The following is a 144,179-nucleotide window of genomic DNA, read 5'->3' as shown; positions in this document are numbered from 1 at the left end:
TCATGACTACAGAATGTGTCTTGAATGCAGAGGACAAAAAAGGATTAGTGATGAAAAGGAAAATACACATAACATTTTTCAGTGTCTTAAGTTTTAATCACTAGGAAACAAAAAATAAATGAGCTATGGGCATTGTGTAATTGCAATAAATTTTGAGAAATGAGTAGTGTCCAGAGAAACCCAATTAAGTTTAATAATTTTGTGCATCAGAGACCGAGAGAATGGGGGAGGGGGATAAATCTCACAAGTTACTGAATATAAAGTTTTCAATTGCAGAAAACAATGTTTAAATTAATACGACATGCAGTGGTACTTCTGGCTGCCTTTCTAATTGATTCATCTTGTTAAATCAAGAGGAACTTGTGCACAAAAAGCAGATTGCTGAGAGGCTCTCCCTACACACAGATAAGAGTTAACCTGCACAGAGTGGCTTATTCATAAAAGAACATTCCCTTTTTTAATTTAGTGGGGCTTTGCCCATGGGTTTTCTTAGCTTAAGGTCCAATGTAAGAGCAAGCAAAGAGAAAGGAATCCCAGCACTCTCCAAAACCCAACCACCAAAAATTTAACCACAGTTTGGCTTGTGCGCATTTCTTTTCCTCCAAGTGAAATGTGGAGCAAATGCTCGTGATGTAATAAAAGAAGAAAGCCAGGCACTTTTCTCTATTTCCTGATTAATTCTTATATACATTATAGTAAGAATTAATCTAACCTAAAGAGTGGCCAATATTAATGCCTTTTCCAAGCCAAGGAATACTTGAAATACCCATTGCCAAATATGAAGCATTTGATTTCATTAAGTTGCACATCAGAGCACTGACTTTCAAATAAATTCTGAACTGCAAACCCAAGTAAGAGAACATAAGAGGAGCCCAGATGTATAAAACAATATAGAGATAAAAAAAGAACCTCTGACCTCGATTCTACAGAGTCTGTCTCTGTTATTAAAATGAATGAGCCCAACTGGCCAATTCTTTTAGCTGGTCTCCAAGCTCTTCAAAGTTTAATTTTTTATTATTATTTTAAAAAGTGGATTTCTATCTCTTGAAATTTCAGAGATGATAAACAAAAGCAGAGTGCAACAATTCAGAGGTGTCAAGAACACATCTGGAACATCAACCTGAGACAAACTGTCCTGTTTAACTCAGCAAGGTGTCCAACAATGATAAATTATATGTCAGCACCTATGATCAATTCATTGCTGGTGCAGCAAAGGGAAGGAAACTCAGCTATCATGAGGCCAGAACTGACAATCAGGAGATTCTGTCAAGTTTTATCATCCTGCCTGCCCCATTTACTGACTCCAGTAACACAGATTGACACTGAATGCAAAATGGAAGATCACCTGCTGCAACATTATTTGGGAACATAACACTGACATTTAATTTCACCCTGGGCAAGTTCAGGAGCTTGGCAGAGCTCAAGGATATGGCAGGAAGAGAACAGGCACAGAAGAGAACCTTGTTTGTGGGCACAGAAAAAAGGCATTTTGAACACTGGTTGTGTCCAGCAAGTGCTACCTCTCACTTCATCAGCTGTGGCAGAAATTCTTCATGTAGGGGAATAAACTTTGCAAAAAATTGTATAATTATGAACCTTTTATAATTTCAGTTAATTAAACATAGGATTTTTGAGAGACTGTAGGGTTTCCTTCATGTGGGAGGGTCCAGAACTGAGAAGAAGGAAGGCTGTCTTGTCAGTTTGGGACAGTAACAATGGCAAGAAGAGAAAAGAGAAGCCAATTTCTTCATGGTGAAACATGGATTGGAATTTTTCTCAGCTAAAATTAGAGACATTGACTTAGCTACTCTTTCTTTACTTTTTGGTCTGTGTTAATTATTTGACAATAGTAGGATCAACTTCAGTTTCAAAAGCAGAAAAGGAGAATTTCCCCATTTTCAGTGCTGGATTCTAATTGTGAAAGTTACAGTATCTTAACCATTTGTCACTTCACCTGTTATTTTACAGCTCTTGTTATGTGTTAAGGAAAATGTTCCCTTCACTGAAGTGGCAGCAACACCAGCACCTCCTGAAACTTCAAGATAAGAATTCTCACCTGACTACTCATAACAAATGAGATGTACCTTGCAGGATTCACCCATTTTATCCCAGGAAGAGAAAACGTGTGCACTGGGAGACAGAAATGAGAAATGCCAAGTGACCTTGGGCAAGTCTCTTCACTTCTTTGTTTCTCCTTGGTGCTATTTTCCCTGCTACCTTTGGTCTGTCTTTCCCAATTAAAGGCATGTGAAACAGGAGTGCTCTTCACTTTCCAGCATATCTCACCAAAAAGGTGCTGCCCTTACTCAGCAGCAACAGCAATAACTAATAACCATGACAACAATTTACAAGGGATGCCCTGCATTTGTAATGATCTGCCTAAGAAGTATTTCAATTATTTATTAAAGCACATGTGTAAGTTCTCCTTTATAACAGGAAACTGCTCTTACCTCTTGTCAGCTTTAATAGAACTTAAAAACTGAGATTTTCACCCTGACAATTCCTCCTGGCAGGCTGTTGAAGAAGTCCACTGCTCCACTGGTCTGAGAAAAACTCTTTTCATTACAAACCCAAATGCACTCTTGGACAACCCTCACCCTTCACTCTTAGTCCAGCAGGGTCTTCTCCTCCAGTGTTCATGTGCTTCATTTAGAAACAAATCATAGCTCCTCCAGGCCTGTATTTTACTAAGTGAAAGAGGCCAAGCTCTCCTCTGAGTTACATGTTCAGCCTCCATGAGAACCTCTGCTTGGAGCTCTAATCCATCATGAAATCATTATAACCTAATTCTGGACTTAAGCTCCTGCTGAAAAAGGTTAAAAACCTTTCAGTGCTGTGGACAGAGTGGGAGGGTGACCAACCCCAAGTCTCCACTCACCTCTCCCCAAAATAAAATAAAGGGAACTCCTGAAATCCATTGCCCAGTGCTGTCCTTGCCTGTCAGCACTCAGCACCCACCCCAGGAAGGGAGTAGAGAGAACAAAATCCCATTTCAGGACATGCTCCCCTCCTTCCAGCTTGGAATTGTCTGTATTTATCTATAACTATGTTTTACTGGGTCTAGGGTTCAGAATTTTGTGGTGCTAATGGCATTAAAAAAGCTCAAAGAGCCAAGAAACAAACTAGAGTTTAGAATAAAATGCTGTATATGTTATATATTTGTAGCAGGAAGGATGACTTTCAAATGCCCACTTGCAGGAAATGTGTAATAAGATCTTTTCTTTCTCTGTCCTTTCTGTTGACAGCATATCACTTTCAAACATCATCATTTTGCTGGGTGAAAATGTATGCCCTCTTTAATAGAGATAAGTCATTTGCCATACATAAGCCTTGCTAATTTAGGATTAATGTTGCTGAAGTAATTAAAGTGACCTTAGGCAAAACACTGGAATATTGCTGTGCACTGAAGTCCTGCTGGTTATCTGTAGGGCCAAATTCTGTCCAGTGGTATTAACAGCTGGCTTGGCTTTAGCCTTATAGCTTCAGAGGTCTCCAAAGCCCACTTTAGATTAAAGGTCTTCTCCTAAACCTTCCAAAGACAAATGAATGTCAGTTGGTTGTTTGAGCAGTTAACTGAGAAATACAAATTCTTCAAGTAAGGCTTGAAGAGTCAAAGATCACAGAGAGAAGCCAAGGATGCAAAAATCATGGTGTGTTCATGCAATCATTCTGATTTCAGCAGTCACCAAAAAAACATGAGCTGAAATGAGTCAGTGGGCAGAGGTGGCATTTAAACTGCTCTAAGTATTGCCACATGCATTAACTTGGAATTTGGTATGAACTCCTTTGCCTCCAGACAAAAGCTTGAAGTAACTCTCCACTATACTGCAGAGCAGCACTTTTAGTATGACAGAGAATTGTTTAGCAAGCAACTTCTGCCAGATTAATAATTTATCAGGTACAAACTATGGTTAAATTTGTATGGTTTCTCTAGCAAGAAAAAATCTGCTGGGAAATTTGCATAAAAACAAACTTCACAGGAAATCAAATGCTCCTGCATAGGCAAGGATACAAAATACAAAAGGTTGTTTTGTTTGATAACACTTTGGGTTGGTGGCAATTTAAATTACTTTTCATGCACGAAGCCAAAGATCAAAGTATTAATGGCAACAATTACAGAGCACAATGTGAGAGTACCAGAGCAATCAGCTGCTGAGGCTGGAAAGTTTCTCGTAAAATAGTGCTTACACCAATATAGCCCCACTGATTTTCATATTGCAAAATAGTTTGACCTCCCAAGCTACTATCCATGAATACTGCATGTTCCCTAGGAACAGGATGACTGTTTCAAAGATACAAACATCAGCTTTGTCCACTTTTGCAGCTGACTCAAAATCTGTTTGATAAAATAGTTCCTTTATCTGCATATGGTTTCCAAGGACTTTGTTGAAAAACCTCTCCCAGTGTAAGTGTCACCTGCTTTTCCCCTGTTCATTAAATCTGTATTATTCCTTGCATTCAGCACCTTTTGTTCACTTTCTTGATATCAACAAAGCTAAAGAGGGACAGACTGACCCAAAAAGGGGGGTACATTATTGTAAATTTCAAAGCAGGGGTATTTCAAAGACTATTGCCTAGGGTCACTTCTGATACCAATTCCAGAAAATCACATTGAATTTTGTAAGACTGCTATTCAGTCAGAGCCAAGTTCAAAAGCAGCATCCCTTTCTGTGATATGTGGGCTATTTCTGGTACAGAAGTTATCACTAAAAGAAATGCACCCAGCAATGTGCTACAGAACAAGAACCACCATTGTCCAGGGTTTGCAATTAAAAGATAAAGGGATTTTCATCTTTTCCAGCAGTTGCCTGTGCAGATGCAGTGACACAGGTACCTTGAGTTATGGGATGCTGAGTACCCAGCAGCTGGGTGGCTGTAGAAATGGAGGTGGAACCAGAATAAACCCCACCTGCACAGGTGCTTGGAAGGCTGGAATTTGTGAAAAGCAAATGTCCGAGTACACACAGTGCAGTGAATATTTTCAGCATCCATCACAATCCCTCTTTAGCTTTGTTGATATCAAGAAGGTGAACAAAAGGTGCTGTATGCAGTGAATAATTGCAGCATCCATCACAACAGTGATGCTGAAGTGGAGATCTCCTCCCCACCATGCACACACCCACCCTTCCCACACTTCAGAGACCCTGCCCATGGCCCTGACCTGGGGAACAGAGCAGGACAAGAGCACCTTGCTCCAGGGAGCCCTTTCTGATCACCATGTGAAATTCTCTGGGCAGGTTCTATGGCCAACCATTGCTCTGCACCACAATCCACCCTAAACTGGAACAATCATTCCTACTCGCTGCAAATCCTTTATTAACACAGACACTGCTAAAACATAGAGTCACACTCTTCTTTTTCACTGTCAAATTCCCCTGAAGTATCTTGCTGAAATTGCTGCTCACAGGGAAAGCCACACCTGCTTTTCTTTTTTGTGTTTTCCCCTCCACCATCTGAGTTTAACACCCCGGTCATGAAACAATGCCAGGGGCACCAGCCCTGGCTCCGGGAGTCTCCAGGCAATCTGCAGCCTCTGTGGTTGTGCTCCAGGTGAGAGATGAGCAATAAAGGAGCATTACAGCCTGGAACCTTGGGGTTTTGCCAAGAGATCAAGTAAATAACTTTCATCAAGAGTTTTCGAAGGAAAAAAAAACCCTCCCCACTAAGCTTCATCTCATCAGATTTCAGGCTTGAATAAAATGTTCACAGTGAACCAAAGCCTCCTCAAAGCTCATCTGGGTTTGCAAATCTGAGAGCCCAAATGTATTTGGAAATACATTTCAAATACCCACTTTCACAGGACTCTCAGCTGACAGATGAGTTTGTATCTAAATTTTGGTGAAACTTGAATTAGTATGGGCTGAGCTGTTGAAAAATGGGAGTGAAATTACTTGAGATGTGGAGAGGCACATCATTGTCACAACTATAGAGCTGTAAGGGCTGAAAGGTGGATATTGCTGGTGAGGTCAGGGTGAATTGCTTGCCATGACTATTTTTCATATTTTCCTGCTAAGTAATTTTTTTAATCTTTACCGCAGTGTCACATAAGAGATCAAAGATCAGGATTCTTATTTTTTAGGCACTGCAAAGGATCAGTGTGAGTCCCTGTCTCATATAATCTTGAATTTAAATTTGATAAGAACAGGGTATCTTTCAGAATAAGTGATGTTGAACAAGCAGGCATTTCAAAAACTCCATTAGGTCAGAAACTGCTATGCAACAGAGATCAGAGTCCTACATATGAGAGTGTTTGGGGGTTTTTAATTTGCAATGGAAAACATCCAGGGTAAGCTGGTATCTTTGTGTTCTTTGTTCTTTTCTCCTTTAAAACTTTGTTCCACATTCTTATGATTTTCTCCATGCAAAAGAAGTTTTTTAAAAATGCACATATGTAGAATTAATTTTGCAAATAGAGTGGTGAGGGTTGGCAGGTTTTATCCTCCCTTTTGCTTCTCTGCTTTGTGATTGTTAAGGAGTCTGAAGCCAAATCTCAACATAAAACATTGTCTGGTGAATACTGGCTCATCTTTCACAAGATGAACACACTGACAAAAAAATAACATCTGTGACAGAAATAGGTGTGCAACAGATCCCTAGAAATCATACAACAAATACATCCCTAAGAATCCTCCAGACTTCCTAAAGTAGAGTGGAAACTAGAGATATGCTGAAAATCCCCAAAGTAATGTGTACTGTCAGCACACAGGCTAAACTGCTGCCTCATGGGTAATGCAGGTAAAATACCCTTAAAATGACTGTACCTACAGCAGAAAAAACAGCAAATTTTATGGCTTATATCACACCACATCAAAACAGGTCAGATGATGCCTTTTGTGGGGTCATTTCATATCTGACCCCACAAAATCCCATGTCAAATGATGGATAAGACAGTTTCTCAGAAAGCAGTGTGCTCCAGGTAAGGCCAGGATTAAGGTAGAGGACCATCTTCCAAAAGTAACAAATACTTTTGGAAGTACTTTTGGAAATACTTTTGGAAGAAATACTTTTGGGCTGTGGCAGGATGAGATACCTTTCTCATACCTCAGTCAAGAACACCAATATTTTGATAAATGGTAAAAAAAAAAACTATACAAAATGACAGAAGCAATCAGAAGAGTCATCAAAACAGAAAATGCATGTCCTTGTTCCTCAGTTTGACTCAACAACCTCAAGGAACATTTTGTCTAAATGTTATTAAATCACTGTAGATGGTGGTCATGATGTAGAACAGTCTATGGCTGCTCTCCTTACACTAAACATGAACTCTGCAATAGGAATAGGACAAAGTTTGTAGGAATGTGGTCAATTTTCATCAGAGAAATACAATTTGCAGAAAACATACAAGTTTCAGACTACAATCCTTTGTCAATGGTTCAGACCTCTGTCCAAATTTTACTCCCTTTTAGGCCCTAGAACATCAAGCCTTCCAATGAAAACTTCAAACTGAGTCAGTAAAGTCCAGAGGCACAAAAAACCCTCAAATCTAAAGCACTGAACAAGAAATTGTGGGTTTTCCTTCAGGCAATAGCCTAACAACAAACACCTGGGCTGCTGTAACTACCAGAGCCGTGCAAATTAAATTATTGTTCTGAACATTATCATCACTCTCCATTTCAGTACACAAGGGCAATACCCACTTCTGGTTCTGTGAACCAGCAACTAATTATCTCTGTGCCAGTGGAAACAACAAACTATTGTAGTTGGACAAAACTGTGTTTTCATCAAAGGGAATGCAAGCATAAAGCAAACACCTGAGAAAAGCAAATTCAACCCAAGAAAATGCTGAAGGAACAAGGACTGAAGTTTAAATCTGTACTCCTCACTCACTCACTGCAATGCACTCTGTTATCCTTCACTCTACCATGATGATGTTGCCAAGATGAAGCTGCATCCCACCAGCCATTACCTCTTACAGGGTCAAACCTCTTGGAACTTCCTACTGCTTCCCATCTTTAAGGCACCACATTTTAAGAGCAGATTTTTGACATGAATAATAGACCTGCACAGGCACTGAGAGGCTGAATTTCCTCCTTCACATCCTTTCCATGGGTCAGCAGCTGAGGAGGAGAGGTTGACAGGGGCAGAGGAAATGCAGACCCTGGATTATATATATATATGAATATCCTTTCACTGGATGTGAAGGAGCACATCCACATTTGGGTCTGTGACAGGACATTCATCATCCTGCTCCTTCTCCTGGAGAGAAAGGAGAGCAAATAATTGCCAGTAAAAGGAACACCTTAGAGCCCAGGGAGCTGCTCCTCAAGGAGCAGATGATGTTTCTCTTGCTCAAGGTAGGATTTAAGTCACACATTCACCCCAGCACTATTTACCTACAGAATAACACAGATGATTCTTGCTCAGGTCTGCAGAGAAGCACCCCCAGAGCCTCACAGCACCAGTGTCAGCAAGAGCATCAGCTGTGGGATGCTTGTAAATGCAGGGCTGGTTATCAAATCAGAGTAAGCAAAAACAAATTCATCACATATCTAAAACTCACTCACAGAGCCCTGTGATAACAATGACATGTGCATTGGACAGATGTGTTTGTTTCCCCAAAGGACACAGTAACCCAGGACAGTTATTGAAAACACAGAAGAGGCAATTACTTTTTTATTATTTTCTGTACCAAGGCCTTTCCCATTGTTCTACCAGGTCTGTTCCATCTGAATGCACATGGAAACAGAAAATACTCACCTGCTTCTCAATACCAAGGTGAATTTAATCAGAAAACTAATTGCTTTCATTTTTTCTGCCATAAACTCTTCAATTTGCTGTAGAAATTACCTAGGTGAAAATTTTCTGTGAGCAATGAAGTCCAAAAGGAAATGGTCTGTGCTGTTTCTTGGGAGAAAATTGCCTTTAGAAAAATCCTATTTCTTTACTAGAGTATCAAGGAGAGGTGTGGTGGAAGAAAGAGATGTATAGCTTTTGAGGTTGATCATTAGGATGAATGAGAGAAAAACTGAAGGCTACAAAATACCTCCATAATCTATCACTGCTTCTTACCCAATAATTGCACCAGTAACTGCCATCTTCACTATTTTCATGCAGATTCTCTCCCTGCCAAACTTGGCCCCAAAAGAACTGATGTATAATATCTAGTTCTCTATACACAGATCTAAAACTGCTGGCAGCTGCAAGAAACATGAATTACAACCAAAATACAACATTAAATTATTTTCAAACACATTAGCAGCCCATAGAACAGTCCTCATTTAACAAATGAGCAAGAATTGCTGAAAACAAGAATGTGGAGTGAAATACTTATCTTTTTCAACCCTGGAGTCAAGCACTTGATAGTCCGTGCTGGTTTTGGCTGGGGTCTATAAAGTCAAACATGTGATTTTCACAGTTTATCACTTCCTTGAAGTATTTTTTTCCCTAGAATGTTTTGTTACACACCACATGGAAGATGGTGATCATTAAGCTGTGTGTTAAGGAAAACCACAGAGCTCATGGAGCCTTGAAGATGCATCAAATTCATGGCTCTGACAGACATAGGAGCCCCAGATCTCACACCATTACTTCCACTGGACACAGAATAACACATCCCACAGTGCATCAAAGAGTCAGGATGGTCTTACGGTGATGTTTCATGGAACAACCAGCACTGGATTTCACCCAGAGAAGGCACTGTTAAACCCCCAGATTCTCTAGATTTCACCCACATTTCACTGTTAAACCCCCAGATCCACATTCACTTTCAGGATGAGGATTCCCATCAGCAGCATGCTCTAATGGTTAATCACTGGTTGCTAAATGAAACCTGCACCTTTTTTGTAATAAATCCAGACTCAACACCAGCTCAAAGAAAGGGACATGGGAGACGGAGCCAAGACACTTGTGAGGAAAGCAAGCAAGCCAAAGACAATCTGGCTGCTCTGGCAGAATCTCCTTTCCTTATAGAAAAGCAGGGAATTTGAGGTAATCCAGCTGATGAATTATCTAATTGCAACAGCAAGGTGAGGACAGTTTTCCAGCTTCTGTTGTAGCAGATCTAAGTGGTCATGCTGTTCAGGGAGGAAGAAAAATTTGGATTGAGTAGGAATTCAAGAGCAGGAATAAGAAATGAATGCTAATTTAATGCAAGCCCCAGCCTAATGAAAAGACAGATAATTGGAGGTAATGAAAAGCCTAGCAATGATAAGAACAGGAGGTTACACAGGCACGCAAAAGCACTTCCTGTGTACTTAAATGTGGGTTTGAGAGTGCTCAAAAACACCCAAAGCAATGAGATAAATCAGAATCCTGGTGCCCAAGGAGCTCCTGGATGTGTGAGTCAAACTCACTGACTGTCACACAAAGGTCTTCAGTGGCTCCAGCTTGCAGAAAAAGCAGCAATGAAAGCAACAGCAATTGCTAATAGACTAAAGGAGGACTACTTTTGATATCAGCAATCCCTGCTGACCACCTGCCTACACTCTTCAGCTGACAATGTTCTCTCACCTCTGCAGAAGCAGAGTATCCTGTAGGGAGAGGAGGAAAAACAATGGCAATGAATAAATAAACAGAAAGGAAAGCTGATAAAACAGAGTGGGGTAAAAATGCATGCAACAAACATGGAAGAGAAAACATGAATGGAGGAAGAACTAATGCAGAAGAATTCTGCAGCACAGAGAAAGCAAAATCTGCCAGAAAGATGCAAAGCTGCAAAAGCAAGAAAACCAGGAGTTATGAAGGATACTAATGTGGAGGAGCTGTTAAATGAACAATCTCCACCTACATCCTTTAACAAAGGATGTAGGATCCTCCCTGACCAAGCTGTGGGCAGCAAAGGGTTTTAGGACCCTTGAAATAGTTTCACAAGGACGGAGCCTGCTGTAGTCCTTAAAGAAGTGGAATTCCCCATGCAGGCTGTTGACAGGAGGAGTGGAGTTCTCTAACAGTGAGAAGGGCTTAGAAAGAATCATGGAACCACCAGGAAAATCAGAGAGCTGGTTTTGTTACCGAAATAGAGACCTCATTGCCATCTCATCTGAATAAATGACTGTGAATGGCAGGCTGGAAGCTCACATATAAAGATGTATTTTACAGTTACAAAGGGCTTACACATACCCCAGATTGAGCATCTCTCAGAAAGCTACTCCCAGAAATGGTCTCATTATGCCACTGGCAAACAGGAGCACAGCAGGAGAGAGACTACTCAGAGCCTATGACTGAAGTAGGTGCAAAGATAGCAGGGATTCAGAGAATAGATAGGGGGAAATGACAGGACTAGGAGCACAATTTACTGCTGGAGTCCCTGTGAAGCTGGCAGAAAGACTGTTCATTTATTTCAATGAACTTTGGATCAGGCCCCTCACTTCTGAAGAGCTTTGAAGTTGAAAAATGTTAGATGAACACTCAAAATTCTTATCAACAGAAAAATGTGGCTAAAGAGATGCCTATGAGTGCCTTTTTAACTTGCTTGAAAGGTCAGAAAATTGAGAAGAATTTTGGCACATAGACTGTGGTTTAATGGGATTTGAGGGGAACACTTCAGACACAAAGCATGGATAACACATGAAACGGGAGTTGAGCATCTCTTACAAGAGTTTGTGCACTACAGACTCATCAGAGCTATCTAAGAACTGCTCGAAAGGCAGATGAATCCAAATCAGGGTGTTTTTCTAATTTTATGAATGCCCAGAGCATTTTGCTACCTTATCACAAATCAGAGCAAAATATTTTGTGCAATTTCTCTGGCAGCAATGATGGTTTAACAAACTTTTACTCCCAGCAGCTCCTTGTCACCCCAACATCAGCCTGATGCCATGCAAGCAATTTTTCCCCATTTGGGGTGGAAGCTTCATCTGAGGTTCACAGAAATAAAGAGAAGAAGGGCCTTCAAACACAGAACAATTCACCAGACACATCTTCCAGAATTTATTATTCCTCTGAGGTTGTTGGAGCTTTCAAGAAATCTGGGATGTTTGCAAGAACTGGTGACACGCCGTGCCTCAGCCAAATCACAGCTCATGCTGTGAGCAGACAAAGTTAAAATTTAACCTGGGAGATGTGACATTAGAACAGACTGCAGTGGGTACAGGCAGCTCAGCACAGAGATCACTTCATCTCCCCACTCCACAAAACTGAAACACTCAGCAAAGCAAATCACAAAGGACAGGAGGGGTTTCAGACTGAAGTTCAGCTCTCCAGGCAAACCCAAGCAGGGCTGCCTGTCAGACCCTGCTCCATGGGTGAGCACCTGCAGAAAGATGATGTTTACCTCCATACAAATCTCTGCTGAGTGCTCCCATATGGCACACACTGAGTGAGAAGGGACAAAAGCCATGGGTGACGTGCACAGCACCTTCTTCAAGGGTGTCACTGCAGCCTGCAGCTAACTGCATACCCTACAAATAAGCTTCAAGGATTTAGAACTTTCTGTTTTCCCCTTTTTTTAATAAAAATAAATCCATTAGGGCCACAGTCACACTATGTTCCGATTTCAGCTCATTTATCTAAGTTAAATTAGCTGGTACGCAGTTGAGTAGGAAACAACACTGACACCATAAACCGTGCAAAATAACTGCAGAATGTGGGCTGATAATGGTAGAAAGTTACTGTGGGTCTGGAATTTATAGTCACTGAAACAGCAACCACCAAACAAAAATCTGTCAGCAAATCACTACCTAGGTAATTTCCTATTGTTTTATTTGCCATGTCTGACTGAAATTTACTGTGGTAGCACTATACATTTATAATCAGCATGTCATATTTATTATACATAAAGCTTTGCAAAAGCAGAATGGTTGCTCTCTTTAGTCTGAAAAAGAAAAGATGAGAAAACCCAAACCTTTCCTAGAGATGTGATGTGGTTAGCTGTGAGCCTGATGTTACAGGAAGAAATTTTTGATACACAGGTGCAATTTTAATACATGTATTTTAATACACACTGACATAGAATCCAGAAGGAAAAAGAGTTTAAGAAAAAAAAAAAAACTACCAAAAAACCCCATGAGCATCATCCTCTCTCATTAGCCCATAGAAATGGACTCCCACTGTTTACTTGACAGAATTTGGATAAGTCTCAGTGGGCTCAGTGTTTACAGAGAAAATGGCAAAGTTCAGAAGGTTCCTCATCCCCCACACACCTATAATTATCCTGTTTTCTGCAGCTTGGTCAGAAGAGGGATGAACGTTCTTTCTTTCCAGCAGTTCTATTTTCATCCTTGCATCACTTTTTGACAGTAAAATATGTCAGAATTGGAAGCCATCCTGTGTCAAATGACATCTAATTTGCCCTAAACTGAGCAGAGAACTCAATCACCTTTCCCACTTGCTCCTGCACATCCTGTCCTTACCAAGGGTCAGGAGCAGACACTTGTGCTCACTTGTGTTAGCTGAGACTCAGCCCAAAATATGGATCTCATTAGCTCCCTTTTCACCTGAGCACTGAGCCCAACCTGAGCTGTCATCCACATCCAAAAAAGAAACAAGGAATGGAGATAAGATGGAGATAAGACCTACTTTCTTTTCCATGCAATCTTCTTTTTTTCTTAATAAGGAAGCAATAACACCCTATTTCCTTGCAAGAAGAATATCTATCATCTTATTCCTCAAAGAGATGTTCCCAGAGGTAGTAATGCTTATTCTGATCATCTTCTCAGGTTTTTTGGTCCTGCTTTCTTCTCTTAAAAATATGCTCCTCATATCCAGCACTTCAATCTCTCAGCATGCTCTACTAATCTGAGGAAGTGCTTGAATCTACTTCTCTGTGGTTCACCATTCTAAGCTTCTGGAGGCAGCCTCTATTCTTTCCCCCCTCACTAAATAAAGATGTTTCTAGCTGCACCCTCATTGAGCTTGAATGAAATTTCAGTTGTTATGCCCACAGTTTGAAAGAGACTCACAGCAATATTCACATTTATTAGCTGGAACCAATAACAAACCAAACACTTGTCATTTTGCATTGCAGCTCTGACCCTATTTTCTTCCTTCTTCAAAGCTATTAAAAAATAAATAAATCAGATAAGAGAACAAGAAGTTCAGCAATGGCTCATGAATAGTGATGTTTTTATTCTAGAAGCAGTCTGAGGTTTGGTTGGTTTTTTTCCCCCACACCTTTTCTGATTGTCACTGAAATGCTTGACTGGTTTTGTCATTGTATTAATTTAATTTTTAGTTAGTTCTCTGATGTCTATCAGAATATATCTGGGATGCTGCCAAACTGCCAAAGATAATTGGTAAAGGAAGAACAAGAAAAGAAGGGGGAGAAAAAGAAGTTTAAAAAGCAATATGTCCAGAAAAGGCCACCAAACATTGGAACTCACAAGATCCAAAGCAATTCCCTGCTCTGCCACAAATGCCTTCAAAGACTCTGGGAAAATCACATCAATTCACCAACTTTGGCATTCCAGGGATGTCACTCATTCTTTTTGCCACACAATCTGTCTTCCACCAGAAAGAAACCAAAATTCTTGGGGAAGGAGGATTAGAGAGGTTTCCCATATCCAGGATTCAGCAGGAAATACCATCTGTCTTTCCATGAGTGTGCTCCACAGATCACTACATCAAAATGGGAAATTTTAGCATTTTTATCCTAATTCTGATAACCAATTTCCTCTTTCTATAAAAGCTGTGCTGCTGGAAAGCAGGGCCAGGGTTGGATGGGGGACTTATCTTCCTGAAACTGAAAACTGGGTCAGGAACTCAAAGCAAAGTAAAAAACTCAAATCACTAACATAAAAGTGGATTTTTAAAATTCATTGACCTCACATATTTTAGCCACAATAATTTTTCTTTAATTGACAGAATTTCCTTTCTTTCTTTTTCTTTTCACTTATGAAGCTGGCAGAAGTGGGAATACTACTGACTGTCCAAATGCCTCCCAGAAGTATTCAGAGCAAGAAATACTATAAATTAATTTGTTTTGTTTACTTGGGCATGAGAAGAATATTAGTAGTTTGACAAATTATATTTGTTCTCAGTGGAAAAGAGGCTGCTCCAGGAAAAGATAAACAAAACGTTTATTTTCTTAGGAACTAAAGGCACTTATACCACTATTGATTTGTTGGAAACACATATTGTGCCCCAGATGTTATTCCATTGCTCTTGAGGAAACCGGCAGCACACCGGGAAATTAAACAGTAGCCAAAATAAAAAATAAACCTTCTTCCTGACGTGAACAGTGTATTTAGGTAACATGCAATTACATAAATGTGAAGATGAGGAAAGCCCAGGGATAAGAATAGGCTGAGCAGCGTGGGATAATTCATAGCCAGTGGCCTGAGGGATGTGTGGGACATGGACAAAGAGTTCAGTTTAAAAAAGTGATTTACAGACTTCATCTTTCCAATGCTCACACTCCCTTTTGGCCAGGAAAAGCTGTGTGTGTGTTCTGCCCCACACAAGAGCCTGTGCTTGCATGTGTCAGCATCTGGGCATGAACAGGAGCAAAACAGGATCAGACCTTGCAAATTCCATCAGAATTTGCAGGTGCCAACACGTTCCTTTGGTGCAAAACAGTCTCACAGCACACATACACAGCAGACCTGGTTCCAGCAAATAAAGACAAAAACTCCGGCTTCTTTCTGGGTGTTCCTCTGTGCACACTTACACAGAGCTTGAGGAGAGGTCTGGGTAACAGTTTACCAGCAGACACACAAATTTATAACTCCTTTAAGCATAAATAATTTCAGTCCAGGCTAAAAAATGCCAATGGAAGTGTTAGTACCACCTTGTCTAAGGCTAAGTCTCACTGTCTTAGGTTTTTCTAAGGGACCTGTTACCCTGGGATCTAAGTACAAGCAAGGAAAACATCACTCTCAAATAATCTGAACAATTTTAAGGCAAATTTTCCTGTCAGTTCAGTACAGAATGAACATTCTTCTACATAGCCCACAGGTTTTTAAAACATATGAAGCTTTTACTGTGCCAAAGGGCTGTTGCCTCCTGCACACAAAAGGAGGCCAGCTCATATATCAGTGGCTATTAAGCAAGTCAAAAACTTTAAAATTAAATAAAATTTAAAAGAACCGACTCAATTCATACAGGCTGCATTTCTGCAGAAGCTGAGGGATTTATAGCTATATAAATATACCAAGCTATAGATGATTCTCTCCACTGTCCTTGCCTGACTGACAAGAATAAACTCCCAAATAGAAACCAATATTAAGAGCACTTATCCCAGTCTAACTCCTCAGTTCACTGCACATCAACAGAACACACTGCCACCAAAAAGCCAAACTAAACACCTTTACTGCTGCTCCCCGAGGAAAACAAAGTTCTTCAAGCATGACTGTGGTCTCACCTTCAGATTACAGTACATGAATTGCTGCATTTATGAGATTGTGGTCATTGCAACTTTCAGCCCTGGACTGCCTTGCTAAGGACTGACCACTGGCTGAAGAGGTTCTCACAGAAAAATAGGGGCTCATGAAAAGGGATCAGAGTCACACTGAGATGGCTCTCATCTTAAAATTGCCAGTTCTGCAACTTTCAGGCTGCATTTTGGGTCTCAAATGAAAACTGAGCTGGGCAGTTCATTCAGGAGGGAGGATTGATTCACTGAGTGCCACCAGGATTTTTCAGTGGTCACTCCAACTGTCACTCTCTCCTACCTCTCCTGCTTTTTAACTTAAAGGAACATGTTTTGAACTGATTGTGCCTGGAAACATCTGGCACAGATTAAGCACCAACACATCTGGCTGGAAATATCAAACCATGCTGCTGCCTCAGCCACTTCTCCCATGGGAAACATCACCTGAGCTCTGCTACCTGGGGCTCCATCGCACAAAAGGATGAGGGAAAGCCCTCAACTTCACACCCCTGAACCTGCACTAAGCACACCCTGGGAAGGGAATCTGTCGCCCTGCAGAGCCACAGAAGCCAGTGGGACACACAGAGCCCCCAGGTTGGGCCTTTGCAGGGGGACAGCTCCAGGATGAGGGTGCTCAGTGACACCAGGGAGCTCCCAAGGAGCTGTGACCACAGAATGCTCTGGAACCAGCAGCTCATCGCTTATCATGGCCATTAGGCTGGACACCTGGCTGAGAGGCAGCAGGGGAAATGAGAAAAACACCAAAAAGGAGAAAAACACAAAAAGAGGAGGAAAAACTGCATGGAGATTATCATTAGTGCACAGAGGAACCAATATTGGGAGGTGTTTTTTCGTGTGTCTGAGGTACAGAACAGCTGCTTGGCTAATAGCATTATACAGGATCACGGCAGAAAAGAGCATTAGCTGTATTATAGTGCAGGGAAGAAAAGAATTATGTGCAGCATATTTTGTTCCCAAAGACTAATAAAATGAAAAGGGTTCTGCTGAAGCCACTAAGGCACCCTTCAAATCACACACATTATAAATCAGCAAAGCCCTGAGGCGTCATGTTTATATAGACACTTAAATTTAAAACAAAAACACTCAATCTTCATTTCTGAATAGAGATTCAATTACTTTGAGCTTTAGAGTCTGAATAATATGAAGTAGAAAACTAAGTTCTTTCCCCAAGGTATCTCTCACTTGTGGACCATTTAAATCACCTAGTTGCATGAAGCAGACAAAACAAATTATGCCAAAAAAGCAACAAGATTAGTCTTTTATCTGTGAAATCCAATACAAACTGTGAAATAGAAAAACATGCAAAAAGCACTTGGGCTATGAAGCATCATGAAGCCCTCGTCAGCTGTAGTTTTCCTTCTCCCTAATTCTATAAAGCTTTTCACAGAAAGGCAGGAAATATTTCATTACTGCAACTATTTGATAAGCTGGTCTTAATACTCTCTCACTGTCTAGGTGAATCAGTGCCAGAGTAGAACATAACAAAATTTCAAACATAATGTAATAGAAGTTATTTTGATGACAGCTAGAAAGTTCATTGAGACTATTCTGTGACAGCAAGTTCTTTTTTTTTTTTCCTTTTCTCTCTTTTATTTTTTTTTCTTCTTTTCTGGTTTTTTTTCAATCAAATCAGAGATTGGCCACTAAAGCTTTGGTTCTCTAGATGAGAAGAGGAGCACACAGTGCTGCCTCAGATTAGCTCAGCTGAGTTCAGCAGAGTCCAGCAGAGAGAACTGCACCAACAGCAAGTTAAAGGAAAAAAGTCAAAAGTTTTGAGCTTCTCTGAAAGTCCAGGTTTGCAAAGCTGGGGGCTCCTCAGTCCCTGTCACATGCTGCTCTATCAGCATGGTATAAATCCAATTTCTTCCCCACACAGCCCTGTTACAGCCAGAGTTCAGCTACTGCAATGTCACCTGAGGTAGTTCTGCTCCTGCTCTGTGAGTAACTCTTGCAGGGGTTTTTGGAGGGACAGGAAATTGTGGAATTTTTTCATGATTAACAGCAAGGCTGGTAAAATCCAATTCCCGGGTTCCCATGAACACTACAGTAAAGCCAGATCCCCAAGGAAGCAACCAAAGGTATGGGTTTGCAAGGGCTCACAGAATCAAATCAATACCTGTCTGCCTGCAACCAAATGCAGATTCACTTACCTGAGTACAACAGCCAATGTCACTTTATGCATCTCTGCCAACTACATCTAGATCTGCCTTGGATTCCTGAAGGTTTGTTTTGCTTGCCAGCCAATTCCCTTTCATTCTGCAACCACTTCTTAAAGCTGTTCTACTTCTTCATTACCAAAATAACTTCCTCATTGGAACTCACAGAAATGAAAATCCTGAAAGTCACTGCCTTTTCATCAAACCACTGGAGACTGTTAAAGTAATTGCAAAAGTCCAAAAATAGACAGGAGCACATGGACCCTGTGGGGCTGAGCAATCCAGCTCTTCTCACAAGCACTCTAGCTTTACAAGCGTTTGGGCAAAGCTGTGTACAACACTCCTGCTGTAAAATTCCAACAAAACCATGTGCTCTTCCCATTGACACTACAAACCCCATCTCTGGTTCCGCATGTGCTGATGTGCAGAACCCAGAGAATGCTGAACTGGGCCCAAGATGTATAAATAAGTGTATTATCCTTTAGGTAAAATGAATTAGAGTAGGGCAAAGTGATAAAAGCCAAGGACAGTTCTGCCAGGATGGACTCGCAGCCCTTGCCCAAGGCCGCAGGTCTGCTCACCCCTGGGGCTGAAAGGCAGCAGTGTGAGTTTGGGTCTCAGTTTGCTCTCAGAGCAAAGTGCAGCCTGGCCCTGTGACATGGCCAGAGCCACCAGACTCAGAAAAATCCAAATTGATTGTCTGGGACCTGCAGCAGGAAATCAGCACAAGAGGTTGCTCTTGAGCATAAGAGTTTTCCAACCATCTTTTTGCACTATTGTAGCACAATGCAGTGATTGGGAAGGAACTTTCTTAAAAGTCTCTGTGAAGGGCTCTCCAGCTATAAAGGATTCTGCTAACAGTCCTCTAGGGCTGCTGAATGTCACTTTACAGTGCTTCAGAGGTGCAAAGCAGCCTTATCTGGACCAAAAGCATGGCCTTCAGGTCTCCAGAGATAAAAGGCCAGAGCACTAAACCATTCTGTCTTGCCAGCCACAATAAAGAGCCATTTAATTTAGCCAAACTCATTTAAAACAGAGATTGATAAAGAACAGGACCAGATTATTTAATAACAAAAATGAAACTATTCCTCTGGGTTGGATGACACTCCAACATTCTTGCAAGAGAGAGAAATGGTAAAATGTTTAATAGAATTTACAGCATTTCATTCAGATAAAAGAGGATGCTCAATTTATGGGTGGTGTTTGGCTGAGAGCAGCAATAAAAGTCAGGTCAATGAGTGATTCTTTTTCCTGACTTGGAAAAAATATTCTGACTAAACAAAGAATCACCATAAAACACAAACAGGCAGAGAAAGGAGTCCCTTGATATCAAGGCCCCCACTGAAAAAATATCAAAAGGTGGCTTTCTTTTAGCTAGCTGGAAAATGTCAAAGCAAGGCAAATCATTTATGTGGTGTCTGTAAAATAAAATATTGTCTAGGAAAATAAGAACACTCAGTTGGAAATAAGTCACAAAGTCCTTTCCCAGGGGGGAAAAAAAGAAAAGCTAGTCTTTTTAATTAAAAATACTTAACAAGGTCATCTGTGAGCACACAAGTTCTATTTGAGTAAATGAAGTGCTCCAAACTTAAGAAAATCCTAAAGAAGAAAATAACAGGGGGGAAAAAAAAAAGTACAGGCACTTTTAGGGCAGTGTTGAGAGCTTGTTGCAGAGTAGCCATGGACATTTCTCTGTCTAATGGGGAAAATGGAAGTGCAGAGGATTTTGATAACCCAGCACTGGGGCATGCTCATCTTTTCTGCTTCTCAAACACATTCCAATAAGGCACTGAAAAAGCCTGAGCAAACTGCAGTGAATACTTCAGGAAATATGGAAGAAAACCTCTGCAAACTGAAACAGCAGCAAAGTGAGCCCCAAGTCCTTGAGATTCTGTGGAATGGTTTGCTCTTTATCCTGCTAGAGCAGAATTTTATTTAAGTCCCCTCTTGGAATGAACATACCCAGAGTGAGAAATGCTGCTCTGGCTTGGAGAGGTCTGAATGATCCAAACCAGAGCTAGAAGGGAAAGAAATGCGTGAAATTAGGCTTTGCCCTATTTTACAACTACACAACCATGGCACAGACAGGTTAGATGAGCTACCCAGTGTCACATGTACTCTGTGATAGAGTCAGAAAGGAAATCCAAGTCTCCTCAGTTTCATGTCAGTGCTTTTACCTCAGACTATCATTTCACTATTAAAAACCACAAACAAATCCAGCCCTGCCCTATCCCAGCAGTGAGCTAAATCATCCCATTCATGTGACAGGCAGACTGAAAGGAGAATTATAGGCAATTAAATCTGCCAGAAGCTCATTTGTATTGAAAGGCAGGTCACTAATTTAGGTGCTTAAATCAGGAACCCACTCAGAAACCCTTAATCCCTGAGCTCACTCTCAGCTCACTCTTAATATTGCAGAGTTTTGCACTGCTGCTGTGCAAGCCCACTGTAGATCTTTGAATTACACCATCACTCTCTGCAGACATTCCCCTGGTTCCTGGGCTGGAACCTGTTCCATTGGAGCTGGAAACAGAGCAGCCAAATAAGAACATGACTCAAAGCTCCTCAGACTAAAGGGAAAGAGAACAAGGAGATGGAGGAAAACCACAAAGGGAAACTTTCTGTACCAAACTGTACCAAACACCAACTTATTTATGAAACTGGTTGTTTGCCAAGATTTCATGCCAAGGGCTGGCTGTCAGGCAGCTGCCATGGATTAGAGTCAGGCTGCAAGTGCAGCTGTAATGAAGATGGGGAATGGGCCAAACAAGCATTTAGCTGGCTGGGAAATCACTGCTTCTCCTTCTGCCTGGAACACATATTTAGTTCTCCTGAAATGCACATGTGTACAGGCACAAGTCCAAATTGATGTGTTCTTCCTCCTTGAGGTCATAACCACACCAGGCACCACATCCTTGGAATTACTGCATTTTCAAAAACATTCTTACAGACAAAAAAAAAATGTCAGTTGAGTTTTTGGGCTTGGATTTTTTTAAGCACCACAGAGTGAACAATGAGAACAACAAGACTGAGCACAGTGATGTGGCCAGACTATTGCCTGGCAGTAATCTCAGTGTCAGAGAAGCCTCCCTGGCTCTCTGGGAACCTCCCTGAGGTGGTTTTGTAATTTTGTACACATGCCCCAAGCCCTGCACTTCTCCAGAAATTGCCACTGATAATTGCTGATTTATGCTCATGGACTTGGAGGAGCAGGTTCAGTAGGCAAAGATTCACTGTATGTTTCCTGCTTGGGGTATTATTGTCCTTAAGAAATGAAAATAAAGGGACATGATTGCATTACAATCAGACACCATGCATATCATTCTCTATCTCTTTTACCTCATGCAGTTTTCTAGGACTCTGCAGGGTATGAAAAATCCCTCAAGGTCATTAGGGTAAGCTGGGGTAGAAATTGGATGCTTAAAGTGTTACACTTCAACTTGAATTGCAGTTTGGCAGGTGGAATATGGAGATTCCCAAAGAAAATACACAGCAGAGCTGGGGCTCTAAACACCATCCACGATAAAAAAAAATGTAACAAGTTACAAGTGAGAGATAAGGTGTTTTATGAAAAGTCTGAATTCACACAGGTTTGTCTTAGGATGATGATTTGGGAGGAAGAGATATTTTAGTAATGCCAATAAATGCAATCCCTAAAGCAATACATCAGTAGAGTAAAAATCTGTACACAGGTACCCCCTCTCTTTGTCCTAACACGACTGAAGTAAAAAAAATAAAATTAAATTTGGTTTAGTCAGGATCCTGGACCTGACACAGTGAATATGTGGCTTGCAGGTATGTTTTCTGGAGAGAAACAGCAGAAAAGCTTTAAATATAATTACTCCATTCACTCTTAATTCCCTTGCATTCACAAAATGAGTCTAAGTCTGCCAAAACCAGGAAGAGGCTCCACGTAGGCTAAATTTGGACCTGAAGCAAGCAGGATGCTCCTACTCATTACAGCCACCACCCCTGAAAACTTTCCAGCTCACTGATTATATTTGTAGCTCTGGGAACAAGAAAGGGACAAATAACAATAGGCAGCTTGGCTGGAGAAAAATTACCAGTGATAAAAGACAACAGGTGATCACTCTGACGGTCCAAGCTGTCTTGGCTACCCCTTCTATGCCATTGTTCAAAACCACAGGAAGATTTTTTAAGGAGGAAAGGAAGCTGCAATACCAAGTCCTTGAAAGGTCAAAACGAGACAGTGGAAGGTATTTGGTGAAACAATCAGAAAGAAAGAGAAATAAAACTATCAAGGTGGGGAAAAGTGAGAGCCATTTTCACTTTTCCACTCAACACCACTGGAATTCAGCAATGTAAAATCACTGATTTCTTAAAAGCTGTCCACAGCTCGAGTGGCATATTAAATACAACAGTGGCTTCTTGCATTGTCAGTGATATCACAGCACCAGAGCTGTCAGAGAACTCAGGTGCTGCTTTATTCCACTTACAGGCACAGGCACTGCCCACACTGATCCAAAAGAGTCAGACCCGAAGCAGGAAAGAGACACTTCCCAAAAGCTGAAAAGAAAGAGCCACTTCTATACACTTGACACCTAAATAACCTCAGGGTCAAGCAATCCATCTCATCTGGATTCAAGGACACTGGTTTAGAATGGAGCTTTCTATGGTCTTCATATTCTATTTATAAAGAAAGGAGCTTGTGAAGTTAGCTTTGTATGAGATACAGGTTAAGAGTTGAATAAAAAAATCAAAACTATTCATTTTTTTTACTTTCCTTTTGTTGTGCAAGGCTATCAGAGCATCTCCAATGCTGAAAATGTGATTCATTTCAGTGTATGTCACTAAAGACTCAGAAATTAATAATTAAGCATAAAAATTAAACGCCACAACCTAAATCACAAATTCAAAGTGAGTTTAAATTGGCATTTCAATTAAAACTATTCATTTGAATAATCATTCTGATATTGTTCTAATAAGAAGCAGTAGAACTGACCTGACACTTTTTTTCATTTTCAGACTGCAGGAAGCATTGATATTTCTGCTTTTTATTTCAGATTGGAATTTTGTTCTGAAACAGAGGTTCCAGTAAAAGAGAAGCTCTTACTCCTGAATAGGCTGGCTTCATTTTACCTTGGGTAAGGAAAATGATACAATTACTGTGTTTGTTCTCCTTTTCCAAAGAACATTCCTGACATCAGGGGTGCAGCATTTCACAGCCACCCTCAGGACTTCACCCTGACACAGGAGAACCCTGAACTCACTCCATTAGCACAGCCCTGTGAAAAAGCACTCATTAAACTTCACAAGGCAAATATAGCCAGCAGAATTATGCAGAGTTCTCACCCATCCTAAGGCGTGGAACAGACTAGAAATACCAAAAATGTAAGGACAGACACTGAGAATAAGGCTTCACTTGTATGTAAATATGCCAATCTTGCCTTTAAGATGCCCAGAACCCAGAGCCATGCAGGTCTTTGGTGTTTTTCTGGGAAGTTGAGTCACTCTGGTGTCAACATTTCCAGAAAAGACCCTGACTCTACCTCATAAATTACCACTCTGTGTGATACATCCCATCAGGTCCACAAAAAGGTTATTTCATTAAAGAACACATTGAAAGACCAATTTAAATGATGAGGAATTTCCTATTAGTTATAACCCATTGGAAACATGTATCAGGTTGGGTTTTTTTCTGGAGATTATTTATTTAGTTAATCATTTGATGGCTGAATTTTCACTACCACCCATTATGTGGTATATTCCTTTGTGATAAGCCTGCAATGGGTTATTTACAGTCAGAAAAGAACTCTCAGCCCTGAAATTTCAGAAAGCTATCTTGATCCTTTAATCCAGCTGACTTCTCAGTGGTGTGAAGTTCTCCGCAGCAGATGGACTCTGATAAAACTCTCATGGATTTTATTTGTCCTTTCCTGCAGGGGAAAGGTCACCCAAGAAAGACCCTCCACCACTTCATCCTCAAGCCATACAGAGGAGAAAAGGAGGCTCTGTTATCCCAGGGAATGCAATGACCAATCACTGTTCTTACCCTTCCACTGTCGCACAGTGGAAGGGTAAGAACAGTGATTGGTCATGTAAGGAAAGCTCCCACTCTTTTCTCAAAACAAATAATGAGCTTTTGAGTAGTGCTATCTATTTCACATGTGAAATAAATCACTGTTCAGGACATAGAGCAACCTGACACATGAGGAGCCAGTTTCTAAAGCAAAACCAGAAATTCAGCCTCCAAAAGGAAATATGCTTGTGAGACTGAAAACAAACCTTGGTCATCATTTGTGCCCATGCTCCATCAGCTATAAGAACTGTGCCTGTGCAGAGAACTGCCTACAAATGCTGCAGTTTCATCATCTGATAGAAACCACAGGTCAAAACAGGCCTGGTTAAGTAAAGAGGGGCAAAACAGCCAATATCCTTCACCCATTTCCTTTGGTCAGGGCCAGACACAAACCAGCAGCAGAGCTGTAACATCCAATGCCACTTCCTTCCTCCCTCTCAGGTTTCACTGGCATCTCCCCTGACCACACCACATTATGCACATACATCATTTCAGAGCTATCTTTGGAAATAAACCAGAGCTCAGTTGATCAGCTTGTTCCTCACAAACACCATAATTAGGCCAGGACATATTTCCTGGCTCTGACAGATGAAGTGCATGGCATGTCTGAAAGCAATAGCTACCAAACAATCGTGGCCACAGTTTGCAAAAAGTACCTCAGAGGAAAATGACATTGACAGCTAACAAATAAAAATGATAGAGCCCTGATTTGTCTCTCAGCTGGAAGCATTTTGTGAAGAGTGGATTTTTCACTAGAATCTCCATTTTCAATGAACAGAAAGGCAGAAATGGGAATATAAGACTAGTTAATGAGAACACCATACCAAAAGCCACTGGTGCAAAGCTGGCATACAGGAAAAGAAACAAACAAAACCAAGAGAAATAAACAATCTCTTCCCCTAGGTGATGTACTCAGAGTGTGGTAAGTTTGAAGTTCCCTTATAGGATTTACAAAATAAAATAAATTCAAGATAATTTGCCCACTGCATGCCATACTTCCATAAAGGAATAGTCTTTGTTCATATGGGTTTGGAATGCAGACAGAATTTATTCAATACCCTGAGATTATGAAAACAAAAGGGTCAATATGTAAGTGCTGTGGAACAATTAATAGATACTTCCTAAGTATGTTTGTCATATTGGAAATATGCACTGCCCAGCTGTCCCTACGTTGCAAGGCAGGGACATTTCTCTGGGTAAATGCTGATTACTCCACAGGAAAATGTACATACTAACGTGTGTTGAGACAAGAGTTTAAATGGATTATGGACTTGAGGACAACAGTCTCGAATTGACTTCCCTGTAACACAAATCCCTGCTCCCCTCCTGACAGATTTATCCTCTGGTGTTCACAGCACTGATCCTGCTTTCTCCTAACTAGAGCCTAGTCGGTCAACACACTGATCTTTTGAAAAAATTAAGTAGCATTAACAGGAATAATGCGGAAAGGAAAAATTCTTCATCTTCAAAAGCAATGACAGTGCTCCAGTAGCCATGTGGTGTGAGTGACAGAGGGCAAAACCTTCCAAAGAAAAGCTGTGCCTGCACAAGATGTCACTCTGCAGAACACTCACTCACCCTTTTTATTTAAGAAGTTCAGAGAAGTTATTGGTTATTGATGTACCAAGACCATTTCCATTATATTCAGAAATCAAACAAAAATCAGGCCTAAAACAGCAATCCTTCCAGGCTGCAGGCTGCCATTCTCGCCCTCTTGCTTGCAAAGACGTTTACTCTCAGCTAAACATTAAATTATTGGTATTTCAGTACAAAGCCAAGCCACAACACACAATGCTACAAGCAGTGAGCTGAAAGCCTTTTCTCTGCTCTGGAAAGATTAGAAAATTATGTTGCATGCCGTTTCAAGCCATTTCCCAGAAAAAGGGTTGTGATGTTGTCCATCAGATCCATTCTCTTCCACAGTTTTTTCCTTTCATACAACTGCTAAATCTCCTAGTGTGCTTTTTGGCAGTACTTTTTTCTTGTTTTGTTTTAAAACACACATTCCATTTGTCATCTGTAGGTTGCACTTTGTTGAGAGAGTAGACTTGCACAACTTTCACAGGCATCAGAGCATTGGCCTTAGCTCCCCTAAAAGCCTCAGCAAATGAGCTGAGCCCCAGGGTCTTCCAAGGAGATGTGGTCTTAAACAATTAAAATCTACATGAACAGAAGTATTTAAGTATATGCCAGAATTATTTAAAGCACCTTGCCCCCTATCTGAAGTTCAGTGGCCACTCAGCCATTTCTATTATTCAAACCAAGTTTGTAAATTGGCCAGGAAAAAGGCAGGACCACAGAAGGACACCTTGACCTCAGCACAGCACTCATAGCCACAGAGCTTCCAGCAGGGGCCAGCCTGACTAGGAGATCCTGCCAAGGGCCTGACGCCCCTGCCATGCCCACATTCACCTCAAATCACATTGAACTGACTTCAGGAGCAATGGTTTGCACTTTCAGAGCCTGGAAAATTACACATTCTGAATTCTTAGGAATTCTCCCTTGCAATCTGAAGGGACAATAGCCCATGCTTGCTCACATAAGCAAAGCCTCACTTGCAGTTTCCCCAAGGGAATAAAGGCAGCTCTATGACAGAAGAAGGCAAAGACTCAGATCGTGCACAGCCCCAGCTGAGACAGCTTTTAATTTCTCAATTGTCACAAGAGTGAAAAGAAACATCCCTTTCATAGAGACAAGCAGCAGAAGGTTACAAACTGCTCTGTTCTGCAGCTACAATCAACACACATCAGAAGTGTGAACAGAGTGGCACTGCTCATAACAATCAGCCCAATGGTGATTGCAAATACTGAGAGTGCCAGAAACAGCAACAGGAGTGAGTCAGAGCTGCCTCTGCTGAGCATTGGCAGCTGGTGCTCCCAGTGCAAATCCAAAGACATAAAGGCACTCTCTGAACTCTCAGCTGTGTGTGACAGTCACTCCTTCCTCTTCATGGCTTTTACCTGCCCAGGGCTGAGCTTGGCACCTCCACAGAGCACCAGGCTCTGCTGTAACACAGGAAGGATATCCAGGTGCTGCCTGGATCCACCACAGTGCAAGCCTGAACCCCACCAGGGTGGATATAACCCTGCAAGAATTGTTTGTAAGTGGGATGTGACTGCCATGGGACAAAGGAAGCACACCATGAATTAAATCCTGCCATCCTTCCCAGTGCCAGCACCAAACACAGGATTCACTGGGGATAAGGATAACCTTCAGGCCTCTTTTAATGCCTCTCCCAAGCTTCTGCCTGCTAAAGAGTGAAATTTTCCCTTGCTAGGAGATTCTGTCAGGGGGAAGATCCCCTCTGGTCTCTTCCCTTGCCCCCTGAACACCTGCAGGACAGAAAGAAAGGTTGAGGCACAAATCAAGAAACCTTTGATCTGGTATTTCACTCCAATTCCTGTGCTTCTCTTGTTTTACAGTTACATTTCAGTTCTCTAAATTGATGAATAGCCCCATACCAAAGCCTGGATTTGGAGGAACACAGCTTGGGTCAGTTATTTGAAAACAATAGTTTTGACAGCCTTGTCAAAACATTGCAGCCCACTTCCAAATTTCATTAATGAGCTAGGTCTGCAGGTTCCTTTGCCTTGCACTCTGCTTCAAACAAAATTCCTCTTTTTCTTCCTACTCTCTCCACAGGAAGGTTCCTTACTGAAAAGAGGTTTGAAAACCAAGACCTCACACCAAGTCCTGAACTTGAATCTGTGAGTGAACCTGGAGACATCCAACCCCTGACACTGCAGAATGCCATAAAAGTGGTTACCTGGAAACAGGTGGTGCTGCCAAGAGTGCTGACCATTGCTACTGTTCGTTCCTTCTATCTTCTGACTCAACATCCAATTTTTCCTCTCTTTCCTGTCCTTCCACTCCGCCTCATAAGCAGAGGCCTGGGGGAACACTGAGGCCAGCAGTGTGTGCAGTGTCAGACCAAGGCCAGCGTTTCAAAACCAGATGGGCACTGAGTGCCACCACTGCCTTCAGAGCAGCCGGGATGCCTTCCTAGCTGGTACAACGTGTTTGACACCCTTTCTTTAGGCATCCAGACACCAGAGAGTGCTCAGTGCTGAGAATCTGATTCACTGCTGCTGATTTGAGAGGAAGGAACAATGACAACCTTGTGAGAAGATTTTGTTTCTTTGCCTTCTGTTTATGTGCTTTCCAGAAAGGGAAGAGCCTTGCATTCTCAGGCAGTGCAAGGCTAATGACTGCCACTGCCTTGCATTATTCAACAGGAAGTACACAATTAGATTCTTATGTTCAATTTGGTGTTCACATTAGCATCAGGTTATCATAAAATATAATTATGTGAAGTTGTAAATACGTGCTCATCTTTTCTTTGCTGAAAACCAAGGGCAACGCTTGCATTCCCAAAGAAAGGTCACAGCTCTCTAAGCAAGCACAGCAAAACTTCTGCTTGAGCAAGTTCCCAGGGCATGTTCCCATGTGGTGAGGAGCTGAAAATTACCTATGTGGGGAGGAGCTGAAAAATTACCTGTAGCACCTGAAACAGAAGGACTGCAACAGGCTTCCTTGGGGCATTGAGGAGCAGAGAGCAGCACAGAATGCAGCAACGCCGTAACAATACAGGTATTGTCCAGCAAGGGACAAGATGAGGAAGCAATCTTTGCCCCTTACAGACCATGCTGGGCCAGAAACAGGCACCCAGTGAGTGCCTTGTCACCCAGTGAGTGCCCTGTCACCCAGCTCCTCTCTGAGAGCCTTAGCTCACAGTGGAGCTGTGGAGGGCAGGCTGTCCACCTCTGAAATCGTGACACCTCCTGTGTTTGAAAACACACACTGTGAGTGAGCCTGGCGTGCAGAGGAGAGCTCAGCACAGGGCTGCGTGTCACAGTCAGCCCAGCAGCCTCCCCATCCTCAGCTGTGCCTCGGGCTGCATCCCTGCCTGCATCCCTGTGGATGATGCAGCAGCATCTGCCTCCCCCTCGTGGCACACGCAAAGAGCATCCCCAGGCTGCTCCTCCCTGGGCAGCCTGCTCCTCTGCCAAAGGCCATCTGAGCACACCAGCACTGCCAGGAACTCCTCAGACTGCAAAAACCTGGGCTGGCAAGGGTGCAGTTCCCTGGGGTTCACAGCCTGGGTGGTGTTTTGCCCTGGAGAAGTGCAGGAGTTGGCACACTTGGAATGACGATGCTTTAACACAGCACAGCCTCTGTTAATGGCTTCCTATAGGTCTAATTTGTTAAAATAATTTGACATACAGGGCCTTAATTATAAGACTCCTATCCCAGAATAAATAAAAGATAACTTCAGGCCAAAAGAGTAGAGCTTCAGGGAGCAAGGCTCTGCACAGAGAAATCCCACCAGAAGTCCAACAAGAGACCTTGGGCAGTGACCTGGACCCAGCCATTGGTGCAGAGGGAATTTCTCATCATTCCAGGCATCACACAGGACACCTGCAAAGCCTGCAGGAAGCTGCTGATTGCTGTGAAACCATTGGGACTTCTGTCAATTTGTAGGAAAGCTTTCTGCTCATCCAGCACAGAAACAAGAGAGGGAAAGAGAAGACTGGAGATGTGTAAAGTCCTCCAATGCCATTGCTAGGAAATAACACTACACAGGAATTGTTAGAGGGACTACTGCTGGATGGAGATGGCTGATTAACCAAAAGTCTGTGGGTTTGAGTCTCCTTTTTCCTCAGATCTACCTTCCAACTAATTATGTTTGCCCACTTGCTGAAAAGCAGCACAGCTGTCTCTGTCCCTTGCTAATGGTGGTGTCTGTGCTCCTCTTAGAGACTGCAGCCATTCAAAAGAGAAGGAACAGGAAAGAGCTTCTGGAATGTACTTGTATTCTAATGCCAACCTTACAGGATTTAAAGTGAAGGGAGCTTTTTAACCTGCAACTACCCTGTTCTGCTGGCACTCTGCTTCTCCAGACCCACAGAGCTGCTTTCATGGCAGCTTAGACAACATGTTCACTCCTGTAGCAGTTATCACAAGTCAAAGAAAGCATTTTCAAACTACCTCCATGCTTTCTGACACCTAGGCAGTGATCTATAAGGAGATCCAGAAATTAAATCACTGTAAGGACCTCCCAATTAAGGGCTTCAGAAAAGAAAGTTTCAGAAATACATTTTCTCTTCCAGTGAGGAAATAACCACTGCTACAGAGAAACCTGGGAGAATCCATGACACCTGTCCTTGCTTGCTTTCTTTTACAGATTCCCTTTTAACATGAAGGCACACACATTCCCAAGGGTTTGGGATTGTCATGTAGATGATGTCCCTCAGAGAGATAAAGACACCATCTCCAAAAGACACCCAAAATAAAATCTGAGATATATATTTTATTGTAAATTTACTTCCTTTCAGGCACACAATATCTAGAGGCCTCCCAGAAGGCATCTGCATTTCATCTAGCCTGTCAGACAATTTTTCTAATGCAAGAACATAATTCCATATCTGGGAACAAACCACTTCCATTTTTTATTTGATAATTTCCTTCTGCCTTTAACCAGGATGAAAATTAAGCACAGGAGTAATTACAGTCACACACAATTACTCTCATAATTACTAACACATAGGCAGAGGAACCAATCCATTGTTTATTAAAACCAAGGCAAAGAAGGCTGTGCTCATTTCAGTGGAATCAGAACAGTTGAGGTGTCATATTTGGACAGCAAGTCTCAAAATTACAAAAAAAAACCAAAAACCCTGCTACTGATTTTTTGTCAGTTCTCAAATTATCTCCAAAATTAGTCTATGGACAACAAATCAGAATGGATGTTATGCAAGATTCTGCTTTAGCTGCTTTTACAGAAAAGGTTGAAATCTCCTCTCTAATACATTCACCACAGACAGAAGATTCATTGATGTTTGGGGCTGCATGGACCTCTGAGACCCAGAAAATCTTATCTCAGGGATCCAATAAATCCTGGGGAGGGTCTTGAGGTTTATAAGAAGTATGTCCAATTTGCTATCACATGCCAGGGAGAGAAAGGAAAAAAGTCTGGAATAGAAGCACTGTTCCTTGGGATTCAGAAAACCTCTGCCCACCTCCCTGCCTGGGAGGTGTGGGTGAGCGAGCACAGGCACAAAGGGGATGTGAGCAAGGCACCTCCCTCTCCAAATCCCCCATTTCCACAGCCTGTCCCCACCAAGGAGCCACTCTGCAGGTCCCACACAGTCACAGCCCCTGCTCAGGAGAGGCTCCCTCCCAAAAAAGGGCAATAAAGCTCCTGAAGGGCATCTCCCATCACCATCAGGCTGATAAAACCACACCCAACCCAATTTAACAGTTTTTAACAGCTTTTCACCTGCACAGCAACAGCAGGGACCCAAGGAGATCCATCTCCTGCTTTCCTTCATTTTGAGGATAAAAGTTTGGTGGGAATGAAGCCTTAGCAAAACCCAGCCCCTAATGAGGCAATGGGAGTTTTGCCACCAGCCTGCACTGGAGAGCTGCCAGGATCTCATTTTCACTGCCTCAATCCAAGCTCAGTGAAATCTGTGGGAGCCTCCTGCTCATTCCAGTGTGTCCAACCCAAAGTCCCAACAATTTGCTCTGTATTAAATGCTCGGTGGTGGCATGTTTGAGTTCACCTCTGAACAGCACACCATAAATTGCAGAACTCCTGTTCCAAGGCTGTTTAAAGAATGTTCTCTGATTTTCTTTATTGCTGCAATTTTCAGAAGAGAGCCTAATAAACACTATATTTAAAATTCATATTTGCTTTTCACAACAGGAAAAACTGACAAAAAAAAATTCTTCAGCACCTTTGCTTAAGACAAATGAGACCAATTTTGGCTGTTTTCATCTAGGCCACTACAATACATTACACTTATTTTATTGGTTGAGTCATATTCTAGAAAGGGTTTATTATTTTGAGTGTTTTCAAAATTTGTCAGGATTTGAATATCTAATATAGTCCAAATATTCTTTTTTGTGACCTGTACTATTCTCTTGCTGCCTTCAGTGTAAGTTTACTATTTTATAACTCAGACATTGGGCATTTATAGATTCTGCAAGCTCAATGCACCAAAGTCCTGATTCAGAACATCTCCAAGTAAACAGCTTCAAGCAAACTCTTATGCTTTAATTGTAGATTTGAAGAGTTCCTATAGATAACATTATTTTCTTACTTAGCTCTTTATGAGACGAAATCTTTCTCCAGATATCAAAGAATATTCTGAGATAACCACAGTAAGTGCCCATTTTTCACCTCACAGTGTTGGTTTCTGAGTGAAAACAGAAAAAAATTGAGATAATAGTTAGGCAAAAGGCTGTTGACACCTGTGGTGCTGCCTAGAGAGGCACTAACAGGAAAAAACCCAGTCATATTTTAAGCAGTTCTATGATTAAATATGCAAAGCAGACATTCTCATCAATTCAGTAATGAACAGCAAAATGGATGATAAGAGAGCATAGACACCAGCCTATTTTTCTATTACCCCAGCTTTTCTTTTTAAAACAGATAGAACAGACCAACTGATTAAAATCCCTTTAATTTCCTCTTCTTTTAATGTCAATTAAACTTCTCTAACATGAAGGGAACATAGGGGAAGGCACAAAGCAACAATGCAATACTAATTACCTAGCAAGGGAACAAGATGATAATGATTAACCATGAAATTTTTTATCTAGAATAAAAGGATGTTGAAGGAAGCAGAATTTTGATTGGCCTCTGTGTGTGTAGCTTATTGATACAGACTGAAGGAGCCCTGCCCCAGCCACCCTGGGTGCAGAGATGCTGTTGTGGCACTGTTGCACAATTCCAGCTTTTTACAAAACAGAATTCCTGTTTTCTGGTTGGTTGTGCATTTGATCTGCATAATCACCCCACAGCTATGCAAAGCTCCATGCTCTGAGCAGCTGACAGCAACATTTAATCCAAGGTCAGTGATTTCCTTTAATTATTTTAATTTTTTTTTCCAATCAGCCATTGACTCTGCATGGTTCTCTGCTCTCCCTGCTGGAACGGATGCATTTCCCCAGCTCACTTCAAACAAAATCTAAATACCCCAATACAACCCTGGGTGAATTCTGCTCAGGAAATGACCCAAACTGTCCAAAAGGTCCCCAGAAGCAGATGTGCACAGAGAGGAAGATGATTCCATCCAAACTGTTTGCCCATGGTTATCCTTCCTGCCTTGTCTACCAGCACTCCCCTTTTACAGCTGGCTCAGAGCAAGGAGGGCCAGGCTGGGGAGCTCAGAAAAAGAGAGAGGAACCATAAAAGAGACACATTTTATGAAAAATCCTTTTTTTTTTAGGATTTTTCCATCCTGAGAAGCTGAGAGGCCTCAGGAACAAAATGTAAACAATGATTATCTGCTGCTGTAGAATGCAACAGCTGACTGTGATTGGGCATAAATTAGAAACAACCAACATGGGCCAATCACAGATCCACCTGTAGCATTCCACAGCAGCAGATAACCATTGTTCACATTTTGTTCCTGAGGCCTCTCAGCTTCTCAGGATGGAAAAATCCTAAAGAAAAGATTTCTCATAAAAGACGTCTGCAACATGGAACCCTCCAAGTTTCCCTCTAAAATGCTCCTGAATGCAGAAAAGCATTGGGGTGGCTGCTGTTCTAGAATTTCTGCTTCTCAGACTCACAGAGTTCTCCCTGGAGACCCTTTCCCTCCCACCCCAAAGAACCATGCAGAGTGTATGGCTGATTGGAGAAAAAGAAAAGCAAACTGAACACATCTCCTTGCAGCTTCCCCTTTGCTGTGCGGCTGTACCCACCTGCCCCTGGCAGGGCTCCTCCATGGGAGGGCACAGCAGATGGCACCCAGAGGGAGGTAAATGTCTCTCCCAGCTCTGTTATCTCCCATTTGGAGTCCCAGACACAGCCAGAGATGGGTGCTGGGGGAAGCAGCTTCTCCCTTGTGCTCCACATGGGAATCACCAGGCCCCTGTGGAGGGACACCATGCTGGGACAGGCAGAAGGACAGAGCTTTCTCTCTTGGAGTTCATTCAAACCAGGACACACTTATTATTTCCTCAGCAGGAAGCCCTTTCCAGTTATCATTACAATAATGAATGTCTCCAGGGATACATAGCTTCCTTTATAACAATTCACCCATGAAAAGGCAAGAAAAACACAGTGGAAAAGGCACTGAGCTCTTTTTTATTTTTGTTTCGGCCTCAGTGACTAGGAATTCATTTCATGTTTTAGGAGTCATTAGGAGCCTAAAGACTGTGGCAGCTTTTAAAAAATTGGCCAATTAAAAGTGAGTTGCAGCGACGTTACTGGTGAGGCTGAGAAAAGGTGGCCCTGCATGAGAATGAGAGAGTTCCCTCCCAGCCTGAGCCATGCAGGGAGCAAAGGACACAAACCAAGGTGCCCCTTGCAGTCCCAGCTCGTGGGGCAGTGTCCCCAGGCTGTCCCAGTGTCCCCACACCGGGATCCAGCCCTGGGTGCAGTTTCAGCATCCACAGGGCAGCAAAAGCATGTTCGGCTCAGACAGGGAGCTGAGGTGCCCTGGCACCATCTTCCTTCTTTCTCCCAAATCCAAGGGCAGAGACAGAACAGCCGTGGATAACATAAAACAACTCAAAATCTACCTAAATTTTCAGTGCTGCTGCAGAGGCAGAGTGTAATAAACCAATAAACCTCATTGGAGGAGCAAGCTAAGAGTCCAGGGAAACCCAGGGAAACCATGCTTCCAGATGATGCATTTCTAAAACGCCTTCAGAGCTGTTTCCCCACTCTATCCCTGCAATAAACTCTAGATTTCTCAACTTGTAAGAGAAGATCCAATCCTTTTTCAAACTCTTCAACACATAACAAATGTCTCACTCAACTCTTCTAACCACACGTGGCAGCACAGGCGCTTTGAAGCGGGAACCCCATGAAGAACTAAAGGAGCAGGATGTAAAACAGAACTATTTTATGTGAGGCAGTGGTTCCACATACTCTTTAAGCCAACTTAAGCGAGGACAGGCACCACAAGAGGCAGTCCTGCCCTCCCCTATGATTCCAGTTGTTTGTTCTCAGCTCCACTCCTCCACCCCTGCTGAAAAGTGTCAGCGTGGCCATGTGGGGAAAGGGATCAGGGAACTTACCTGAATGAAAACAATAAAGTTCACCAAAGAGGGCAATTCTGGGATGGGAAAAAGTAGCCAGGGGCATAGGGTGGGTTGAACTGGTGATCTTGGCAGTAACATCTGCTTGTACTGGCTCAAAGCGTGTGTGAAACTGCACTCTTGTGATTGAGACAATTAATGGCTTGGTTACAGAAATGCCTGCCCCTGACTGCTCCCCCTGAGTGTAGCCATGATATTTTCATGAAAATCCTTTCCTTAGGATTGTTTCTCCTGAGAAGCTGAGAGGCCTCAGGAACAAAATGTGAACATTGATTATCTGCTGCTGTGGAATGCAACAGGTGCATCTGGGATTGGTCTCATGTGCTTGTTTCTAATTAATGGCCAGTCACAGTCCAGCTGTCTCAGACTCTGGTCAGTCACAGGATTTTGTTATCATTCTTTTTCTATTCTTAGCTAGCCTTCTGATGAAATCCTTTCTTCTATTCTTTTAGTATAGTTTTAATATAATATATAAATAATAAATTAGCCTTCTGAAACATGGAGTCAACATTCTCGTCTCTTCCTTCATCCTATGACCCCTGTGAACACCATCACACCTGAGAATCAGTGCAACACTGATATTCCCTGACAGCAGCTCTCAAACAGGTTCCTGAATGGTGCCAAACCTGTGGGGAATTCAGGGCTGGAAAATGACAAGGAAGGGACCATGTCATAAGGATAATTAATTTGTCTCAGCAGAAAACTGAGCTGGAGGAGGCAGATGAGCTTTGTCTCTATGTGGATGTGTAGGTCTGGGTGCAATACCTGCAGCTGGGTGGGCAGGGAAGTCTCTCCTGTGTCCCAAAAGCAGCAATTATTGTGGTGTGCAGCCCCTGTGCTCAGGTTTGGGAGCCCACGTGCCCCAGTGAGACCCCTCCACAGCCAGGGGTCTGTGCAAATGAAAGATCTGCTCTGTGCAAATGAAAGATCTGCTTCCAGCCATGCCTGGGCAGAGATAACAAGGCTTTGATGCCACAGCTGGATCCTTGCAAACGTGTTCCATCCACACCACAGGGCTGCCATACACAGAACCAGTCTGACTATCACACAGGGCGCCACTGCAAGAGCCTGGGCTGTGTCCGAATGGCCATGAGGAGTCTCCTTGGGTGGGTGCTGCAGAAAGAGTTTCTTGGCTTAATTGATGTGTTAAGGTTCATTTCTCAAACAGGGCAGACCAGGCAGGAACCAAAATACTGAATTTTCCAATGACAATAGAGAAGAGAATGCACTCTGCTTAAAACAACCTACACAGAACCAGACCAAGGAGACAGGGCAAGAAGGGAAACTTGGGTTTTGCTGATTTCTCAGCATTTTCTCTTGTTTAGCAAAACCGGTATTAAGTGTTGTACTGTTACTATGCACTCCCTTCAAATTTCAAATTACCATATTTCTAGAAGTCATAGTTCAGATTTCAGAACATGAAAATGTCAGATTGAAACAATTTAGAAAATAACTCTATCTCAACCCATGCACCTTGGATGTGAAGACTGATTTTTAAAGAAATCAAACCACAGGACAGAGCTTTCTGGGACTTATGTAGCTCAGAGAATCACAAGGCAGTGGTGGAAAAAAATATAGATGGAGGAGGAAAATTCCTTGAGCACAGTGCTTAAGTTTTAGGAGTATCAGTGGTGTGATGATCCTGTAAATAATAGAACTGGGTTTCCTTAATGCTACTTCTGACCTGTCTGAAATTGAAGCAAAACACTCCAATTTATTCTCCTGTTTGTTACTTTAGAAAACTCAGAATATATAGTTACAAATATTACCAGCAAAATTGGCAGAGTGAACTGTTTAGTTAACTCATCTTCATTTAATTCATTCCAAAGAAAAAGTAGTTGATTGGTGGTTTTCATTTCAGTTAAATATTTTACTGTAAAGCATGAAAAAATTCTTTGATGCATATGCAAATATACTCATTTACCCAACGTATTGTAATAATATTCAAATTATTTGCAAAGATTAAGAAAATAAAGATAACCGAGTATCTGGAAAAACTTATGCTTTGTTTTCAACAGAGTTAAACCAGTGATAACAATGCATATTGTTTGTTATTTGCTTGACTATTTTGTATATTATCAAAGACCTAACAGTAAGCCCAAGAAAAGGGAGGCAAAAACATGACCTGAATACAGCCCACATTTAAAAATGCAGATTAACAACTACAGGTATTTTTCTGAAGGAACCAGCATAATAAAATGCAGTGCTGCATTTTAAAAAATTATTTTTAAAAAAGGTTAATTTAAAAAATTAATTTAAAAAATTTAAAAATTAATTTAAGATAAGTTAGAAAAATCAGCCTTTTTGGGGGTGAAGACTAGGTACAGCTTACAGCTCTTTTTTTTTGCCATTATTTCTTAGACTAAGAGATTAAATTACTGATGATCAACACAGTAAGAATTCTAGGAAAGACAGAGATTTTCTCCAACTCAAATCCTAGACAGCAGCAATGACAAATGGACATCTTCATAATTAAACTTATTTCCCCAAGTCAAGTCTGTTTTGCCCATGATAGCAATTGCTGAGTGATCCTTCCCTGTCCTTATCTAGCTCCACAAGTCTTATTTTTAATATTTTCTCTCCCCTGTTCACCTGAGGAGTGACAGACCAGATTTATTGGGCAGCTGGTGTCCAGCCAGAGTCAGCCCACGGCTCCAGGTGAGAATCCAAACTTTGGAATCCAGCAGGATCTCTGATGAGCTGCTGCCTCCCTGGGTGACCAGAACCCCAATGGGGAAAAAATAACAAAAAAACCCAGGAGTTTCAGAGAAACCAGGACAAACCAGGAGTGAAAAGCCAAAAAAAAAAATCACATGGAGCTCCTAAATCATCTGTGCCACACAAAAAGAACTATTTCCCATGGACACCTTGTACCAGCTTTAATGCAGTTGGAGGTTATTGGCAGCACAGCAATAACATTCTGCCTACAGCTGCTCTCCTTCATTCCCAATGACCTAAAGCAGCTTCATTTATTTCAGAATTTTCACAGAAGTAAGAATAGATCCAGGCCTGCTGCAATCAATGGAAATACCTCCAAGAGCACAAGAGGGCTGTGAATCAGGCTCATATTTCACAGCAGGCCTTTGCTTTATCAGATTCAGGAATACACTTTGTGACAGACTTACAGAGCAGACCTCCAGAGCAGACTGGAACTCTCCCAAATTACAGACAATGAAAACCCAGCAAATAAAGAACAGAACAGCCTGTTCTGCTCCAGGGTGCCACTGGGGAAGGGAAATCAGCAGCACAGGGTCCACCTGTGGCTCTGTCCTGTGGGGACACTGCAGGACACAGCTCTGACAGCCTGGCTCTGCCTGGGAGCCACAGGGAGCCTGGCACAGGTGGGACACAGCCATGGGCACCTGCAGAACCCTGGAATCACCTGGGATGGAAACACCTCCAAGATCTTTGAGTCCAACCTTAACCCAGCACCATCACATCCCATATCCACATGCCTTTGAACTTCCAGGGATGGGGATTCCACCCTGGACATCCTATTATCCTATCCCTTTCAGTGAAGAAAGTTTTCCTACTGCTGATCTGGACCAAAAGTTTGGTGTCAAATACAGCCTCTGAGGTAAGAGTTCATGTTAAACAGTTGAGCTGTGTATAACAGTGGAAAGAGTCACCAAACTCTGGAATGAGGAGTGAATGCTTATAGATGTAAAAGGATATCCCTCAGAATTTATTCTTGCCACAAATTGGCTGCCACACAAAATATTGTTCACTGCAGAGTAACCTCCTGCTTTGTTCACAAGTGAGGAACAAAAAAATCCCAAAACAAAACACCAAAAAAAAAGAAAAACTCCCACACAAAAACTCCAACAAAATCAACAGAATGCTGTTGGTACATTGTAGACACAAACCTGTCCTGGGGAAACAACAATTCTCATCCTTCTGAAGTTTGCACAACTGCAGGTATTTTCACTGGTTTTCTCTATCTTATGGTTTATTTATGTTTTATATTTAAACTTACTAGTCTTCCAACCCAAGAATGGACACAGCTCTTGATTCCAAAGAAAGGAGGTTTCCAAAATCAGCACCCTGGTTGTTATTTTGGGTGCTGTCGTTTTTATTTCATAATTACACTGTAAAAATACTTCTCTTGGACTTAAATTACCTGTTTTCAGGCTCTCCAGTGTGTAGAGCTAAAGAACATAATCTCCTATTAGTATGCAGACATGTCCAACGCTTTTAAGAGAAAGATCCCTCTCATAAATTGAATTACAGCAAAATGTTTACCCAACACAAATACACGGTGTGGTTTAGCTATCAACATCCTTGTACTTACCTAAGGAAAACAATCCTTTAAAGCATCAGTAATAAGCTCAATGCCTCACTGTGCAGTGACCTTATTTCCTTCCAGTCAGTACAATCAGCATGGGATTCTGTGTGCAGGAATAATGCAAGGTGGGGAAGGATCTGAGCTCCAAATTTGTGTGTTGGGACAGCAATCCTCTGATTTGCTGGAGATAATTCTGTGTACAACTGTGCTTTGCTTCTCAGTGTGGCAAAAAATTGTTGTGGCACTTTCCTACACACTCCAAACTCCTGGACATCAGACCTGGATAAAGTCATTGCCTTCTCCAAAGTGCAGATAAAGCCACAGGGAAGAAAAAATGCTGGGAAAAAAGGAATTCTTTCCACAGCCTCAGTGCCAAAGCTGGCCAGTAACTATTATATACAGACTCTTCCAGAGGAGTGTGGTTTAAACTTTCCCTCATAAGTTGCCTTACAAAATAAATATTTCTTAGCTTGTGTCAGTGATAAGGAAATCCCAGCCTGATGGTGCCCACTGGGTGAGGAGAGTCCCAGTCTTTGTGGACTGACACAGCTTTGCTGAATGATTTTGGGCTGCTTTGAAGAGGAGCCAGCTGGGGCTGAATTTAATGCGGGCAGAAAATAAAACAAAGCTTAGCAGTTGAGGACTGGTGGCATCTATAGACCACTAAGGACTTTTAGATCTCTTTGGTTTATACACATCACCATTTCTGTAAAATAATCTTTAGTTTTCAAGAGCAAATGAGCCTTTTACAACAGCCTGAAAAGCCTTTGTGCACTCTGGAGTCTGAATGCACAGTGAAGGGCAAGGAGCTAGATGGAAACAGCAAGGAGGTGGAGAAATTAAGGGGGAAAATAGGAGAAAGGGAGAAATTGAGGGAAAATTAAGAGAAATTAATTGCTTCTTGCACTCTAGAAACAAGTTCCATCACACACAGCTCTTCCTAGCTCCATGCTGCTCTGTGTTTTGTCCTGCAAGCTTGGGCAGACACATGGCTGGTCCAGAGGTGTTCCCATTTCCACTCACAAGAATTCATTCCCCCAGCACAAAGGGTGATGTTGAACATTCATCCACATCAATGAAACTCCACTGATTTCAGGTGATTGGAGGAATTTGCTCATACAACAGTTTCACACCCCAGATCTATAGATAGACTGCCTGGGTGTCCTGATCAATGGCAGGCACCATCTGATCTTAATTAAGGGTGAATCTGTCAGGTCTCTAAGGTTTCCCTCCTTCCCTGGGTTTGACACATGCACCATATGGTTCATTTTCCAACTGGGAACCTGCTCTATAAACCCACAGCAGCTCTCCCAGGTGAAATCCTGTGCTCACAATTCTCTGATATAACACAGCTAAATTACTTACATGATCAAACACTGAGTATGGAGAAAGCTTTGCATTTATTTTCAGGTATGCATGACCTATTTTATCAATTCCACATTACCTTTTTCAGCAGGCATTTGAACCTGTTAACTTGCTCACCAATGTCCATAAACAGAAGTAGCTTACCCACTCTCCTCTTTTTTAAATACTAAAACACAGGTAAACAAGCTCAGGATTGAATTTAATCTTTATAAACTTTTGTATTGCAAGGTTCTCATTGCTGATCAGATGGGAACAGGTTTATTAATCATCCCTGGCATTTTTCTTTCTGCATACAGGGACTAATCTCTATCCATTGACTTTACAGTATTGAAATCAAATGGCTAAAGTTGGATTTCTAGATTTCTAAATCACTCCTCCTCTCACCTACCAAATAAATCACATCTGTGTGATGCAAACACACTGTATGTTTCTTTAGTAACTGAAGAACAGTTACATAAAAGAACAAATAATTTTACAAGGGATCCAAGTTGCTGAAGAAGCTGTCCAGTGATATAAAATGACACTACCATCCCAAACACGTATCCAGCTTGACACTTGGTTAGTGCTGCTCAATGTTTGAAATTTGAAATGTTAACACAATTTCTAAACTTGGAAAAGTTTGCAAAATACCAAAACCCTCTTACCATTCCCTTGTTGAAACTGTGCATTTCCCTATAGATATATATATATGAAGGGAAGAACCCTTTAATATATTTCAATATTGTTAATGCTACAAATTGGAAGGAGAAATGGGAACATTGCTCCCACCCCTTCACATGCAGTGAAATGTTGAAGCTTGAGGTGAATTTGTCAAACAGGCTGGAAGGGGTTAGAACTTGACTAGAACCTTCTTGACCATTACATAGATATTTAGAACACTTAAGGACCTCCTATCTCAGGTGACAGAGACAAGTTATCAGTTCCCCCTGTCTAGCACGGGAGCAGAGTGACTGCAGCCAGCATTCGCCAGCTGAGCCGTGTGATTTTGCATTACTGAGGGGTTTTGTGCTCAGATGACAAACTGTGCTCAGTGACATTCTCTGTCACGGCGCTCTGCACTGAACTGAGCTCTGAAGGAATCAGCTCAGCAGCACCAGTTGGAAGAGGGAAGCTGTACAGAGAAGGAAGACACAAATTGCAGCTGGAAAGCTTTTATCTCTAAGCACCTGTCTGTGGCAGCAAAGCTGCAGAAAAGTTGACCAAGAGCTGCTGGAACTCTCCCAGCAGCGGCCTCACCTGTAAACCACAGGGTTGTGGGGTGTGCAAATGGGGGACAATGAGGGAGAAGGAAAAATATTTATTTCTCCTTCTTGCACCAACTCCCTTCACTAACTGTACCTTCACCACGTGTGCTTTTCTAACCATCTTTCAGTGATATTCCTTAATTACTCAGTAATGAAATACACTCAAAGTCAGTCAGAAATCTGCAAAGCAGATAGACTGTGTGCAGCACAGAGGGTGAAGGGAACAGGCTCAGCTCACACTGCTCCAACACAAAAACAGGCATTTCCAGCAGCTCCACCACTGCCAGGCTGCAGCACAGTGAGGTTTGTGAGTTAAATCATTGCATAATATGATGGTAATGAGTTTCTCCGCAATCATTATGTCTCTGTCAGATGGTAATAAAATGGAGTATTTGTCTCTGCTCTTGGTGCACTCAGAGAATATGCAGATATGCCAGTCCTCATTATATCTTGATAGAAACAAAATCCATTAGCCCAGGTGCTATACATTTTAATGAGGGAGACATGTAGAAACAAACCCGGGTCAATTATAATAAAATGGTTACACATAGCTGAAACTGATAAAAATCTAAATAGACCCATATCAATGCACTGCTTCAGAGATGCATGGTGTTGATCTACTCCTGGTAGGAGTGTACAGTGAGCTTTCAACTCAGTGACTCCATGGAATTGGTAGGTGAGAAATTATGTTTTCGTGATAGGTGCTGCTTTTAAATGTATATGAATATATCATGAAAAATTATTCCTTTGGGAAAAATACTTTTAAACTTTTTTTTTTCTCACAAGCAAAAAGGAGAATAAGAAAAGTGTGAGCCTTTCTTATGAGAAAAAGACAAATATTATTCTGTTGATAAGTTATAATGGAAACAGCTTGCAGTTTTATATACACCATTCATTGATCCTTAAAGTTAAGAGTTGTAACTGAAATCACAGTAAATATTTTCAGGACTAGAGCAGTGATACCCAGACATTGATATCTTTACTCTTTTCAGCTGTACTACAGATAATTTAGCAAGCCCATTGCTTCAAACTCCACACCACTTTCACTATTATTATTATTGTTTTACCTCACCCAGGACTTGTCCTTCCCAAGCCAGATTTGGACAAGAGTGAAGGGTGGTCAGTTTAGTTAAACACAGGAATGCTCACCCCAGGCAGGGAGGATACAGGACAAGAAGTTTCTAAACCGGCCTCAGCCCATTCATGGCACTCATCACGTGGTCAACAAGCCCAAAATTCAACTTTGATGAAGAGATTTAGCAGCCAGAACTGTCTTTGGCATGAGGCTAGGCTTGCCTGGGCATCCTCTGCCAGCTCTGGCTCTGCAATCCAGAGAGCTGGGAGGGCAAATCCCTCCAGGGTAAATAAATCCCCCCAGGGCAAATCAATCCCTCCAGGACAAATCAATCCCTCCAGGGTGAGCCATGGTGTGCCCCAGCTCTCCCTCCTGAGCAGCAATCAGAATGTGTTTTGCCCTGAAAAGCCCACATGAAAGGCTGAAACGATGCCTGATTTTTCTTCTTGTGTGAGTTACATCCTGAAGGGAAACACAAGCTCTGCTGTGAGACTGCTCCAGATGAGCTCCAGATGAAATCTCCAACTGGCCCAAATTCCCAGTGACTTCACTGGGTGCTTTGCACAGGCACAAAGGAGAGTCTGATAGCTCTAAACTGGAAAACACGTTCACATATGGATGCCCCATTTGTTCCTGACTCACTGAGAGCAGTGGAACTGCTTCCATGTCATTTGTGTGTGAGCACTTTTCCAGACTGCAGCCATAAAGCACTAGATAAAAATGGTTGTAGAGCCTCATACCTTTGAAAGTTGTCTGTAGTACATGATTCACATAATTCTTTCCTCCAGTTATCCATTTATGTACTTCCTTTGCCTGCTTTAATCCTTCTTTGCTCCTTTTTGCCTAAAGAAAAGTTGCTTTAAATTTGTATTTTCAGCCCTTCTGCCTATTATGCTTCAGAGTCACAATGTTAAAAGAAATATTTGCTCTTTCCATTCAGACTACAAATCTGTGCCTGATACCAAATGACACCAGATTTATTTCTGCCATTTTTAAAGCATCTGAATATACCTCCTTTCCTTGTAGACATGGTGAGGTTTACTAAGAGGGCCTCCAGGTTTCACCAGGCACACTATGTACTATTGCCCTAAAGGATAATGACGGGAGAAAGAATTGCAGTCAGGTGTAGATATTTCTTTAGAAATGGATTGTTTAAAATTCACATTAAGTGATAATAATTAAAAATTCTCTTTCGCATAAGGAAATTTGCTGAAGAGGGATTAAAAAGTCGTTTTTCAAAGTGCCTACAGACAATAGTTTACAGGAAGCATGTTTGTTTCCTGACATACAGGGATTCTTGTTTTCTACAGAGGGACAACACAGTTATTAAATCTCAGTTGTGTCAAACATGAATATGTTGCCATTTGGGTGCCCATCAACCAACCATCATGTGCCAATAGAAAATTCTGACAATCACCATGTACATTAAACAAATTCCTGCCTGTCCTCTGAAATATTAACTTCCATTTGCTCAGCTGCAATTACAGCAGTGATAACACTCCTTCTGTGTCTCTGTCTTTAAACTTCCTAAAATTGCCAAGAAAAGACAAAAGGAGGCTTTTTGCACCTGTTTAACAGGTACCCACATTATTGTCATAATATGAACATGAAAAGGATTATTGTGAAAGACTTCATGTTCTCTGCAGCAGAGAGCTATAGCTGAGAAAAAAGTGAAACCACGTTTGCTGCTTATTTATTCTGTCAAATTAACAAGAGGTAAACAGTGGATGGGGTACTGCCTATCAATACTGGTTTGTATTATATTCAGTTTAAAATGAAATCTGGGGCTTTGACCGTCCCTGACTGAGATTAGATCATGTCATCACATAATACCTGACAGCCTTGGTGGAGCTGGTCTGCAGGGGCAACCTTAGTGCAGAACTGCAAAAAATCATTTCTAAACTTCAGCAATCACTAAAGAGCCTCACAGATTTACTCAATGCTTTATTTTCTCCACTCAACCCATATATAAATTACAAGGGCCTCCTGTCTTTTTCACTATTATTATTTATTTTAAATAGCTTATTTTGAAGTTATCAAGAATCCATACACACTTATTCACCAGAGTAATTGCCTGGAAACTTTTCAGCCTTTCTGGTGTGACATTTTTCACCTTGAAAGGGACATTTGCATTGAGAGTTGAAAACAATTTTAAAACTCAAGGCTGAGAACACCTAGGATTGCTATTACTCATCTTTACCAAGCACTGACAGTTTTAAACCTCCTGAGCTCTGAGATAGCTCTGCAATTTCCTGGGGGAGTCAACTATTGTGCAATACCATTGTTCTCCTGTGATAGCATTTCATATCATTAGTCCACGGAATTCCAAACATACCTGTAAACAGGTATGATTTATAGCTCCTAGGATGGAAAATCAGACTTAAAATATTACATTTTTAAAAAATTGTACTAAAAGGCCCCTCTGGATTTCTGAGGAAAGCGTCTCATCACTTCGCTATTTACTTTGGGACAGCTCAGATGAATAAAAACCCCATTGTAGTGGGCAGCAGGTAGATAAAGAGAATGACAGTTCTTTCACAAAAAGTTTAAGCTCTACACTTAAAAATATCTATGTGAGACATCACAAGGGATTGAAAAAAATAAAAATATAATTAATTAATTACTGTCTTAAAAATAAATGGGACAACATTTTTCTCTTTAAAGAAAAATAAATGGGAATAATATGCTCCATAACATTTCAAGTAAAAGGATATCACAAACAAATTATAATTTAAATAAATCAACTCCCAAGAGTCACCAAGCTTGGATCCACATGTGATTTGGGATGATATTTTCTGAATTTTGGAAAAGGGCAACAGGTTTGGGACGCAAAACTGACAAAGAGAAATCAGGCATAGACACTGGACAGTAAAATCTGTTTTAAGGGGCCCAGTGGCTGTTCTAATGAAATGGACTAGAGCAAATCAAGAATAAACTAGAGATTTCTGAAGTGCACCACTGTCATCAATAAGAGATGGCTAAAACCCAGGAGTTCTCAAGAGCCACACTGCACACACAGCACAGAGATGCCAAGAAGTGTCTGTGAAGGACAAACCAAACTCAGCTCTCCCTAAACCCTGCCAATATTTACTCAGGAGATGTTCAAAGGCCTGCCCCACTTAGATCTCAATTAATGTCACTAGATTATTATAATCCATCCTACTCAAGCTCTCCTTCACTGCCAGCCCATCAGTTCTGTCCCTGGGGTGCCCCAGCTCCCTCCCTGCCAGGAGGCAGCTCTGGCACAGAACCTGGACAGGGCTCCCATTGCAATCAACACCTGGGAGCTGTTCATTCCTCCAGGGCTGAGCAGCTTGGGGTGAAACATCTCAACTCCCCTCAATTCTTTCTTTTTTATACACACCCCACAAATACCTCCGCATAGTCTGGGAACACTGAATGCTGCTGTATTTGTTTAGTGCTGCACTCAGGATGTGCAAAGATTCATCATTTTCTGAATGAACTTTTCAAATTCTTTGTTTAATGCATCTCTGTCCAAAAATCTTTCGGTTTTTTTTTTTTTTTTACCTCAGGTAAATTCATATCCTCAAAATAACTCACCGCCTTTAATCACAGTGAAGGGTCTGTGCTGTACCCAATTATTTTAATTGGGTGGCCCCAAAGCATAAGGTACCTTTAAATACCAGCTGTAGGTCAGCTGGAAATATAAGTCAATACCAGCACACTGAGAAAGCCCAACTGTTGTATTTTTTTAACATTTAAAAAATAAGCATAAGGTTTGCTATTAATTTGACATGAAAATGGAATGCTTGTAAAATTGAGAACATCCCAACAGCATGCCATAAAAAAAGTTGGAATTGACTGTGTCTGGTTGAACTGAAAAAAAAAAATTATTTTTACTCTTTTCAGCATTGAAGGTAAAATTTTCCAATATAAAATGCATTGAATATTTTTAAAATCAAAATTATTTTCATTTGAAAATAGTTTTAAAAAGAACAACAATTATATTGCTTTCTGAAAGCAAAATTTCTGAATTTTGGGAGAATACTTATCATGCTTGAGAGACAGGTGACAAGAAACTGAGCCTGGGTCTGTTCTGCTAATAACAGTGTCCTTGCCCACAGATTAATTTGTCTAAACATCAGGAAGAAAGTGCATTTATAGGGCCTACCCTGTCAAACCTCCCCCATCAGGCTCTTTCCTATTTAGTACATATAACACAGCAGAATAAAAAATATGCAGAATAAAAAATATGCCCCTCTGCTGCTGTAATCAAAGTGATTGTGTTTCAGATCAAAACCATTTATTTACTGCATGGATTAAAGGATTAAATTGCATAGGAATGCTCTGCCCAACATTTTGTGCTTGTGCTGGGATCCAGCTGCCCTTAATCTCCATATCATTGACACAGGATATTGATGAAATGGTTTTCCCATTATGGCTTGTTTGTTTGTGATGTACACAGAATTAAATAACCAGAATAAGATTGCAGGGTGATTTTCTGGGGTGCTGCTGATGCTCTGCTGGCATCCCCTGCCCCTGGTGCAGCCCCGGCTGTGCAGGGCACCCACGGGGCCACATCCACCCGATGCTCTGGGCACAAATTCCCTCTTTCCACCACCCCTGGTGAGTTCTGCCCCTCAGCAGGCTGGGTTGGGGTGGCAGGCCATGCAGTGACAATGGGACATTGCCCTGGGACAAACTGGAGGCTCTGGTTCACAGACACCAGGATGGGTCTGCACAGGAAAAATGAGCAAACAGCCAAAATCACTGCTGAGGGAGCAAAAAGCCAATGCAAACACACTTTGCCATAGCTAAATACTCAAAACATCTAAATCTAAAATATCCTCTTCCCCAGGCCAGTGTCTCTAGTCCAAGGTACACTGCTTGTAATTTACTGCAAAAGGAACACCTATGGCCACACTCAAGCACTAAATGTTTGTTCTGCTTCCTGTACCTTCAAGGCAAGCTAAATATTTGAAATGTACCCAAAAAAGGGAAAAAATTGGATTATCTGTATCTCAGGTCTATATCTCTTCTATCTATATCTCCAGTCTTTCTTCATACCTATCCATGGGTAAGAAGAAATAATTTAATTTTGATTATCGACTGACTACAAAAGAAATTGTGTTGCTTGATGATGAGAATCCACTGAATGGCTCTTTGCTCCTCTTCCATAAGCAGGAACACAGTTCACAACTAAAAAATCCATGGCTGACCTTGGTGGCAGCAGCCAGTTCCAAAAGATGAAGCACTTTTCCCCTCAGGTCTATTGTTGCAGGCTCTCTGCAAATTCAGGCAGACATCACTGCATGGAGTTATATCTATCACACAGGGAGAGTTGCCCTAAGAAAATATAGATAAAATCCCCTCTTTTTCTTCTCCTCTAACAGGAGGAGGTACCACCCACATATCCCACTAAGTTTCCAGTTCTCTGCAGCTTTGGTTCAAGAACTGTTGACTTGGTAAGCAAATACAGTAAATTAATTTAGTGTTATTGCCTAATGATCACAAAAGAGGAAAATAAATTAAGAAGTGCCACTCTTTTACTAATCTTTTTCTATTTTACAAGGCACATGTTGGTGTGGTGCTACTGTTGTTTAAGATTATGATGCCTTTAAGGTTTATTTTGTGTGTCCAGGCTTCTGCTGTTTTGTGATTAAATGCATGGAAGCAAGAGGAATAATAATTATGTCATTTATGTTCATACACTTCCTCCCACTGGCAGGTTGCTTCTTGACTGAAATTGTATTATTTGATTCATGCGCAGCTACCTATTAAAGATGGTGGAGACAGATACTGCAAATCCCTAAGAGCAATCATGAAAAAATATTTCAGCTACACCACTGATGTCAGGTCCATTTGCACATTTTTATCACTGATTCATGTTCTGTAATCTCCTGCTTCAACTGAGAGCATTTATCCCTGCTCCTTCTGAATAACAGTAAAAGCACACAGAGAGGTGAATCACACAACTCCAGGTGTGCAGCTCTTACCATTGATTCAGGCAAATCAGGAATATAATTGTTAACCACATCTGCAAATACAGAGAGGAAAAATGTTGCAGCTAAGGCAATTAACCTGTGTGTTTGTGTTTTCTTCCACTCTAGGAAAAGTAGAATACCTCAAAAGCGCCAAACACAGATAAATTAAATGGGAACAATTCTGCTAAAGGTAAAAGGGGTAACACTTATTTTCAGTGTGTATCCAGCTCCTGAGTGATGAAACTAATCACAGCTGAAGAGCAGCACATTATTTACACAGCAGGGACACTTAAACACATGGCCCTGCATTGTGCCAAGCTCTGTGCAAGCTTTTCCTTTAAGCACAATGTAAAAGTAGCAGGGAAATCAGGAGGAGGATGGAGTGAAGTAACTCAGCCAAGGTGACAAAGAAGCACAAACCAGATCCTGGCATTTGCCAGCCTGTGCCATGGCTGGCAGGTATCAGAGTTTCCCTCGCATCCTCACAGGGAGGAACTGTAAACTCAGTTTCCAACCGTGCATTCAGCTGCATTCCTCCAAGAATGAGCTGCAGCCAGTGGATAATTCCATTTCTGCATCTACATTTAGGTCTGTGGAAATAACGGTGAGGTTTTTAAGATTGTGATCTGACAAAGCTACTCTGCTCTTTAGAAAACTCAAGGCTATTCTTTGAACAACATTTGAAAGTAAGAGAACAGTGAGAAGCTAAAGGCAGCGTTTTTCATTGCAAAGGAAATGCATCAGTGTTTTGTCTTGTTGGAATCTGGAATGAGGGATTATGCCATTAATTCTGTGTATGTTGCTCTTAACAACACCCCTGAAATCTATGGCTCTGATATTTTACAAAGACAGCACAAAAAACTGGTGAAAATCCCCTTCTCAAGCATTTCTTGTCATGCTGCAATAAATACTAAGAGCTACACAAGCAAAGCCTAACCAAGAATCTAGTCTTATTCAGGAACAGCACAAAAAGTTACAAACTGTTTTCTAAAATAAAACCTCTTATTAAGAATTTGGGTTTAGACACTAAATTGAGTTACATTGACATTAAATCAGCCCTCCTAAAGAATAAGTTTTGTGTCAGTCTGTGAACTTATTTCACAAAAAACCTTATGTGGAGTAAAACCACAATTACCAAAGCCGAGTTCTCCCTGTAGGTGGATTTACAGAGAGTGCTGCAAAGGAAGCTGAGCACCCTTGGATGTAACTATTACTACAGCAAAATACTTTCATTCAGGTCACAGAAAATAACAGATGAATCCCATAATACACATAATGCCTGAAAAAATACACATGAATGAAAGCTAAACCGAGCTAGGTATCTTCCCCTGCATGACTGACAGCCTGTTTGGGAGCTGCACACAGAATTCATTTCTGAACCATCCCACAGCTCTACAGCATCACATCTGTCACAGGAGGAATAAAACAAGCATTTTGGCACTTTCAATAGTTACCTCATTCACAACACACCAGCTCAGTGAAACAGCCAAAGCAGAGACAAGCAAGTCATCATTTCACCCCAAACTACAGTTTATTTTTTAGCAAGCCTGTGAAAAGCTCAGGAAGTTTGAGTTTTTCTTTTCCCCAGATCACCAGCTCAAAAGGTGAGTAAGTGGTCAAAGGAAGGGTCCCCACTATTCCAGTTCCTCAGTGTCTCTGCTTCACAAATCTTCCATTTTTGATCCATTTCCAGAACACAAAAGCATCCCAACACTTTCACCCAGAGTTCACAGGCCACAGTTAGAAATCACTCTTTTCTCTCCAGAAATTTCCAGAGGCTGAAGCAAGGGCAGCACATCTCACACAGGGTGCATCCAGCTGCACATCTGGAAACCAGATCCAGCCTGCAGGGCAAACTCGTCCGACCTGCCCCAGTTTCACTGTCATTGTGCATCTCCTGGGGCTCTGTGCATGCCCATGCATTCTGTCTCTGCCAGGCACATCGAGGGGAAGGGGGAAGAGGGCAAAGGGGCCTTGGGAGATCACAGAATTTTGGACACTGTCCTAGAAAACTTTCTCTAAATTCATTTAATCCCAACAAAATTGAGTTTGGACCACCCAGACTGCAGTACCTAAACAAGAAAGGCAAGAAAATTGTTTTAACTTGGAGACACTTCTTTTCACTCACAAAGCCACTATGTTTTACAACACACACATACATCCCAAATATCAAAAATATCAATTTTCCCCCATGGATTCACTTCATACCAGAGGGTTTGCACCACACACAGAGTTGGATAAGGAACCCTGAAGTCCCAATCCTCCACAGAACCTCACAAAGATGGGGAGTAGTTCTTTCACATGCTCAAGTTAATAAATGGCAATATAGTGTACTTAATGAGAGGTTAAAAAACAGACTTTTTAATAATGGATGCTGGTAATTTACAGAATATTAATATGGCAACTTTCTCTACTCAATAATGGCTATTTTTATATATTACAGAAAGGAATAGGGGCAGCGATTACACAAAGAAACAACATTTCAGTGACACCACCAGACCTCAATTAAAAGTTCTGTGCCACTCAGTATTGCTTCAAGGGATGGTAAAGCAATCCTGACCCACTCCAAAGTGGTTTATGAATTGCTACTGATGGGAACTCTTGCTGAATAAGCAGAATAAGTTCTTTAATGCCACCTTCTTACAAACAGCAGCAAGAAGTGGAGAGAGACAGTAATTAATGTGTTAGTATCAAGAGAAACAAAGAGCCAGCAAAGGTCTGTCCTTTCCCAGCTATCAGACTGAGCAACCTTCTCTAATATAGCTGGAACTGTAACAGCTCTCAGGGGCTGCACTGAGGGTAAGCAATGCCTGATTGATTAAGGTACTATCCTGACAGTATTTTAGAGCCTGAATAAATGTCCTTTCAAATTAAAATAAAATAAAATAAAATAAAATAAAATAAAATCAAGCTGCAGGCAGCAAGTGAAGCCCAGTATGAGGGTGTGGAGCACATGAATTTAACAAGTCAAAGCTAATAGCACCTCCAAATATAGCTAACATCTACAGCACGTTCAGCACAAGAACCAGGTGGATTGGAAATGGGCTTTCACCAGTGCTTTGCTATGACAGCTGGTTTCTGTGACAGTTAAGTGTTTTCTTCCAAGAAATCCAACCATTGTGGATTAAATGGCAAGATAAGTGTTCATACAAAGCTCTAACAAGGTTTGTGCTGCTGAGCAGAATGAGAAACGAACTCATTGCTTCTGCCCAGACCTCGCTGCCAAAGCAGGGGCAGGGAGAGTCGCCCACCCTGGTTAGTGCCTCTCCCTTGGAAGCACAGACACACCAGCTCTGCCACCTCATCTCTCACAAGCAGCCTAACACGATCCTCCAGGGCTAAACAAGGTCAGCACAGGTTTTAAAGCTCACTCAAAATGGATTTTCAAAGACTGGATTAACCACATGTAGTCCTCCAGTGGAGTCAGAGTGAAAAGCATCACAAAAGGACAAAAAACACCCCAAACAAACATATAAAAATGCATTTTGTAACACCAAAACATCTCTTACCAAGTTTCCCAGACAATGTCCTGAGGCCATCAGAGCAAGTTCCCCCAGCAGAAAACATTTACCAGGCTGCTCATTGTCCTCAGCCAATCAGTCTGGGCTGGGGGATCCCCCTCCATTTGTTGGCAATTAACATGAAACTCCATTCTTAAGGGGAAACAAGCCAAGAAACAAATCTTAGGGCCCCTTTCTTCCTGTTTCACCGGGCTCAGCTTTGCCTCTGCCATTTCTGCTTCCCTGTCTAAAATTCCCAGGTTTTGCAGTGGATTCCACTCAATCCCTCCCCTTGGAGAAGGGCATGGGCAGCACAGGATGGTGCCCATCAGCCATCCATCCCTTCCCTTTCCCTTCTTCCCCCCAGGATTTGCCTCCCCAGGGCTGGCAGGGATCACCCAGGGGTCCCCCAGGAACAGAGGATGCAGTGCCAGGAGCTCCCGAGCAGCTGAGGGGTCCCAGGTGGAACCAGGACGCTCCAATCCTGGAGCAATGTGATGTTTTCTGGAGGGAATTGGCAGAAATAAAAAGATTTCTCAGAGTATTGGGTTATAACAGGGGAGGGAGAAGTTTGAAGGCAGAGAGGGAGCAGAACCCATGCTTGGAGCTCTCAGGGAAAGGCAATGCTCATTTAAAGATGAAAAAGCCACAGTGAAGAGATGAAAGTCTGAGTGAACAATTTCACAGACCTCCTCTTTTTCTTTTTTCTGCATTTCAGCACCTTGAGCCCTGGTTTAGGAGGTCCCCGGTGAGGTGACACTGCCCTTTGGCTCACAGCTCATGCACACAGGGACAGTGAGACCAGACACAGTCAAGGGATGATGATGATGATGATAAACCAAATACAAGTCACCAGTTGTTTCACATGTGCTCTCTTGAACCTCTTAAATGTGAAATGCACCCACACTGAGCTGATTAAAAGCTCCTGTGAATGTGAAATCTTCTCTCTGAATAGGCTTCTACACCACAAAGGAACATTTCATACATCATATTTGAAACAGATCAGAGCCTTAAAAGCAACTTTATTCCACTGCCATTATGAAACAGAGCTTTCATTGTCTGCTCTGAAAGGCTTTGAGTCATCATCTTCCAGTAATAACTAATCCCTTGCTCACTCTGTACCTGACAATTCTTGGACAGCCCAATTACAGCAGAGGAAAGTGGCACACACCATTTCCAGAGGGTGGATTCAAACACTCAACTCCTGTTAAAGGTTTTTGTTTCAGACTACAATTCACTTAAGCAAACAAGTTCTGATCATCTACTTAAGAGCAGAGTGTGATAATAAAAAGTTAAATTGCAGCAGCATCATCTAATAGACAGAGTCAAACACGATTACAAGAGTCAGGAGAGAAAACTGTAATTTGAGAAACCTGACAACTATTTATTCTCCGTATAATCTCCACAGTTTACATTTGTATCCAGGTTTTTATGCCAAACTTTCTTCTTAGTTGTTTGTATTTCTGTGCCTTGAGTGACCTCCCAGAGAGCCCAATTCACACCAACACAGGTAAATGTGCCAAAGCCTACCAATATGTATTTTATGGAGAATTATTGCTGGCACAACTTTGGTGTCAAGGGCTTGTGACTAGTTACCCTCATGAAGATCTGGTGAAATCTGTCCATAACTAGAGGTTAAAAAACAAACACAACAGGACGAATTTTCAGAATGGCATAATGCTCATACACACAAATTTCAGAGAGAATTTTAAATTTGACCTCTCTTGAGTGTTTGATTTTACTGAGTAATGACATGGGCTTTTTTTGTGTAGTATCTAATCTGAGGGAAGAAACCTTGAAGGGAATACTTAGAGTGAATTGACATTTAATGTAGTTCACTTTCAAGTATCTGCTCAGCAAGATGCATTCTGAGCATGGATCTCCAACAAGACAGAGGCAACCCTTATCTACAGTCATAAAAAATTAAATGCAGCTAAGATAGATGTCACATGTTGGAGAAGATAATCAGGAACTTCCTACCCTGTACTTTGTCAAACCACTCTCCTGCTAATGGACAGCTGCTGCTGATACAAGAGATGTCAGATATCCCCCAGGCCCTGAAGAATGCTCATGTATAACTAAAAGCTTTCAGATTTATCTCCTGAAGCTCGTGGTAAAACTCTGGGTTAAGACTGTGTAAGCCTTCTCACAAATTGAGGTGCATCCATAGCAGATGATCATGAAAGAGAAGCCGGTATTAACATTTGCACATTAACACCATGAGGGAGCTCATTAAAGTAACTCTCTGCTAAATGCAATAAATAACTCTCTCACACCCCAAGTCTTCTTTCAGGAGTATATCTGAGGTGATGCCAAGAACAAGAGAGATGTCACAAATCTAAAGACAACAAAGTTTGTCTCTTAAGTCACATTCACATTTTCCCATTAAGATTTCTATCATGGACAGAAAAGTGGCTGAATTATCTGATGACTTCCTGTCAGGGAACGCTGTCATCTCTCAGACATATCCAAGATGTGCAAATAAGAAATGATCCTGCATCTCCTCTGTGCAGTGTGTGCTGTACTTCACAGCTGCAAACATTAAAATCTTCAATAAAGGGAAGGCAACAATTCCCTTCAAGTCATGAAAGCACTGAGCTCAGTTGTGAATGACTGCAGACAGAGCGTGTCGTGACACATGCAGGAAGTGCTGTGTTTTATAAGAAGATTATTCTTGCCAACATGATTTTGATAAGGAAGTAAGTCTTTGCAAAAAAAAAAAAAAAAGGAATGTTTGTTTACCAAATCCTTATACAGTCCTTGGCACTCATTTATTTGAGCTTCCCCTTGTACATAGTGCCATAGAGTAAAATTCTCTTTGATACAAAAGGAGCACCAAGCATGGGAATGAAGGGCCATGCTTGCTTCATCCAACATATAATGAAGCAAAATCATAGTCATAGGATAATATTAAAAATATTATAAATGAAATTAATACCACTGAGAGTTTTATAAAATATTTATTTGGAAAAAAATCACTCTGTACAAATTTAACATTCTCAACACTGAAGTTTTATAAAAATGCTAACACAACAGAAAGACAAGTAAAACATTAAACTGCTCTTCTTAAATTACAAAGGAACAGGTTCATTCTAAAGAAGCTACTGTAATTCTAAACAGTAAAGAGAACTTGATAAGATTTCAATTTTTTCTCTATTACAGACAAATACAGATATCAAAGGATGACTTTTTCCATCCTTTTATAAACTTCCCCCCCAAACACTGTCCACAACTAAACCAAATAGTCTAAATGGTTTACACTTTTACTGTACATAGCTTGTGCTCCAGGAAAAGTCAGCACAATTTGATCATCATTTTCTCAGTGCCTAACAAAATCTCACCTCTATAACATTTGGTACAAAATTGTCTGTACAAAGCAATTGCTCATGTAAATTTGAAGCAAACTTAAAAGTTAGAGCATTTATCTATGCCTTCAATTTGGCATTATGAAGAGAGTGATTAAGTAAAATTTCACAGAGGAAAACTCGGCAACAGGGATTACTGTATTTTTCTTTTTTTTTTTAGTAATTACTATAGTATAAAAAATTCATATACTGCAAGTTATTAGGAATGGCAGACCCTAAATCTAACAATGCTAGTTTCAGTCTTCATCATAAAATTAGATTTTTCTGTATATTATTTTTCTCTCTTCATTTTAATCTATTTGCAAAAGCTGCTGTTGCATATCAACTGCATAAACAGGAGGAAATGTCTCCTCCTGAAATTAAAACCAGTAAAAACACCATACTACTGTAAACACAGCTAGAATGAAAACTGACAAAACGCAGTGTGACAGGTAAGCCGTCGTCTGGAAAGCTTTTTTCACATTTTCTTAACACAAAATATGGCTCACACCACAAACAACAGGAGGAAATAAAAACAACAAAAAAATCCAAAAAAAACCCAACAAAAACCAACAAAAACAACAAAACCCCCCTCAAACAATTGAAAGCTTGGAGTCACAGCCAGGGGTGCCAGGCAGGGTCCATCCTGCAGAGGTTGTCCAGGCTGTTGGCAGCTGCCACCAGGGTGTTGACTTTGCTTTCCCCTCCCTCAAACTGGGCCAGGTTGTGCAGGCGGGTCATGATGGCAGTGACAGCTTTCTGCACCAGGGACACCAGCTGCTGGCTGTCCATGTTCTCGGGCTGCCCAGCTGCTGACAGTGGGGACGAGGTGTCCTCTTGGGTTTTCTTGTGCCACGCGATGATCTCATCCCTTAGCACAGTTTTTAGGATGCCATCAACCTATATGAAGAAGAAAAATCAGATTATTGCACTTAATCCATAGAATGTTCAGGTTCTATCAGATTACAGAATTGTAACTAGATTTTAGTTGACAGTATTTTGACACTTTTGGAGCCACATTGCAACTTCAGACTTTTCAAGACGAGTGTGGCTTCCAAACATTTTATTATTTCCTCTCCAGCTATTCCTGTTCATAAAAAGTTTCCATTACAAAAACACAACACAATGACTCCTACAGAAATTAATAACATATACTGAGATATTGATACACAGATACAATTGTGTACATCCTATTTTTAAATGACTCCACTAAATTCATGGCTTCTACAACACACACACAGACAGAAGTTTTGGGCAGAGATTTGGAACACTTTGGAAAGCTGGAGGGATTTTTTGCAGTCATTACACTCTCAGGGAATATTATTTTCTGCTACACAGGGAAAGAACACTGACTACAACAACCATACATATGTATTTAATATAGATACACATATATGTTATATAGGCCAGTTCTATCCTTGGATGGAAAAGAAATTCCTGCAGCAAATACTTTCCTATTTTTTCTCATCACTGAATTGAGTTACTGGTATCAATCTGCCAACTCCAACAGTCTCAAGCTTCTAAAGCCAACTTTTATGCTGAGTCTGAGTCAAATTAAACACTTACGCATAATATAAAACATTTCCAAACATTTCCAACATTTCAGCTGACCTTTGTGATGACCTCAGGGTAAAATTTTAAAACAAATCCGCACCATCGTTCAGTTTCTACCTTCACCAAAAAAGTGCTGTTTTTTTATGAATTGTCAAATACAAGCCTGCAAAAAAAGCATACAAACCTTGAAGTTTGGCTGTGCAAAGCAGCGAGCTACTGCAATCATGGATGCAGTGAGGGGCCCTGACACCCCGATGGTGGTGAGGAACTCGGAGATGTTGGGGGTCAGGCGGAAGGGCACCGGGCGGTTGGCGTCCAGGTCTCCCGTGGCATCATTGATGTCAAAGCGAAAGTACGCCACGTTGAGCTTGCCAGTGTCCTGAGATGAACACAAACATGCACAAAAGCAGTTAAAGAAACTGATTTTCCTTCATGGAAACAAAAGTAGTTGGGTTTTTGTGTCTGTTAATGCTGAGTTTCAACAGTGCTTCAAAAGCGTTTTATTTGTTTAGCCAAATAACTTTTGAGCAATGAAGTTATAAATAATGGCATGCACAAAGGGAAGCATTTCTCTCAAAATGTTGTGTCCAAACCCCTCACTAAATACATGTAATACCAAACTTAAGGAGTAGATTCCTCTGGATCCTGATCTGTATGGAGTCACTGCCAACAGACCTCTGGGACAATATTCAGTGTCCAAGGTTCACTGTGGGTAAACAACTGAAAATTAAGCTGAACACTTAATAGAGGGATCAAAAAATCTTAATTGCTATGCAGACTTAACTCTCCATGCATTAAAATGGCATTGAGACTTTAATAAATACCACCTTTGCTCTTTTTTAGGTGGGAAGCTTAATTTTAAATATTGGGTTAAAACAGAAAAACAATGATTAATAGGAGTTGTAGCTTGATGGATATGCTCAAAAGAGAATGGTATTTGAAAAGGGGTATAGCCCTTTAAGAAAATGAAGCTCTGTATTTTATTTTTCTTACACCCAATTGGTTTAATACAAAGGTATTTTGAAAGCATATATTTGAAAGAAGACTAAAAAGAGAGACTTATCAGTCATTTACATGAAGAGTTCAAATATCTAAGAATAATTCCACAAAGTTCTAAACTCTCACCACAGAGGGCAGAGTTGATGTCCATGGGGACTGCAGGTTAAATTGCTCCCTACAGGATGTGCAATCACACAGAAATAAAAAACCTACTGAAATGCACTGTTAATTATCTATGTTGAACTTCTACTTATTTCAAAAGCACAGTGCAAATACCCATCTGATCCAAGCCGAGAGAATGAGCAAACTGAAGCACACCTGGGCAATCTGCAGCATCTCAGGGTTGAGCCTGTTCAAGTGGAAGATGAATTCTGCAAAGCCAATGAGGGCCAGCTGGATGGTGAACATCTTCCTGAAGGTCCAGTAATCTGTGGCGTTGGGGAAGGTGTGCAGGGCCCACTCCTTGAGCATGCTGCGAGGCACCATGTTACTCTGCACCTCCTTCAGGATGTCTCTGAGAACCTGCACATCAAAAGGGTTACTTGGAAAAGGCATTTTTAATGCTCTACAGCAACTACTAATCTGCTCTTAATTGCTGTATCTCGTTTTAGGAAAAGCAAAAAAAAAAATCTACCAAAATATTTAATTACTATAGCATATACTAGGCCTAATTAGTTAGAAAAAGAAGGATCTGTTCTGTTACACCAGAAAGCATGACAGTCATGTTGACTTCAATTAAAGGGCTGTTAAAGTTTCAAATGTAAGAATTCTGAAAATAGAAACAAGTGTTACATAGCACTCCCATTTTTATTTTGTACCAAAGAAAGTCTGAAACAATTGTTTAAACTACATCTGTAATACATATTTATTGTGTATTTTCTAATAGCTGTATTTGGAATGGGACTGGCATTTTAACTATGAATTTGCACTAACCCTAACTAAAAAAAAAAACAACATAAAACCACCTTATACATCACAGCTGATTGTTTGGTGGAGTTTACAGAGAGAGAGAGCTTTGTTCTTCCTGAGTACTTCATTTATTAGGTGAGATTGCCTTACTGCTTCTGTTTGGCTTAGATGAATGGATCCACTCGCAATTTTAAGAGAAATATTAGAAGAACATGGGAAGCCTGCCTCACATACCATGCTGTAGCTGCTTATGTAAATTAGAAATGCTGCTTCCCATGCTGTCAATTAATTATTTTTAAAGCACTATACACGAGAGGGGGAAAAAAAAAAATCAATCAGCACCCTGCCTGTTTTCAGTTGCATTTACCCAAAACAACTTCCAGCAATACAAATACAGCTTTTTTAAATAAAATCATTCAAAGATCACCTAAAACACTGAAGACATATAGAGTTCTCATTATGCAAAATCAAAATACATGCAAAAAATCCAACCACCACCATGCATTGTATATCTATCTGACATCTAATGACATTTACCAAACACGCACATCCCTGCTAAGCTGAACTGCCTTTAAAAGACAGGCTCTTGCTGAATATTTCTATTTTCTGCTGAAAACCTTTTAGCAAAGTCCTAGCGTTCTATATAACAATAAACTTAAACCTGTCGGAATCTGCTACCTCTTTTCTAAACTCCAAAATATTCTGTAGTTTAGTACATAATGAACTTCCTAAATTCTGAAGAAGTGCTGGGGGGAATTTGCCAAGGCACAGCAGAGTGCTGGATGAAATTGGACAGGGCAAGGTGCTGGGGACAGCCTTGGATGAAACTGGGCAGGGTAGGGTGCTGGGGGAAGCCCTGGATGAAATTGGCAGGGCAAGGTGCTAGGGAAAGCCCTGGATGAAGTTGCCCAGGGAATGGCAGGGTGCTGCGGAAAGCCCTGGATGAAATGGCCCAGGGATGGAACTGCCCAGGGCAGAGCAGGGCAGGGTGCAGGGTAAAGCCCTGGGTGAAATTGCTGAGGCAGAGCAGGGTGCAGGGGACAGCCCTGGATGGAATTGCCCAGGGCAGGGTTCAGGGCTCAGGGCACAGCCCTGGATGGAATTGCCCAGGGCAGGGTTCAGGGCTCAGGGCACAGCCCTGAATGGAATTGCCCAGGGCAGGGCAGGGCAGGGCTCAGGGCACAGCCCTGGATGGAATTGCCCAGGGCAGGGTTCAGGGTTCAGGGCTCAGGGCACAGCCCTGTGTTCACCCCGTGCTGCAGTACCTGGTGACTGGCCTGCGTGCCCCGAGCCTGCACCGTGGCCAGCCGGTCGTAGTAGCGCGAGATGGGGTTGTCGTGCTCGATGCCCTTCTTGGCGCAGCGCTGCTTGTAGATCTCCACCAGGGACAGCGAGGAGGGGTTGTCCTCCACCAGCCGCATCTGCGGGGACACCGCCACCACCCGCGGCACTGCGCAGGGGCGGGCACACAGAGCAAAGCAAACCTGAGTTCATCAGAGCCCAAATGCTGACACACCAGCCCTCAAAACACAGCCCTCATAATCAACTGGAGCCTATCAACAGAAAACTTTAATGCTGTGCTCATAACTAGTTTATAAGCTCAGGTAAAACAGAATTACAGCAGGGTTTCTTTTTTTATCTTAACAGAAACATCAATGGTACTTCTGAAAAACAATTGAGCACTCATCATTCTTCCTATTTCTCTTTACCTTCAGGAAAGAGGGTAATACTTTGTTTAGATGAAATTCAGCAGCAAAAAGAAAAAGTATTTCTTCTGTGTTATGTGGAAGATGTAAAAGAAATTCAATATTCCTATATCACAAATCACGGAGCAAAGGTTTTATTCTGACCTCTTCAGTCGTCTCTAAATGTTGTATTTCCCATTATATTTCCCATACTTCAATGTTGTTGAAGTATGTGCGCCCATTTCCACACCAACAGGCCCAGTGGGCATCTCTTGCAAGTGCAAGATATCATAAGCAAGTCAAGTGCACTTGATATCATAAGCAATGCACATAAGCATTTCTAAAAACACCCCAGACCCCTGCAATCAGCTGCACTCCTCCAGAGGGGTGCTACAGCTCCAGACAAGACTAATCACCCAGCCAGATAGAATTTACCTTGTGAATATTCAAAAACCTCCAGCCGTTATAACCTCTGAGCACAACTTACATTTAAAAACAACACAGACCTCTCTCCTTGCAGTACCTGTGAAGAACAAATGCCTCTTGGTGGTCTCCTTCCTCTTCTCCAGGCAGGGGTTGAGGAGGCGGAGCAGCTGCAGGACGCGCTCCTCGCGGCGCGACTCGGTCAGGCAGGCGTCGTTCATCACCAGGTACGGGTAGATCTTCCCGTTGTGCCCGCGGATGTACAGCCTGCGAGCTGCTGTGTTGTGCTTCTGCACGATCTCCACCCGGGGCATGAACCTGCCAGGAGCATTTGGAGAGAGCTTTGTAACTCTTTTGAACAACAGCATCTCTAGTGGTGACAGTAAAAGCACAGATCTCAACTCATAGCAAGGTACAAGAAAACTAAATATGTTCTGAACAGTGCGGGTGTTTAGTGATCAAATGTAAAATTATTGAAGGAGGATAAATTAGAAACTTACACCAAAGTTTAACTATATATATAATACACATATATAAAATATTTATCTAGTATAAAATATCTATCTACTTTTGCAGAGTGGATGGATGGATGGATGGATGGATGGATGGATGGATGGATGGAGAGGGCTTTAATTTCCTTCTCTGTTTCCAGAATTACAGCTACCAAAATGGATTTTTAGGTTACCTTGCTATCTTGATGTAGTAATGTGTTGGCTTTGGCATGAGGAATTCTCCAGGTATCTCTACCTCCGCAGTTTGAGCTGAGAAGTTGCTTAGAAAGCGGCACTTCTCCTCTATGAGGAAGAACTTTGGAAGCTGTTTAGTTTTGGCCTCCAGAATTTTGATCCATTTCTTTAGTTTGGAGATAAGGTTGTGGAGTTTCATTGATCCTGGAACACTGAAGTCAAAATCTGAAAAAAAAAGGCAAACAAAAACAAATCACCCAATTCAGTAGAGCAAACCAAACACACACACCCCCACAAAGCTGAACTGCCTTTAAAAGGCAGGCTCTGTTGAATATTTCTATTTTCTATAGAAAACCTTTTTGCAAAGTCCTAGCATTACATAGAACAATAACTTAAATCTGTCAGAATCTACTACCTCTTTTTTGTATACAACTGCAAAATATTCTGTTATTTAGTATATAACAAACTTCCCAAGATTTTCCTGTTTTAGAGTCACACAAACATTGTGAAGCATACAGTGAAAAATTTAAATACTATTACTGTATTGAATTCCCTATATACTGCAACCAGACATACTGCACAGAATGAAAGCAGTAAAACCCCAAATTATTACATCAGACCACTCAGTGAAAGAGGAAAAGTAGGCTTACTTTACAGCACTATAATTTTCTACCTGTTTCATTGCAAGTCATTTATTTATTTATTTATTTAAAATCAGTGGAGATTTTTTACTCCTAAAATGAATGAAAGAGCCCTAGTTGAGGATACAACATAGAATCCGTGAGGAGCTGCAGGACAAATAAGAAAATTGTTATTATTACTATTCTCTTCTCAGCTGCAAGAAAATTCTTATTCTTTCCTGTCTTAGACAACAACTGAAGACACTATAGGAAGAACAGCCACAGCAGCCCAAGAAAAATGACAATATTATGCAAACAGCCTGCTCTTTCCACTGCAATGTCAACAGTACCACAGAGTGAGAATATCTCCTTTAATCCATATGAAGACAAAGAAAGAACTTTCTCAAGGTCAATATGGACTTCAGTACATTATGCAAGTAATTCTGTAACAGAAATCACTGCAATACTGAGCATTTTCTGGGCCACACCAACACTATCTTCCCAACACTGCTCTCACAACAGTTTCAGACAAAGCAAATAATAAATAAATAAATGTCTTTGAATTTCCCCAAAGAGGGAAAATGAATAAACCACATACATGAAATGATGGTTCAGCACTTCAGTGCCACAACAATGAAAAATTAAACACACTTGGATAAGAAGACAAACGACTCTCTGTAAACCTCATTAGTTATGGCATCCCAAAGTATGCAAGTTAACCAACAGACTTGAATTTTTAACTCCTCTCCACTCCCTAGAAGATGCCATTTTAAGCTCAACATGTCTCAAGTGAAAAAGCAACTGAAAAAAACAGAGAATGACAATTCAGTATTTCTGAGATTTGCAGCTAGAGCAGAACAAAATCTTCAATATTATTCAACACAACAGAAAATTAAGTCTTAAAATTTAGTTTAAATTTTCTTGCAGAACCTCAATTTCAATGTTATATAAACTCAATATTTTTCTAAGTTAACAAAAATACCAAAAACCAAATAAAACATGAGCACTGCTCAGAAAACTTAACCACATAAATATGCTACAAGCATCTCCCTGCAAGTGTGCCAAGAGTGAATTAAGTATGTGCACACAGCAATTGCTGCATTATAAAAGTTTTTTCAACCACAATTAAACCACTCAAAATTCTGATTGTCCAAAAGACTTACTTCTAAAAACAACTTAAAATATTCATTTAGCCAGCAGAGTTCCTGTCATTCTACACACACTCTCCTAAGTTTTTTTTTTTAATCCAGGATTCTAATGCCATAGAAAACAATGCACCTTAGGATTGCTTTCATTTTGCTATTCTGTTACTTAAATAAATATCAGAGAACATATAACCCAACATATTTCACTGTGTATCCACAATAAACTAATATGCTAAAATCTTTCAGTAAAAGGCCTAAGTTTACTAGCCTAAAAGAGAACAAAAAAACAGCTCATACAAAATCCTTTCCACTTCTGTAAGAAAAAAGTTTATAATGAAAAATACAGTTTCATATTTATGGATGTAATATTCCCTTTTCTTTTTCTGCCTGCTGTGGGCAGTGCATCTACTGCAATATCACTGTAAAACACTCTTATTAAAATCCCAAGCCTACCCTCTAGTGAGCAGTGGGAGTAAATCATTTCATCAAAGTGACAAAATTATTGCATCATTTATCTCCCGAATCTCTGAAGTGCAGGAAAGTACCCTCAAACTGCAACTAGTTTTTGTGCTAATGTGAATCAGCCAAGAGGTAAAAACACACATCAGTATATTTTCCTTACAAAAAAAGTCACTCAGTTCACCACAAGAGCAGCTCTAGTTTGCTGAATGCCTGTTTTAGGATTTTTGTTGTTCTTTTGTTTCCCAGTGGCAAATGGGAAACACAGAGAGTTCAATTAGTCTTTCTGCTCGTGTCACAGAGAGCCCATCTGAGAGGAAAAATCACTTCAGCTGGAAGATAGGGAAATACAAGACCAAACATAATTTGTGTAAAAGTCTCTCTGCTTTGCAGACATCTTAATCTATATAAACAGTGGTTTTGTTTTAAAAAAAATCCATTTCTTCAGAACTTAGTACTGGAAAACATCTTTCTCAAGCTAACACACACTGCTCTGAAGTACCTCACTACCTGCACCACATATTTCTATAAAGGATGGGAAGTTTTCCCCCTCATCCTTAACGGGGATTTTCACAGAAGGCCATGGCACAGACTGCAGTGGAAGCAGTTTGCTCTCTCTTCTCAAGGCTGCTGAAGTTTCTTGCCACTCTCAATGGAAGGAGAAATGGGGCACAATCTTCTCCCCAGTGACAGACCTAAAAAATCCTGATGCCTCTTAACACACTTTGATTGAAGGCTGTACCATCACTCCTCAGGAAGAAACACCAAAAAACATACTCAAAGTAGCAAAATTAGAGTATCAAACCCTCTGTCCCCCCAGCTGCCTTGACCTACACAACATTAACATGGCATTACCCCCAAACTAAGACTCCAGAACTATATTTAAAAGCCCTTCTGCTACACTGGAATAAAATAGTTCTGATCAAAGGCAACAGGCTATTAATGCTCTTAGAGCAAGAAACAGTTCATTTGAAGATTTTTAAGATTATTCTGACCATAGGAAAAGCTTGATTCCATTAAAGGTTTACATCTCAAGGGTCTCCAGCTAAAAAGCCAAGGCACTAATCATGTAAAGTGTCCCTGAGGACTGAGTTGTGAGCTTAGCTGCACAGAGCAGGACAATTCTTCATGCCCATGACACTGAAGAAGATCCAAGCATTCTCCAAAATTGAAGTGCTGTCTTGCTTTTGAAGATAATATTCAAACATTTATATATTCTGCTTCCCAAAACTTCTTTCCAATCTCACAAGAACTTTCGGAAAAAAGCAATAAAGATGAAAAATCTCAGTGAGAGGAAAGCAGAAATGTGGAGCAGAACTTCTGGTTTATCACTCAGCTCCAGAAAACCAAGACTGCATGTACTGGACACCAAGGTCAAATATCATCCATCTCTTTATCTGGATTTCCTGGATATCACCCTGTTAACTAAAAATTACAATGGAAGCAAAGAAAGAGCTACCAAAGCACACTATGTTCACTCTTGAGCAAAAGGGAAAAAAAATCCTTAAAAAGGCTGCAAATACACAGAGCTCTTCCCCCTGCCCCCTCCTAACAGTGCAGAGCCACACTTGGGGTTCAAGAGCTTCCTCCTGACTACAGAGCCACCAGCACAGTGAAGGATTCTTTGTGCTGGGGGACAAAGTCTCAAGGAAATTACCATGCCCTTCAAGGGGGTATTTTGGAGCTCTCCATTCATATTCAGCTTGAAGAGGAGAGATGGTTGCAGAAAGAAGCTGATCCAAACTCTAAACTATCATCTGCCCACAAAAGGACAATTGAGGCAGCTTTTCTGCTGCTCTCACTGCTGAGAGAGCTCTCAAAGGGAGCATTTTTCAGCATTTTCTTTTCTTTGATGTCAAAAGGTTTAGCAGAAAAGGAAAGAACAAAGAACAGATGGTCAAAGAACTATGCATTTGAAGTTCTAGAAAAAAAATTCAAAGTAAAATTTGTTTTTATAATATAACATTAGGATAGATAAAGATGACCTATCACAGCTCCAACAGTCCAGACTGCTACAGACAAAGAATTCAGAATATAAGAAATGGTGTGAGAGTCTCCAGTGGCTCCAAACAGGAATCAAAATACAACTCTGATGTTGATGGAAATGATTATGCAACCAAACCCTGCTGAAAGTGTCTATAAACCATAGCTGTCAACATTAATCTGGGAATAATTGACAAAGAGTTTACTCCAAGACAGCTCCTTAGCTTGGACACTTTTGAAATGAAAGGCAACCACTGTAATTATCTGTCCATCATCCAAATGCAACTGATACTGAGAACAGGAAAAACAAACATGGACATTGTGGTGTGACACAAGGACACATCAGGCACATTCTACAATTAGTTTCTTGTAATGTTAAAAAACTCTTGCAATCTTCAGTACAGTAATTACAAACGTATTCAGTTATTTGCATATATTTTACTGTCATTGTAAAATCAATAAAAAACTTATTTTCATTTTCTGCATAACAAATTAGATTACAGAAATTATTAAGTATGCTGATTGATTTAATTTCTTTTGTTTTCCCACATTTAATTTGTAAATTTAAACACTGAAAGTAATAGATTAAAATAAAATCTAATCCAGCACTGAGCAAAATAATTATGTGTATCCTGCAGACATTCATATTTCATTGTACTTGAAAAATAAAACACAAAATCTTCAAAAAAAAGAAAGTAATTACTGTTACTTAACTGAAATTTACTAAGAAACACTTTGCATTTGATGACTTTACATGATTTTTATGACCAGGCCTATGTCATACTTTGGTTTATATGTTGTTCCATATAATTCTTTAATTAAGAGAGAACATCTGAAAACCTTAACAGCCATTTATATATCACAAAGATATGCAAAAAAATAAAAACAGCACCAAAAATACTGAAAATCCTCTCCACTTTTTAACTAAAAGTTGTAACTGAATCATAATTAAACTTTCTTAAATGTTTCTCTAGTAATGTTTTGAAATATTACTTCAGATACTGCAGACTGTAGTCTGGCATTCTATTTACTTTTCCTTTACACTTTGGAAACCCCAGAGCTCTCTGATGCTCACAGGAAAGGAAGTAGGAGCTACTGTGACAGACCAAAAATAACTCAAATCCAACCAAGCATATCAACAACACTTACAGCAACAAATAAGTGGCTATATCATTGTTGCAATGGAAGGACTATAAACCATTATTAAAAATCAAAATCAAGTCCAAACTTGTATTTAATGTGGAGCATTTCAGCTGGAAGGGGTCTACAACAACCATCCCAGATCCCTGATTCAGGGCTGCTCTCCTCTCCCCATTTACACCTGTACCTGCCATTATTCCTCTGTTCCAGTTACAGAATCCAGCACTTGGACTGGTGAAATTTCACCCCATTAATCATTATCCAATGACTTTTTTCCCCTGTATGCTCCCATTAAAGACACACAAAGTGTTTCTACTTCCATTTCCCTCCCTAGTACACTTCATCCAGTGAAAATTTAATCATATGGTTCAGGACTTTCATTATCTGCTGTCATGCAACTGCTGTGCCTCAGAAAGGACATCGTGGAAAAAGCATGGCGTGCACGAGAAATGTGGGTCACTTCTACAACTCACTCACTTTCACAGGATTCCCTTCCTTTCACAATATTATCAGCAAAATGCTTGAAGAAACACCCCAAGTCTACTTGTCAAACACTCTCATCTATGTTTAAAGAAAAGCCAAGGAATTTATTCAAAACTCAAAATTCTGGCAACCCAAAACACTGATGCCAATCAGTGTCACTTTGTCATGCACGAGCTGAGTGGCCTTAACACATTTCACCAAACAAATCAAGCTTGTCAACAAGCTTTTCTTAGAATTTCAAATCAAGATCAGATACTCAAATATGTAACCACTGGTTAAGAGAAAATGAGTGAAGCAAAAAAGCTACTTCCCTTAAGCATCTTTTTTTGTTAGGTCTGATTAAAGTTATTGATTCAATTTACCAATTACGTAAATTTGGGTAATAGAATTTTTATAATCTAGTTATCCAAAACACTAAAGTAATCTTACTCATCAGAAATAGGCTGTTTTGAAAGACTTCACATAAAATCATCAGTTTGGAGTTCTGGGGTGAAAATTTCATTAAATGCTGGCATCACAGAGAGACAGAGATCATTATTGTCTCTCATATACAGCCAGCAGTTCTGTTCAAATTGCAAAAACATTACACTGAAGTAATCTAATTCATCTTTAAACAAATATGTAATCAAACCACAGTTTTCAGTAATAAAAATATAACAATATATTTATGCTCTAGGTTGATGTATGTTTTCCATTTGAATTACATTTATTGCAGCATAAAAGACAGGAACAAAACTATTTCAGGTTTGCTGAATGACAGAAAAGTGCCGTTTTCTAAATTTTATCTCTGGAAAGACACTGGAATAAAAAAGCAGAATGCACTCACAGCTGAACTGTGGGAGGAAATTTTCTTGAGATTAAAAGCAACATTTAAAAAAATTTCAAACATTTACCTGTTGTAAATTGGCCTTTTAACTTCTGGAACACGGGGTCTTGAGCTGTTGCCTGTGCTCTCCTAGCTAGTGACTCTGAGGCTGCACTAGAAAACATGGTGGACACATTGGAGACATTCTCAAGACCTACTCCAAAGGTGCTGACTAACTTCTTGACAAAATTCAGTGTATGAGGAGTAATTTTGGCATCTGAAACGGCTCCACTTTTTTCAAAGGCAACGGAGTAGCACTTTGCCAAGCCCTGCTGCAGTTGTCTGAGCACCTAAGAATGAAAAACAGAAAAAACAAAATAGTCAGGAAGATTAGGCCTTCTGATTTGACACCAAATATTAATTCCCACTGTATTTTATATAGTAGAATTATACTCTCAGAAACATCTGCTTAAAACTCTACTCTTAAACTGCATGAGAGGGTCAATCAGAATGACAGCACTGAATTTCATTAGCATTGCAAACAAACAAACTGAGCAGGGAAAATGCTGCCTCACAAAGGACAACTTGCTCTTTCAACAGCAGGTAACTTTTAGATTTCATATTTTGAGATATATGAAAAAAAAAGGTGATATGAGGAAACCGTCAAATAAACACTGTGCTAGGCAGGCAGAACAGAGTAGTGCAACACTTTGAGAGGCAAGGAACAGCAGAGTGGCAGGTCCATCTGCTCTCTGTTGCAATGCAAATTTCAGGTAATAATCATCACCTGTCACAGACCACCAGATCAAGAAGGAAACTGGTATCTCTGAAACTTAATGTGAGAATATACATTTTCAGTCAGTACGAGCAACAGCTTAAATCCTAGAGGCATTCATCACATTAACAGTTCTGCAAAACCCCTGTACTGCTTCCAGAAATAACCAAGATCCTGAAACTCCAATCAGAACAGTCAGTTCTACAAACATCAGTTCACTAATCAAAACAAACAGTTATGCTTTGATGTTTAAAATTAATTCTGGGTAAATATTTTGCAGTTAACTTTCCCTTAGATGATCCATACGTTCATTCAAGGTGCATTGAAGCCAAATACCTCCTCATGCCAGTTCTCTCTGAACCAGACCATCTGATCCACAATGCCTTCCAGGGAGGACAGAAGGGTTGGATGCAATTCCCTCTGCATGTGCATGATCCTGCTGCATCTCCACATTGGGGCAGTGGCTCTGATGGGCCCAGGGTCTGAGGCAGAGTGGGACTGATTTCCAACTGAACTTGGCTGCTGTTGCCCTGAATCTGGAAAGTGAACATTAAAAAGGAAATAAGAATGACCTTTCATGAACTTGATATGTGTCTCGTTGAAATAAAATAAATTGTTCCAAGATTTGGTTTGAGATTTACATTAAATATTAATTATGTATTTCTTACTGAGTTTCAGAAAAAAATTTTAAGAAAGAGAATTGGGGTTTTTTTTGAGAAAACTCTGCAGCAAATGCTATTCAGTGGTACAGACTTCCCAACATTAAAGCAAAATAAACACTCTTCAAAAACACATAGGAGGTGCGGCTTTTACATCACCAACCTATACTCTTGAAGTAACAGACATTGTTTCATATTCAAATTATTTGAAGCAGTTTTTTCCCTTCCCTTTTGGGGAGACCTTTCACACATAACTAAAGAATAAATGTGTTGATGCCAACAAAAGAAACTGTCATAGTCTGTATCTTGTAGCACAAACCATCTCTAGCATGACAACTCCATCAGACAGGGATTAAGCAGTTTTGCTTTATCAGATGATCCCCAAGAACTCACACAACCCACCCACCCAGCAGTGGTTTTTGGCAGGACCTGCAGGGAAATATTTTAATATTGCTGGAAAATAATAAATTATGAGGGTATGTGGGCATCTCATTCTGCAAAAGAGTACCCAAACAAAAATAAAACATTATTTAATTAGTGCCCTTTCAAATTTTATACAGAAGTTTAGTGAACTAATCCCCAAATGGAAAGGGCAATTAAATAAACAATGTCCTTTGTAATAAAGAACACAGAAACTGAAATGAAAGTTCTTCAAGTAGCTCTCCCAGGATTCCAAGGAAATTATGTGGGACAAAAGAACAACTAAATTCTGCGGAATCATTTGACATAACTGTTCCAGACGTGATTTGTTCTTGGGAAAACAGTTGTTGTGCAAGTTGCTGAATGCTTTCCCCATCTCCCAAACATTTCTCAAGGCCAACATTGCTTTTATGAGCATTGAGATGCTCATTTTAATCTAAAATTCACCATAAGAAGTTATTATGGAGATACAATTTTTTAAGTGTGGCTCCTAAATGTTACATGGTTCATGCTTCCAGTGAAAATTAGTCAAGAGAATCTTAGAAAACTGTGACATTCTGTATTTGTAAACCAAGAATGTTCTACTTTTCCACAAATTTATCAAGAACATTCAGTAAAGAACATGTGATTCTCAATAATTAAGGTGACATGAGAATGAAAGAGATGGAACTCCTCTTGGTGAGTATTTCATACAAGAAAATTCAAGACAGCTCAAGCCATCTGCAGGCTTAACTCCACAGAAACAAATCAATGCAAGCAGAGCTTATCAAGAGTTTTCTCCCTTAGCTTTGCTAAGTTGGTATATTTTCTGGAGAATCTGTTTTCTCTGTAATACCCAGTGAAACTTGACCTAACATTTAAGTTCCAAAGAGCCCAACAATTCCTTGAGGACCAAACTCACCGCTCTTGTAGCGCTCTCGCTGTTCTATCTTCAAGGTCAAATAGAGGGTCCTGATAGGGAAATAAACAGCCTGGGGGTAGACTCTTCCCACCTATTTGGAGATACACGTTTCTCAGTTAAGGAATACTAACTACAGATCACATCAACACAGACAGGTTCTCTTGTAAATGAGTCCGATTCAGGAATAATCAGCTCTTTGTGTTAAATAACAGCTTATGGAAATTAAAGATTCTTTCAGTAACAGGAACCTGAAGAGGATGAATTGGTAGCTCCCTGCACACACTGTTAAGACATTACCTAATTAGGGTTTCCAGATCATATTGCCTAATAAACCTGAAAGCAGCATAATGTCAGAGCTCCAGCTGGGCCAGCTCAAAGACCTTACTCATGTGCATAATGGAAGAAAAACAGACATAATGACAGCAGTTAGTCTTTAAATTAGGCCACAATTCCCAGCAAGCCCCACCATACTTGATAAGAAAGCCTATTAGAGAGTAACTTTACTACACCTAATTGTGGCACTTAATGTAAGGGGATACCAACTGCACCCAAAAATAAAACCAGGATTTTATGGCTTCCATTAAAAAAAACAACCCTAAAGAGATGTTGACATTCAGCATCCCATTTAAATCTGTAAATCTCAGTATCTATTAAAGGAAAGAAACCACATGTCTACTACCTGCAGTAGAGCATATAAGACAGCATTTGAGGTTTCCTGAGCCACAATTTTACTAAATCATAGATCCTTTCTCCATCCAAATGGATATGGTAAGTGGTGGAAATGTAGCAATGAGATTGAAGCATTCAGTAATCTGATATTTATGACAGATCACTAACCTGACACACACATGCTTCATGCTGTAAGTCAAAAGCTATTTGAAGAGAATTTTGGAGTTTTAAAACAGTAACACAGAAAATATGGTATTTTTTGATTTCATACTTTTTCTACGTACCTAAAGTTTAAAGGGAAGACAAACAGGAGTATCTGTGATAGTTACAAGTCTAAGCTCCAACTAGTGTAAGACTTCTGAGCAAACACTCCTGCAAATTTTATACAGATCTCAACAAATAAAGTGTCTACAAAGTGATGAAATGAGTATTTTCTGCCAGAAGACAGTATAGCACACTGGTGTTGCCAGACAATACCAAGCCATACCCATCAAAGTTTGCCTTACCTACCCTGGCATCTTAAGCCGCCTGGTAGCATGGTCTCTTCAAAGTTACATTTAATTTTATGAAGAGAGAGGGAAGGGAACATGAGCACTTCATCTAGAGCTGTGTACACCCATGCCAACACAAATGGACATTCTCTAGCTACAAAAACTCACATTCTCAGAGGTCTGAAAGAGCAAAGACGGGGGACAAGATAAAAGGAGCTCAATCTCACAGGATAGAATACCCTGAACTAGAAGGGACCTGCAAGGTCAGAAATTCCAGATCTCAAAAACCAAGAAGGGAGGAAAGAAAGGAGTTCTGTGAGGAATTCAGCACAAGAGTTGTCCTGTGCCAGTTTCCAGGAAACAGTGGAGCAGTGCAGGCCTGGAATTCAGGTATTGTGGGAGCTTCCCATGGCCACCTGTGCATTAATGGGACTTCACTGTTTTCTATCAACCTGAATGAACAAACACCAAAACGCTTCCAGACAGTTTGCCCTTTAGCTACTAAAGCTAACCATCCTTTACTTCTACATTACAAGCATTTTTAACTATGTATTTTATGTGTTCTGTATCATTCACAAAAATACATTAAATAGAATTCCAGAGGGAGAGCTATAATGCTACAATTTCACTGGATTTAATCTCAGTAAGTAAAACTCACTGAAATTTAAAATATCCTGCTTAAAGGCAGAAATTACCATTTTTTAACACATCAACAGTTGCAAACAATACCATTTTTAAAGCTTTGCATTTTTGTAATTTGCTTTACAAAATATTCATGTGTCACCTCACAAATGAAGCTTACAGACAAAAAGGAATTAGGGATTATCTCCAGTACCTGACTGATGAGGTTGAGGAGCAGTTTGCCCTCTGAGCCAACCAGGCAGGTCAGCAGCTGTGGGATCCAGGCCAGCCACTGGATGGGTGGGACACCAATACAATACTTGTCCACTGCATCTGCCAAGGTGTTCTTATCATCATCAAAACTCAGCAGCCAAAGAACCTAGGAGAGAATTTCAAGAGGATCTCTCAGTGCTTAAATTTAAGCCACATCAATCATTACGATGCACAAAAGCAGAGATATTTTATTAATATGACTGTGGAGTCCTTGAAAGTGTTAAAGCTGCCTCAGAGACAAGAGCTTACATTCATTGTGCCTGGCCAATGCTATTTTTCCCTCAGAAATAATTTTTAAAGGATGTAAAAAATAAATCTAAGTATACTCCTTACTATGAAATAAGGCAGAAAAGAGCAAATGAACATGATTGAATTCCATAAATTCTTTGGGGTTTTGGCTGGGGGTGTGGATAAAAATTTAAGCAATTTTATAGAACCTAAAATATGCAACTCAGATAAATGAACCTTGATACAGGAAGTTGATTATTTCTTTGGGTGTTCTTAATTATTTTAACTGTCCACCCCTAGTTTAATTTAAATTAAATATATTAAACATTGACTAAAAATCATTAACTATTATGCAACCAGACAGGGAGAATAATAAACTTCAGAGTGCTGTTGAGGCCACCTTTTTAATCTCAGACAATATTTTCTGGGCTTGCTGCATGGTCAGAACAGATTGTCTTCCCTGGTCTGGTACAATTTTTCAATTTTCTTCATGAGAGAGATTAAATATCCCCAAACTAAGAAACGTACAACACAAGTAGCTTTTTTTGGCCAAAATTTTGCTGAATTTCAGAGTAAAACTGTACAGAAAATGCTTATCTGGAATAAAATATAATACTTAGGTAAACATCAATATTATTTATCCATAGTAATGATAAACAGACCTCAAACTATGTTGCTTTTTAAAGCACCAAAGGATGCCTTTTTGCAAGTATTGCACCACACTATGTAGTAGAAATGCTGGATGTGATTTGCCCTTTTCCTCCTACAAAAAGGTTCCACATCTAAAGGAAAATCCAGATATCCCACTGACATAAAAAACCTCAAAATTAGTTTTGAACAACCACACACAGCCCCTCTATCTAAATGAAAGCTTTCCCTTAGTAACTCTTTCACTAAAGCAATGAACATCATCCCAGCCCTTCCCAAAGGATTGGAGCTCTGATTCTTTTCTAACCCCCCCAGACCTCACCTTTGCTAGGTATTTCCTGGACTTGCTCTCGTTCTGGTGGCGGCAGGCGTGCAGGTAGCAGGTGATGGCAGACACCCCCAGGTGGAGCTGCCTCTCCTTCACAAAGATGTTCTCCAGGTAATCCCCCCACATGGCCCACGCCTTCACCAGCACGTCATGCATTTGCACAGCTGCAGAAAAAGCTTTGTTTGCTTCCTCAGACCTGTGTGGTGACAAGCAGGAATATGAGTTTTATATGATTTAGTAGCTGCTTGCTGGTGTAAGTCAGATTTCTGGTAGGGCAAGCAATTAGTTTCTTAATACTGAGTGATATCTTTTAATAAGGTCCCTTACAACTTTGTCATTCCTTTCCTTGCAGTTCAGCATCAACAAAAGTAAATGCTTCAAGATGAAAACAGTTTCTGAAGTGTTAAAAATCTCACATACTCCCTAAAAAAAAGAAAAAAAAAACTCCCAGTGCACTACTTTGGGAGAAAGAAGAGCAAATAATAATACAAGGGGAGTGAAGCAAAGTCATTTAAACATGCTGCTCCACTGGGCAAAAAAGGAGTAAAGCAACATCGGGAAGATGTTATTTAAATTCTCTTTTAGAGGAAGGCATCTTATTTAACTTGTTTTTCAGACAAGTCATGAAAAACTTTACAACCAACATTTTCTGGAAGCAGTCAGTTCCTCATCCCACCAGCTGTAAAAGTTTCTTTTTTTCAGCAGGAAAAGTGAAGGAATTTGAAGGTTAATCACACAGTTCTGGGTAACCAAAAGATTATTTGTTTGTTACTTCTGAGGTTTTCTCCATGTTTCCTCAAGTGTCACAAGTCCAAAATTTAGCATGATTCATCCCAGTATATATACAGCCTTTGAATCTATGTTATTTCTTAGGCATAAAAATAAAGGATGAGAAAACTCACATAAGCATCACCAAAATAAAGAAACCTTAAGATTTTCAAGACTCTTTATGAACAGAAAGAGCTTCACTTCTCCCTTTCAGAATAAGCACTGAAATAACCAATATCAAAGTAACATGATGTTTGTTTGACTCATTTTTTAAATTCCCTGTAATATATTTTTAAGATAACAATATTAGCTTGGGAAATCATAATACTAAATTAAAATGACCAGCTACTGAGGCATAACTCTAAAATGGAAAACAGCTTTGTCTGTCATGTGTTAGTTTTTGTGCTACATTAATGTCCTTGCCTTCAGAAGCTCCCTGCACCCTGGATGAAGGTTTGAAGTGAGCCAGCCCAGCAGCAGCCTGATGGATGACTCTGCATCACTACTGCTCCTTTATAAAAAAGGAACTTCCCTGACCATTTTCCTTTCTCCCACTCTACAATCCATCACCCTTGACACCTGAGGTGATTTTTTTTTAATGGTTTCTATCACCTTGCCCAGCCAATGGGCAGCACAGGAGGATGCAGGAGCAGAGGTGACCTTTAACTTCAGTTTCTTTGACACACAGGTAATCAATCAGCAGTCCCATTTTCAGGTTCAACACTGCCACTGGTCCTAACTGAAACCTTCCTAAATTCCTGACCTCAACTATAGTGCTAAAAAATGCTTGTGTGGTTTTCGGCAAGATTAAGAAACTCAAAGTACATCAGAACCACGTTTTTAACCAGAAACCTTTATCCATTTAATCCTGAAGGAACAAACAGAGACAATTCTCTGCAGGAATTTTTAAAAATTTAACAATATAGGGGAAGCACACTTTCTTATCTTTACATCTCAACTACAATTAAGCCAGTGACCCTATAAAAGCCCACTGTACTTTCCATCCAAGTAATTGCAGTCTGCCTATTTAAAATGCTCTCTTGTATCCACAGAAGAAGATATTCATCATTTCCTGACTTGAATTGGTATGTGAGGTTGCAGTGTACAGCTTGAGACCCGATGGATTTCATTCTCTAAGTGGCCACAATGCAGTGGTAAAGGAATTATTCCACCCACATGTAACACATAACAAAATTGTCATTAAATCCCATCCCCACTAAGTGCTCTTGAAATCTGAAGGGGTCTTTTTGGCATTACCAAACAAAATTTGATTGATGAGCTATTTATTTATTGAATTAAAGAGAGATCTTCCTCAGAACAGTAAAATGCCTGTCAGTGGAAAGCAAAACCATTTCTTCTTCTGTCCTACAAGGCCTCAATATAGGGCCAATCATTACATCTCTAAACTGCAAAGGAACTCTCACAGATACTTTTACTTTCTTACACAGCAGTGAGAAATTTTAGGCTGGTATAAAGACAGGGAATGGCCTTTCTGCTCAAATACTGTGTTGAATACTTCAACCACATTTTTTTTCAGATGTGTGCTAGTGCTTCTTGCAGCTAGCATACTCACTTGTTAATCTGTGCCAAGAACATTCCTTTTAAAGCATAAAACTCTGCAGTCATCTCCTTGGTGAAGTACTTCAGATTGGTTGATTCAATAACTTCAAGACCCTGTTAAATAAGCCTTAGTGAGAAAAGTCTTTTGAGAGGGAAGGCTTTGTTAAATGAAAGTGCTATAAAACAACAGCCAAAATATTCTCTTGAAATTTAAAAAGCATGACTTTCAAGTATTTTGTTTTAATTTTAAAAAATACAGACTGACAATTTTAAGTTTCCACTGGCCTATGGAAACCAAATACTACAGGCAACATTTAGCAGGTTATCTTCCCACCTTGTTTATGTTACAATTATACTTATGTTATATTACAAGGTTCGTTTGCTGGTCACCCACGTGCCAGTGGGTTTTGCCTAAAATCACATTTTTTTGTTTTCAACACATACAATTTTACTTCAGTTTGACAGCATCCATCACTCATGAGTCAGACACTCAGTGTTGTTTTTTCCCATTACAAATAATGCCATTTTGAAAATCCTTCCATTTATCCCTCTTGTAAGATGTAAATAAACCTAGTCCCACTTTACTTCTGGGTCAGCTAATTTTTAATATATTCACAGTAGACATTAACTGCTTTGGACTGACAGCATGACTCAAAGCAACACTCCCTGCAGGGTATAACATGGCCAAGGCAACTCAGCCCCTGCTCTGGATACAGGCAGCTTGTTTAGATCAATGCATCTGACGGCTCGTGGGGTTACAGGACCCAACAACAGCTTCAGGAGCAAAGCTGCCCTACCTGCATGCACTCATTTTTGCCCATGACTCCAGCCAGCTGCAGGTAGCACTTGACCTGCTGGCGGATCTTCTGGAAGCAGTCAACGATGGGCACGGTGGGGATGGTGTGGATGCGGCTCAGGATGTCCAGGGCCACGTTGACCAGCCCCTGCTTGCGCGCGATCTTGCCGTACTGGATGATGGCCGAGGCCGAGGCGTGCACGCCCAGCATGGCGTTGTTGGAGCTGGGGTCGTGCTGGGAGCTGTTCTCATAGGCAGTCACAATGGCTGGGAAGGCAAGGTGAGATGTGTGCCATTGGAAATGGTGTTACACAGAGGGCAGCACCTTACACAGCAACACACATGACTTAAGACGGGGATGACAGGATAATCAAACATTTCAATGAAAATTGAATAAAATCTACAATTCACCAAAGTCAAGCCACCAAGAACTTATGTGTTTGTGGCATTCACATTCTCTGAAAAACCCCTTCCCTGGATTTTTCTCCAAGGAAGCTGAGAAGCCTCAGAAAAAGGAAAACAATTCTTATCTCATTTGCTTCTCCTGTGTTGTGCCCATGTGTAAAATGTGTTTGGAGATTTTTTTATTGGTTTCTGGTGTGAGTTATTTTGACTCATTGGCCAATCAGTGCCAAGCTGTGTTAGGACTCTGGAAAGAGTCTGGAGTTTTCTTCATTATCTTTTTAGCATTCTTAGGGATCCTTTCTGTATTCTTTCATATAGTATAGTATTCTTTATTATAATATAGTATCATAAAAGAATAAATTAGCCTTCTGAGAACATTGATTCAGATTCCTCATTCCTCCCTGCCAGAGGGATCCCTGCAAATACAATATGTGTTGTCTGGAAAATTCTATGATGAATGCATGCTGGACCAAGCAGACTTACCCTGGTAATGATGCTGTCTCCACATGAAAATGCTGCTCCAGTGGGATAAATCATCTGACACAATAGGTAACCTGTTCCTCCAAGTCTTGACAACAGTCTTCATATCATGTAAGCTGTTGTTCCTTCCCAGATTAGTTGGTTGCAGTCCTGCGTTTATTTGGGCTGCTTCCTGAAGTTCAATTATTTGCTGTGCTGCCTAGAAAACATCAACAATATAAATAAGGACCAAACAGAAGATGGCAGCAGTCTCGAACCCACTAAAGGCAGCAGACAGTTTGTTAAAACTTCAACCACCTGAAGAAAAGGCCCACAAACTTTAATGGAATTTAATTACCTGTAGTACAATAAAGCCAGTGTAGTATTCTCTAAGCTACTACTTGGCAGATAACAGTTGTATTCACTGTTAATCAACCAAATGAGATAACTATGTGAGAAAAAAAAAAAGGCAGTCCAAATTTATAGAGTGAAATCTCTTGAAACAAAATAAATTAAAGTAATATTTTCCTACAGTCATCTCAGTATCAGCTCTCACAATAGCTTAACCTTCATCCTACACCCATTCATCACATAAATTTAATTTTCTCATGGGTATTTAATCACATACTATCTGATATTTAAAAAAAAGTAATTACTGCAGTGCAAATTCAAGGCTGCATTTGTACCTCTGTCAGTCACTGACTAATTTATCATTTCTTCACAAGGGATATATACATATTAGATTGTTTTAAAAGCTTGTTTTAATTGATATCTGAAAGCACTTAAATACTTTATTTAGCAATATTAATCTTTTCCTGCTGCAGATGCTGCCATTCTTGAGGAGGGGAGGGGGGGCCAATTTGAGATATGGGTGAAATCCTAGCAGGAAGGAATTACATTCATTGAGAAGTCATCTAATGGTATTGTGTGAGCTCACAAATTGTACTTATTTACTTGAAAACTTCTTCTGAATATGGAGAAAACTTCCATATTCATTCACTTTATCTGATGCATCAATTTGTATCATAAAAATTCAAAGGTATGAGCTGCTGTGTGAGCTCTACCCACAGGAGCAATCATTTTATAGAGACCCGTTCATATATGGATATATGGTGTAGATTGGTTATGAATCACACACACAGAATGAAACCACTGATCTTAAACAGAATCACAGAGGCCTCTGTATCAAAGAGAACTCAAAGCAAAGTCCTGTGCACTTCCACAGGCAGGGCTCAGTGTCAGATCTCTGAGCAATGGCCCATCAAGAAATTATCCATTATGAAAACTGAGCTATTCCACAATTTCTCCTCTGGAGATGAAAGGTTCCCTCCAGAGGAACAAGAGCTTTGCAGGTATATATTTATAGAGTATCTAAACAGGGACAAAGCCTAATGTCAAACAAAGGGAATGTTTTGCCTAAATCCCACACTGCCAAGCCCAGCACGATCCTGCCTCAGCCCCGCTTCCACACTGGTTCCACACAGATCAGAGGAAACAAGGTTCATTTTCAAGAATCTTCTGAAAGTAACTCTAGGTCAAATCAAAATTTTTAAAGATGGATTTAGGCATCTACTTCTGTCTGATTATACTTGTCAATAAAACATCTACTCTCAAAAATTCTTCTCTTACAGTTGCAAAATTAATTTTTTACATTATTAAATCATGGAGAAAACAACGGGGTGTTGATATTTTATACATTTCAAAAGGAAACAGAAATCCATTTTTGTTATGGCAAAATGTGTGTGAAAGTTTCAAAGGACACAACCATTCGTTTCTCACCATGCAAAACATGTTATTTCATATCATTTAATAGTTAAACTACATTTTCCATATAATCAGAATTGTGCCAGGTGCTCCCCAAAATTATTTCTGGATATCTGAAAAAAGGTGGGTTTAATCACTTAAAAGCTCTTCCTGATAAGCAACAAGTACTTTGAAGAAACAGAAACAGACATTCTGCAACTTCGAACAAAAATACCGTGACGCAAAAACTATCAGTACTATATATATATCTATATATTATATACACTAAAATTGAAGCTTCTAACAGTTCTGAGACCTGCTCCTGGAGGACACCTGGAGCTGAGAGCTCTGCTGTTACCTGGAGCAGGGGGGTGTGGACGTGGGACACGACGTGGGGCAGGCGCCGCCACTCGCGGATGGCCAGGCTGCTCGCCATCTCCACCAGGCGCTCGATGAAGTTCAGCTGCTGCTCCTCGGGGTGGCAGATGGCCAGGTACCCCCTGTACATGTTCACCTTCCAGGCCATCTCCTTTGGACAACTCAGCTCCACCTGGTCGTGGAATAGGAAAAACATCCAGTAAAGATCGTTCCTACTCAAACAGTTAATATTTTTAAGCTTTCTTAAATAAACAACTTTGATGTTTTAAAAATAATCTCATTTTTTAAAAGTATCAGACTGAAGTGTTAATATTTATGTCACTAGAGGAGTTTCAGCTCTCCTAAAGTTACTGGCAAGGGCAGGCTAGCACATCAATTGCCAGTTCAGCACAAGAGTAGCAGTGCCCATGCCCAAGCTGCTGCTGGGTTATTATTATTCTGACAACTGTAATGCATCTCAAAGAGCTGAGCCAGCCCAAAGCGGCCCTGCCACAGGAGCAGGATGGTCACAGCAAACAATTCACCCTGCACAAAGTCAGAAGATGCTTCTCAGCAGATAACACACACTAAGTCTGAAATGCTTCAGGGGCTCCAGAACATGTAATGGCAATTTCTCACCTAAAAGGATCCTGTGCCTAACTGTCCCACATCATGCAGCATTGTACTCCCTGTCTGCTCTAGGGCATTGCTAAGTTTATGAAAATAAACAGCTTATATTTGTGATATAGAATCACAACCAACTTCTCATTTATGTTAAAGTAATTCTTGAGCACAGGTGCAAAGTCAGGTCACAGTCGTAAAATAATTTATAAAATATTTTCAAATCATTTCCTCAGAACTCTGGAACAGTAGAAGTAAGGCGACTAAACCCAGCAAAGCACTTGAACTGCGCAGCACATGAATTCTGTGAGCACTTTACAGCAAACTTGCACTGAGCCAGTGCTCACTAGCTGATGCTGCAGGCCTTTAATCTAATCTTTAAACTTTCTCACCTCTTTTTCTTCCACTTTACATCAAGCTCTTTATGGTTTGATGTGCAACACAGAAATCTCCCTGCATTATCCTCCTGCTGATAAACTGTATGGTGACCATTGCAATTGTTATTCCTGTTATCCTCAACTGACTTTTATGCCTGAACCAGCAAAGAGAAAGTGCCAGGTAGCATCCTTACACTTACACAGTGAAAATAATCTCCTTCTTTATTATGTTATCTACTGGATCATTAAACACAATGGCAGTGTGAGCAAATGGAAATGAGTCTTGGGTCCTATCAAAGGCTACTTGCTGTTTTAATAGCTCAACTTTAATGAGGAGATTATTAAAAATCTTTCACAAAGATTTACAAAAACTGATAGATATTTGCCATCATCCCTGGCCTCTCTTGTGAATCAATCATGGAACTTGACAAAAACCAGCCACATTAAAGAATATCAATAAAATTGGAGTAGTGAGGTACAGCAGCATAGAATCAATTATTCTTTCAGATCCCAATATTTATGCAAACGTATGCTGACACTTTTACAAGAACCTGAGTAGAGTCACAAAGGCTCCATTTATGGCTTCAGCAGCATCTTCTCCTCAGTCATAAAATAAATGTCTCATTACTGAAAATACTTCATTTAATACAACTGCAGCTACAGCATATCAGCACTTACTCAGGGTTGTCACTTCCACTCAACTTGCAATTGTCCAAAACCAGAAGCTGTCAGATATGATCTATTTCACTCTCTTCAAGCCCAAGGCTTATAATATACTGTACAATATAGTTCTTATTTTAGGCTTTAAAGCTTTCTCATATATTTCTATACTTAGCCTCTGAAGTTGCATGCTTAAATAGGACATAGAATACTAAGTGTTATAAGAACAAAAGAAATTAATTAAAATGTAAATAGTACCCATAAGACAGTTTTTGTTGCATGTGCAGTTTGCTGCTTAGACATTTGGCTTCACATTGTATTTTAAATATGCACTTCACCCTTTCATTGCAAATTCTGGCATCTTTAGCACAGTAATTCAAGTATTGCCCCACTGTATACAATAGTGCATTAAAGGTCTGCAATCTCCTTTCCACCTGTGATTTAATACAGCATTCTCACCTTTTAGATTTCAGCTTTACATCTGGTTAATGTTTCTATATTACCTCATCAGATGAGCAACTCTACCTACCATGAACAGAGAATATATTTCCTTAAAATTAAAGCAAAACAGAAAAAACAAATCTAAGAAAAACCAAATCAAAACACAAAACCGCCCCATGTTTTCCATCTTGTTTAGATTAGTGACACCTTATAGAACACTTAAAAAAATTCCAATCTACTGGCAGCTCCAACAGAAGTCTGCCATTGGCCCCAAGAAGCTCAAGATGTCCATGCAGCCTGGCATTTAATAGCAGCCTCAAGAGCAATAACCACCAGCTTATTCTCATGGGATGGTTCCTAAAACAGTCAGAATGAAGACACCCAAGGCAGGATGAGGAGAAACTAAACATGAGCACAAAAAGCCCTGACTCACCTGCACCAGAGCCTCCTTCATAGCAATCCAGTTTGAGACCCTCCACGCACACTTCAGCACCAGGTAAGGATTTATGTGACCTTTGGACTGGCCATATTCTGTCAAAGGCTCCCACTGGTTCAACTCTTTTGAGCAACTAAGAAAAACAAATGTAGTGTCAATTTTGTTACCAAAAATCCCCCAAAAAACTTCAATAAAAGTGACAATAAATGTTTGTGTATCAGAATATTATCTGCATATTTGTTTGTCTACAAACAGCTTTGCAAGCACTGCAGAAGTTTTATCCAGATGGGAAGACTTTTTTTTATTTATTTATTATCAGTTATAATACAGAAATCTGTGAGCAGGGAAGAGCTGCATTTTGTGTCTCCCAGAACAACCATTTTAAATAGGAAAAACAAATTTTAACTCCAGTCTGTTTCCACCAATAGCAAATTACATTTTTACAGCAATTCAGGCATATCACTTCTGAGGCTCTGTTAAGGGAATACAAAATAGCTTTTTTTATTCCCTCAGGTTTTCTCTGTATCTGAGCTAAGTCCTGAGGTAAGTTTATTCTCATAACTAATGCTTTAAACCAAGAGCAGGGTATTTTGCTTCTATTGCAAGATAAAAGAATTGTTCCACATCAGCCTCCAAGTCTTACCGAATCCAGTGATCTTCCCAGAGCTGGTACTCAGGAAAGATGGAAGGGGAAGCATTGCTCCTTTCGTGCTCTTTTTTAGCCTTCTCCATTGCTTTTTCATAAGTTTCTTGTGCCTAAAGAAAATTCAACCATTCCAGGTTTCCATCTGCTATGTACACAATAACTCAATACTCTTTTATTTTTAAGAACAAGTGATAAGAAAACCTTCACAGACTTGAAAAAAAAAAAGTCGTGTTAAATTCATTCCTGAATATAGCTATTATTTGACAGCTTGACAAATGTCATGAAAATCTGATGGGTGTGCACAAAAATTTCACCTTACTTCAGTATTAAAAGGCCTCAAACTACTACTGTAGACAGCAGAGAAGCCATGGCATTTCCATTTTAGAAGACTGAAGTTAATAATTAATATTCAGAAGTCTTTTCTGCTGACCAGAATATTTATCCTGACAGTAGAAGTACTCAGATAATTACTAAAATCAAGACTGTACCTGTTCAAAAAAGCCATGCTGTTCATAGGCAATGGCAGTTGCTGTCTCTGGGAATTTGCAGCGTTTCTGCCACAGCCCAGCCCACATATCTTCCTCTTGTAACAAAGAGTAGAGCTCAGCAAGGGAATCCAGGATTTCCTGCAAGGTTAGGAACATGTATTTCTCCACAGTTAAGCTGTCTTTATAAAGCATAGTAGGTAGCAAATCCCATGTTCTACACTGAGACAAGCTGAGAGAAACGTGGAAACAGAGAAAGGCCTATAAAACCTATTAAATTTTTTTTTAAACTCTAAAAGGCAAGAAATTAGTAAGAACCATGTACTGAGAACAACACTGCATGACAAAAACATCCTAAGGCTTGTACACTGACTCTTGCCTATCTTCCCTAACACAACAGATCAAATCATAAAAAACCAAAATTTTTAAACAAGTCAATAATACAATAGGACAAGAGGAAACAGCTTCAAGTTGTACCAGGGGAGGTTTAGACTTGATATTATGAAAAATGTCTTTACTGAAAAGGTTGTAAAGCACTGGAACAGGCTGCCCAGGGTAGTGCTAGAGTCACTGTCCTTGGTGGTATTTAAAATACATGTAAAATGTGACACTGGGGACATGGTTTAGTGGAGGATTTGTCAGTGTTAGGTTTTTCTTTTCATATTTCACAAGGCATTTCAATAAATATAACACTACCTGTTGAGGAGGGGTTATGCTTTCCTGCTCATAAAATTCTGTTGTCTGTTTAGGCTTAATCTGCAGACTGAGTCCTTTTTCAAATGCTTGATGTTCCAGCATGAGTGTGGAACGGAACCAGAGGTTGTGAGTTTTCCCCAAGTATTTCAGCACACAAGGTCTGATGGGAATGGGAGGAACACACTGTGACATTGCTTCCACAAAGCAGTTCAGGGCACTTGGCTGGCAATCCCTCTGCACCTGATGGCTTCCACTGCACAAGAAAGGGCTTATTTCACCTGCTAGAGCCTAGAAGAAAAAACACCATATTATCTGTCTATTCAGATTCTTCAATTAGAGTAATCAGATTTAACATCTCTCTAGTACAGGGAACAATGCTTCAATAAGTACATTTCTCTTTGTAAAATGAAAGGCCCTATTTCTTTCAAAAGATGTATTGATACAGGTACACAGCATTCAACAGGCTGAGAATGGCAAACATCTCAAAGCTAGTGAACAAAGTCACCACACAAACACATTTTCCTGGAACAGCAGTCATTTACAAAGAGGAATCTGCAAATGGGAGAGAGAGAGAGGTTCTCACATGTTGCTGTCTGTCAGACAAGATTTTCCAAAGTCGTGAAAATAGCTGTATCCAAGTCTTCTCTGCCAAAGGTGTAGAAATATGACATAACTGAACAAAGGCACTCAGCAACGCTCCCGTCTGGAAACAGACAGATGTACAGAAATAGGAAAATACAATTAATCCTGTGGCAAAACAGTTCAGTTATACAGTTGATTCAGTACTAATACTAATGTCTTTTCAACAAAAATTTAATCCTATTTTCATGTTGATCAAGACTCTGATTCATTACTGCAACCATCAAAAAAAAGAAGGAAAAATGGAAGATGTTGATCATCTTAGGAATCATCAGGTTAATTGGATAGAGCTTCTGCTAGTGTGGAGTTATTTAAACATAGCTTTCAGCTAAATTATTTTCTTAGAAATTATTTAATCATAAGATGCTGATACACATTTTTCATCCTATACCCTGTGTTTGCCATCAGTAGTTTCTGAAATGAATTGTTAAAATATACTTAGAGTGAAGGAGGATGATATTTTATTTTGTAGGAAAGGGATACAGTAACAACTAACAATGAAGTGAAGGCTTAAGCATTTTTTACCATAAGACACTACAGATTATAAGAGATATCTAAATAAGAAAACTCAGCTAAAAAATGAGATATAAAAGGAAAAAAGTGAGATATAAAAAGGAAAAAAAAAACATTTCAGATCAGTTTGAAGTTTCAGGATTAAAGTGGTTTGTCACCAACAACCTGCACCCACCTTCACCTCCCGCAGGGAGTCAAGGAATTTGTCGTGCCGGTTGGTCAGCATGTGCAGCTGGTTGCCAATGTCCTTCTCTGAAAGTTCCTTCGTTTTGGGAGTGCTGGTCTGATCTCCTGGAGCCAATTCAATGTCTATTTCAACATCCTACACAGAAATAAACAACACAGTACGTAAAAATAGGCATCTTCTGTGTACTTTTCCTTGTTTTCCACAATAGAAAACATCCTCCTGATCAATTTATTTCAGACCTCACTGTTTCTGCCCCTTCTCCAGGTTCAAATCTGTAATTGCCTAGAGTGCTGAAGACTAAATGAATGAATGGGAGTTCTGAGAGACCCAAGCACGCTTAAACCGTGGGAGACATGAACAATCATCACTCATTCTCCAAAGGTGTCTGGTGAGAACCTAGGAAGAGCTGAATTCCAACAGAGAGATTGCTTTCTCCATAGCATTTTCCACCAGTTACCTCCTCTTTGGATTCGCTGTTCTCCCTCTCCCGAGGCTCCTGCTTGACGTGAGTGACCATGGCAAAGGCTGCCCTGTCGTGGCTGTCAGCAAGGTTGATGACATTGGTGATGGAGGGCAGCATGGCCCCTTGGCAGCTGGTGCCAATCGTGGTGTTCCTCTCACACACTGCCAACAGCAGCTGCCACGTGGAGAAACAACAAGAGTTTTTGAACATATATTTTACTGCAGAACTTCAAAGAAAATATCACTATGGGTTAATATTTTAAAACAAGATAAAGTTGCAATAGTAAGTTTAAGGCCTATTTATCGCCTTTATTAATAGAATCTCCTAGGCCTAAAGGCTGGGAGATTCTATTAATTTTGTACTTTTTAACACATGTATTAAGTGCCCTCAATCTGCTAATAAATACAGACTTTTTCACCTTAAAATGGATGTTCACAGATACCTTAAATTCATGCTTTAATATGTAAATTGTTAAAATAAAAGGTTTTGTCCCATTTTATTTTAAATAACCTAGGCAAAGATGCAATTTCATTTCAATGCAATCCCACCTAACAGCTGTCATACTGTTAGGAAACATTCCAGCTTTAACAGTTTTCTTGGAACCTTCTCCTATAAAAATTCTTGGGTTTTTTTCCACAGTCATTATCAATTGCAAGAGACTGTTTTCCTTAAGAAGTATTAACCTGGTCATTATTTGGCAGGGAAAACAGATTTAAACATTTATATAAAGCCACTTCCCAAGCATCAGCATTTCACTGTATAGCTTTTTTAAGCACCACAGGAGCTGAGGCAGCAGACTTGGTATTTTCAGCTTTGATACAGACAATACACTCTACAGAACACACACCACACAGTGCCTTTACACCCAACAAGAAAAAATAAGGAATAAAACACTTATCTAATTGCATGTAACTGATACAAGCAGTTTCCCTACCTCGATGCACTGCTTTATCCAGAAGTGATTTCCCATTGCTTCCCAGTTCTGGGAGCAGGTCACATACAGCAAGCGCTCGTACACGCGGCGTTTCATGGAATTGTCAAAGACCTCAAAGAACTTGGCTCGGATGAGTGGCTGGGCACAGCGCAAACCAGAGAGAAAAGCTGGCTCCAGTTTAGCTGTAAGTTCACTCCCAGAAAGGTTCTCATCCCTAAAATGAATAGAGATTAAACAACAGAGCCATTAGAAAGAGAAGACTCCTAGGTTTTGTATAATGGACTAAAAGCTCCAAGAAATTACATTCTGTAGAACCACACATGTGGCAAATATCCAGGTGCAGTTTTTGAGAGAAACAGCAAAGAAAACTTTGCTGCTTGTTGTAAAACTGCCCAGAAATATCAGAAATACTCTTTCAGGATAAAACCTTATCATAAGTGTGAAATACTGAGCTACATCTGTATGCTGTTTGAAATGACAAATGGTATTGATTGATAAAACTTTGAGCACCATGTGCACACCAAAGTTTTGCACAGTGAACCAGCAGAGTACAGCAGCAAAGTGACTGCAAAATAATGTGAAGCAGCAGCACATCATTAAATACCTGGCATTTGTCGATAAGGTGACTATTTAATTATTTCATTGTGATTCAAATCTTCAAGTCTACCTAGAAAAAGTTACTCTCCTGAAAGTGTAATTTACAATTAAGTTTCAAGGGAAAATAATCTTTAGCATCCTATGAATGTGAAAAGACAGATCTTAGCTATAACCACAGTCAGCTACAAGGATGCTTTGGTATCTTGGGAAAAGAAGAAGTTGGGGTGGAGGTATTTCATCAGTGCCAAAAATAAAAATCCTTACTAAGGAATTCCTGCTTTCAAAATGCATTCCATAAATATGCACTGTGGTCTCAGTAGAGTGAATTGATTTTGCATTTTAGGAAAAAAAAAATCCCTTAATTCAGACTAAAAGGATTGATGACATGTTATAAAGTTCATATATGGTACAAATTATGAACCAATAAGCTGCAATAAATGATTAATTGCTATAATTACCTATAGACATAGTTAACAAGGTCTAAGAACTGAGCATTTAATTCAAGGTCTTCTGGAAAACGCTTTTCAATGTAAGTCATCATTTTCACCAGTAAAATGGACTTCTCCCGGAGAGTAGGTGTCTGTGGTAAAAGAACACATGATTAATTTTGTCAATTCATCTTAAAACATGCAGAGAACTAGCACATTCAAATTACAACTCAGCCATTCTCTACAAGACTCTGCTTCTAAAGTACTGAAAAAGAGCTTGGTAGGTCATAGTTCTTAAAAATAAAAATAGCTCAAGCACTCATCCTTTTAATATATGCTGGAGAATTTTAAAATTGTGACTAAAAATAAGTTTAAGTTGTTCAGGGATTAAAAAATTCTGATATATATTATAAAAAGTGTAGGTCCTTTTGTACAGCACTAGGCTGTAAAGAGCTCAAGTCTTAACAAAAATATGGCAGATCGAGGAGGCCACAAAATGTTAAAGAGTAGCACAATTTATACCAGCATTAGTCATCTTCCCCCTGAAGAGTCTTTCTATCCAGGTTAATGTGAAGTGTATTTTAAAACTTTAAAGGAAGTTCTCCACAAAGCAGCATTTGAGATCAAACATCAAATATAAGCCTATAAAATGTCAAGTATCTATAGCTGCAGCTATTTTCACAGGGAATTAAAATAGTCTAAATACCATCAAGGACATCTAAACATATATAACAGATCATTACAAACCTCATTGTCAAAACTGATGAATTATATTGGCTAACCATAATTATTTAGTATTTGAGAGCAATAATGACTTCTTCTACTCAATTTACCTGATTAGCTGCCATTGGGGAATTGTTCTTCACCCACTCCTCCACTATTTTTACCACTGCACGAAGAATTTTGGCATCAGTGGATTTTTCAATGAGAGATGTTAGAATAGCTTGTATAAAATTTTTCCTCATTTCCATGCTCATCACAGCCAGGCGAGTTTTCACAAGATCCAGACTCAGCATTACCAGTTCACTTGTACCTGCTATGGATGCAAAAAAAGGGTTAGAGTTGTGTATTCACCTATGAACCACCTAGGAAAAAAATTTCCAGATAAGATGCTGTAATTTTAAAAAAATCAGCATCATCTGTTGCCTGGAAATACATCTCCAGAGATGTGTTCAGAATTACTACTTTACATTCCTACACAACTAAGGCACAACCCAAGGGCAGCTTGGATGGGCCTTTAGCAACTGTCCAGTGGAAGGTGCCCCTGCCCATGGCAAGGGGTTGGAATTAGATGATCTTTAAGGTTCCTTCTAACCCAAATTATTCTATGATTCTGTGACTTCTTTCAAAATCAAATCCATTCAAAATCCTAAAGGCAAGCCTGTTTTTTCCTTTCTGCAGATCTTTAGTAGAAGGCATTACAGACCCCTAATACTGAAAAACTACAATTAACTTTGTGAAAGAAATTGTCTGTGATGCAGCTAATTCTCTAATTCTGTTCAGTTAATTTCCTGACTTGTTTATCAATGAAGTTTAATAATTTTCCAATTGTTTCTCAGCGTTAATAAAATTTACAATGTTCTCAAAAATTAAATTAAGTATGGGCTGGAAATCTAACAGCAACAATTATTTCAAAGTTTACTTCAGTAGCTTATTCATTAGTAAATTACAAGGCCCTTTACCAGCACTGAGTTTTCTTCTACAAGAACATCTAATTTTTTCTAAATCATTTGACAACAGACAGCATTATACTGACTGAAAGAGATGCCAAAGCATCCACTTCAACAAGTTAATTCAAACACATTTGTTCTAATATTATAAAATAGGAAGGAGTAAAAAAAACAGTGAAAGCACAAAGCAATAAAAAAAAATTCAGCCCCTCTCCCCTCAACCCTCTAAAGCTTTGAAGAATTTCAGTACTTCTATTTATGCAGCAGCTCAGCAAATGTTTCACTAACCCTTCACTGAAAAGGCTGGGCTAATAATGAAATTCATATATTAAGCTGGTAACTGGAACTCATAAGTGCATTTCTAGCTCTCAATACTTTGGGGTAGCACTACTCACTAAGGCTGAAGTATTTTTCAACAAGTTATAATGCACACAAACCCTGCAGAGTCATTTGAATCCCTTTGGGATGAAGATATTCTAACACTTTCTAACACTTCTAATCACTAACAGACTGTACAAGGTAATACCTGTGTTTGCTTCTGCTGCTCCTGCTGTTGCCTGTGGGTTCAGGTGTTCCCTGACCATCTTCTGCAGGGACCTCATGAAAACTGAGATCAGCCTGTCAATGTAGCTGGGGTTGTTGCTGCATGCAGATTTCAGAATCATCAGAGTCCCTAGAGATAAAAACAAGGCTTCAGGAATTGAAACTTCTCTTGGGCATGACCTGAGTAAGGTACAGATGCCATGAAAGAAGGATGGGACTACCCAGGTTACAAACATTAGAAATCTGGAGAGATTTGGAGAAAAAATTCAGTCTCAATTTCAGTCTCAACTTTAATTTTGCACTAAAAAAGTATTTCAAAGTTTTGTATATAAGTGTGTGATGAACAGCAAGGGGGAAAAGGGAGGACAGGAAGAAAGAGATTGAGAACAAATATTTCCAAGACCTTAAAAAAAGCAACTACTCCCGATATTGCACATTTATTTTAGTAGCAAAAAGTAGAAAAACTTTTAAATTAGCAAGCCCAGGTTTAGTAATTAAGAAATCATAACTTGGGTTTTCTAACCTAGAGACTTTATAAAAAAGTTTAATAAGTCAATTTCTGTGGATTGAAGAAGTTAACTCAGGTTGACTACTTCACCCTTAAAAAAAAAAAAGCACACACATCCTGTAAAATTATACCTACTAAAAAAAAACTACTGCAACTTTCTAACTCAATGTACCTACACAGCATATCTATAGAAGCATGCTCTGGTCATTGAATGGCTCCTGCCAAAGTTTTGATTTCTTTTTCTGATCAGATGGGCACAAAATTTGGCCCACAAAGCTCAGCCTCTGAGGCACAGAATTACTACAAAATGCACCTCCTGACAGCTTGATTGTGGTGCTGCTTTTAAGGGAGCTCTGGACAAAATGTAAGAAACATCTTTCATGGTTAGTTTGATGTAAAGTACCTCCTGACATCTGACAAATAGGCAATTCCCAAGGTAAAATTACAGCCATCTACACAGCTCACAGAATACAACAGTGAAGGACATTTGCCATTTAAATCAGCAGGTTTTCCAACATTGTACAATTTCAGGTCTGTATTACCAACACAACCAGTTCTGGGCCAAACTCTATTATTCCTATATATCTCTGTCATTCTATTATGTAGCTGAGTTGTCTAGCAGTTCAGTAAGTACAAAAAAAAAACCAAGAAAAGAAAAACATTTCAGCTCTTCAGAATGGCCTATGCTACAAATTCAGATTTTGTCACTCAAAAAAATAGTATTTTTGTAATTTTTTGATTACTGAGAGTTTAAGATCTATAAATACATAAATCTTAATACAGTACCTAAATCAGCTAATAAATGAGGCTTAAAAAATTAAAAATAAAGGCAGGAACATATAAGACTCTACAGAGATTCCCTAAACTGTTCTGTCCTATCTCAGAGGACCTGCAGGATTTGGTTTTTTTCCATGTAAGGAGGTGCCAGTAACTTTTACTATATTTTTTGGCTAATATCAATACTGCACCTATGTACTTTGAATACAAAAAGCTTCCACCTAGCAGATCTACAGCTCCCCACCTCCAAAAATTGTTCCCAAGTCACTTCAGGGAGCAGACAGAACACAATGAACCCCCCTCCATTCCCTTCCTTCACAGACATGATATCCCAAGCCAATCTCTCAAGCTTGAAATGCTTCCCACAGCTTCCACTGCATCAGATCAGATTTATGGAAAAGGAAACTTGTGACAAAAACAGGACTCATTCAGGGGCATTCCCACAGAGCTGCCAGGGGTGTGGGACACCTACCAAAGAGCTGGGAAGGGTTGGCATTGGTGGCTTTTTCATAATTAGTCAGTCCTTCATAAATAACCTTCCCAACTGCAGCATAAAGGCACTCCAGCTCTTCGTACTTGGAAGCCACACTTGAGGTACCTGCAGAGTTCAGAGATGTGTTTAGTTTTGGTAACACTACCCACAGAACAGGCAAAGAACAGCTACACTGTCAATGTACAGTCACTAAAACATCACTGCACTCTTACACTGTCAACAATCTAAGGTGACATAGGCAGATCCTTCATTTACATAAAGCTTTTTATTATACCAGTATGTCTTTGATAATTTACTTCTTCTGAGTAACTCAATTTGATGAGCAGTCTTTAAATCATTACTGATTTACTTTTTTCCAAGAAAATATTTTCTAAATTAGCTTCTATTAAGACAGAGTGTATTACTTATTGCCTTTTTTAACTTTATCTCTCTTCTTTGTTTCAGCAAAATAGCAAAACTTAATAACTAAAAAATTGCACTTCTGAAGCTGAAAAATTCTAATTGCAAAAATACATTAAATTTATAGCATGCATTTCTTGAACTAAAGTTATGACAGCCACAGGTTATTAAGTTTTTATGTCAATGGATAATGACGTATTCCACATGATTACTTCTTTCAGCTTTTCCTTTTTTAATCAGAGGTTGAAAGTATAAGCTAAAATGGACCATTAAATGCAGGAATCATAAAACAGTATATTAGCACATTCCAAAGAGTGCCTTCATCTCACCCCTCAACCACTTAAGTAATGCAGCAATAAAGGATAAAAGGAGGGAGAAAACACCACTCACTTGGTTCTGTGGGGAAAATTCCCATCAAGCGAGACAGCAAACTGTGGACAGCCCTCAAAACCTTGGTGTTGCCACAGGTCATACAGGCTGCTACCCCTCTTTGGAGGGGCTTGAAGCTGCTCAGGATAGCAGGGGGCTGTAGCACAGTCAGCAGGAAGCTTAAGACCTCTAAGCCAGTGCAAATGTTGGCAAAGTTGGCCTGATTGGGCTGTTCCTAAAGAGAAAGCACACAAAAAGGCAGTGAGTAAGAGTAAACAGGAATTACAGAAATTACTAAACTCAGATTAAATCTGTTAAAACCTACTAAGAAAAACTCCCAAAAATAAATAAACCACACCAACCAGTCAGTACTGCAGCTCTACAAATTATAACCACTTCTGCAATTCACAAACTTAACTTATTTATTTCACTACAAAGAAAATATTAGTACTGTAAAAATTTATATCCAGATATGAGTGGTACTCAATCATCCCACATCCCAGGGAAGCCTAAAGGCCTACAGGACCAGAATGTTACCTACCACAGTCATGAGCAGCTTATCAAACCACTGCAACTTCAGCTCTGACTTGGGCCACATGTCTGGCCTCAAAGCTGTTTTCAGAAGGTTGACACAGCGTCGAGACAGCAACTCCCCAGGGGATCCAGCAGTGTTGGAGTTGTCATTTACCTAGCAATTAATCAGAGTTAACAAAATGACACCCTTTTGGAACCAAGTCATTAATTTATTATTCATTCCATGCAAGCATGTAATTTCTTATTTCTGAAATGGATGAGCTTAAGTAGTTTTATCAGTACAGTCACACAGCATTTAATGCACAAAAAGCTGACAACTAATAGTAAACACCAGAACTGGTGTCTAAATTGCTAGCTAATTAACCCAAATCACCCATCAAAGGTGTATTTAAACAAAAGTTTCATGCTATCCTTTATTACTACAATTCTGAACATACTCAAGATGGTTAATCTTTACTGTTTGCAAGGTATCCATAAACATGTGCAGTTCTTCACTCAATTCATTTTTATACTTAAGAGCACATCTATTTTGTGCAATGGACTGTGGGATATAAAATCCCATTCAACTTACCAGCTGAGTCTGCTGCAGGAGCAGAAGTCATAAAATTTGTCAGCCTGGAGGTACACCCAGATAATTTTTTCCATTCTAGAACAGTTAACTCCCTCCAAATTTGGTGAAAAACTTTAGCTTTACATGCTGCAGGAAAGTAATTCCATCTATAGGATTTTGAAAATAAAACTACAATCATTACCCCTAGATACAGTCATTCCCTATAAAACTCTAAATATTTTGGGAAAAAGTATTCTTGACATTTAACCTAGGCAATAGAACAAGCATACATTGCAGCATCACCCAAAAATGTAAATTAATTATGAAAAAGCACAGAAACATTAGAATAATCCAAGCCTAAAAGGACCTGTGTGAAAAGAGGGGTTTATAGGTTTAGCTGCTACTCCACACTGGTATCTGCATATCAGAATAACCACAGTACCTGGCAAGCAATTCTGATCAGGAAATTCACAACAGTGTCTGTGTGCTGCTTGTCAATGGGCTTGGCAAGGAGGGCATCAGCTCCTGGCAGGGACTGGCTCCGTCCAAACACCTGCATGCACACAAAACACAAAAGCCATCAGCCAGACTGAAGGAGGAAAACAACAAGAACAGATTTAAAACACTTGCAAAAGCTAAAACCAATTCAAATTAGGGAGTTTGGAGTCATGTGGAAAAAACAATTACACTACTTAGAGTCTCTGAACAAATCCTGATTTTCTCTTACAGCACTTATTGCTCCTGTAGCTGTCCTGAATCGTTTTACTTCTTGGCCAGAATCCACAGACAATCCTCTTTTAACAGCAGATGAGGCAGAACTTGCTCCTTCTCCACTTGTACTTGAGTCCATATCTGAATCTGGCTGAAATATCAGCAATGTGCATATTAAAAAAAAAGTACATTAAACTGGGGAACAGTTCAATCTTTACCCGTTTATTTTGATTTCCTACCTGCTGGTCTTTGATTCTTTGCAATTCCCATTTAATAACAACTTCAGCAAGATCCACAGCTAATTTTCTTTGCTCTATTGTAACACTGGGAGTGAAGCCCAGTCTCTGCATGGCACTAACCATATGCTGAACCAAGTGATGTCTCACAGGATAATAAACCTGAAAAAATGGTTTCACAAAAGTGTTAGTCATTAACCAGAATCGTTCTACACAAAACCTACAAAGTTGAAATAAAGCAAAATTGTAAAACAGTCATCAGTTCCAAAGTTGGCTAAACCTCTACTACTTCAAATTTTGCAATATGGAAAATTAACTGGTGCATTGAAAATAGTATTTTGGCTACAACTTTCAGTAGTGACTACTGATTTCATGCATTCAAATGAACATGTTCTTTTTAAGACTCATTGTTTTTCTCAAGGACCAATCAGACTGATTTTTTATCCAAGCCTTTTAAAGAGCTTCAACTCACATTTGAGCACACTCAGATATTCTTTCAAAAAATTTTGAGGCATCGGTTTCTGAAAAATGTGTATTAGCTGTCCCTTTGGACTGCATTTTAACATGTGTTTTCAAAAAATGTTCCTATGTTGACATTCTGCACCATTCCCCCATTTGTTAAATATTTCCCAACATACACTGGCTGCAGATAAAAGTGATCCTGTTAATCCCACAGAATATATAAAGTCAAACAAAAAAGGATTACAGGAAGATGGCAATGAATGTAGTTCTGCAATTTTTTAAAAGAACTCTTAGAGAATCCTCATAGAGCTGTTAAAGAACACTGCTAATGCATGTGCAATGTATTCATCTTGCAGACTCTAACCTGAAATTTGGAGTTCTAACTTAATCATGACAGAACTTAATAAATTACTTGCTATTCAACAGTTGTATTCAGTCATAGATAGGTATCTTTACAGAGAAATTATGCATTTTGAAGCTAAACCATATAAATCAGATTATGCTGTTTTTCTAATCAAACTGTTTACTTCCTTCATACAGGAGATACAGTGAGTACCAGACTAACAGTACAAGTACCTTGAAATGTTGCACTATCAAGTGCAAAATATGTACTAGCTGGGGCACTGTATGGCCCTCCTCCACAATAATTTTTCGTGTCCAGTGAGTGAGCATCTGGTGTCCATCCTCCATTCGAGCAGGCACAGCTGGAGTCAGGATAGCCATGGCCTGCCTGACAATGGCCCGGGCTTCCATTGCATGAGCTTTGAGAAGGCTGTGAAAAACCTGAACAGCAGAGCTTCTCATCAACATCAATACTGCATGCATTTACAAAAACAAAGCATTTATAAAGAAAGGGAAATGACAATACATGTTTTCTAAAAATCACAATTTTTCTCTAAAGGCCCATAATTTGTTAGAAATAACATGATACATCAGCAGCAGAAGCATAGAGCATATACTTCTGTTTCCTTTACATTCCCTTTTCTTCCTCCCTCTTCACCATCCAAATCTGAAGTTTTGCCTTGGTCCCAACATTGAGTCTCAGCTGAAGTGTCTGTCTCTTAAATGAACAAACATTCCCAATTTTGCTAATTCAATCAAAACGTCTACTTGTCTTACTTACCCTTCCTGCTTCTTTCTACACTCTCCTATTCCCAAGCAAATCTGTCTTAAACATTTGGCCTGCTTCTTCTGCATTTGTTTGTGATGTTTGAATTACACTCAGCACTCAAAACCACCGTGCAGCTTCTACTCAGAATCTTACAGTAAAAGAAAGCACTCCATGAACTTAATACAAGCCCGTGGTCAATACCTGCAGAACAATCTTCTTGTGAATGGCAAACTTGGCAATGATGTGTGCCAAGAGCAAGTGGCCACTGTACTTGCAGGCTGGGTCCACGCAGGCCTTGGACAGGAGGCAGGGCCAGGCAAAGGTCATCAGGCGCCGCAGTTTGCTGTTCCTGTTCTTGTTGTTGTCGTGGATGTGATGGGGGGCATGCTCCACCAGCAGCGTGGCAAACTGCAGCAGGTAGATCCTCAGAGAATCCAGCATATCAGCCTGCTTTTCTGGGTCAAGTACCTAGTTCCAGGCAGGATCAAAGAAGAGAGAATAAAGCTGATAAAAAGCTACTTTTATAATAATAAAGGCAAAGTACCAAATTTTTGCCTTTTGAGTGGTTTTTAAGAAGACTAAGAACTAATTATAATTCCTTTCTTTATTCAGTTCAGTACCCACAAAACAACCTCCTGAAGCGCGAATCTTTAAATAATGAGCACATCTGGGAACTTCCAAACTGCTAACCTATTAAAAAAAAACTTAAAAACCCTCACCCTCACCTTCAACAACATTTGTCTTATAACCTCTGACTGGTTCCATGAAATAGCAGTGAATTAGAAAGATACTGATGCTGGGTCATGGAGAGCATTCCTTATAAAAACACTGGGATTATAGCCAAGTAAGCCTCATTTATAAAGGCACATTCCAAATCTGAAAACAGCATACATTGAAAATTGTAGTCCCATCCTATTGATGACCAATGGATCTCACATTCAACATCATAAGCAATTCAACATAACAGACCATAATATTCAGGACAGAACAACTAATTCAAAGCAGGATGACAAAGTTGTTCCTCTCATTTGACTTTTGTTTTAATGTCCAAACACTTCAGTGTAAACAAAGATTGTTACCTTTGTTATAAAAACACTAGTGATGCTTTCTGGATTATCTCCTTCTGGGTTTGGGGGGCCTAACAGCTGTTCACCTTCTCCTTTTTCAAAACTGTACAAGAAAGCAGGATTCAGGATATGTTGCAGCACCTACAAAACATAAACAAAGCAAGTTTTACTGTACTATTATATTCTTCTAATGGCAGCCAACATTCAAGTTGTCTCACATGTAAACCTGCCTGTTGGACACACTCACTGAGTTACAAAAGGAAACTATACATAAAACTCCAAGAAAAAAGACACACACCAATTTTTTCCCCCTCTTTCTTCCTTCCAAGGGCATAGATTCTTAGAAAGTTTAAACTAAAGCAGCCAGCATTGAGCACAAGATGAATTGCTGTCTCTGTTTATCTTCGCTCTCCTTCAGGTATGATATTTTCACCTAAATGACTCTGCCAATTATCAAACTCGTTGACATTTAAGTAAGGGAGTTTTGTTGCCCTAGCTCCCAAGAAGAAAATTAAACCTAAATACCAGGCTTCTTTGATTTAATTGCTTTAGTTACCTTGGCTTTAAGCTCATCTCCAAAGTTTGGGTCATTTAAGTCTACAAAGCGGAAGAACAAAGCTCGTTTTTGGGGGATGCTGTAGTTTTTGGGGATCTCTTCTTCCATGTATTCCTTTAAGAAAGTCATATTGCAGAGAAATCGGCCAGTAAAAGCTCGAAGCAACTGGAAGAGTAACTCTATGTCACCATAGTTCCTTCTGTGGAAACACATAAAATACAAAGCTTCTGTGACAAAAATACACAAACTACTATGATGATGAAATTCATCTTTTAAAGGAGCAGAGAAGCAAGAGCAGCCAGTACCACAGGCATGGTTTTAAAGCTAATGGCAGTGTTATGAGATATATTACACTTTCTCTTCAACAACTGCAAACCATTTTTAGTAGGCCTATACATCTTTACAATATTTTCAAAATTATAATTAAAAAAATCCATGCAGGGTCTAGGAACTAAAGATTTTACGTACTTGCAGTAATTCAGTAAGCAATAGGCCAACAGCTTGGGCTCTTTCCAGTTTGTTGCAGCCATATTCTCCTTCCTATGTCTCTCCTGAAAAGCTTCACTCACCCAGACACGTTTCAGCTGATTCACCAAGGAGTGTTGATTTGCTAACCAACATTCATCATTCTTAACAATAATACTTATGATCTGTCCAAAGCAAAACAAGACAAATGCACAGTCAACACACAAGAAATCTGTCAGGAGAAACAATGATATATGAGCACTTGCTTAAGGTCAATTAAGGGTGCTAAAATATTCAACAGCAAAACAAAAGAGTGAAATACAACATAGTTTAGATTTTAAAAAATAAATTTATGTTTTGTTGTCATGCTGTCCTTTTGTATCCTACTTGACAAAAAAAAGCAGAGATAATTTGAATCTCTTTTCCCCTCTCAAAGCAGCTCTGGCTACAAACACTCCACATTTTTACAAGTGTTTTTCTATGAGCTGTAACACACACACACACACACTCACTGACTGAAAGGCAGGATGTAAGAGGTTTGTAGCTGAAGAGGTTTCAGCCATCCAATGCAGAGACAAACAAGATAAATGAGCACCTTGATAGCCTGGAACTGCAGGTCGAGGCGCATGGTGGTGGTGCTGGGGGAGCCAGGTCTCACGGCTGCCTGGGCACCTACAGGCAGCAGCAGGGTGATAAATCGATTGGGATTAGCTGCCAGGACATCCCGCAGAGGTTTGGCATCTTTATGTTTCAAGAAACTCTGCAAAAGGGGAAGAAATAATTTTAATAACCTTTAAAAGCCAAAATATCAGGCGACTATATCATCCTGTAGCTTTATAAGCCGCACTAAAGTTGCAGAGGTTGTATTTCATGGATATAAAAATAACATCTACACTTCAGTAATAGCCTTACATGATCTGGAAAGGTATAAAACCAACACTTCAGTACAAACAAATACAAAACCAGAAACAGGAACCTTGCAGTCAAGAGTGAGACCATGATTAAGGACTACAAGGTCATACAAGCAAAAAATATGCAAAAGATGTTCATCAGATTTGTCAAGTTGAGGGTTTTTTGCAGCTCCTCTCCCCACACAGCTTACCATAAACATTCTGCTCCACTGTGGATCATTTAAAGTGGCTTCCATCATGAACAGCTCCACAGTCTGGGATGGATGACGTGTCAAAAACTTTATCAGTGGTTCCCTGAATGGACTGCCAGCCTGAAAAATTCATAAACCTTAAATTAAAAATGCAGAGTATAGAGTATTTCCCACTAATTTACTACCACTCAGAAAAATACATTTGACTTGGCATTTATACAGATACAAAATGTTCAGAACTTGCATGATGAGAATTTATTGATACTTTCAAAACTTCACTTCTAAGGGTGTAAGGCAAATGTTAATACCTCCTAAAGGCTTGAAGAGCATGTTTTAGCATCAAATGTTCTCACACCATATTTAAAATATTATAATTATCATACACTAATGTTTAAGACTATAAAGCAAAAAATTTCAGCAGTGTTAACTTCCACTTTTACCTCAATTAACATTGCTCGTTCTGTTTTCATAACAACTTCCAGAAGAGGTTTAACCAGAGTCTGTGGGGCAGCTGGGATCAGATGGAATAAATTTATAATTGCTGAACAAATCTTCATTTCCTACAGGTAAAAAGAAAGACAGTTAAATAAATACAACTGACTATAATGTATAAAAACAGTATCACACATCTTACTGCTTTTTTTCCCTCTATATTAGCATAGCCAGCAGCCAAATGCAAAAGGTTAGCATATACACAGCATCTACTTACCATAATGCATGAAAAAATTGCACCTGTGGAAGTCTGCCCTACTCTCTCTGGTAATATCATGGTTTAAATTTTATTTTCCTTGCCAGTAGAGTGATGTTTTACAGGTAAGAGCTAAACACTGTAATGATACTGCTGATGGGGGAGTTACAGAGTGCTTACTGCTATACACCAAGTGGGTCAAGCATCAAACAGCCAGACCTCCCCCCTAAACAATTTCTGCTATACACCCCACACCCCCAGATCAGACATGAAGAAAGATTCAGCTTTCTCACAGCACTGTTCAGCCAATCTCACAAACAGCTAGTTACTGTAAAGTCAGCTCTGTTCTCTCACTAGATATTAAATTCTTCAGAAGTCCAAAATCATTTTACATTTTTTTCATTGTGTGATTTAAATAGAGACTGTATTTCAGCTAGCTAGAGTGTAGATCTCCTGCAGTAAGAAAAGGGAAAGGAAAAAACAAAACAACGAAACCACCCTCACCATCTCTCAAAAACCAAGTTCCAGTATTCAAGATGATTTTATCAAGTGCGTTACATTTTCTCAACTGAATTTAAACACAAAGCATTAGGCTCCACTCCTTTAACCTAATCTGCCCAGACAGACCCCACAAGACCCCTCTCATGGACTGAAGTGCAGGGCTGAGAATACATAAAAACCTTTTGAAACCACTTATGCCTTCACAGAAACTAAAAATCCTGCTCTTCCTGGTACAAACATGTTCAACATCCTTAACTGCAATGTGATCAAAACAGCTCTGCACAGATGAACAGAAGACAATTCACAGCACTGCACTCAAAGGCACAATGCACTGTGCCCAAAACACAACGATAAAACTAACAAACCACAAGTTAAAAGAAAAAATAAAAGCAAACAAAACAACAACAAAAGAAACCATGACAACAAAAAAATTTCCTGGCGCCTGCACTGAGTTCTCACCTCTACCCCTTCCGTGGCAGGCTGAACCAAAGCAGAAGTCACAGCATGAAAGGAAAAAGCCCACAAAAATATCGAATAAATGTACAAATCAGCACATGCCATTCTTCAGGCTGCAGTCTAACTTCAGCTCAGTTACTTCCTCATCTCAAACAGAAGAAACAGAGACAATGAGCATCTCACATGCTCCAAATTGCCCTCCAAAGAACTAGGATGAAATTCATTCTTTTTTCTACTTTTACATTGATCAGATATAGCTTCTCAAATATTTAAACTGAATAAAAAAGATAATAGAGATGATTAAGTCAGAGGAAACAACACTATAGCATCTTTGAAGACAAATTTGGCCACCATCTATTACAAAACCACTTTCAGTACTTGAGCTACCAAGCTATGAAGTCCTCTAAACTCCTCCTAGGCTGTGATGCAGAATTTCCACCATGGAAATTTCCACCCTCTCACAAGAGGCACAGCTGGAGGCAACCATCTACTCAAAACTTATTCTTTCAATTACCAGACATGACCTGAAATCCCATGCCGTTCCTTGGAGAGGCAGGGAAGAGAGGAAGCAAGATTTAAATCAAATATTTTATTCCCTGGACCAATGAATTAAGATTTTAATCACTACTTAATATATTACATTTTAATTTTTTCATTTCTCTAAACAGCCAGATCACAGCTCAGGATCACAGCAGGACTGCCATAAATTATTTAGGTGAACAAGGGTTAGTTGTTCTGGCATCAGTGTGGATCTTTACAGCAGTCATCACTAGGCAGCATTTCTAACTAATTTTTCAGTTTGCCTGTAGTTACCATTTTCATGTTAAAACTCACTCCAAGACCTTTTAACTATTTTTAAGAGGCTTTTCTGACCAGCCTTTATCTGCACAATGCTGGAGAAGTGCCTGACACCATCATCAAAGGGCACCTTCATCCCATGCTGCTGGAAAAGGATGGAATGCTTGGAACAGCACCAGCACAGGGAGGGCACATCAGGCTTTCCTGGTCACTTCTGTTCTCCACTGAGCATTCAGCAGCTCCTCTACTCAACCACACAGCCTGAATGATCCAGCCTACTCCCCAACACTGCTTTTAATGAGTGTCTCAGATGCTGGAATCTCACTAGAATCGTGAAGAAAGGAGAGAAGTGAAATGCAGCTGCAATAACTGACCACCAGTTTCACCACCCCTGTTTTCCAACAGCACAATGTAGATACATGAACACAGCCTGCCACAGCAGCTGTACAAAGACCAAGCTGTGTGCTCCTGCAGTTTCTTAGAGTTTTTATTTCTAAGGAAACTTTGGAGCAACAACTAGGAAGCAGAAAAGTAATATTCAATCAGCTTTGCATTGACACAATTCTACTCGAAATGTTTCCAGACTTCTCTTGTCCCTCCAGATTCTTTCTCCACTGTCTAGTGTGCACTCCCCACTCAACTTATCTATCTAAATACATAACTACACAGAAAACATCAACAAAAAAACATGAAAATCAGGAGAATTCCCAACTAAATATAACTTAGTGAAAAATAAAAACTGTTCTGGAGGTGCCACATTGTGGTTTAGAAGATTATTGCTACAAAAAGATATGCAAGATATCTGTAATCATCATATTTGAGGAAAACTAAATCCCAAAAGTATATGGAGGCCTTAGAACTACTCTGGCATTAATAAAATGAGGTTAACTGAAGAATGCAGTGTTTTAGTTAAAACATTAGAAACCAATCTTATTCTACTTCATTAGAGAACATCTAGGTCTAATGTAAAGCAATGACCAAATTCAGATTAAAAGCTCTCTTTGCAAAGACAGGAAAGAGAAATGAAAAGCCATTAAGCCATTTCCATGTTTTGAGGGAAACAAAAAGCCAATGTAATTTCATTCTAATTTGAGAAACAAAGACATTAATATAATTCCCCCCATTTTTTCTTAGGTGCAATCATAAATCTCAACACTTAATAAAAGCATTTAGTCAAATATTAATAGAATTGTGAGTCCTCTGGTAATGCACAGGAAACTGCACTGAAGCAGGAATTCCCATCAGTATTACTAAGAGCACAGTATTGACATTACACTGCACAGTTTTCCATTTATAAAGGAAGTGATCAGCTTCCCATGCTTCTACACTGAGGCCATTAGTTTCACTGGGAGAGTGATTTTAATGTGATCCCAACTAGTAAATATTGAACTTGGTTTAAGTAAATTAAATTTTAAATTAACTGGGATTATGTTATCATTACATATAATTTTCAAAAGGCTATAGTATGAACATCAAACACATTAATGAAAAATGGGGGATTATGTTGCTGAGCTCATCAGCCATTCCAGTGAACAGATTTCTAAGCAGAAAATCCTGAGGGGGAAAAGAAATACAAATGCTTGAGCTGCTCCCACACTAACCCAGAACAGTCTCCAAAGTTACCACTGTCAGCAGATAAGAAGCTCCTCTTCCTGAGACTTCTAACAGATATTCAATATTCTACATTCAATCCAACAAGTCTGTTAGCTTGTAACAAAGCATCAGTGTGTAATCAGTTATGGCAGCATTCACAAGTGAATGAGTTCTTTAATTCCAAAATATTAATACTATTTATTTCTTCTCTTCTCACACAAAAGCTTTCATTAACTTACATTGCCATCACTCCGTTGTCCACCTTTGTGTGTGATAACTACAACTTCCATCCATTTACGCAGGTGTTGCTACAAAGAAAGGATAATTACCATTATTCTTCTAATTAGACTGTTCCATTTTAGCATATGTTACAAGAGACAATATAGCAGAAATAATTCTTTGAAGGAAACAAAGGGAAGAATTATCAGTTATTTTCACTCCCTCAAGTTGAAAAGTTTGCTGTTGCTGGAAGTCCTCTCCATATTCAAGAAAGCAGGGATTATAAGTGCATATATATATATAAAAAAATCTAATCTGATAGTCTTACATTCTGATGACTTGCTTGATGTGTATGCATTTAAATATTCATGCAAAGGGGATAAAGAATTCACATATTCAGTTTAAACACCGCAAATAAACAGAGCAATACCTCCCAAAATTTTATAAATCAAGAAAGCACCAAAACAGATTAAGTGCATTGAGAAGTAAAATTGTTAAAGGTGCAAGTGGCACCTTGCTTAAAGATAAATTTGTCCAAACAAACCTTAGCAAAACTAGTTATGTCTTCACTTAAAAATAAAATCTCCAAACTTTTTTGTTTAGAAGCCCTTTGGAAATTTACTCAAAATATTTCAAGAAATTGGAGCTTTTTATTAATTGTGAAACAAAAATCTTTTACTTCCAACATGTACACTGAGTCACTGCTGAACTTCTTTGATTTTTCACCAATAAGAATAGTGGCTAGAAGAAAATTTATTCTGGAAGAGCTAAAAAAAAAACTTGGATGGTCTTACCATCATCTGATCACAGAATTTATCATTGAAAGAGTTTGGGAAAAGCCTGGTGACTGAGGTCAGACGGTTTACAACGTTGAGGGTCAGACTCCGATAGTCCCCCAGCATCATCAGCAATGGCCTCATGTGGGTATGGATTTGATCAACTTCTATGGTAGCTCCTTCCAAGAACTGCAGGAGAGTGCACAATTAAGATACAGGTGGAGAGGGATGTGACTTTTATGCAAGCATTTTTCTTAAAATATTTTCAGCTGACTGGATCTTTCTTCTTTTATTTTGTTCCTTCAATACAATAGTTCAAGCAACATCTAGTGCTGGAAATTGACACAGTGACAAGATGGATTTGGGAAGCACTGAGGTATTTCTGACACACAGCAGGACATTCCATAAAATAATCAAGTAGGAGATCATAATTACAGACTGAAAAACTGCTACAGCTATAAATTAAATACACAGCTATGAACAAATTACTTAGCCACTATATTAAGAACTGCCTGTGAATCTGGCTGAAGGCAATAGAGCAAATTTCTGTATTACAATCTGCATTCATCCTGAGCAACAGAAAAGGTCAAAAGAGCCTGGCTGCAAGCAGCCAGAGAGAATATTTCCTGTCATAACCAAATATCCTGTGGGCATGAGTTTATCCCAGGAGAAAAACAATCAGACAAATCTGACGTATAGGTCAGGACAACCCTTATTTGCTACCTCTCAACCCAACTGCGTTGTTAACAAGCCATAAATGATAAGTTCATTCCCTCTCATGACCACAGTGACATGAAAAGTCACACAACCTCTGGCCAGTCAATGGCACAAACAAATGCAAATCACCAGTATTACTGCAGTTACATTCTCTGCTCCATGTCAGCCCATCTACACAGCATTACAAAGAGGCTCTAAGTAATTTCATAAGCTTTTTTCTTTTCATTTAAAAGAATGGAATTAAAATCTTGCTGAATCAGAATTAGGCATAGCTACTAAACAACAAATCATGATGAAAAATACCCTTTCCCTGTTTTTCCAGCCTTTATAGATGATAATGTAGCATCCACAGGTCAGACAGGGCAGTGTCAGGCACTAATTCTGACCTCAAACAGGACAAGACCCTGTTCCTTAAGGTAACCATCACACTGTGATGCAGGTCTAACTCTGCTGTCCAAAATCAACTATGGGATCTCCACCACTTCTTTTAGGAACACAGACAAAACATATAATTTTTACAATAAAGTCAAGCCTGCATGTTTGCAAGACAGCTGAGAAGGACTGAAGCTATTTACAAAAGAAGGCTCACTACAAAGACCAGACCAACAGAAAGAGGGAAAGATTGCACAGAAAGACTGAAAGATTTACCATTATCCTTATCCAAGAGCTTACAATTCTTAATTGCAAGCTGGATAATTCTTTCTTACAAAGTTCAAATCCCAAACAAACACATCTGACACAAACTTTTATCAGCATCACTAACAAAAACTGAAAAGAGCAACAATATTTCCTGTAGAGAACTTTCCCAAGAAGTCTTGTACTAAGGAAGTAAAGCAGAGAGAACAATGACCTCAAAAGGAATGTTGTTTTAATACAGTCACCTTTCTCATGCATGCTTCTCCTGCCTCCTGCAGCTCGTTATTTGTTGAATTCAGTGCCTTGAAAAGTGCAGCAATGATTTTCTCTCTTGACTGAGGCAAGTAATTGCAGGCAGCTAGAGCATCTGCAAATATCAAAGTAAATTTGTTCTCTTTGTTAACTCAATTTCAAAGGAGAGGAGAAAATAAACCTTAATTCTACACTGCTTCTTTTATAGTTTCTTTTTATGTCATCTCACATTGCAGACAGCTAAAGTACTGTATGCATTGCCAAAATCAACAGGCATCATAAAATAGTACAAGAAAGAGAATTCTATTAACATCCCATAGTTTTCCTAATGCTTTATAACGTAATTAATCTTAAAATATTTTGGGTTCCTTTCAGAAAACTGAATTCTAGTCATTAAGAAGGCAGCAATACTTTCCCATTATTCTCTCCATTAAACTGTAACCTCAGGAGAGCAGTCATCAGTCTTCCAGTGCTGAGGTTTTCTGCTGATCTCAGGAAGGAGACTGCCCATTGCTCACAAGGACACTTAACTGCATCAAACCTTGTTTAGGAGGTTTTACTTACTTAAGGCTGCAATTCGAAGAGGTACAAGTGATGGAAGACTTTTGTAGCAAGGTAGTTTCATTAGGGCAGCATCCTCAGCCTCACACAAATTCAGTAACTAGGAAAAAAATAAACCATCATTTTAATATTGCTACTCATACTTCAAACACCACTATCTCACCCCCACCTTTACAGACAGCTTTTCATCAGCATTTTGTTTTTGTCTTAACTCAAACCAGAGGCTCTTCTGCATTGACTGCTGCAGGCAAAGCAGACTTCACTTGATGCTTCAAAAGGCAAATTCTTGTGTTTCAGTCAAAGTTTAAAATGCACAAAGAAAAATATGTATTTTTAACAATGAAAGTACTCATGTCATCATAAAGAAGCATCTACATTCAAAGATGAGAACATAAAAACAAAGTACCTCTGTGTAGAAAACCTTGTGTTCCACAACATTCAGATCCATTGTAAACAATCTGGGCTGCAGGGTTGTGCAAAATGTATTTCCCTCCATCAGGCCAATCTGGGCGTTTGCAGGTTGGTGCCGCAGCAAATGCTTTTTAGGGGGAACCATGTCCTGGAGTACCTACATGATGGAATTTAGATTACTGAATTAGCAGCTATTGAAATGAGCCCACAGACCCAGCCACTGAGAAGACACCATTAGTCATGGCTCTAGGTTTCTATCCATTTTCTATTGTGGCTCCAGATGTGTCTTGAAAAGAAATTAAGCTAGAGGAAAAGTAATTCTCTGAATTACTTTGATTCACAGTCAGTTCACAAATCAGTGTAGTAGCTGTAATTAATACATATTCTCTGTGAACAGATCAATGATATTTAATAACTTCACACAACATCATGAACAACAAAGAAATTCATAGACTGAAGCATTTCAAACAGTCAAGAAACAAGAAACATTTTAAGCTCCTAAAACATCAGAAGACCAAGAAAGTTTGTGTAACTTTTTTCCATTACACCAACTTCTCACACTCCTCATTAAACAACCTCAGCAAAGATACCAATTAGGGAATTTCTCAGCATAATCTGGAATATTGTCATGGCCCTTTAGACTTATGTGCATTCAATTATCTTCCAAAAGACTAAACAATATCAGTTTTAAGGAGTATCCAGCCAAAAGTATTTCAACCAGCTTTCAATTTTATAGTCTCTTTCTGGATAGGGAAAGGCATAGCAATGATGCCACATATTTAGAGGATAACAAAACTGATTGTCAAAATGTAGCGCCTATATGGCCTAGCCTATGTCTGACTGGTGGCAGGATGAGCAGCCCATAATTTAAGGAAGTAAATCAACCTGAAGACAGTATAAATACTGGCTAAGAGTCAGGCAAAGCTGGTATGAATCTCTGTAGTGCTTTAGCCATTGTGTATGTTTGAACAACAAAAGTTAGCAAATGACAAACACATGCCATCAAAGCACTATGAACTTAATTCATTAGCATGCAAAAACATACCAAGAAAGCATTTCTGCAAATCTAAACTGGAAAACAACTTTAAGCTCTGGTTCAGTGAATATTTCTGCTTACCTCTTTATGTGGCTCCATGATGACTGTGACACTTTTGCCAGTGACCTGTGCAAGCACCTGCAAGGAATGCATGGCTTGCTTTCTCACAGTGGAGTTTGGAGAGGTCACTTCTCGAACAAGGTCATGTGTGACATGATGGAAAGACTTTTCCTGTGCTGCAAGGATTTCTTCTGTTTTTTCTTCATCTTTTAAAGGAGTTGCACATCTAATCAAGAGCTGTTCTAATGTGGTCTTTGCCATAGCAACTGCTCCGTTGGAAACCTGAGGCATCAGAGATCATTTTTATCAGCTAAGTACAGGACAAAGATCTCAAATCTACACATTACTCATCAACTTAGAATTTGATTTTGATGAATCCCGTCATTTTGATTTCCAACTAAGCTTAGTGATTCTCTGGTAAGTGACAGTGAATCTGTGTTCTTTTGTGATCTACATGTGGCCTGTACATTTCTACTCTGAAAGCAGCAAGTGTAAGCTCAAAAACTCCAGCAAAGTTACGTGGAAAAATCTGACCTCGTTCCTAACTTCAGATCTTGGTTTGAGTTAAAATGACTAGAATTCACTAACTCTTGCAGGTAAAATGCATTCTGAAGTTCAGTGAAATCAAGATTACTAAGAGTTCAATCTGTGTGATTTAAGGCCAGAAATTTTCCCCACACTATTTGATGAAATTCATTCATGACATACCTCTCCAGTTAGGTCCATCATAACGAAGAGAAGTGCCTTCAGGAAAGTCTGCTGGTTCTGGAGGACCCAGATCAGGGGCAGTCGTTCCATAAGAAATTTAATGGACACAACACCTCCTAGTTTAGCATACCAAGCTTGTTCATAGCAGCAAGCACACAAACGTTCCACAATGTATGAAAACAAGGGAAGCTGACAAGCCTGGAAACAAAGAAATTGATCAGTTTCCTTTTCTCGGCTTACTGGTAGCCTCCAAAATTTTAGAAGCAAAATGGCATTGGCTGAAACTCAATCATTTCAATGCACTTTTAAAAATCTTACCCTTTCCTTTGAACCCAAGATGATGCTTGCAACATCAAATATCACTGCTAGGGCCACCTCTCCTATTTTGCAGAGCTCCTTCTCCTCATATGCCATGCAGATGGCTATGGCATCAATAAGCACCAAGGGATCCATGCCTTTGGACCCATTTTCTTCACTGTGAAACATGGCTGTGCTAGGCTGGCTCCCAACCTGATAGCACTGCAGCAAGAAAGGACCTGGAATTTGTAACAGGGAATGGGGGGGAGGGGAAATAAAGATAAAACAATGGATATTTCAATATGAATAGTCTTTTAATTAGATTTTACTACTCCTCAGACTAGCTGATGGCAAAACCAGTAAGCCCTGTGCCTATTTGCATATAAATGGATTGTAAGGCATCCATCACTCTTAGAAGAAAAAAAGATTACATCTACTTGGATATCTTCTTCTATGCACTAGACTATGCACTGCAAGAAGATTAATTAAAACTGAGGAGCCATAAAAATCCCAGTTACATTAATGTGATAATGAAGAGTGATATGCTCATAATATGCTTTTTACCAAATTACTTGTCATACAGCCCAAACAAAAAGTTTTCTCCTTGGATATAAGACACTGCAATGCTCCAACATTTACTTAGTTCCCTTAAAGGTCCTTCAAAACCACAACTGGAAACAACCTAATTAAAGACCATCTGCAAATAGTACTGTGAGTATTAAGTTACACAAATGCTCTGGAACTGTATAAGCTGTTCCATGCTGCAGTTATTTCATTGCTGTAGCATTTACAGAGCATTATTAGGTGACTGATCTCTTTCTAAAATTTGTTTAATAATTCCCACTGCTCTAAAGAACTAAAACATAATTCTACCGTCAAACAAAAATCCAGTGTAGTTACGCAGAAGCAAGTGCAATATTGTGATTTTAGTGTGAAAAAGCACTCAGCTGTGCCCAGCTCTCCAGGACACCCAGAGCTGTGTCCCCTCATTCACTGCACTGTGAGTAAAAGCAGCGAGCTGTGCTGTGTCCCCTCACTCACTGCACTGTGTATAAAAGCAGCGAGCTGTGCTGTGTCCCCTCACTCACTGCACTGTATGTAACAGCACTGAGCTGTGCCCAGCTCCCCTGGACTCCCAGAGCTGTGTCCCCCTCACTCACTGCACTGTGTGTACAAGCACTGAGCTGTGCCCAGCTCCCCTGGACTCCCAGAGCTGTGTCCCCCTCACTCACTGCACTGTGTGTACAAGCACTGAGCTGTGCCCAGCTCCCCTGGACTCCCAGAGCTGTGTGCCCCTCACTCACTGCACTGTGTGTACAAGCACTGAGCTGTGCCCAGCTCCCCTGGACTCCCAGAGCTGTGCCCCTCACTCACTGCACTGTGTGTAACAGCACTGAGCTGTGCTCCCCTGGACCCCCAGAGCTGTGTCCCCTCACTGTGTCCCTCACTCACCACACTGCTGAGCCACGGCCACCATGGTGTAGTGGCGGATGAGGCTGGCCACGAAGGGCAGGGCGCTGGGCCGCAGGTCCTTGATGACGGCCGACATGAAGGCCCCGGTCAGGGCCTGCTCGAAGGTCTTGCGCGCCGGCGTGTCCTGGGCCTTGTAGCGGTGCGAGATGATCACGCTGGGGATGGACTTCTCTGTGAAGCTGGAACACAAGGTTGTGTTCAACAGAGCCCCGAACTGCAGCACCCCCCAGCTCAAAGTTCATTCAAAGTTTGCTCTGCTCTCCACATCCAACTCCTTCTCCACCTCCTGTTTTCCCCTCATTTTGATAGAGCCAGACCAGTCCGCTCAGCACAAATTAATTTTGTCAGCCGCTGGTCTCCAGCATGATGGATAGCTCAATTTCATCAGGAACATTTAAAGCCAGTGGTTCAGAAGAAGCCACGTATATACAATAATAGGTATACAGGCATCACACTGCAACTCAATTACAGAATGTCATTTTCAATATTTTGGCATTTTTCCCTTTTTTAAAATGACATTTGATTTTAATCTTGAATGATTGAAACATTTTTTATCAAATCACTGCCCAACAAAACTTATTCATTGCAAAGCTATATTTATGTCAAGTCTAACAAGCCCAAACTGTGAAAGCTACTATGCTCTTTAGCTGCAGCTTACTACATTGCAAGAGTCAAAGTCAGCCCACACTTCTTGGGCCAAGATGTTAAAGTTGTCTAAAAGCAATACACTCGTGAAATATCAATGACTAAAACTGCAAAATATCTAAGAAAAGCTCTAATAAAAGGCTCCCACACCAAGATAAACAGAGGCTGCGTGTGACTATGCCATAGCTTAGTCACTAAATGAAGCTGAATTTTGTCTTTCACTTTAGTAAAAGCTTTGATGTACATACAAAATGTCACAATCTAAATTATTCTCTAAAACACAATTAAGCACCAGAATATTCCATTTATTTAAATAAATGAAACTAAAATTAATCACATTGATCATATGTAACAGATTATACACGGGATTGTAATTAGGGGAAGAAAATTAAACTATGAAACATTAACATGTCACTGGCATTAAAAAACATGCTACCAAAATTCCTTTTCACCAGCAGCCAAAACCCCCATGAATTGCAAAGACTAATCACTGTCTCTAAACTACATTGCTCCAAAGACACCATAAATCTTACATACACATTTACGTTTAAAGAATTGTCATACTTGGGGTGTGCAAGGAGCTGGTACAGTGCATGTTTGTTATCATCCAGGCTCATCATGGCCACCAGGAAGCACTTGATGACCTCCCAGGCCTGCCTGCGGTAATAGGGCTCCGTGTTGGCGCTCTTCAGACAGTCCAGGGCTGTCTCAATGGCCTGCAATGGAACAAGAGAATCCACATACTTCTTACTCTTGGCTTTCACCATAAGGTCATTAATCAAGGGAATGGAATCATTAATATATATTAAAAGTAGCTTTCAAAGTAGGCACAGACTCATGTGCCCGAGTTAGGAAATGCAGAGAGGGTCTGAGAGCATGGCTTGAAAACACCATGGTATTTTCTGAGCTTTTGTACTTGCTAAGTTTCATGGCAGACACATTTACCTCCATGGTCAGAAAGCATTTCAAGCTATGAGTGAAATAAACCTTCACTGTGTCCCTCCCCTTTCCCAAAAAGAAATTTTCCTTGTCTTCCCTTCAGCAATAATTGCTGTGTCAAATCCCTTTATACTGTATGTATACAATGCATTTATACCCATACATAAATGGTAGCTTTCCATGCATGATGAAACGTCCCTGTAAGCAACTTCTGAACACCACTTATTTAATGGAAATAGTACTCTTCCTTTGCAAGATTTAATACATTTGAGAATAATTCAAATCAATCTTTTAAGACATGAAGATGATTAAAAAAGGGGAGTACATCTCTTTGAGAAATTTTTATTTTGTGCTTATATATATGGAGATGATACATAAAAGCACAACTGCCTAATTTCTATCCTTTTCCCACAAAAGACAGGAAGATAAATGTGATGGGCATTAAGTAAAAAAAAAATGCAAAAATTGTAAAAGTTGTTCTGGAATGCATGAAAAAAGAAATTATCAATTGCAAGTTAAATCTAACCATCCATGCTTAATAAGTTTGTGCAGAAAAAGCCCCTGCTACAAAGTGGGCATTTTCCTTCCTTGGTATTTCCACTTACTTAACTTATCATCCCAAGTTTTTATCACAGCATCTCAATGAAAAGAAAAATAAGTTCTGGACAGACCACAAAAGTCTACCAGGGCACTAAAAGAAAACAATCATTTCTTGTTTTCAATTTATTCCACATTTTTTTCTTTGTACTTTGACATTTCCTTTTCATAGATACAAAGTCTTCAGCAGATAACACTTTCCTGGTCAACACTGAGCAGCTGCAGATTGCTTCACATCAATGTTAGATGCTCAAATCCTTTGGAAAATTAAGTTTGAATTAAACCTGGCAGGACAGGTAAATGTCAGCAACTACAGTATTTATATGTAGTCAATTCATCAGCTTCAGTACAGTGGAGAAATCAGTAATCTGCATTTTAAGAATCACTTTTCCAAGCTATTTTTAAGCCTGTTGGCTGGATGGAGCCAGAGAGCCAGCTGCCTGTGAAGAAAATTGCTTACTACATTCAGATGGTATCTACTTATGAAAGTCTAATTGAAAGGTAAGTATTAAAACTCTACAGACCAAATTATCTCAGAAACCAGCTTCACTCTCAGATATTAGATTGCTGTAGTTAGTGAGAACTAAGCACTTGTGATACACCGTGACTGCCAGATGAAAGCCAGTACAGCACAAAGTGCTTCTGGAGACAACAAACAAAACCAAATCACTGGAGTCACGAGAATAATCACCACTGAAGAATTTCTACAGTAAATTTTTTTTATACATTTCAAAAAGAAAATAGGGACTTTTGGATAAGACTCCTGCTCCTAACCTAAGCAATATACCAGAAGTTCCAACCTTACCCATTCTGTGAAAACATTTATTTGGGCCAGTTTAGCCCATACTGCAATCACTTTGTAAGAGCAGTACAGCATGCCTATATCTGTTATTTTGGGGGTGAAATCTTACACAGTTTATAGAAGAAATAAAGAAAGAACTTCCAGACATATATTTTTAAAGGCAGTTTCTCAGCACTGAAAGTAACTTAAGCCCTTACCTTTTCCATTGGGAGCTGAATGGATGCTTTACAGTCTGAAAATTCAATTGTAATACTGGGTCCTTGGATTTCTGTGACCACATATTGTAGTTTCTGTGATTCCTTCAACATCTTCCTGTTACTTCCACCAAATTTCCCAAGCACACGATAAGCCACGTGGGAGATGCTGTCAGCAGGATTGCGCAGGGTTCTCCACAAAGCCTGGAGGATTAAGGTACATGGGTAGGCCAGGTTTACTTCAACATTGTTCAAGTTGTCATGTAAAAAAAAAAAAATCTTACTCCAACATTTTTCATGTTGTAACTTAAAAAAAAAGGTCAAGGAAAACACTTTATTCTTGCATTTGGGAAACTGACCCTGCATAAGTCTCTTATCAAGGTTGAATATCAGCAGTCTCAGTTCACAACAGCCCAAGTGCTTTGTAACAAGGTTGTCCTAAATGCAGTTTTAGATTAGATTACTGTCATCAGCTAGAAAAACTTTTCTATCTTGGAGTGTAGTTTCAGGTTTATGATGAATATTGAACGACATTGTTAATTAAAAAAGCAGGGCAATTAAGGCTGAACTGAATTAAGCTCAGAGCTGGTTTTGAAATATAGAAGCAAAAAAAGTAAATAGAATGTAACCATTTAACAAAGTGCACAGGAGAAACTATTCATTCACTTCTAAGTTTTCAGCTTAACAGCACAACACCAACTATCCTTCTACACTCACATCAGACTGGTACAGGTTTCAAGGCAGATTTTTCAAGTTTTTGTAACCAAAGGCTCACACAAATTTCTGATGGTATTCAGCAAATCAGTGACCTCTTGTGGCCTAAGAGGAAACAACACATTTACCTGCATGAGCTCGGCTCGAACTGGCTGAATGTGGTCGTACAGAAAGTCTGGCTGCAAGTTATCCACACACAACTCCAGAGTTCTTAAGCCCTGGCTGACCAGGGTCTGGGATCCATTAAGGGCTGACACCAAGGGGTCCATGAGCATTGGCAGATAGGGCAGCAGCGAGCTCAGACGGACGGGCACGGTGAGGCAGAGCTCCACAAACAAGTCTTTCATGTGCTGCTTGTGAAGGCCACTTTGCAACATATTAAGTCCTGAAAGTTAAGGATAGGTTATACACTCACAGGAAAAAGTCCACAGTTTGCTGTTCAAAATTGCTATTTCCTCAATTCAGGAGAATGTGATGTTTTTAGACACTGTAGAGCTTACGGCTTTGTAAATAATGAATTTACAAAATATTAATACCATTCATTATTCTAACTTACATCTAAGGATGTCAAGCAGTGAATGCTTTTTTATGTACACACATATAAAAGAAAAAGCATCTATACATATTTTAGAGTTTAATACTAGACTCAACAAGGCAGCATTTGAATACAGCAGATAGAAAAAAGATAATTTGACTCAAACCTCAGCCTTGTAACAATAAAAATAAACCCACACAGAACTTTTTTAAAAAAATATTTCAAATCCTGAAAAGAAACATTCAGCGAGTTCAAGTGCATTAATTGCCCCATACAGACTAAGCACACTCCCCAAGTGACTTTCCTCCCCATAAAGATTTCACATATTCCATAAATCTACTGGCATGAGTTTTACATAATGATTTATTGATAACATATATATTTGCTAACAACACAAAAAACTATCCCTAAAGCTGTAGATCCGAACCAAACTACAGTCCTGGAACAGTTCTGATTAGCTTGTTCTTAGGTTTAAGTAGCTCTCCACATTTCCTTGCTCACTCTCAGTATTTCCGGAACACAGTTCTTGCAAGCATAAATGCTCAATTAATCAAACTGATTGTTATTTCCATTTCTTTTTGCAGTCTGGCACTACTTGAATTTCTATTTATCACGCCCTTGCAGGTGCACACACATGCCCTCAACTGCAGAACAGCCAGAGCTTCACTGCCATGTTCTCCCCACAAAACCAGCGGTGGCCTGGCAGCATTGCTTCACCTACTCACTCATCCCCCAAATGCTTTCTGCCAACAAAGTTACCCATTGCAAAAAGCCCCAAACAAGTAAAAGAAACAAACAAGAAAAGCCCAACAGCTCCACAATGAAAAGAAGAAAAACAAGCAGCAGAAATTGTGAAGCAGCCAAAACTATGGAGCCTGAAGCAGCTGATAGTAAATGAAAACAAGCACATTCAAGGTATTTAAATCAATCACTAAACTCAAAATCAGAAGCTACTTGTCAGGGGTAGGGCTTTAGTTTTGAGGGGTTTTCAACTACATAGCATAACTTTATTACTACTATTCACATAAAAAAATCAGAAGCTGGGGCAGGGAAAGAAGGGGTTGTTCTACCTTGCAGTAAGTTTGGTAACAGCGGCAAGAATTCTTGGTATAACAGATCATGACTGCCTCCTCCAATAGATCTGAACAGTGCTCTGAGCAGCAGGAAATAGTTATAGGGCTCTTTGGCAGTCTGTGCAAGTTCCATAGAGCTGTTCACAATCTTGTGCAAATGTGGCTATAAAGAAAATAAAGCTTGAAGATTAATAAAGTACCAATTTTGTCATCATCAGACTGTACAAGAGTTTAGCATGAGATTCTGCAAATCTGACACAACAAGAAAATATTTCCTCTCAAGTACCTGGGAATGGGGAGCAGAAATGAGAGGTGTCAGAATGAGAAGAGAGGACACTCAACAATATTAATTTACCCCTGATCTAATTTCACCATTAGTTGTTAATGCTGAAATTTAATTTTGAAAGCAAACTCTCTCAAGTAAAAGAGGCTATGGAACTGGTGGCCTTTCTAGAGCAGAGGACATGAACACCTTACAAGATTTATTAAAAATAGTTGATGAATACCAGTAATCTCATGGACTAGAGACAAACAGCAACGTGTCTGGATATTATTAACATCTAAAAAGCTTTCTACATTGCTATGCAAATGCTGCAAACAGCCTTCATCATTCAATTAAATTGTCTGCCCAAGGCTCCTACCATTCATCCTACAGAAACAAAAAAAAAGTAACAGAAGCATGAAACTGTGAAGGTAGTAAATTACACTCTTTAAACTTCATCACATCTTATAAAATCCAAATGACCTTGATTCTGATGACAAATTGCATGATTTAAAGCAAGATTATATGAATATTGCTTTATATTATTGTTAGTTTTCAAAGATTCTGGGAAATTGGTAATCCCCACTCTTTTCTACAGTCGCCTGTATCAGAAATTTTGTTTAGTACAAAGTACAAGGAAAAAAGACAAAGAGAAAGTATGAGAGAACAATCAGTGTTCCATTAAATTCTTAATGTCTTTTCTAGATACAGGCAGCTGCTGCTTTTATGAGGGAAGTGCACTCTTGCTACAAGCTCAGCATTTCTAAATTCACTGAATAATGAGATGATCTCATCAACATAAATAGATTCTTGGAATACATAATACGTTGTCAGTAGAAAGAATACCATTCCTCAAGCCCAGGCTTCTCAAGGGCATAGAAAAATCTAACTCAAGAGGTAAATGTCACTGAATATGACATGAGTGAACAAGATTCACCAACACACAAAAAACTGATTTCAACCCAAGCAAAATTCTTGAGTTAATACAGAAACAAAGGGAGAAAATATGCAAGAATTTGTGCATCTCCTGACCATGAAGTTACATGGGCTTATGGCAATCACAGACCACAGTCATGTATCAGCCATTTATCAGAATTAGTACATCATTCCGTAGTTTCAAATATGAAGAAAATATTCACAGAAACTGTCTCATATAAACAAGATAATGTACTTGGAATTTGGAAAAAAATGGAGATGTGTCACAAATAGTGTGTCAAACATTACATGACTCCCAAATGTTACTATGCAAAACTCTTAAGAGTGCTGTTTTTAAAGCAGACTTATTTTTAAAACAAATGACCTTTACCTTCAGCATTTGTTCATTTTCAGCTGCAAATAGTGAAACTGAGCCAAAGACTAACTTGAACAGCTTGAGATACAGATTGGAAAGTTCCACATTAGAGCCCATTTCTGGCAGACGATCCAGAAGATACTCCACCAAAATGGTTGCAAAGAGAGCAGAGGTAGTAGGGTTTGCCAAGAAAGAATTGGCAACAATCTATAAAAGGAAACCACAAAGAACTTATTACTGTTGTAATAAAAAGAACAAAAGGATAAATGCAATATCCATTAAAAAAAACCTTAAAATAAATTTCCTTCCCCATCTCCACTGATACCCAAGTGATTCTGTTTGTCCTCAGTGGAAAACAACAATGTATGTTGTTTCAGGTTGAATTTTAAATGGATGTTATAGGATTTGCATTCTGTAAAACAGCAGAACATTAGCACAACAAGATGAACAAAACAAGTCCATAAAGTTCAGTACTTTTCAAAAATGAAGTCCATTCATATCTTCTAAACTGATGTGTTCATGTTTGTATTGAATCACTTAGGTAAGGTTTTTTGAAAATCCATTTTTAAATTATTTTCATAGACTATTCTTTATATACACTGCTTTAAATCTCATGTGCTAAGGTCAAAATTATTATTTTTAATTCTACATCAGTCATATGTACCTCAAGGCACAAGCCCTTTCCTACATGCTGTTCATTATCAATTTAAAAAGTAAACACCAACATACCTGAAGAGCATAGTTTTTAGAGATCCTCTCCACCATGTAAGGAACAGTAGTTTGAAAGATTTCTTTAAAAGTTAAAGGGTTCATCATGGTGAACACACCAGCAAAATGCTCCAGAACTTCCTTTTCCTCTTTCATCCTGACTGTCTGACAGTTTGCTACTCGAACATACGTCTGTCCATTTCCTGCTATCTGCACCTACAGCAATTGAGAAGACCACATACACTGGTTACAGAATTTGAGTGGCTTATTCTCCATCATTCTTAAAACAGCTTTTGAAAGTAACTGAGATTTTATGGGTTTTACATGCAAGCCCCACACAAGTAAAAATTGGGCACAAGAGCCAGCCATGACAAAAATACTAAAATTGAGTGTTTTCAGAACAGATTTTAAAACTAGAAAGTTAGAAATGGAGAAAAACAACAGCAGGAGATATCAATGTATTTGTAAATTACTTAATACCCAATCAAACACATTTACATTTCATTAGTATTTTGTGTAACTACAGAAGACAAACACAGACATGTGAATGCTTCAACTGTTAGCTAAACTAGCTCTTTCAAGGAAAGACTTAATTCACTACGTGAAAGACTATTACTTCCAGTCTGACCTGCCTGCATGAACAGACAAAAATGGCTGTTGAGAAAATAATCTGTAGCTTGCAAATAGTAAGTACGTTGAAATTCACTTTTGAAATTAATTCTTCATATTGAGCATTTCTCAACAGTTGTGGTCCCAATTAAAGACTTAGTGAAAAAATACTATATGTATAATGTGTGTTTTAGCTGACAAATAAATCCTTATTAAAAGATCTAAATACAGTAACTGCACAAATAGAAGTGCTATGTGGGCAGGTTACATACCTGATAAATATCCAACGCTTGCATTGCATATTTTACCAGTTTTATATAGATCTGAGTCTCCTTAGGTTGCAACTGCTTATTAGGAATGAATTGTGCTTCTGAAAGAAGAGTAAGATAGTTCAGCATTAAAAATACTATTTGCTTTCATTCTAGAGAGGCTTTTTTCTGCAGAATTATAAGAGATAAATGCAATTAAATATGCAGTTTTACCACCAGGAGCTTTGCACGAGGTGATGCCCCACGTGATCGTCTTGACCCCACAGACCAAAGTTTTCACCAAGCTCCGGCAATCCGTGACCTGAAATGTCTGCTTGTCTTCTTTTTCTTTCTCCCCTTGCTTTTCAAACACAGCTACAGGTGCAGGGGCCACAGGAGTGGCTGGGGCAGGAGATGGGACAGGAACAGGAGCTGCATTTGCTGCTGTGGGCACTCCAGGTAAGGCGGCTTCAGCCGCCCCGAGCTCGGACTGGGGCTTGCACTTCTTAAAAATGACAGAGAGCTGGTAGCGGGCTATGGTGTGGAACTTCAGAACAAACACCTAAGGCAGAGGAGGAGAGGCAGATCAAACAGCAGAGAGGGGGAGGAAAGAAAAAGAAATAAGTTATTTCTTCAAAAATCATCTTAAATTAAGAGCACTAGTATTTCAAATCAGCATACTGAGATCAATAAAACTTTCAGGTATTTTTGAAGTCATTCAAATGACAGCAAATGTTTTTAAATGTATCAATAAACTAGTTTGCCCTCTTAGAACAATTAGTGCATCCTTGATTTTCAAAAATACAAAAAAAAAAAACTCCATATAAAGACCCTTAAAAAGGATCATTAGGTTGTCATAATTGTACAGATTGTATTGTGCCATGCCAAGAACCTATGTGAAGATCCTCTTTCAGGGCTTTAAAAAACAAACCACACCAAAAAGCACACCCATAACCAGAAGGCATTAAAAAATACAATTCTAGCATACTCCTACACAACAAAAAAATTATAACTAAAATTTAGAACAAATTTCTTTTTTAAAAAAACAAGCTACTCAAAACAGGCATTCAATTTCCTGCTTTGAAACTAGTCACTGAATGAAGCTGAGTTGACAAAGCATCTCCACTACACTTGAGATATTATCCCAGCTGCAGAGCATTTTAAAGAGCTGAAGAACTGAAGTGAAATACAATACACAGGCTGTTCCTACATATTCTCATTTCTGAAGAAAGGAGAAAGTAAAATGTGATTGACAACATACTACAAAACAGGATATCCAAGCAATTATCAAATGCTGTAAACAGATCAATACCTCCAGCATTCTCATAAGGATGTCTCTACCATTTCCATTTTCCTGTTCACTTTTAGACCGGATACAGTCTACCAAATTTAGCAGGAGCTTGCAAGACATGGTCTGGATGCTGCTTGGCAAGGATTCATCATCAATGTTCTTGGCAAACAGCTGGACAGCCAGGGAGAGGTCATTGAGAGGCAAATGCTGCCGGACGTGATGGACCAGGTCTGCCAGGGTGCTGTATGCAAGGGGTCTACAGCCAAAACAAGGAATGAGGAAAACATATTGAACACAACTAAAAATGGTGTCAATTTGACTAAACAAATAATCACTGCCTGGAGGTAGTTCCAAATTTCTCAATGTAAGTTTTCTATTTCCATATGCAAACCCAGAGCTCACAAGGCCTTTTTGGTTACAGGAGGAAATTTTAAGCTGTGCAATTTAACCCATGATGCATCAATCTATCCCACAACTCTGGTATTGCCTCTCTGATCTTTCTTCCTTCACTGCAGAACATTCTACTACATATTTTCATCTACATGCAGTTAACATGCATGTTAGCCATATTTTGAGCAGTGCTGGTAATCTGTTTCATAATCATAAATTATTCTAGCAGAGAAAATATTTCTAAATCTAACACATGTTGTCAGTAAGGTACATTTGATAACTAAATAAAAAGAAATCATTCTCCTAGTTCAGATACTAATTTGGTCAGCAAGCTCACCTAAAATTTAGACTGTTGAAGACACAGAATGGTATTCTCTCCATTTACTTTTTCAATTGCAAAGAAGTTAGTTTTAAAGCATTCATTGACAAAACAGTTTAAATCTCATTCAGATTTTACACCAGACATAAGATTTAGAGTGTTTCATGAAATATTGGGCAGATACTGAGTTGGTTTCCATGTTTTTGTTGTCCTCCACAATTCAAAAAACTGAAATCATCTTCATTCACCCATTTTTCTTATTTTGTCCTACACTCACATTACTATGCTCTGCCATCAGTGTTAAACAAAAGCCACCATTACAGCAGCAGAAGCTCTGCCAATAAAGCAATCTAGTAAAATTAGTCATTTGAAGCAAAGATTTAGGACCCTATACAGAAGCTGCTGTAAATATTAATGATTTTCAAGCAGCCCTGGCAGGCACTCAGATCATTACTCTGAACTTTCTCATACCTCAGCGTCTCCCGGGCAGTGTACCCAGAGCCAATCAGTATAGATTCATCAAACAGCTTGTCCATGCATGGAATAAACTCTACAATTTAAAAAACAGAAATATGAAAAAGCCATACACAACAATTGGCAAAGGAAATAATCAAAATAAGATAGTTAAGCATGAGATCACTTAACTTCGGTATTTAAACCTGAAGTTAGAAAGTGATTTTATCCACAAATTAATTCCTGAAGCTTCTAAAAGGCAGTAGCATTTACAAGGAAGTTTTCAAACAATCTCTTGTGACTGTCTACTCCATTGACACTTGTCCCTTGGGTAACACTGCAGTACCCAGTCAAAGACAATTATATTTGCAAAGAGAAAAAAGTGCTCAGGTTATTTACAACTTTGAAAAACTTTTTGTATATAACTAATGAGTTACTGTAAATGACAAATTGGGCAACCCTGCACACAACAATTCCATTTGGTCTGGTATCTTGTGATAGTCCAATATAAATAAGTAATCTGCATCTAGAATTGACAGAAATAGCAGAAATCTTTCCAGTTTACAGGTACACTTGTAAAAAGTGCTACATACGGCTCCTCAGGTCTGTTGTCAGGATGTGCTTAGCAGCAATCAGGAGCTCCTTCCTGAGGTGTGCTGTTTCAGCTGGACAATTGGAGAGCAGCTGCAACATTCCTTTTACCATTTGCTGAGAATATTTAGCCACTAATTCCTACAATAAAAAGAGTAACATGAGTACAACTACTACAACGTTCTATTCTTAAGGTTGGTGTTACATTTGCAAAATAGCACTCCATTAAAATTCACTAGTTTCTCTTGCAAAATCTCATCCTAAAACTAAAACACAGTAGTCATTCCATAAATGCCCAGGGAGGAGGGATGGCATATTTTAACTTTGTATTCATATGAGGATACTTTTGAAAGGATAACCAAGTACAGCTCCACCTCCAGATATTCTACAGAAATGCTCCCATCTCCAACCCCTCATGCATTGCAGACATGCAGGTCACTTGCCTGCCATAAAGCAACTAGAAACCTGATGCATTAAGTACCAAAGTATTAAAAATTCATCCTACCTGGTAAATTCTGATAATGTAAGCCAAGAAAGACAATGTTTTAATCTGAGCAGCGATGAAATCAGCATACAACTCCTTGTTATAAAGTTTATGTTGTCTGAAATTAAACAGAACAGTGGTTACAATTTTCTTCCTCCCCTTTAGTACCTCCACTCAGAAAATTCAGTGAAGCTTCAAATTACATAATCTTGTAATGAAGTTCTTGCTTCAATCTTGCTTCAAAGAGAATACAATCTCTCTGGAAGAGCCCATTTTCAGCAAGCCCTCTGCCATTCAGATTCCCAGCAGCACCTTCCTACAGAAAGCCAAGCCAATACAAAGCAGCACACATTGGCTCAGCTCCCCTAACTGGGGCCAATTTTTCTCCAGGCAATATTCCCTCCCATAGACTTGTCTGTCTCTCTCAAGCTCCAACCACTTAACCAGGTCATCCAGGCAGACAGGGAAAGGCAGAGATCTTGCTCCCACTGCCCTGACCAGAACCCCTTGCTGCTCTTTAGAAGCATCCCTCTCTGAGGCAGGAAAAGCAGTGCCTATCCCTGACACATCACAAGGCCTCATGTAAGCTACACCTTGAAGAGCACAGATCCATCATTGATGGCATGGAAAAAGATTAAACAATGGCAAATGTCCACACTCCCAGAGTCTTAATCACTGTCTGTGACAATGTGGATTTTCATCAGAAACTCTATCTTAAAAAAAACTTGCTATCAAATAATAAACTGGCACCTACTGCACAACTGTGGACTTTACCAACGACATACAATGCCAATAACTTCACCTACAGAACCTTGGTAATTTTTAGTCAAATAATCATTGCTACTTTTGAGATTAAAAGCATAAGACCAGAATAAAAAATCACAAGATAGAAGACAAAAATATTTTGAGCAATATTGAATGATAGATTTAAGTAGTTTATCTCAAATATCATCAAAATACTGTTAAATGCTCTTACCTTGCTTGAGCAGAAACTTGTATTATAATAGTGTTCATAATCAAGGGCACAAATTCAGCTACTACATTATGAATGTTCAGTTTGTAGAGCTTAAAAAAAAGAAAGTATTATTAGAGAAATTCACAAGTCACACTTGCAGCAAATTACTGGAGAGCTAATCAGAAAAAAAAATTAAGACATCTCACCAGCTTTATTTTTAGATGATATTTTAATTTCAAAAGTATATCACATTCATTTTTGCTAATATGATAGCCAACAGAAGTTTCATGAGCTGTTCAGTAATGAAGTATTTACATACAAAATACTGAAGTGTACTAACCTGATACATGAGAACAACAATAATAGGTAGCTCAGCCAAGACCTTCAGTGATAAAGATCCTCTGGGAATTATTGAATGCTGAAAGAAAGAATACATGCTTTATAAACAGTCTAATTATTAATTCAAAACAGTATGTAAACCACATTTTTACAGAAACTGCTCATTTTAGTAGCACTATATTTAACAATAACATTTTTCAAACACAAGGCATTGGTTATTACATTAAATAAAAATCCTGTCATTACAGCTGCATAGAAAATATCTGGAAAGTTTCAATCAGCTTCTATAGAAAAGTTTTGATAAGAAAAACAAGCCAAAATAAAGTCTGCTATTTTTGCCTGGCATTATGATCTGTGGTCTGTGCTACAGAGCCCCCAGCTAAGAGCAGTCAGAACACTCACTGTCCTCGTTTCACTGTCCTCTCGCTCTGGGTTCACCTTCACCACAATGGTTGTAATCATGCCAACCATCTCAGGAGTGGGAACAGTGTTCTCTGGAATCACCTGAGGGTTCTCAAAGTACCGATTCTACAAGCAAAGAGCAGAAGAAAAATACCACAATGCCAGTGACAGTGGAAAGGCCATCCATCTCCTCAGAACTCCCCCAGTAATTCTCCCCTGGAGCAGTTTTCTCCTCTGTGCAATGATGTTTGCACTGCAGCATCTTCCCCAGGCCAGGCACACACCCTGCAACCTCCCCTCCAGACAGAGCAGAAAACGTCCCCCAGCCAAGGAGGAGCTAAAGGAAAACATCCCAAGAGTTACTCTGTATCAGGGAGGGAGGATCAGACTGGAGCCTCCCTCCATGGCCTCACCCTTCCCTCAAAAACAGACACATTTGGGTACCTGGAGACAACTTCAGCCAAACTCACCCTGCTGCAGAACTCCAGCTCATCTCCATCTTCTCCTACCACTAACAGCGAGCCAGAAACACAAGGTTTTCCAAAGCAAAATCTAAATGTCTCCATTTTTAGACATAGTTTTGATAAATGGATTCACTAATACTATATTTACTTTGTATCACTAGATGCAAAATAATTATGTATCTATTAGAGATAAAATTAAGAAATAAAAACTATTTTTCTGACTACAGCAAGGGTGATGTAAGAAATAAAAAGCTTACCACTACTTTTGGAAGTTCCTTGTAAATCTGTTTCACAAAGTCCAAAAAATGATGAATCTAGGAAGGAAGAAGTCAGTTGCCGTAAAGAAAGTTTTTAAATGAATTTTAAAACCACAATTTTAGAATCTCTGTATTAACAGTACAAATATATAAAACTCCACTCAGTACAGCACATTTTTCATGATAATTGAAAAAAATCTGAAAGTGTTCTCCTACCTCCTTCTGCTTTGTTAGTATTCATTCAAATTTCACTTGGAAAGAATCTGATCTACCTATCAACTTTACATAGTTCCAATACAGTGTTGTTAGGTACAATTACTATGAAAAAACTAAGTCTTTCCAAGAGAAAATCAAGGCAAAAAGCAAGATAATAACAATGCAAACTTCCAAATTCCCCTTGATGAGTCACAGAAAAGAGGGGAGGCAGGGGGAAGTCAACCAGAGTAAATTCCTTTTTCAGGATTTTCCTTTACAAACTAAAAGGGCATCAATTCTCTTCCTTTGTGTGGGAATTGTATTCCTTAGACTGCTCATATTGCCCATAAACATTTAAACCAAGTACAGCTAAGCTTTAACAGTTTGGTTTTTTCCCCAAGTGCTAGCATTATGCAAACCTCTTTTAAAAATCAGTTTAAGATTTAAAAAAGGGGAAAAAATTAAACATATGGTTACCACAACAGGTCAGACAACATAAAAGGACAACAGCAAAACAAACCAGTCAACCCAGGTGAACAAAACAGCAATTCTGAAGAGCATGGCAGCAAGTTTTATACCATGTAACAAGAGTTATGACTTACTTCTTGAGTGATTGCTGGTCGGAACTGTTTGTGCAATTCAATAATTATTCTTAAGCAAATCAGTACATTTTCCTCATTCTCAGTCTGGAAAACAAAAAAGAAACTTTTTAGTGATCTCACTGCTGAATTCTCCAAGTACTCAGTGGGTACTTCAAAATCCTGTAAAATTACACTCTTCTCAACAGTGTGAAGTGCCCCATTAATATGGTTTGTGTGAGCAAAATAGCTTTCCTTGGATACCCTGCAGTCCCAGAGTTTGGCTGAAATTAAATCTACCCCTGGGGGAGTAAAACCCAGACATTTCAACCACTCTGTACCATCAGGTCTGCTCCCATGAGAGTGCTGTGAATTCCTAGACAGAAAACAAACTCCCAAGAATCAGCTATTTGCCAGAAAATCCCACCCAGCATAAGAACAACTCCCTGCTTTTGTAAAATCCAAGTTTCTAAAGGGCAGAAGAGAACAGGCAAAAAACCTGTAGGTGGTAAGAGAGGGCATGGGTGAAGCTTAAATAGAATGTGTTTCCATTCCTGCAGCACAGCTATTGAAAATCCCACCCCAGCAAACTCTGAAGATGAAGAAAGCAGAGGAAAATATTTCAGAAAAGTACCTCCAGAAATCTGAACATCACAGACAGGATATTTTTGGTATGAAGACGAAGATGTTCATTTGTTGGTATTCTGTGAATTATTTCAAGCACAAGCTTCCGGAGTTGCTGTAGAAAAAGAGAAAAAAAAAAGGAAAAATAATGATATGACGGAAATTTTTGAAAAGCCCAAAAAACCCAACAATTAGTTACAGCATCTTTTTCAGCTTAATAATTCTGCATGTTGAAATAGAAAAAAAAGCCATTTTATTTCATGTAGACATAGGCTTGAACAAAGACATCACTCTTCCTACTACCCACCTATGTGAATGAAGCAAATTTAACTAATTTACACTTGGAAAATCAGACTTTTTTTAAGGAATGCAATTTTAAGAATTTAATGACAAAGATTCAACTTTTGCCTTTCATTCCTAACCTTCAGTAAAGTCAGTAACTTGCAACAATGTGCAATATTTGAGTAAGAAAGCTTATTCTGTTGCACCTAGTTTTCCTCCTTTTCCACAGCAGCACAGATTAGCAAAGTTTATAAGTAACTCATTTAGAAACAGGACTTTTTCAGTTCCACTCCAAATGACAGCTCTAATTTTAGCAAGTCTTAAATCATTTCATTAGGTTAATCAAGGACAGCAAAAAGGCAGGAAATGCTCCACACAGCTTACCTGTGCTGGCTTCTCCTGCAGAAACTGAACTTCCCCATCCTGTAGAAAGGTGAGAAACCGAGGGATGATGTGTTCCAGGAATGTAGAATATTGAGGGGATGATGTCACATTCTAATTAAGAACAAAAAATGCAGAGTTATAGACATCACACAGATTACATTCAGTTACATTCAAAGCCACTATTAACATTTTCAGTGAATCTTGAATAGATTCAGTGACTAAGTATCTGCTGACACTGAAGAACCACGTGAGTTCCAAGAGAACATTAGCAAAACAAATACAATTCCTTCCCTACTGAAGGGAAGAGCAAAGAGAATCAACTAAATCTTCAGATTCTAACAGGTCACCAGACTAAGCAGTCAAAACTATTATTTTAGTCAGATAAATTGTTTCAGAAATAGCTTAAGCAGATAAAAAAACTCCACAAGAATGATTTTAGTTTGCTATAACTTCAGAACAGGCACATAACAACTAAGTATTCAACTAAAGTAGAATTTCTGCTAACACAAGGCTGGGTTAACTTGTGTTTCACATTTTCTCTGCTGCTCATCTAAAAAGATGGTCCATCACCATGCAAAAGATGTCACTGGAGACATCTCCACTCCTGATGTCAGATTCTGCATCTGACAACTCCTCTCTCACTTCCACACCATGGAATACTCAGAGGAATCAGAAGGGCCTCTGTTTCACAAGAACACAATACTCATTTGAACTAAATAAAAGAAAGCTTTAAATACAGGCATTTCATAGCACTCAAAAATAGAAGAAAAATATCTTACTTCACTTTTATTTAAATGCTTAATGAATAAAGATTTAGCAATGAAAGCTCACTAAGTCCAAATGTAATTCTTCAACAACCTGGTTAATTCCTAAATACAAACCTAGAATCAATGACTTGTAACCATATAAATCATTAGTCTCAGGATACTACTATTAATATTTTAACTGCATAACATCAGAAATTCAATTAATATACATTAAGCACAAGAAAGGCTGCCATTGCAGAAAGTTAGGGGAGTTTTGTTGCTTGGGGTTATCTTTTCATTTACCTCAAAATTCTCACTGACTTCTTGCATCATTTTCAATTTGGTTTCATCAGCTGAAAATGGAAATTCAAGCAGAAAAATGTGAGTGTAAAACTAGGTCATGAAAGAAATCAACAAACTCATTGATCAAAGAAGCAATCAGATCTTATCAGTTTTGCCATCACTGCCCAATTATAATACACACAGTTCTCTCAAACAACCACCACACAACTGCACACACACACACATTTCACTCACTTTGGCTCACATAAGTGTTTCTCATCATTTTGCTTCTTCAAAAATCAAAACTCAAACAAATTACAAAGTGAATTTGACAGATTTCATTGTCTCTTTCGTCAACTGTCCAAACAAGTCTGCAACACTTGTGAAACTAACTAATGAACAGCTGCAATTTACAAGAAAAAAAAGTCTCTTACGTGTATTGACATCTGTAAGAGCAGCCACAAACTGAAGGTATTTTTTCATCAAAGTGGTTTGGTCCACCACCGTAGGCCCTTGTGCTGAAACAAATGCCATCTTGGAGGAGTAAAGATCAGCTTTCAGTACATAAAATCAAGATCAGCACACCTACAAAAGAATACAGAAGTATTTGTCAGTTTACACGGTTTGTAAGCAGCAGCTATCCCACTGCCTACATCCATTCTTCTAACATATTGAAGAGGACCACCTTTTCCAAAAACAACAACTGTAACATTTAACTTACAAATACAACACCAAGCATGCAGAGCAGTCATTGTGACAGGAGTGCACTAATAGATAAAGGGGATTATTGAGCTCTTCACAGAACCATTCCCGTGTTTTGCGCGGTTTCCTGTCCCAGCAGCAGGCTCCAGGCTCAGGGATGCTCCTGACACCGCTCACCTGTCACCACCTGCCCTCTGCCCCAAACCTGCAGCTCCCCTCGGACACACCCTGCGGGACTCGCTGCCAGGGGCGCCTGCAGCTGTCCTGCCGCCACAAGCTGCCCGTCTCGCTCCTAAAGAAACGTAAAATCACGTCTGGCTTCAGAGACCGGCGATCTCCCTCCTCCCCTGGGGGACCCCCGTCAGTTTCGCTCCGGCCAGGTCCGGCCGAGCCAGCCCGGGACCCTGCGCCCTCACCTTCCCCGCCGCAGCGCTGCTCGCCCGGGTCGCTCCCCGCTGCCAGGGCGCCGTCACGCCGAGCCCATCTCCGCCCTACGAACACGGGCACCGTGAGCGGCCGCAGCGGCGCTTCCCCGTCCCTCAGCCCTCCCGGTGCCGCGCTCGGCCCCAGGCCTCCGGCGGGGCCCCTCCTGCCCGCAGCGCGCCGCTCCCGCCTCCCCCGCCCCGCTCCACCGCGCCCAGGCCCGGGCCCACCGGGGCACCGCCGCTCCGCTCCTCACCCCGCGGCTCCCCGGGTGCGCCCGGCCGCGGCCCCCCGGCTCCCTCCTTTGTTGCTCCCGGAGGCCGCCGGCAGCGCATGGGCGCGACGGAAGCGCCCGAGCTCAGTTCCGGCCGCCTCCTCCCGGTGCCGCCTCCCGCGCCTCTCCCCGGGCGGAGGCGGGCGCGGCGCCGCCCGCTCCCTTCGCCGGCCCCGCGAGCCTCGCACGGCCCCGCCTTGACCCGCCCCGGCTGGGCTCCTGAGGCCAGCCCCGCCCGTCCCCGCGGCCCCGGCGGCTCCGCTGACCGCCGCTAACAGCGGGCCAGGGGGTACCGGGGCAGAGGCCGCCGCGGCGGTGCCTCCGGCCAGGGCACGGCCCACCCCGCCCCGCCGGTGCCCCCGGGGAGCGCGGCACCGCAGGAAGCGAAGCGCGCAGAGAAACTGATCCGCCAGCAGAAACAGAACGGCGGCCCCGAGCGAGAAAGGGCTTCCAATGTTGAGTTTAAGAAAATAAAAAGCTTGCAAGTGAACGAATTAAAACCAAAAGGTACAAAACAAAACAGGAAAAAACAAAATAAAACGACAAAAAAACAACACCGGAAAACCACATTCCGGCGCTTTTGCTGTCGCCTCTCTCCAGCAGCGTGCCCGTTACAGGCCGTTCGGAGCGCTGCGGGACCGGTAACAGCAGCCGAAGCGCCCCCGGCAGAGCCATCCCCGCACCACCGCAGGAATACTTCATTTATATGTGCTTGCCGCAACCAAAGCGCGGCACAAACCCCTTCCCGAACGCTCCGGGATGTCCCCACTCTCCCGGCAGATGGGAGGCATTTGTGGGTTTTATTGACTATTTGTTTAAACCGCCGGCGGCTCTGCATCCCGGCGGCGCTGCGATCCCTCGGTAGCTGCCCCCGGGAGAGGCGGGCCGGGCGCTGCCGCGGGGGAGCGCACCGGGGGCGCGGACACGGAGCCGCGGCGCCCAGAGCCGCTCCCGCTTCCCGAGCCGGCCCAGTCCCGTCCCCGCGGCCCCCAGCATGCGGTGGCTGCTCTGCGCGCTGCTGCTGCTGCTGCGGCTGCAGCTCGGCCACAGCCGCTCCCCGGCCGCAGGTAAGGAAGCGCCGGTCTGCGCTGGCATCGCCGCCGGGGACAGGGCGAGGGGTGCGGGGTGCTGGGGGCGAGGGCTCAGACCGCATCACGGGTGGGGGTGATTCCCTGCCCGAGCCCGATGGATGTGACAAGGGTTGGAAGCGGCTCTGGGCACGCTCCCATCACACCAGACTTTATTTTTGGTGCCTGCAGTGGACGTGGGGCATCCCGGGAGGCTGGGGTTCTGCTTTGCACTTCTGACCCAAAAGCTGCACTTCTGCTTCCCCCGCTGACCCCGCGCCGCAGGTCACAGGGCACCTGGGCAGCTGCTGTGCCTCGCTGTGGCTCTCACAGAGGTCCATTCTGCAGAAAGAGGTCGGAAAGGCAGGAGAAATGCCTGAATTGGATGGAGTGTTTTGCTGTGCCGGTCACTCCCTGGGTGACCTTGGGTTAGCCGCTGAACCTCCAGCTGCTGCAGCTGTTGGGCTGGTGTGGCCCTGATTTGTAAAGCCGAGATAACCTCCAAGGAGAAATGCTAGATAAGCATGAGGTAGTGGGCTATTTTTTCCCTGAATTCTGCTGAAACTAAGTGGAACATAGCCTGAATCTTCTAGAGACATGAAACCTCCCTCTGACAGATTTCATCAAATCACAAGCACTTCTCTTTTAACTCAGAAAACTGAACTCAGGGCCATTTCTTGTGCTGTGAAATGGGAACAGTGGAGTTCTTTCTCAGGCAGTAGTGTTACAGTTCATTTCTCACAGTTCTTCTGCCTCTAAAATTGTTCAGCACCTGTGACCTGTAAAATAAAATGCAGGCACAAATACCATCTCTTTCATTTCGTCCCAAGCTGATGGGTGCAGAAAAGCCAGCACAGGAGTTAGCTAGCCCCACTGCTCCCCTCATATTAGGGGCTATGGATGAGTGAGAAATGCACTTTCTAAAGGTCAGAGATTCAGATCCCTGGTAGCAGTCTGGTGGCTGCTGAAAGAGGGGATAAGGAAAGGCCCCTCCTTAGAGCCCCCAGCTCTGCTGCTCTGCCCAGCACTGCTGATGAGAGAGAGCCAGGCAGAGCTCTGATACAGGGAAGGGAAGGGAACATGCTCCATGTTGGAGGCAAGCATCCAGACCCTGCTCCCAGCTCTGTCCCAATTCACAGCTATTTTGCATTTCCTTTTGTTTTGGGGCTTGGGGGTTGATTTTGTTGTTTAACACATGCACATTTCTTTAATGCTTCTGCACTGCTATTTTTTGGGGAAAAAATCTAATGTATTATTTCCACAAAACTCAATGCTGTCTATTGCAGTAGTTGCAAGATCTGAAGTAAGTAATTTGAGCAAACATGGCAGAGAAGATAATGGTGAGTCATTCAGAGCAGCAGAGCTGGCTCACTATCACAGGTCCTGCACCTCTCATGCCTTGGTGTCTCATAGAATCATAGCACGGTTTGAGTTGGAAGAGACCTTTAAAGGTCATCAAGTTTAACCCCCTGCTATGAGCAGACATCTTCAGCTAGATTAGGTAGCTCAGAGCCCAGTCCAATCTGACCTTGAATGTTCATAGTGGACAACTCGTGCCCGTGTTTCACCACCCACATTGTGACACATCACCTCCCTCAACCTGCAGGCTGATTTTTATGCAGCCTCATATCTTGGGTGCACATTGTTGGCTCGTCCACATTTTCATCCACCAGTGCCCCCAAGTCCTTCTCTATCCCTTCATCCCCCAGCCTGTACTGAATACCAGGGGTTACCCCAATCCAGAGGCAGCACCTTGCACAGAGCCTGGTTCAGCCCCATGAGGTTCCCATGGGCTCACTTTTTCAGCTTGTCCAGGTCCCTCTGGACAGCAACTGATCTGCCACTACAGCATGGTGCATCTTTTATTTGCCTTAGCACTTCTGGTCCTTCCCTGGAAAAGGAAATTTAAGGTGGATCATAGTACAGAAAATGCTTTTTACTGAGTTTTTTTTATGTTTACTTATGAGGAAAGTTAGATAAACTTTTCAACAGAGCTGGCAAAGGAATCTAGTGAATGAAATCTCACCTGAGTTTGAAAATTTACATCTTTAGGGCAGAGATTAGAGCTGAGCCTCTTCCAGTAGCTGGAAGTCCAGTGATCATGTTAGATCATTAGTGACAATGAACCTATAGCCAGCACCCAGCTCTGGGTGTAAAATCTCATCAAAGTTTTTGTGATGATCTAGACTGAAGCTGTCTTCTACTGTGAACATTTCTAGAACCCAGTCTGACATATTTTTTACTGCTATTTATTTGAACTCATATACATATGCAACAGTTTCTGTTCCAGATATTTAAACAGTAAAAAATTTTGGTGGTAAATTCTTTGCTGCTCCCCGGTGTCATTGTGAGTTATATAACTAGAGCTGACTAGTTCAAATGTATAAATAAATAAATGAAATTTAAAATGCCATACAAAAAGGTTTGGTTTACTCATTTTCTTCTGCTTTCCACAGAGTTGTACAGCCTGGAAATAACCAACAATGGTCCCATCACAACGGGAGCTCAAGCTACTGTTCAGGCCAGGCTAAGAATGAAGAACGAAAATGTCACATCCAACTGGTATCACTTTAACTGGGTCTATGCTCCTCTGATTCTGATTGAGAAATCCGAGCAGCAGCTTAATTCCATAATTAACGTGACTGGTGAATTCCCTGGCACTTTCCCTGTGTCTGTCTGGGTGACTCACAAACACTGTTGGTTGTGTCGGCCGATTGCAAGAAACGTCACCGTGCTCCAGATTACAGGTAAAATGGGTAAATGGTTTTATAACCTGTACCTCTCCAGGAGCTCAGGATATGTGCCCTTGGCTTTACAACCTGTTCCTCTCCAGGAGCTCAGGATATGTGCCCTTGCAGCATCAGGGAGAAAGCCAGTGTAAATATGGGTTCTGACAACAGATTTGATTTGTAACCCTGGGCTGAAGGTGGGTTGGGGGGCATGGTGCAATAAGTACCATGACAGCCATGCTCTAGTCTCTCTACACCCAGGAGGAAAGTGTCACCCTGGTTTTTTAAGATTTTTTAAGCTTTCTGATGTTGACATTCTTGTAGCGAACTTTCTCACACACTTTTTGTAAATAATTCATTGTTTTGCATTTTTTTATGGAGGAAGAGAAAGTTGATGGACTGTTAGTCTGTTTAGTGTTATTGGAGAGGTGGCACTGTCACCCTGAAATCTACTGTCACTCTTGGAAAACTATAAATGTTACAGTTAGAAAATAAACTTCTTTTTTTCTTCACCTTGAGAACAGCAGTGTGAGCTTGTGTTCTTTCATGTTCTATAGCGACAGGAAAGTGTAGTGCAGCCCATGTTTTCCTACCTCTGTCACTTAGAGAAACTGAACTGGAAATCAGATGCTTCAGCAGCTGCAGTTCACACATCAGCATGGCTCAGAAATGTCCAAACTCCTAGAACAATGCTTCTTCTACTGCCTTCCAGCATTTCTAGGCCTAAAGTTAGGATGACCATCAGCAGTGCCAATCTGCTGCTTTTCCCTGTTGCATGACACAGCAAATCTCAGGCCATCAGCACAGCAGAGCATTACATTTTCTTTTAAAGCTCTGTCCAAGTGTATTGGAATTGGATCTGAAATCATGGCTGCATTTCTAAATGTTGCTAAGTGCAACTGCAGTTTTTTGGGAATATTCATAACTATAAAGTTATAGTAACTATAATATGCTATAAATAACTATAACTATAAACATGCTTTTTTATTTACAAATTAACTACTGGTGTGCTATGGTTAACCAAATCTCTGATACATGGATTGACAGCCCCATTCCAACAGTAATTGCAATTATTCTTTGTTCATCACCAAAAAGCCTGTTAACCAGATTTAATGAATTATTAACAGGATAAGAGTCTGTTACTGGTAATCAATAGCCCATTAATTTTATAATGAGCTGGTGTCTCATCATATCTCATTGTTTCGTAGGTTAGAGAGGGTTTTTTTAGATCAGTCCTTACCTATCGTTGTCCAACAAAGAACCTCTCATAGATAAAAACATTGCCCCCTTCCTGTATTCACAACATATAGCACATCTGTTATTCACAATAGTCAAATCTTAATTTCTATAAAAATAGCTGAAACTAAGGGGGAAAAGAAGCTACATTTAAAAACCCCACAAAACAAACAAACACCACCATCCCAGACATGATGAGTATGTGTACTGGCCTGACTCTGAATCTAGATGCTTGCTATTAAGAGCAGTTTTTTAAAATAAATAGTAAAAGTTTATATTGAGCTCAATCAGTCTAGGATTATTTATCTTAGTTCTACTGGATGTTTTCTCATAACCCATTGTATAGCCCTCAATAAATATTTTCATTTCACTGCCTCATTCACACGCATGACAACACTGAGTAATAGATATAAAATACACTTAACCACTTGGTCTGGGACACAGCAAGACTTACCCAGTACATCTGAAAGAATGTTTTGACACACAGAGCATGCTGTGGAAGCATGCTGTCATACATTCTGTCACTCTTCTGTCATATATGCTGTCATACATGCTGTCATTCTTCTGTCACATATGTTGTCATTCTTCTTTCTCCTTTTTGTTCTGCAGAATTTATCACAGGGAACCTCACCATAGCCCAGATAGAGGACAGCAGAGTTACCACACGTGGTTCTAGCCCCTCCACGGACACAGTGACCCGGATTTCTTTCTCTCTTCATGACCCAAGTCATTACTTCAAGTCAGCATCATTTGTCTACAACTGGGATTTTGGAGATGGGTAGGTGTGCTTACTTTGTTTGCTTTAATGAGTATTCAAAATGGCTCTGATTCAGATGTTCATCTAGAGAAAAATCCCAATAAAATCAGTTAGCTAATAGTCCGCCTGCTATAAATGTTGTTTTCATAACTTACTGACTATTCCTATTCAATTTTGTGAATTCTTTTAGCATTATCTTTAGTTTCTTTAATTAAAAATGCAGAGATTTACTCTGGATCTTGTAGTTCCATAGGTAATACCACAGATGTAAATCCATGTTTATATGCACATAAAGTAGAATTAGAATTGCAGCCACTGGAATGTTTTCAGTACAGAAAATATATTTAAAATATATTTAAACCAGAAATATTCAAGCACTTGGTAAAAGGCAGTGTTGATTCTAAATCTATTCCTGTTGCACACAGGGTTTACCAGATTACCAAGGAACCCTTTGTCTACTGCAACTGCTCCTCCATGGGGAACCGCACAGTGCACCTGAAGGTCGTGGCTGAATGGGAGCAGGTTGGGAGCATCATTCACGAGAGAGAAATGATGCAGAAAACTGGTGATTTTACCACAGCTCTGGAGCTCTTGGGTAATTATGAAACATTCTGCGCCTCCGATGCAGGACAAGCTGTGTAATACAGATACAATCTAGTACGCACAGATACAATCTAGCTTTGGCGTGGTAACACAAATTCAACATTGTTTCATGTGCAAAACTGGTCAACATCATTCAGTGAAGCGTTTCCACTGCAGAATTGACTACTTGCTCTTCTAGGGCAGAAAATTTGGTGGAAACAGAAAAAATCTTCAGTTTTGATTTTACTGTCTTTTGTAAAAGTCTTACATACAATTCAAACAACAAAGTATTTATGGTAACTTACGGTGATTTGTTTGTTCAATTTACACCAGCTATCCCTAAACAATAAAGCAGTTAAATCAAGCATTAGGAAAGTCTCATTGATTTGATCAGCCTCAGGAGTAAAGAAACACAGAATTAAAAATGAAAAGAATTAATAAAGTTGATTATACATATGAAAAGGAATCAGGCAAAAAGTCAGGAAACTTACAACATCTCTAGAGGTAGGTTTTCCTTTAGGGGTGTGAGAGAAACAGTATTATTTATGTGACTGATGAAGCTCCAATCTGCAAGTCTGTGGAAATAAACCTTCAGTGGGAAACCAGTGAGACCCAAGTTGACATTGGGAGTGTGACATGTTGGCTTTTCATTTCTTCTCAGATGCTGTTAAAAGTATTGACATAGTGGGCTCCAGAGAGACTCACGTAATGGAAAACCTGAATTTGTCTCTTCATATCAATGGCACGTAAGTAGCAAACACAACTTCTTTCCTCCTTAAAATTGTCTCTTTAAGTGTTTTTCCCCAGTGTTTCCTCAAAATGGTCAGTTGAACCCCACATAACAATTATTAAAAAACAAAACAAAAACCACCTCCTTCTTCCCAAAAATACTGTTGAATATTGCATTTTCCTGACTTGAAATGCCACAAGCTCTAAAAGCCTGAAAGACCCTGCATCTTTACAGAAAAGTGGAATCCTCCTACGTAAAGCAAATACTATTTTTTTTTTAATCTTTGTAAAGGGAATCTTAAAAGACAAGTAGCCAGAGAAATAGTGGGGGGAAAATACATCTGAAAACTTGTTTCTGAACTTTTCTCCTTCACCAATTTTCCTGTTATTAAATTGAAACATATTCCAAGTCCTGTTGCATAGCAGCAAATCTCGAGTATCATAGGGGATTAATAGGCCTGGGGAGTGATTCTGGCAAAGTTCAGATCGCCACAAGACGAATGAGACATAGAAGCCCCATGCAGCAAGGATCATAATAAAATAGGAGTGTTGTGAGCACCTCAATCCTTGCACAAGCTCTCTCAAGTTGCAGCATTAGAGCACGTTGGAGTTTTGCAGTGAACAGCACCAGAGTCATTTACCAAACAGTCCCAACAGACAAAGCAGCACAGTTTGCAATCAGAAAGTGAAAGGCATGTTGGGAATGGGAACTAGAGATGGCATCCCAGTAAAGGTGAACAGCCAAAACTGTGACAGGCAAACCTGAGATCACTAAGAGCAGACTTGGTGACCTCCTAGTCACGGGACTGGGGCTGATGCAAGAGGAGTTTAAGATAGAGATGCAGTAACAGAGATGGGTTATCAAAAACAAAGCTAGAAAATTAGCTAAACACACAAACCAGATGCTTTTTTTAGCAAAGAATGTTGTAATGTGATAAGAAACAAAAAACTAATAAAATAGGGTAAAGAAAATCTCTGTCTGTTGTCAGAACCAAAGTCTATAGTGCATAAGGTGAGTTCAAGCAGAAACAGTTAAAACAGGGATCTGGAAAGGTAAATAAAAGGCTTCAATTAGATGTAGTGAGAAGCCACATGGCCATGAGGTGCACTAAATTGCTTGAGAGCAAATAAAAACCCTTTTGCTATTGTAAGGGAATGCTGTGATCCTTGAAATTTACTTACATTTTCCAGCTATTAGTCCTTTGTGCAGAGCTCATCTTCTTTCCAGTTTCATGTGCAGGGTGTTTTAATTAAAACAGTCTGGGGTGTGCTTCAGTGGTACAGACAGTGATCTCTGTGTGAGAAGGACAAAGAAAAAACTACCTTCCCTTGGAAGTGCAGGAAAAAAGATTCCTTTGATCTTTATTGAAGAAGGACTATGGAGTTTTCTACACACAGTGGCCTGCTGATGACCCTTGCAGGTATTCAGCTCTCAGCTGAAAGACCTGCCTTTATAGAAGCATCAAAAGAACTTTTTCACTTGGCATATGCTATAAACCAAACGGCGCAGTTGATTATTTCTTTATCTGTATTTAAATTAACTTCATTAGTTTCAAAATTATTCTGCTATTTTAACCAAGCTCTTTGCTAAGATTTTTTGCAGAGTTTTCACCTTTATTTTGCCTTTTTGCTCTTGTCGTTTCAGCCCACCACTAGCATTATGCTGGCTTATAAAATCCGAGTGCATTCCACTTGAAGGTGACAAATGCCATCTGGTGGAGATCAGTGGCTCCTGCTACAACCTCAGCCACACTTTCAGGGACGCGGGGCAGTACTGCCTCAGTGTCAGGGTGGAGAACGGCGTGACAATGCTGCAGACGTACCACGGGATCAAAGTGCGGCCAGCAGGTGAGGGACAGGGAGTCTGAGCAGCACGGAGAGTCCCAAACAGGTTAGGGACAAGCGTGGAATAACCAGCCTGCAGATGAGGTTTCAGGAATGCAGTGTAGATAAAAAGGAGAGGAATAGAAAGGGAAATGAGAATTTATAATGTGCCTGCTGTAATTGCTCTGAGCTTCTTGTGTTCTGTTGAACTCTTAGTCCCAAGAGTGTCTTGAAGCTACTAAGTACACTGGGAAGGCTGTATTACTTAAAGGAAATATTTTTCAGTTTAAATAGTCCAGGTTTTGGAGTTAGAGAGGCTAACTAGGAAAATGTGCATGTAACTCTATTTAATTAAACAGTCTCAATTCTTATTGTTTAGTTTAGTTATGGAATTTTGAGGGTAGATTTTTCTAGGCGTCCATTTCATTATAAGTCTCTGGTCCTCCTGCCAGTGACCCCAGCTGGCTCCCCCATGCTTGGTCACATATGGCCCTCCTGGGTCCCTAAAGCACCTGGGAGAGGGGTTAGGTGGCCAGGTGAAGAGGATGGGGCACAGCCAGGCTGTGACACAGGGTGGTCACACCATGTCACTGTGAGCCAGCTGTGTACAGACAGGGCAGCTCACTGCAGAAGGCACTGGTGAGCACGCAGGGCTGAATCCTCTGTGCTGGAGCTCCTGGCTGCTGTGGAGGTGAGAGTCCTTCCCATCCTCCTGGGGTACCACAAACACCCTGGGGAGTCAGGGGCTAACATGAAACTGGATGGAGAAGTGCAAAAGAGGGCATAAAGGGAAAAACCCTTACAAACTCCTCTCTCACTCCTGAGATTTTAGAAAAATCTAAAGTGATCAGGGCTGAAAAGTTCATTCCTTCTTACACACATTCCTTTTTTCTAAAAATACTCCTACAATTTCTTCATTGTTTCCTTCTCACCGTTGCCTTTTTCTGGGGTATTGTGTCACTCCAGAAATGTGTCCTTGTGCTTTTTCCTAGGAATCCACCCAGCTTTTTTTGTCCTGCTCTGCACTGCTCTGGTTTCAGCGATGCTGGTACTGGTGCTGTACACAACTTTTCGAAGTCACACACAACAAAAAGATCTCGTGGAGGTATTCAGTTACTCTTACTTTGAGCTGGGATAGTAATTAGGCAGCTTTCAGCCATGAAAGGTATCTGATATGAAAGGTTCTTTAATCCCCAGACAAACAGAGCAGGAGGGAGAATTTCCCTGGTAATTGTGATCTGTTCCACAAAAAAAAATCCAAGCAGTGTAGGCAAATGAAGAAACAGCCATGCTTCTGGTTTGCTGCAGAGAACTCTAAATTGCCAGAATAATAATGGGCAGTGTTTCAATATTCCCAAGCAGATGCTTGCATTGAAGTATCCATTCCAGAGGATCTGCCTCAGAATAGTAACATGAAAGAAAACAAGCAGACAGTACAAGAGGATACAGGATAATAAAAAAGGAGGGGAATGTTACCTTAAGCAGCCCTAAATTGTTACCTACCCCTTGTATGTGGCCTTCATCTCCCCAGCACCCTGCCATCTCTAATATACTTTCACTTGCTACAAAAGGTGTTTGCAATAAGCATAAGTTCTTAAATCAAAAGCAGCTTTCATGGTACTTTGGAAGTACCTAATACCCTTTACACTGTGCCACAATATAAATGATATACCTCTAGAGACACTGTCTATAAGCCATGTGCACAGTAGGTATAAATCAGAAGTCTATTTGAAGTTAGTGACTCAGTGAAAATGGTTGAGGACTATGTGCCTTTTGCAGCCCAATGTGCTCTTACTGGACTTGAGCCAGTGGGAACTGAACTAAAAGTTATCTTTTTGATGCTCCTTTCCCAGGTAGCTGACTTTGACTTCTCTCCACTGGCTGATGAACACCGGTCTAATCATTCCAAGTCAGGCTGTGGCCCAGTATGTTGCAGATCATGTTTTCTTCAACCATCAAAAGAAGCTGCCTGGGAGAGTCATGAACTTCTACATTCACTTTACAAGCCAGTCAAAATGTACACACTGTGAAGAACACAATTGCACTTTGTTTGCACTGTCTAACTTTCTCACTTAGGCTAAGCCAAAAAAGCCTGGTGCTGCATGAATGGTTTGGTTTTGCCAATGCAATGAGGTTCACCACTTTAAGTCCAGCACTTGAGTACTTCATTTTCTGAACTTAAAAAGAACAAGAAACACAGTAAAAGTAGCTTTGTATTTTTAACTTATACGGGTGTGTACATTTACAGCTGTAAATGCAGCATTTTATTCTTATGAAAGATTGTTTTATGTGCAGGTTTGCTAAATTCACTACCTCTTGTAATTTCTCTGTTCCTTCTGTTCTCTGTTCCAAAGAAGAAAATGCCTAAGACAAACATACCTCCTTTCCTATGTACAACAACATTACTGGAAATGGAAGTCACCCAAAATACTGTTGAATGTGTATTTCTTCTATCAAGGAACTGATGTGTTCATGTTGAAAACAGAGGAGGTGTTTCCAATGAACCAGACTACCTAATTATGTTGTCCTTTTTACTGTCTGAAAGGACTCCTTTTTAAGCTAATGGGCTTCTGTCAGACTGCAGTGGTAGTGGCATACTCACCTGCTAGCAGTATTTTGGTCCTGCATAAACCTCCACATGTCCACCACTTTCTAAAATAGAGCACCACTCTAAGCTGTATAAGTAGCTGAGGTTTTTTTAGGCTATTCATGCTTCTTTTACACCTCATATTGCTCCCTAATTAGCCATCAAAGGTCCTCTTCCAAAAAAATGCAACAACTAGCAGCTCAAAGCTGTTCAGCAAAACACATTTAATTGAAATTCTTAATGAATGTGCAAGGCTGTATAAACTCCATGCCTGCTGCAGACTATCATCTACTATCAATTTCCTGCTCAGCCAGGCTTTACCACTGACATTTCAGAGTACCCTGGAGGCTTTTAAACAGAAGTGCCTTTGTGTCCATTTCTTTTTTTAAATGTGACACGCCCTCACCACCTCTTTTTAAAGCATATGAGTATTGTGGGCTTAAGGTTTTTCATAGTATCTCAAATGATGAGAAGATAATTGTCTGAATGTGAAGGGATTTACCATGAAGTTTCTGGGGTAGTCATCTCACATGTTCAATTTCTATGCTTCCTCAGAGAAGCCCAGAGGTTCAGTTCTTCTGTGAAAGAAATGACATGACCCTTAATTAACTTGATACATTTAAAATAAAATAGGATCATGTAAGATAACAAATCCTATAAACCCAAGTTTTTGTCGAAAGGTCCCTTCCAAAGCCGAACTTCTTTCAGCTTTTCTTCCTGAGAAATGGTATTTCTAAGCAAGCTTGATTGAGAGTGGTGTTCTTTGTATTCTTTCTCAGTGCTCTGGTATCAAACCCTTATCTTCAGCCATATCCAGTTACTAAGAATGTGCCTCTCTTTAGCAAAGAAGCTACTGTGCCTGAGAGCTTCAGAGGAATTGTTTATTGCTGAGATCCCACCCTCTGAGCCACTGCCAAAGGCAGTGACTTGTTCTGGGATGTCAGTGTAGTTTGTAAATGGCTGCATGGTCCTTGGGCAGTGGAAAGAAGAGATTTCTGATATGCAAAATGCAGCTCAGAGTGAGAGTCCTGAGACTGCACAGGGGTTTCTGCAGCCAAAATTTAGTTTGGGCTTCTTTTATTACATTTGTGAAAGACATGTGGCCCTGGCTGTTGTAACACACTCAAAGACAACCCATTGACACATTAATGGAGGTGTAAAAAGCCCTTTCTTCTCCATATTGTACTGCTAGCAAAGGCAGTATCTGTGAGAGCAGACTCAGTTATAGATACATGAAACTGGAACCCTTTGGGTTTGAAACAGGTCATTTGAAAGGAATAAGACTTATGCTTGCTCCCCTTTTGAATTAATACCCAGGTGATCCAAAGAGTGTCATGGGGAGTTAGGCCATGGACTTTGCTCCTTTGGGTTTTTGCATTTGTGTTCTCCTCCATATGTCCAAGCCAAGATACCACTGATCATGCCAAACCTGGCAAAGTAGGCATCAGCCTCCATCAAAACAATGGGACATGGAGTTAGAGATACAG

The 144,179-nt window shown here is 40.1% G+C and overlaps 2 protein-coding genes across 4 annotated transcripts; one reads left to right on the top strand and one right to left on the bottom strand.

Moving 5' to 3' along the window:
* Positions 1–55,879: 55,879 nt before the first annotated feature.
* On the bottom strand, positions 55,880–130,973 carry TRRAP (transformation/transcription domain associated protein). 3 transcript variants are annotated; one of them, XM_054271234.1, is made up of 71 exons: positions 130,901–130,973; positions 130,217–130,367; positions 129,804–129,853; positions 128,755–128,865; positions 128,099–128,203; positions 127,489–127,572; positions 126,692–126,748; positions 125,971–126,096; positions 125,570–125,647; positions 125,251–125,339; positions 124,296–124,392; positions 123,793–123,931; positions 123,218–123,296; positions 122,059–122,293; positions 120,981–121,308; positions 120,771–120,868; positions 119,911–120,105; positions 119,197–119,388; positions 117,626–117,791; positions 116,149–116,405; positions 115,310–115,510; positions 113,312–113,490; positions 112,109–112,308; positions 110,678–110,895; positions 110,360–110,557; positions 109,673–109,933; positions 108,551–108,712; positions 108,148–108,244; positions 107,577–107,698; positions 105,997–106,167; positions 105,223–105,291; positions 101,388–101,507; positions 100,948–101,067; positions 100,441–100,605; positions 99,849–100,030; positions 99,381–99,579; positions 98,837–98,965; positions 97,959–98,225; positions 97,223–97,429; positions 96,188–96,346; positions 95,965–96,099; positions 95,680–95,790; positions 94,695–94,841; positions 94,175–94,388; positions 93,365–93,490; positions 91,591–91,737; positions 90,228–90,430; positions 89,425–89,546; positions 88,370–88,583; positions 87,430–87,609; positions 86,961–87,107; positions 86,217–86,336; positions 85,634–85,921; positions 84,941–85,078; positions 84,450–84,562; positions 83,804–83,939; positions 81,273–81,464; positions 79,196–79,391; positions 78,309–78,574; positions 77,525–77,625; positions 75,178–75,379; positions 73,921–74,085; positions 71,926–72,016; positions 70,282–70,481; positions 69,259–69,520; positions 62,535–62,760; positions 61,950–62,167; positions 61,007–61,191; positions 59,151–59,354; positions 58,018–58,212; positions 55,880–57,179 (listed from the first exon to the last, which is right to left on the bottom strand). In XM_054271234.1, exons 2-71 carry the CDS (start codon positions 130,314–130,316, stop codon positions 56,895–56,897), a joined length of 11,541 nt encoding a protein of 3,846 aa, XP_054127209.1. In that variant the 5' UTR covers positions 130,317–130,367; positions 130,901–130,973; the 3' UTR covers positions 55,880–56,894. The 3 variants fall into 3 exon arrangements, with proteins under 3 accessions (XP_054127209.1, XP_054127210.1, XP_054127211.1); XM_054271235.1 differs by having other exon boundaries at positions 99,381–99,576; XM_054271236.1 differs by having other exon boundaries at positions 113,339–113,490.
* Positions 130,974–132,103: 1,130 nt separating this feature from the next.
* TMEM130 (transmembrane protein 130) lies at positions 132,104–142,775 on the top strand. The gene is made up of 8 exons (XM_054270956.1): positions 132,104–132,248; positions 134,705–134,995; positions 136,823–136,991; positions 137,396–137,565; positions 138,214–138,298; positions 139,927–140,129; positions 141,098–141,210; positions 141,959–142,775. Exons 1-8 carry the CDS (start codon positions 132,176–132,178, stop codon positions 142,133–142,135), a joined length of 1,281 nt encoding a protein of 426 aa, XP_054126931.1. The 5' UTR covers positions 132,104–132,175; the 3' UTR covers positions 142,136–142,775.
* The last annotated feature ends 1,404 nt before the right edge of the window (positions 142,776–144,179 follow it).

Source organism: Melozone crissalis, unplaced genomic scaffold, assembly GCF_028551555.1.
Source record: "Melozone crissalis strain CALT ecotype California unplaced genomic scaffold, PUWL_Pcris_2 ptg000012l_1, whole genome shotgun sequence".
In the NCBI taxonomy this organism is placed as follows: domain Eukaryota; kingdom Metazoa; phylum Chordata; class Aves; order Passeriformes; family Passerellidae; genus Melozone; species Melozone crissalis.
Note: the sequence above shows the minus strand (reverse complement) of the source record. Positions and strands in the feature narration are given on the sequence as shown.

Bases quoted from the DNA above. Each gene is read 5' to 3' on its own strand.
- TRRAP (XM_054271234.1), bottom strand. From the start codon at position 130,316: ATGGCATTTGTTTCAGCACAAGGGCCTACGGTGGTGGACCAAACCACT. The intron at 95,791-95,964 runs GTAAGAGAAAAT...GTGTGCATGCAG, and splicing joins CTACAGGAGCAATAAGTGCT to GTGTTTGGACGGAGCCAGTC. The intron at 87,610-88,369 runs GTAGGGAAACTG...TCCACGTGGCAG, and splicing joins GGATAAAGCAGTGCATCGAG to CTGCTGTTGGCAGTGTGTGA.
- TMEM130 (XM_054270956.1), top strand. From the start codon at position 132,176: ATGCGGTGGCTGCTCTGCGCGCTGCTGCTGCTGCTGCGGCTGCAGCTC. The intron at 132,249-134,704 runs GTAAGGAAGCGC...TGCTTTCCACAG, and splicing joins CAGCCGCTCCCCGGCCGCAG to AGTTGTACAGCCTGGAAATA. The intron at 140,130-141,097 runs GTGAGGGACAGG...GCTTTTTCCTAG, and splicing joins GATCAAAGTGCGGCCAGCAG to GAATCCACCCAGCTTTTTTT.